The following is a 118,068-nucleotide window of genomic DNA, read 5'->3' on the forward strand; positions in this document are numbered from 1 at the left end:
AATTTACTAGACGCACTCTCCCGAGATACGCTAGCTGGCTTTTAATACAGCTCACTTCAGATCGCACCCAAGGCTTCATTATCCCTAATCCCGCCTTTAAACCCTCGGTTATTGATCCCTCATATACTCTGGGAGTGGTGTTGTTCAACAATTACCTAAATATGCACTCTCTCCCGAGTTATGCATACTAAATAGGCACAGCTAATTGAGAGCTCTTCAATCAACCAGAATATAAACGTAGTTGAACAAATAGAGAAAAGCTATGGCTCAATTATATAAAAACATAACAAGAATTTATCCTACAAAAGGTTCTATCAAAACTCTAGATAACAAATTAGCTATTCATAATAGTATGTAAAACTACAATACTAAAAGTCACAACCAACAATGAAAAATAGGAAGATGAAGGAAAAACTTGTAGAAGAATTCTCCGCCTTGCTCCCAATGTGTTCTTGTCTCCTTAGGTCGAATCTATGTCTCAAAATATGTCCCCTCTCCTTGTTCTTGGCCGGCCTCCTTTGTTTAATATAGGGTTTAGGACTTAAAATCCCGTGTTTTGCACATAAGTCCCTGAAATTTCCGCCTCCTACCGCGGTTTTGCCGCGGTCGCGGTGGAACCGCGGCCAAACATGCCCTCTGATTCTTCAGTTGTCCGCGACCATCTTCTACCGCAGTTCTGCCGCGGTTGCGATAAAATTGCGGTTTTTTACCCTGTTCCGTTTGGAATTTGGAAAAAGTAAAACATGAAAGTTGTAGACCTTTGAGTTAGATTTCCAACCATATATTGTGGAGCCCAAATGGAGTTCTGAGCAAAAAGTTATGTCTATTTTACTAGACAGTGCGCAATATGCCTCCTCAAGTCTTCATTCGTACTTAATTATCAAATTTGACCTCCGAACACGATCCCGGCTTAATTCCTTGAGCTTTTACTCAGACTTCAAAGCTTCAAATCACTTAAATTCATTCCATAACATCTATATAGCTCGGAATCACACCTACAAGGCATAAAACACACAATTAGTGCAAAACACTAGCGATTAAAGCGCAAACTCAATTAAAGTGCAGTAAATTCGAGTGTAATAAGCGACTAAAATATGCAATTATAGCCTATCATCAACACCCCACACTTAAACTATTGCTCGTCCTCGAGCAATCAAACTCCACTTTTTTTATAGACACGACCTTTTTAAACAATTCTCCTAACTCATCACACCAAGAGTATTTAAAATAGACTAAGCACAAAAGCGTAACATCTTCACCTCAAGATTTGACTCACAAGTACCACACGTTATTCACAACTCACCCACTTACTCTAATATAGAGGTGACTGACATTACCTTTCCTTCATGAATCAAGTGCCCTCACACAACAAAAGAGAGTAGTTCCACACAATAAAATTTAAGAACACTAAGGAACTCAAGATAGAAAGAATTCACTCACTCTCAGAAATAACATTCATATGCCACAAAAGATGTACCATAAGCTTGCCCGTAGTGTACTACTCCACTAATCGAGCTCATTCAATCTTGGATCAATTAGGACTTTATTTGGTTGTAATGTAGGCTACGGGACGGGTAGGATTCATTTAGATATAAGAGTGACTACACCTCCCTAAGCACTTTAATACATATACTTTAACATTCAAACCCCATACTTATGTCAAACCAAAACTCCACCTTCACATCAATGTATATTACCCCATTCTTCTTTAAGCACACTTACATCAAGAGCCACCACTTATCAAGGAATTTTTTTTCACAAGAATCCAACTATTTTTTTTTCCAATTCAAGTAGCTCTTACTTTTTCAAAACAGTGCACATTTCTCCTTATTTCATTAGTTCCACTCAAAAGCCAAACCAACCACCCCACACTTTAACTTTTACATAGTTCATAACAATTCAAGTGCTCATGAGAGGTGAAAAGGTTCAAATAGATGGTTAATTCAAACAAATGGGTAAGGCTTGTAATGTGGTTGCCAAAGAAACAGGATTATAGGCTCAAAGAGGTTAACTACAATACATAACAATTAGGTGGTAAAATATACATATCTGGCTCAACAAGAAAACGCCTATATCACTTCCTAGACTGAATAAAACTACTATTTCGCTTTGCAAACACACGGGGCAAGTTCTAGGCATCAAATGCAATGCACAGAATATCACAAAACCTTACACACACATGGCACATAACTCACTCAGGATTGGATTCATCAAGACACCCTAATCAGAGCAGTTAAACAAATTTAAGATCATACAATTTAAGGTACTTATACAAGAGTCAAAAACTGAGCCTAAGCGTCACAGCCAAAGTACTCACTATTCTCAAGACATAACAAAGTCAAGAGATATTGCTTCATTTCAAAACAAAACACAATGGCTCCTATTCCCCAAAAAAAAAATCTAACTACACCCGGTTCAAATAAAACCCTTGAAAAAGAACCGTGGTTTAAAGAAAAACTAAGGGGTAATTGCTACACTACCTAACAAAATAAAAAATCTTTTTGGTATTTTTTTTAGACTTACTTCCCTCAAGAAAACTGTCTAGAAGATCCGTCATTAGGAAAAGTCCAATCTTTAAAAAAAAAAACACAGCTAAAGTAGCATGAAAAGCCACCTAGACAATCTCCTCACCCCACACTTAAAATTGTGAATTGTCGCCAATGCACATCCATACATACAAAAGGGTAAAAGAAACTCCCTGGTAGGCCAAAGGCCGAAGCACTAGCAGCTCATGGGGTACTCAGACTTCTCCCAGCTTGGTCCTTCGTGCGGGTACCTCACACTTAGTTCCAACCATTTCATTTGTTGGTGCATCCTTCCAATACCTTTGCTTTCCATGCTCCTAGCAAATAAAAAATTGACACAACAAAAATAATATAATAAAAAAAATAAAAGAAAGCAATAAAGCTGGGTTGCCTCCCAACAAGCGCTTGAATTAACGTCGCGGCACGACGCGAATCACTTTTTGCCTCCACCTCGAGCTTATGAATTGAACCCCCAATTTGGCTTCAAGTATTCGGTTATGCTCCAGGGGTGGTGGAACAAATATAATTAGCCCAAGCAACCAGTACTATTTTACACTTCTTGGATTTTAGATGAGGTATGTAGTCCTGTCTTTCTGGCAAGAAAAATTCCAGAATATATGCACCTTGTTCCTCATTCCTTGACTCTTCAATTGGTTTGGATGACTCTATTTCCATATCATCATCCAAACCTAATGTGGAAAAATGCTTGGAGTGTGGACCAATGCGCTCAAACACATGAACTTTAGGACTTTCAACATCCTCAACATCAGTGATACTAGAGTCAACAAAATTTGTATCCTCAACGTCCTTGGTTGACTATAGTCTCACTTCTTCAACATTGACATCTTCAAATTCGAGTTGTCTAGGTTGTTGATGTTCTACTCTGTCCTCCCCAATTAACACCTCAAATTCATGCCCTTCTTGGCTACTATCCTCAATATTGGCTTGTTGAGCATTAAAAGCTCCAACCACTTGACTCAATTGAGCCTCCAACTTGTGAATAGTTGCCTCTTGCCTTTCTATATGCAATTGTTTCTCATTGTTTTGTTCCAGAAGGCACTTTATCATATCCTTGATCTCCTTCAAGTCTGCATTCCCAGGTTCTTTATTCCTATTAACTTCACAAGAAAAGGTAGAACCATCATAGTAAGGGATTGGAGGGAAATAAGAAATATAAGCACAACCATGAAGGTGACCATTTTGACAACCACACACATCACACACATTCCACAAAAAAGATTGAGTTGGTGCACATAACTCGCTATTAGGAACGTTTTGAAAATTTTGCCACGGGTGGTTTTCTTCACAATATGTATGGAGATCAATAGTAGAATTATCTACACCTAAATTTCTATAATTCCAAGATGCCATGTTTCTCAAATCAACAGATATAAAAAAAAATAAAAAAAAATAAAAGCTCAAACTTGAACCCTAGAAATATATACAGCTACAACTACACCGTTAGTTCCCCGGCAACGGCGCCAAAATTTGATCACGCCCAACTATGCCTTATAAAAAGGACAATGCGGTCGTTGCAAATATAATCCGGTTTACAAGTCCGGAGTCGAATCCCACAGAGAACTAACGTTTAGCTACAGTTGTTCACTATCACCAAGAAGACAAGCTTGAACAATTCCTAACTTATAGATATTAAGATTCTTGTGTTTAACTAATTAACTAACAAATTAAAATAGTAAATTAACAACTAACGATACTGAGGGTTAGAGAAAAGATTAAGGAGGTCTAGAGTTATGATTTCCCCAATTGTCGGAATCCTTCCTACTATGTCTTCTATAATTTCGCCTAAGTATTCTCTACCGATCATGAGCACTCTTATTACCGTAAATCTCTCCCGAGTAATTACGACAATTTACTAGACGCACTCTCCCGAGATACGCTAGCTGGCTTTTAATACAGCTCACTTCAGATCGCACCCAAGGCTTCGTTATCCCTAATCCCGCCTTTAAACCCTCGGTTATTGATCCCTCATATACTCTGGGAGTGGTGCTGTTCAACAATTACCTAAATATGCACTCTCTCCCGAGTTATGCATACTAAATAGGCACAGCTAATTGAGAGCTCTTTAATCAACCAGAATATAAACGTAGTTGAATAAATAGAGAAAAACTATGGCTCAATTATATAAAAACATAACAAGAATTTATCCTACAAAAGGTTCTATCAAAACTCTAGATAACAAATTAGCTATTCATAATAATATGTAAAACTACAATACTAAAAGTCACAACCAACAATGAAAAATAGGAAGAGGAAGGAAAAACTTGTAGAAGAATTCTCCGCCTTGCTCCCAATGTGTTCTTGTCTCCTTAGGTCGAATCTATGTGTCAAAATATGTCCCCCTCTTGTTCTTGGCCGGCCTCCTTTGTTTAATATAGGGTTTAGGACTTAAAATCCCATGTTTTGCACTTTAGTCCCTGAAATTTTCGCTTCCTGCCGCGGTTTTGCCGCGGTCGCGGTGGAACCGCGGCCAAACATGCCCTCTGATTCTTCAGTTGTCCGCGACCATCTTCTACGTAAAACATGAAAGTTGTAGCCCTTTGAGTTAGCTTTCCAACCATATATGTGGAGCCCAAATGGAGTTCTGAGCAAAAAGTTATGTCTATTTTACTAGACATTGCGCAATATGCCTTCTCAAGTCTTCGTTCGTACTTAATTATCAAATTTGACCTCCGAACACGATCCCGGCTTAATTCCTTGAGCTTTTACTCAGACTTCAAAGCTTCAAATCACTTAAATTCATTCCATAACATCTATATAGCTCGGAATCACACCTACAAGGCATAAAACCGATTAAAGAGCAAACTTAATTAAAGTGCAGTAATTTCGAGTGTAATAAGCGACTAAAATATGCAATTATAGCCTATCATCACCTTTCTTTCTCTTTTACCTCTTTTTAGTCTCCTCACCTCCTTGATTTTGAAACCAACATGACAAGAGAACAGTCAAAAAGAAGTTGCTCAATATTTACAATTTTGCAATTAATTTTAGAACTTCAAGTTTGATATAAGAAAGGCATAATTCTCTCACTCTCTCTTTGTGGGGGATAAAGGGTTGGGGGCAGTTAGAGTTGGTAGGGGTGTTCTGTTTTTGTTTTTACACCTATATTTGTTCGACAGAGTGCATGTTGCTCAACAGCCGATCTTTACTTGGTTGTAACAACAATGCGCCTAGCTCCCTTGAGTTTAGTGTCCTCAGCAGCTCTGCCTTCTCAGTCACAATGGAGCAAGCTGCTTTGGCCACTGCAGAGAATTTGCACCTAAGTAATAATTCTAAATCTCGATATATTGATTTCCCTTATTTGACCGGCTTAAAGGGATGGAGTAAGGGAGGGAGGGATATACCATACATAGATTGGAACGGGTAAATTTGTAGTCAAATCAAAATAGGTTCAATTTATCATGACAAAACCTCCATGGTTCCTTGTATGATAAGATTTCATTAGCCTGCTACTTCTTTGCGTTGATAATTGTTGGTAATGTGTCAAAAGACTTTCTACATGTGGCATTGGTTTAGAAGATTGTGTGACGAATGGTTCTACTAAGCCAAGTGGCTATGAATACCTACCATGTGGCATTTTGCATGAAGATATGTAGCCAAATGGCTAAGCCATAAACAAGTGGCAATCATCTTTCATGGAATCAAACATTTGGCAATTTAAGAAGACCCCAAGTACCTCTATAAATAGCCTTCTTGTCATCCGTATGACATGTAGTCCTGAAGTTAAGTTCAAAAGTTAAGGACATGTAGTCCTGAAGTTAAGTTCAAAAGTTAAGGACATGAGCAAAAAGGTATTTTCGTCCGGGCAGTTAAAGTTTATTAAGACAGTGGCTAAAGACTAAAGACATTTTAAACAGTGGCTTAAAAGTAAATACATGTGTTATTAGTGGCTAACCGTGCACTTCCCCCTAAATTTTCCTTGGATTTCTCTAATTAAGGGTCTGAATCCGAATGGTCCAGATCTCAGCCCATTGAGTCCATATTTTTTTCGGACGTTAAAATACATGCTTGTCGTAAAACATTATTTCTACTTTCGGCAAAACGACTTCACTCGTATCAACATCAACCAGCCGCAGCCAAATGTTTTTCTTCGGTAAAATTTCAAAATCTTTACTTAGAATTCTCCATCTTGATTCCATTTTTCCAATGGAATTTTTTTGTTTTGAGATTAGAGTTTGAAAAGACCCTTTTTGAAATAATAAAAAAGAGAAGACCTTCTAAAGTAGAAGTATGCATTGATTAAAATTGTGGGTTCAGATGGAAAGGATAAATTCTAGTATAAAGAATATAGTTATTGACAGTTTGACAGAAGTATTAGGTCTGAGTAAACTTGGATGGCTCGTCATACAGTTCTTTGCATAACCTTCTCTGAACTTCTAAAATTACATTTCTTCTCGTGAGTTCTAACTCCCTGAAAAACTTTAGGGCACTCTCAGTCCGTGTATGAGAGATCTCAGATGCATAGAGTAATATCAAATTTAAAGGGTCTTATGTCATTGTTTGGAACAGTGAAATATAATAAATTGGGTTGGTGATGGTAAAAACATCATCTTGAATCATGGGAAATTATAGCCCTTAACAAAGCTCCTTTTGTGTTTTGAAGCTTCATCATTGGATTACTTGAGTACCAAAAAATGTTTACCTGACTATTATACCAACATTTCATGTGTATGTGCCCTCTTTCTTGGTTATGAGATTATTCTTGTTGGTTCCACTAATAGAAAGAAGAGGAGGTACTAGAGAGTTTTGTATTTTAGTTATTTAAGATATATTTCAGTATTTGAATATTAAAACGTGATCTGATTATCAGTTAGTTATTTAAATACTTTAATATTTGTGCATCTAAATTAGAACTAGTTTTGAGTTTATTGTTTAAATTTGTTGGATAAGTTTGATTAGAAGATAAATTTATGTTGAATAAATTTTTTATGATTATATTTTGTTACAAAAATTGTTGTTATTGATATATAATTTATTTATAGTTCAGATAGTTTAATAATTGAATCAAACACAAATACTCATTTACATATTTAAATACTTCAATTTATCTCAAATAATGATTATTTTTGTTCAAGTTAGTATATCCCTCGTATTTTATTGATATAATAGTTAAATATTTTTTTATTTGAATTGTATATTTGCTATATGTAAATATCGATAAATTATACACATTTATATATTGAACAAATAGTCTTAAATCTATATCTATATTATATTAAAAGCACGAAGGCCATTAGCGAAATGTCGTTCGCTTTTTTTATCCTTTAAAAATAGAGTTCACACTGGATAAAATAGTAATTTAAATATTTTCCTAATATGTAGGATTGGTCATTTAATTGTTTTCCTAATACTTGGGACACTGAAATTAACTATAATTTTGATTATTAAATTTTCATATTTAAATAATGTTGAGAATCCTAATATTCAGGATTTCAAAATGTATACGACAGAATCAGAGGGTCCGATTTCCCGTCATTAAGGCGTTTCAGAAGATTACCTCGAAGCCTCGAGGCTGCAAAGATGCGCTCGAGTCTCCTTCCTCGGAGCTCGTCGACACCCGGCCTGAAGAGAATATCGGTCGAGGCTAGAGTAAAAATGGGGAGTTCCCAAGACACATGGCTAAGTCTGACGAAGTCCAGCCGGCCTACTCTGAACCCAGATTAGGGTGTCACATCTAGCTGTCCCATCTCCATATCTTTACAATTAATGTATGTCGTACCGTATAATATTTCCCCCTCTATATAAATGGGATCTTTACTATTTTGTAGAGAACTGATGTTGCTCCAACTATTCTACACGAAATATATGATAACTCTCTCTCTCTTTTCTCTCTAACACTCTCTCTCGAAGTGTTGCTCTTATTTACTATTTTCATACTTGATCTTCATTTATTGCTTATCAGTGGCCATTAAGAGCCTCCTTTAGTTATATCACGATTGTTAGCCCTTCCCCGACTGCCCCTAATAGCTCGAGCCCGAGCTTGGAAATCGACCTCGAGGCCCCAAATCGACTAGCTCGAGGCCCTGAACAACTAACTTATCAGTTTGATTATAACTCTATTTTAGTTCGCATCTCGTCCTTAAACTTCACACACATAGCATCAACTGCTTCAATACTAGCATAAAAATAGATCACGTATTTTTAGAGTCTCATCAACAAATTTAATTGTTATTACCATTTTCACGGTAAACAGTTTGGCGCCCACCGTGGGGCTAAAAATAATAGTGATTATTTTCTTGCTGGTTTCGTTACACAACGCAAGTTATCTTTCACACTTTTTCTTGTCCAAGATCTTCGATTTTAGGTCAATATGTCCGGCTCAGTGAACAGAGTAAAGAAAGACGACCTCGAAAATCACGGAGAAAACGGTGTGGCTGTTCCAATTGTTGGTACGCCACCACGGAATCCCGAGAACGCACCTGGGCCGATTCCAGCGGACGCGGGCTCGCGCGACACACAGCAGATCGACGAAACCTCACGTACCTACAGGAGCATACGACAAGGCGACCAACAGGAAGCCCAAAAAACCCCAGCTCGGAAAGAATAGGAAGTTAGCCTTCATGTTATTTTTGAAATGTTGCAGGCACAACAGCTGGCTATCCTCGGCTACAAAGCCACCCAAAAACTCCCAGCACCGTAGCACCGGGAACAACTCCCCCGGCCGAACAGGCAGCAGGGAGATTGAGCAATAATGGTTCGATAGCCGACCCTGCTATCGTAAAAATGCTCGAGGATCTTACCAGAAGGATCGAGTCGGGCGAGAAAATGATAGCAGCCAACGACAAGAAGGTCGAAACTTACAACTCCAGGGTCGACCAAATCCCGGGCGCGCCCCCGGTCCTAAAAGGCGTAGACTCGAGAAAGTTCGTGCAGCGGCCGTTCCCAGAGGAAGGGGCTCCGAAACCCATTCCAAAGAAGTTCAGAATGCCGGAACTCCCGAAATACAACGGGACCTCAGACCCCAACAAGCACGTTACCGCCTACACATGCGCAGTGAAGGGCAACGACATGAAAGACGACGAGATCGAGTCCGTCTTGCTGAAGAAGTTCGGGGAAACGCTCTCAAAGGGGGGCATGATATGGTACCATAACCTAGCTCCCAACTCCATAGACTCATTTGCCGTGCTGGCAGACTTCTTCATAAAGGCACACGCCGGTGCGATCAAAGTAGCAACGAGGAAGTCTGACGTATTCAAGATCAGGCAGAGGGAGAACGAAATGCTGCGAGAGTTCGTATCTCGCTTCCAAACAGAACGAATAGAACTACCCCCGGTCTTCGACGATTGGGCGGTACAGGCCTTCACTCAAGGCCTGAACGAGCAGAGTTCAGTGGCCTCAAGGCAACTGAATGAGAATCTGATCGAATATCCTATCGTAACCTGGTCGGACGTCCACAACCGATACCAGTCAAAGATCATGGTCGAGGATGATCAATTAGGAGCCCCTTCAGGCTCAGTATATCCAAGCAGGCTCCTGGCAAAGGAGTCAAAACCAAACAGAGAGAGGTATCAGCCGTACCCCGAAGATCGGAGGAATGCCCCTAGACGCAACCCGCCTCGCAATGATCGATTGGTGAATCGAGGACAGAACCCTCGGGGACTCAACAACAAAGCCGGATTCGACGAAACACAGGACCAACAGGGGCACCACGCCTATCAGAATACAACTTCAACGTTGATGTTTCAGACATCGTGTTCGCCATCGGCAGAATCAAGGATACCAGATAGCCCAGGCCTGTACAATCGGATCCTTCCCAAAGGAATCATAACTTGTTATGCGAATTTCACAACACGCATGGCCACAAAACCGAGGATTGTCACCAGCTCCGAGAGGAAGTAGCCAGGCTACTCAATAAAAGTCATCTCAGAAAATTCTTGAGCGACCGAGCCAAAAATCAGTTCCGAGAAAGAGAAGCGGCCAAGAAGAACGAAGAAAATGAGCCACGACATGTTATCCACATGATATTAGGGGGGGTCGACGCTCCCCAGGAACCCGTGATGAGAAGGACAAAAATATCCATCACCAGAGAGAAGCGAACCCGGGGATACGTACCCGAAGATGCCCTCACATTCAGCGAGGAGGACTCCAAGACCTTGTCCCAACCTCATAACGACGCACTAGTAATCTCTTTCCTCGTAAATACATTTCAAATAAAACGTGTACTCGTGGATCCAGGTAGCTCGGCCAACATTATCAGGTCGAAGGTAATAGAGCAGCTCGGACTGCTAGACCAAATCGTGCCCGCCACTCGAGTCCTCAACGGATTCAACATGGCAAGCGAAACAACTAAAGGAGAGATCACTCTCCCGGTTAGCGTGGCCGGTACGACCCAAAATGTCAAATTCCATGTCATCGAAGGAGACATGTGGTATAACGCCTTATTCGGACGATCGTGGATACACTGCATGAGAGCAGTACCGTCCACCCTCCACCAGATGATGAAATTCCCAACAAAATACGGGATTAAAATCGTCCATGGGGAACAACATGCGGCAAGGGAAATTTTGCGATGCACGATGTGGCACCGACACCAATATTTCCACTCTCGAAAGAGCCAAAGGATAATCGAACTACATCTTCGGCTAAGCCCGATTAGACATAGAGGAGAACCGTACCGTGCCCTCATTACAAACAACAGGGGCATACCAGACCTCGGAACGTCGCCAGCGCATCCCACGATAAGGTATAACCATCTCCCTTTTCATTATATACTTTATACTAAACCTTTATGCAGGCACCCGATCAAAGTTGTCAAAAGCGCTGACCCAGCCCGAAGACCTTAAGGTTTTAAAAGCATCCGTTGCACTCTTTTCCTTCGACCGAGCTTTTGTCCCGAAGAGGGTTTTGCCAACAAGGTTTTTAACGAGGCAACACCTATATGCTACCTAAGGGGAATCCAACAAGTCTTCAAGGCTTCTTTTTCTATCAATCCCGAGCGCCGAAGGACATCCTCTCGGAAGATCATCCGCTCAGGAGAGCCAAGAAATGCCAAATAAGGTCCCAATGGGAAAATGATGTACAGGACCAAACGGTCGAATGAACCGTGTCCGCACAGCCGAGCCCCCGATGGCGGAGACACATGCACTAATGCCAAATAATCAAGGAATACTTTTTGCCAACACGTCTCATGCTCCAAAGAAAACCCAGCGTTTTTGCCAGAACGATTCCTTCGTCAAGAAATGTCCCTAATACTCGGAGACTAGCGTCGATAATTCGGCACCCGCGTGACCTCAGGGTCGAAACTCCAAACTCGTAAGCCCTCAACGAGGCAGCACGAAAAGCACAAAATATCTCTAAAAAAGAAAGAAAGCGTCCCGAATATTCAGAGACTGGCATCAAAAAACTCAGAAAATGCGTGACCTCAGGGTCGGAATCTCCAAAGTCGTGAGCCCTCAATGAGGAAATTTCGAGCTCACGAGTAACGACCCTCGAGCCAAATGAACTCGATGACTCGGAGGCCCTAAGACCCCGAGCGGGAAGACTCGGTCTCGTAAGACCTACATAAGGCAACAATAAAGACTTGTAAGACCTCAAGAAAGGCATGAATCATACTTGTACCAAGTATCAACAAACTGTAAGACCTCAAAGGCATGAAAATTTTGTAAGACCTTACTACGGGCATAAAATCCCGAAGTTTAGGCTATATATCGCATTTGTAAGATTCCTGAAAAGGCATACCTTCGATATGGACACCTAAACTACTACACTCGGGAGCAAAAATGGCTCCGGCCAAACACAAATGACTACGATCGTACGGCTGTACCAGCCAAACTAACGCGACTCGGGGACGCCCGACCGTCGCTACAAAATCATAGGCCATTACTTCGAATCTACTTCGAAAAAACCGGGTTAAACAGGCTACCCTCGACAGCCAAAAGAGCTTCGACCATGTCAGCTCCAAATCACAAGGCTTCGAGCTACTCAGCCCACGAGCCAAACCTTCCGAGGTGCTCGAACATCACCGCAAACGACTTGAAATCGAGGTTCTTCCCGAACCGACGACGGGTCAGGAAAAATCATTTCAAAAGTCCTTAACGAGAGGAAAATAAAGCCTACATTAAAAGGTCGCTTCAACCCTAAGCATAAGAGCCATTGTCGCCAGCTTACATAAAAGGCCGCATCGGCCATGAGCGTAAGAGCTAGGGGTGTGCATTCGAATCGGTTTATCGATAAATCGAATCGATTATTTGTTATTGAAATCGAAATCGAAAAATCGAAACCTTATTGAAACGATAACGATAAGCATATGTACAAATCGATAATCGATAAGTAATTATCGATAAGGATCAAAATCGAATGCACACCCCTAGACTGTAGACACTTGTTAAATGAGTAATTACCTATTTGTGTAGATTAATATAACATACAGAGTGTATATATATTCCGCTACTATTTTGAAAGCGGCTATACAATATTATTTTCCCTAATCTATACCCTTTCCGTTACCCTAAGCCCCTTACCCTATTATTTTCTCTACCACAGTTAAGGAATGATCATATTTAAAGATCAAGGGAGTGAAGTTCAAATTAATGGAAAACAGAATTAGCCGTGATGATGTGTTTTGTTTTGTTTTGTTTTTTTTATACCGTTGGAGTGTTGGTGGCATATGATCTCGCCCAACTATGCCTTGTAAAAGAAAGACTCTGCGGACGTTGCAAATATAACCTGAGTATTACGCCCAGGGTCGAATCCACAGAGAGTTAACCTATCAACCGCTATCTTCAGACCCACTAAGTCTTCAGAACCAGCTTCTCAAATATTCAAATTCCCAGTTGAGTGTTCTTTAATAACTAGCTTGCAAATAACTAAATGGATGTAACTAAATAAAAAAAAAGGGTTGTAAACAATTATGAGAAAAAGCTAAGGCAATGATTTCCCCTATTGATGGAATCCCTTCTGTTTATGCTCATACAAATTTACCTACACATCTCTATCAATCATGAACGCTAATCTTACCGCAACTCTCTCCCGAGTAATTACAGTAATCTACTATTGCACTCTCCTAAGATACACTAGCTTGCTTTATTTAGCACAATTCAATTTAGATTGCACCCAAGGCTTCGTTATTCCTAATCCCGCCTTTAAACCCGCAATTATAGATTCCTCTAATAATTTAGGAGTGGTGTTGTTCAACAATACCCTAAATATGCACTCTTTTCCAAGTTATGCACACTAAATAGGCACAGCTAATTGAGGATCCTGTCAATTAACTACAACGAACATGAAGTTGAACAAATAAAGATTAAACTAGCAATTTATATTCACATAAACAAGAAGTTCATCACCCAATAGGTTCCATCAAAGCCTTAGACAAGGAATTTAGCTACTCATGGCTATGGGAAAATAAACTAAGCTTGAATTCATCATAAAATCAAAAGAAAAGAAGAAAGATGTTTAGAGTATTTTCTCACAATCTTTTTCCTTGCTAAGAAACCTAAAAAATCAATACCTGCCTCTCTTGGGCGAAGTCTAATGTTTTAAATAGAGTTTAGGTCTAAAAATCTCGTAATTGACACTTTGGTCCCTAAAGTTTCTGCGCCTACCGCGGTTCTGCCGCGGTCGCGGTAGAACCGCGGCCAAACACCCTCGCGGAATCACTGAGGTTGTGCAGCTGCTTCCCACCGCGGTTCTGCCGCGGTCGCGGTGGAACCGCGGTAGACCCAGTGCTCTGAATCTTCGGCCTGTTTTGCGTGGTTCACTTGGGAAATTTCACAGTTGGCCTCTTTTTCATCACTTTTAACTCCAAAACTGCTCCTTAGCGTTCCTTATACATATTTCACCTACAAATCATGAAAAGCACTAATAAGAGCATTTTGTTATCACTTTTAGCATTAAAACTACACAAGAAGGTGATTATTTAAGGTGTGATTATAGTCAAATTCACCTATTATCAACACCCCACACTTAAACCTTTGCTCGTCCTCGAGCAAACTAAACCACACTTCTAGGCCTAACTGCTCAATGCATTGCCCTAATTTATGTCACACCTGCTATTATCAAAGATCGACCTAAGCAGTGCACAATCATATCTCAAATGCAGACTCTCATGCCAAAACACACTTGTGCTCACTCTAATTACTCTAACAGAAGTGAAGACTCACTTTTTCTTCCTGAGTCACATGCCCTCACATAAACAAAATTTGAGAGAAGTTCCACACACACATAAAATTCAACAACAAGGAGCCATATATAGAAAGAATTCACTCACTCTCAGCAAAGAGCATTCACATGCCACACAGACACACCATGAGCTTGCCCCTAGTGTAATACTCTACTAATCGAGCCATTCAGTCAAAGATCAAGAGGTCTTTATAGGTTGTAATGTAGGCTAGGGGACGGGTAGGATATATTTGGATATAGTGACTAATCTCCCTAAACACTTTTAATGCACACTTCTTTTTATTTCACCTTCATGCTCAACCCAATCATTATTTCACATTTTGTTTCACTTGTGACCCCCACTTTTGTTAGGTACAACTGGCTTCTTCTTTTTTTTTTCTTTTCTTTTCTTTTTTTTTCCAGATTTATTGTACACTGCCAGTTCACCAACCAGAACCTTCATTTTTGATTCCCCTTTTCTCTTTTTTTTTTCTAGTTCTCTCCCACCCCACACTTTGACTTTTGTATATTCTTTAGTGATTAAGTGCTTCTAGGAGGTAAGGGTTCAAACAATGAGCTTATTCAAACACAACGATTTATATTATTATAGGGTTATCAAAGAACAGGCTTCAGGCTCAAAGGGGTTAACTATGGTAATATGCACAGGTGGATTCTCAAGTATAAAGGGTTGCACAGAGAAATGCCTCAATCATCTCTAAGATCAAACGACTTCTATTTCGCTTTGCAAACACACAGGGCAAATTCTAGGTATCATATGCAGGCATAGGATGCAAGTAACAACTCACACACACTTAGCATGTAACTCATTCCGAATCAGTTCATCAACACAATCATACGAGTGTTCAAGCCAGGCAAGATGTGCAAAATTAAGGCATATATTATGAGTCCACAAACAAGCTTAGACCTTACACCCTTAGTTCGTTTTCTTTGCAAGTGTGCACATTTGGGGTTACATTCTGACCTTCACCCATTTAATCCTAAAACTATAAAAGAAAAATCTACCTAACCCGGTTCAAGAAAAACCCTTGGAAAAGAACCGTGGTCAAAAGAAAAACCAAGGGGGAGGTACTACACTACCTAAAAGAAGAAAATAAAATAAAAAAAATTCTACATGGACTACTTCCCTCAAGAGTACTGTCCACATAGTCCGTCATCAGGAAGAGTCCTCTACAAGTTTTTTTTTTTTATAGCTGACTTTGACCCTCAAGAGACCCGTCAACAAGTGTCCGTCGTTGGGCCAAGTCAGCTACTCCTAATATAACTTACTCACATATGTACACCACATCTACTGCTACAATACAACAACAACTATATACATTTCAATACACAGTTAGAGCAAGTCTCCCACCCCACATTTAAAATCATGGCATGTCCCCATGTCATATCAATACAGTAAAGAACAGAAGAGTGAGAAGACTTCCCTGAGACTCAATCCGAGTCGGAGACGGTGCTGGGGTCTACATGGCAGGCCCTCCCCAATGCGCGTAGCCAAGCCATAAACCGGCTCTCAGATCTAGCCTGCCTCTGTGACATGGCGTCCATCCGTGTGTGTAGACCATCCACCGAGGTGCGGAGATCCGCGACCTCTTCCTCCAAGGAGCGCAGCATAGGCCGGGAGGACTGTGAGCGTGATAGGTCTGCTCCAGAATGGGGGCGCCGAGAGGGCCCGGCACTGTCAACAGACCTCCTGGACGGTGCAACAGGGACCGGATCATCCTCCTCATCATCAATCTCAATTGTAGTGCGGGTGCCCCTGCCCACTCTGATGCTAGAAGCTTTGAAAGCTGCTTTGGGAGGCAAATCGCCATCAGTAGGGTTGGTAGGGGTGTTTCTCATCAAGCACAATGTGGTCACCAAGGAAGGGAAATAGAATCCCTTTGTCAGCAGCGGTCCCCGTAAGACCATTTCATCTCCAATTACCCGTGCCGCATCAAAATCCTTCCCTGTCACAAAGCACCAAGTCAACAGTGCCCTATTGAAGTTCACGTCCGTGGTATTGCTAGAAGGCAGGAACCTGCTACAGATAACAGTCAACCAACACTTGGCCAGGTGAATGAAGGAGTTAGAGTTGAGGGTTATTTGGTCACGTATCCATATGGGCTGCCCCCTATGCAAAGTACATCCGTCATGACCTCCCATGTCACCCCGGGCCTGTCATGGTAATAGTCGACGTCACTGGTGAACGGAGGCAGCCGCAACACCCGGCGAATTGTTTGAATTTGAGCACTGACCACCATACCCCGAACAATCACCTCCCTACCCAAATTCAAAGGGCAGTTGGCATAAAATTCACGAACCAGCATCTTGTTAACTGGTGCAGGGTCAGCAAATAGGAACTCCATTTCTCGCCTCCGTATCTCTTCATACATCTCCACTTTTTCGGCTCGGAGAGCTGCCCGATCAATCGGGATTTCATGGATAAAAGTTTTGGTAGCCTTGGCGTTGAAGTCGTCCTCTGCCAGTTCCGATTGGAATCTGGACTCATCATATGCAGGTCGTTGGGATGTGCCTCCAGAGCGCCTTTGCCTTTTGGGAGCCATTGATCCTGCAAGCAGTCAAACAAACCATCAACAAATGCCTAGCTAGTGCCAATAAGGTGGTTACTCAGACTTCACCACCAAATGACACCAAATATAGCTCCTGACTTCACTCATAACAACCCCCACAATAGCTCCATAATTTTCTTACCACGTCCGGTATAATACACCCCACACTTATTCCATTCAATGGTACCCATGACATACAACACCACCATATAACAAACACCACTCTACAACAAATATCACCATACCAACAAAACCATGCTACAACAAATAGCAACAACAACAATCAACTACACAACAAGAACCATCAACTACAACATCCCAAACCTAGGTTGGCTTAAACACCCCAAAAATATACAACTTAGTGCCACAATTTTTTTTTTCGGCCAACACATGACCCAATCCATACTACACCACAAAAATCTAATTTTAGGCCTCCAAACCACCAAAACAACTTCACAATTAATTAACAATGGAGACCCAATTAATTTAGCANGTGTCCACTATGTGAACCTGTTGCTTCTGCCCTGATTCCTCCACCTTTTTTGGTGAGGATGCTCATTTGCGTCAAAAGAGTCGCCATGTTTTCAGCCATTGTATTAGAAGGATCAAGAGGCACTGAGTGCACCACTGGAGTGATAGGTGCATTTCTAGAAGTCCAACCCGAATTCTGCGCCATCTTGTCGAGCAAATTCTGACCTTCTCTCCAAGTCTTGCTCAAGAATGCCCCACCAGCCGAGGCATCAACTATATTCTTCAAGCTGTCTGACAGTCCCATGTAAAACCGTTGTCCCAACATCTGCTCTGGAACACCATGGTGGGGACACATAACCAACATTCCTTTAAACCTGCCCCATGTCTCGTGTAGTGTCTCCATTGGTTTCTGTTTGAAACTCACAATCTCATCAATTTGTTGAGCGGTCTTGTTGGGAGGATGGAACTTGTTGTGAAATTGCTTGACCAACTCATCCCAAGTTGCTATAGAGTTTATGGGAAGCGAGTTTAGCCAAATCTGAGCAGCTCCTGTCACCGAGAATGGAAACAATAATAATCTGATTGCTTCCAGAGTCACGTTCGGTTGCCTTTGAGTTTTGCAAATAGACAGGAAGTTCTTTAAGTGTTGCTGAGGGTCTTCTGTTTGTGTCCCAGAAAAAAGTCCCTTGTTCTGCAACAAGTGTAGCATGTTATTTGTGATCTGGAACGATTCAGCTTGTATTGCAGGCACAATAATGGCAGTGGCCAGATTGTCAGCTGTGGGTTGTGCCCAGTCATAAAGTGCACCCTCAGGCACAGGAGGTGCCAATTGCTCATTCCTGACGTTCCTGTTGGGGTCGTTTATGTCGCCCATGTCAATTTCGAGTTGGTGTATTTGTTGTGATTGTTGAAGTCTTTTGTTTGCACGATTCAATACCCGGAATGTCTTCTCGTGGTCCGAGAGTCCTTCAAGCAGTTCTCCAGTCCTCGTAGAATTTTTAGGCATGCACCTGTGCACCCAGATCAACAACCGTCAAATTTTCAATGAAAAAGTTGGTAGAGAGAAAACTGACTACAACAAGAATCTTTGTATTTCTGTCAATGGCAATTGATAATTCCGTTAACTCCCCGGCAACGACGCCAAAATTTGATCTCGCCCAACTATGCCTTGTAAAAAAAAGACTCTGCGGACGTTGCAAATATAACCTGAGTATTACGCCCAGGGTCGAATCCACAGAGAGTTAACCTATCAACCGCTATCTTCAGACCCACTAAGTCTTCAGAACCAGCTTCTCAAATATTCAAATTCTCAGTTGAGTGTTCTTTAATAACTAGCTTGCAAATAACTAAATGGCTGTAACTAAATAAAAAGAAAGGGTTGTAAACAATTATGAGAAAAAGCTAAGGCAATGATTTCCCCTATTGATGGAATACCTTCTATTTATGCTCATACAAATTTACCCACACATCTCTATCAATCATGAACGCTAATCTTACTGCAACTCTCTCCCGAGTAATTACAGTAATCTACTATTGCACTCTCCTGAGATACACTAGCTTGCTTTATTTAGCACAATTCAATTTATATTGCACCCAAGGCTTCTTTATTCCTAATCCCGCCTTTAAACCCGCAATTATAGATTCCTCTAATAATTTAGGAGTAGTGTTGTTCAACAATACCCTAAATATACACTCTTTTCCAAGTTATGCACACTAAATAGGCACAGCTAATTGAGGATCCTGTCAATTAACTACAACGAACACGAAGTTGAACAAATAAAGATTAAACTAGCAATTTGTATTCACATAAACAAGAAGTTCATCACCCAATAGGTTCCATCAAAGCCTTAGACAAGGAATTTAGCTACTCATGGCTATGGGAAAATAAACTAAGCTTGAATTCATCATAAAATCAAAATAAAAGAAGAAAGATGTTTAGAGTATTTTCTCACAATGTTTTTCCTTGCTAAGAAACCTAAAAAATCAATACCTGCCTCTCTTGGGCGAAGTCTAATGTTTCAAAAATAGGGTTTAGGTCTAAAAATCCCGTAATTGACACTTTGGTCCCTGAAGTTTCTGCGCCTACCGCGGTTCTGCCGCGGTCGCGGTAGAACCGCGGCCAAACACCCTCGCGGAATCACTGAGGTTCTGCAGCTGCTTCCCACCGCGGTTTTGCCGCGATCGCGGTGGAACCGCGGTAGACCCAGTGCTCTGAATCTTCGGCCTGTTTTGCGTGTTTCACATGGGAAATTTCACAGTTGGCCTCTTTTTCATCACTTTTAACTCCAAAACTGCTCCTTAGCCTTCCTTATACATATTTCACCTACAAATCATGAAAAGCACTAATAAGAGCATTTTGTTATCACTTTTAGCATTAAAACTACACAAGAAGGTGATTATTTAAGGTGTGATTATAGTCAAATTCACCTATTATCAGCATACATTTGATCCCTTACTTTAGTTTTGTTGCATGTGCTTGTTGACACAATTTTTATATTATAAATGGTGTTCGTCTTATTTTAGCTTCTTTTTGTCCATATTAGTTAGGCGCGTTTATAGCGATATACTTTCCGTGGAATCCCGCAAATTTTCTTATTGGTGTAATCGATAACCGAATCGATAAGCCCCCGAAATTGAAAAAATCAAAACCTTATTGAAACGATAACGATAAGCATATGTACAAATCGATAATCGATAAGTAATTATCGATAAGGGTCAAAATCGAATACACACCCCTAGTAAGAGCCATTGTCGCCAGCTTACATAAAAGGCCACATCAGCCAGAAGCGTAAAAGCCATTGTCGCCAGCTCATCTGAAAACTTGAGGGTCAAATGAGCTCGAGTCGTAACCCGATTCGGAGACAGGACCCAAAAAAGTTAACTGCATATGCCTCAGGGCAGAGCGTAAGAGCCATCGTCGCCAGCCTAATAAGCCTCAGGGCCATTCACATTAAAGATCGCTTCGATCAAAGGCTTAAGAGCCATTGTCGCCAGCCCATGCAAACATAATAAGCCCAGGGCCATTCACATAAAAGATCGCTTTGATCAAAGGCGTAAGAGCCACTGTCGCCAGCCCGTGCAAACACAAAAATCTTGAGGGCCATATGAGCTCGAGTCGAAACTTGACTCGGAGACTTTACTCGAAATAGTTGAGCAAAAGAATAAGTGCTCAGGCGCCTTCTTGAACTAGAGGTCGCATCGACTGAGCGCGTAAGAGCCCCAGGGCCATATGACGAATTTAAGGATTCTCACTGACTTTGAGACCAGTTCACCTGGCCAAATGAGGGACAAAAAAAGGGTACAGAAGAACTAATGCCGCAAAGGGGTTTTCTTTTATATACATACGCGGAAAAATACATTCTCCGTCTACAAACATACTCTAAAGATACTACATACGGAATGGTGAGGTCTACGCACCACCCCTGAGAGCTACGACCTACCGGCCTCATCTTCACTCCCCTCGGCGTCGGACAGGAGTAACCGAGCATCACGCTCGTCCGCCCTCGCTCGCGCCAACCCTTCCGAGAGAACAAAACCCCTGGCACTAATCTCCTCGAGAACCTTTCTTCGAGACTTGCAACGAGCATATTCTTCGATCCTCTCTCCACGATCGAGGAGCCTCTTCAACTCGACTTCGGCATCACTAACGTCCTTCAAATAAATCCCCATCTCCTGATCGGCCTTAGTACGGCTCAGTGCCGCTTCGGTCCGAGCATCAACGATCTCAGCCCTAACCTTTGAAAGTTCAGATTCAAGCTTCGTGATCATATACGCTTGAACTGAGGCGTTATCACGAGCTAAGCGGAGTTGGACCTCAAAGGCAGGAACTTTAGCCAAGGCATCTTTCTCCTCTGAAGCTTGAACCTGCGCCCGAGCTCTTAGCTCGCTACAGTCATTCCTGACTCGGTCGGCCTCACCCCTAAGACGTTCTAGGGCCTCCGTCTTTTTTTGCAGCTATGATAGGCGAAGAGTTAACCTCAGAAGTTAAAAAGACGGAACGCGTACTCGCCTGGGACAGAAATTTACCTGCTCCATCAAATAACTCTTATAATTCGAACTCCGGTATGCCTCATATCGCCAGTGTGCCAACTCAACTTCCCTCTCCTCGCAAAGGAGCCTAAGGGACCTACCCTCATCCACAGCTGATGATAGGCTATAATTACGTATTTTAGTCTCTTATTACACTCTAATTTACAGCACTTTAGTTGAGTTTGCGCTTTAATCGCTAGTGTTTTGCACTAATTGTGTGTTTTATGCCTTGTAGGTGTGATTCCAAGCTATATAGATGTTATGGAATGAATTTAAGTGATTTGAAGCTTTGAAGTCTGAGTAAAAGCTCAAGGAATTAAGCCGGGATTGTGTTCGAGGGTCAAATTTGATAGTTGAGAACAAACGAAGACTCGAGTAGGCATATTGCGCACTGTCTAGTAAAATAGACATAACTTTTTCTCAAAACTCCATTTGGGCTCCATAATATATGGTTGGAAAGCTAACTCAAAGGGATACAACTTTCATGTTTTACGTTTTTCCAAATTCCAAACGGAACAGGGTGAAAAACCGCGGTTACGGTAGGACCGCGGTAGAACACTGCTGCAGATTCTGAAGGCCATTCTGGCCGCGGTCCTGGCGTAACCGCGGTGGGACCGCGGCAGGACGCATAAATTTCAGGTACTAAAGTGCAAAACACGGGATTTTAAGCCCTAAACCCTATATTAAACGAGGGAGGCCGGCCAAGAGCGGAAGAGAAGGATTTTTGGAAGTGAAAAACATCAGAAGGAAGGGCAAGAGGCAACAAGGATCATTGGGCATCAATCTTTAATCTTCTTCTTTGTTCTTTTACCTTTGAATATGAATTCTTTTGTAATTTTTGGTTTTTGCATGAGTAGCTAACTTTTCTAATCTAATGTTTTGGTGAAACTCGTTGGGGATGAATTGGTTGTTATAAGTAATATAGATTTGAATTAGTTTAATTTCTATTTGTTCAACTATGTTTTGATTGTGGTTAATTGAAAGGATCCTCAATTAGCCGTTCCTATTTATTATGTATCTGCTTGAGAAGAGTGCATATTTAGGTAGTGGTTTGAACAACATCACTCCCGGAGTATAGGCGAGAGTCATAACCGAGGGTTTAGAGGTTGGATTAGAGATAGCGATACCTCGGGTGCAATCTAAGTGAACTATAATGCGAATCTAGCTAGCGTAGCTTGAGAGAGTGCGTCTAGTAAATTATCATAATTGCTTGAGAGAGATTTATGATAGCTGGATAGTTCATGATTGATAGAGGCAACTAAGTCAACGCTATAAGAAACATACAACCAAGGAAATCAACAACGGGGGAAACCATTACCTTGGACCTTTATTCTAATTGTTTACAATTCAAGCATAGTTAGTTTTCAGCTGTTTATTTATTTTCAATCTTGTCTTCTTGGTGATATTAAACAGATACAGCTAAGCCTTAGTTCTCTGTGGGATTCGACTCCGGACTGTTATACCGGATTATATTTGCAGCGACCGCTTATCCTTTTTAGGACTAGAGTTGGGCGTGATCAAATTTTGGCGCTGTTGCCGGGGAACTAACGGTGTCGTTGTAGCTGTATATATTGCTAGGGTTCAAGTTTGAACTTTTAGTTGTTTTTTTTTTTGTATTTTTTTTATAACTGTTGATTTGAGAAACATGGCATCTTGGAATTATGGGAATTTAGGTGTAGATGATTCTACTATTGATCTCCATACATATTGTGAAGGAAACCACCCGTGGCAAAATTTTCAAAACCTTCCTAAGAGCGAGTTATGTGCACCAACTCAATCTTATTTGTGGAATGTGTGTGGTGGTAAAAATGGTCACCTTCATGGTTGTGCTTATATTTCTTATTTTCCCCCAACCCCTTACTATGATGGTTCTACCTTTTCTTGTGAAGTTAATAGGAACAAAGAACCTGGGAATGCGGACCTGAAGGAGATCAAGGATATGCTAAGTGCCTTCTGGAACAAAACAATGAGAAACAATTGCACATAGAAAGGCAAGAGGCAACTATTCGCAAGTTGGAGGCTCAATTGAGTCAAGTGGTTGGAGCTTTTAATGCTCAACTAGCCAATATTAAGGATAATAGCCAAGAAGAGCATGAATTTGAGATGTTAATTGGGGAGGTCAGAGTAGAACATCAACAACCTAGCCAACTAGAAATTGAGGATGTCAATGTTGAAGAAGTAATACTAGATTCAACCAAGGACGTTGAAGATACAAATTTAGTTGACTCTAGTGTGATTGGTGTTAAGGAGGTTAAAAATCTTGAAGTTCATGTATTTGAGCGCGTTGGGCCTCNAGAATACCCTGCAAATCTCGCCCGCTTATGCTGGCCCCTATCCTGCTCCCTATCTGCCCTTTGCTGGCGCTTACAATCCTCTAGGGTCTGGGCATAAGCCTGAATACGGGAAATATCCATGCCCTCCACCAAGGAGGCTGTCGTGCACTCATTTATCAGATGTGGTCCCAACCCGTTTACGAACAGATGCACCCTATCACTCATCTCTGCTACCATATGGGGAGCATACCTTGCTAAAGAACCAAACTGCATACTATACTCTCGCACACTCATATTACCTTATCTAAGGTTCAAGAACTTATCAGTTCTAGCTCGTCGTATCTCAACTGGCAAGTAGTGACGAAGAAAGGCCTCAGAAAATTCCTTCCACACAGCTGGAGGAGCGTTCGGACCCCTGGATCTCTCCCAACTATCAAACCAGAGAACCGCTAAATCCCGTAGCTGATAAGAAGCCAACTCTACTGCCTCTGTATCACTAGTATGCATAACCCGCAGTGTACGATGAACCTGATCAATAAAAGTCAGCGGGTCCTCCTTCGGATCTGATCCGGTAAACACAGGAGGGTCTAAATTAATAAAATCACGAACTCTTGTACTAACTGGTTTATCAGCAGCACCTGTATTTTGCCTGTGAGCCTGAGCAGCTACCAAGCTAGTCAATAACTGCAAAGCACTCCGCATATCCTGGTCTGTAGTGCCAGACGGAGGAACTGGAGGTGCTGGGTTCCTCCTAATATCCTCTAGAGGAGACGGAGTAGATGAGGTATGAGACGGCATCTCACTCTGAGCCTCACTTTTGCCTGCTCAAGCTTAGGGCACCCGACTGGTACCCTCTCCCGCAGCTGTATCAAGCCGTCTACTAATTGTTTGCTTCCTAGTCGAAGGCATCGCTGAAAGAAAATAAGGTGAATATTACAGACGAACACTTACGACTCAACTCTACGCACGATCTAGATTCAGGAAGAAGGTAACAACCCTAGATGTCATGTAGCCTCCTGATTAAAAATGTGGCGCACTACACATCCATAATCAAGACTCTACTAGACACGGCTCATAGACAATCCCTAGGACAGACTTGCCCTGATACCAAGTTTGTCACGACCCAAACTGGATGGCCATGACTAGCACCCGGCCATGCTTACCGAGCACCAACATACATTTTATCTAACCTTCTTTATTATCTTTTAGGGCTGACGAGATCAATATAAATGGTAGACATGGGTCGTGGACAACCGACAATAAAATATGATGGCATGAACATACATAACATGGGATAACTAGAAAATCAAGAAACTATATATAAGGTACGAGTTACCACGCTACCATGAGAGACTATACAACAAAAACCAGCCGACAAGGACTACCAAACTATACATGAGTCGACACCTTTCTATGAGCCTCTAAGGAACATAAGTGTTGCAACATAGCCGGAACAGGGCCCCGACATACCCACAATGTCTATAACAAAAATGCATACCAAGACCACGGCAAGTCCGGAGAAGGGATCTCGCCAATCACCGCTGAACTGGACAGCCTACTATGGTGGGGGAGCTGCGCCTGCCTGTCTATCAGGACCTGCAGCACGACATGCAGCATCCACAAATAAAAGGACGTCGGTACGAATAAAGTACTGAGTATGTCAGGCAGGGAACCATAAGTACGAACAGTAATGTAAGCAAGGATAGAGAATAAACAACCTATAACATCTGGGTACCTCTGAGGGCTACTGACATGAAATGCGTGATACATATGTATATATACATAAACTTTTAAAACATACGCCTCTGTGGGCATCATCATCATCATATCGTACCCGGCCGTAATAGGCTCGGTAAAAATGTACCCGGCCAATATAAGGCTCGGTAAAATCGTACCCGGCCACGTGGAGCTCGGTAAAACCCAACTGATCAGTGGTTGCACAATAGGTGTCGTACCTGGCCGACTATAGCGCGGCTCGGTAGAGTAAAATAGATACATATATATAATGCATGCTCGACTCATGGACTCACGTTCTAAACCTTTCGGAGTGACGTAAGGTCGGTATCCTCTGTACACGTTATTAGGACTAACTCTTCACCATTAACCTTATAAGAATCAGGAAGTACCAATAACACTAATAACATAAGAATAAGAGAAGCAACATCAACATCAATCGATCCATAAGAGGGGAAACAATGTAAGTACTGCTAGCTTCTAAGAGTAGAGTATCTTTGGAAGCTCATTCATTACATTATGTACAATTGGAGTCGTGCAAAAGAAGGAAAGGGATAGCCTCACATACCTTGTATATACTGCCCCAATCTCAAGCTATGCAATTTTCACGACTCCTTAGTCTACAATAAGAGAAACGATACTATAGTTACCATCCAAGTATCATAACTATTATGTATCGACCACAACCTATTTTACGATGAAACGGACAGCACCTCCCCTATATATATGACTTTACACAATTCCAAACAATCACCAAACAGCCCAAACGACATCAATAATAATCATATTGAGCCTCCCAAAACAGTCCACGCACAACCAAATCACTTCATACATACGACGGCCACCGTAGTCGTGTCAAACAACCCGGAAATGTTACGAAGAACTACCAGCCCACAACCCTACATCTATATGGTGTTTCTCCACACCCTTCCTCCTCCAAAACTCCACAAAACAGTAGTAAAACACGCAGCCCAACAGCAACACAAAACAGTCCACAAAACAGTCCGCTACAAGTGAATAACTCGAACTCACGGCTTCCGATCACCGTCCCGTGAGTTCTTACAAGTATAGAACGAATTACCATGAATTCACAGCAGAATAAATGTATGAAAGATAGCAGTAAACTCACCTTACTTGTTGGATAACTCAGCCCTTATCTTGGTTCTTCAAACTCTAGGGTTTACCCCCAATTTGAACTTGAAAGAGAGGGAAAATCAATTAGGGTTTGTGGATAATTTTGGGAGGAAGTTTGCAAGGGTTTAGGTCTGGTTATTTGTGAAATTTAATGAGGGATATATTGCAGAAGATAAGCCTTTTAATGGGCTCTTTGTCTGACCCGAAATTGCCTCTTTTTGGGCTATCATTTAACCAAGTAGGTGACCCACCTACTTGTCACCTAGCAGCTTGTGCAGTCTCGCAAAAATGTCTATATCTCTCTACTCCAATATTGTATTGATAAAAGGTTTAATGCGTTGGAAACTAGACTCATATATCTTCAATTTGGTGGGTAGATCACCCCGTAATTCCAAGTATATTGGGAGAAAAGCTTAATAACATTTGACCTAAAGTTTAAGTAAAACTATGAACTTAAGTTGCAACAACTCTTGTCGACTTTTGTTTCATAACTCCTTTGACTTCAAGGCTATGATACGGATATTTTATGATTCATATACCTTAAAATACGACCTCTTGAGAGTATTAAGCACCCCTAGGTTTACCCAAAAATACGGCTGACAACATCCTTGATTCGTTTAACTTCTAATACTTGTTAACCACCCTTATACACCTTTGTATCATTTAAGACCTATAGGATTAATCTCTTATCATCTCAAATATAATCTCTTCATGGATTTACGTCGACGACCTTATGGAATGAACTAACGTATGTGAATATGGGTTGTAACACTAATTGTCAAGATTGGCACATTATTCATATTGAGGCACATCCTTCACGAATATGTATAGATAATTGCAAATCAATTAATGCGTAATAACAAGCAATATGCTAACCAATTCAACTCTTACCATGCTTTCATAAATGACAGTGGAGCTCAATTTCTAATAAAAAGGGGGTTTTAGCCATACATACCTTTCCTGAGCTTTCCCTTAATTACTACGATATTCCGGAAATTCTAGCAACTTCAATCTATTTTGGGACATAGCAAAATTGAACACAAATTAGGAAGATATTCATAATTCTAGCTCATTTGAGCATTTTATCAAATACTAGTTGAGTATCTTGCTTTCAAATCCCCTTTTCAAGATTTTCTTCATTCCCTAACCCAATCTTTACTTATTTATGTCAAACTATCTTCCCATAAACCTAAGTTGTACATGCATGTATACATAATAGCATTACACCCAATAATCATACCTCAATACCCCATCTTATACTCCAAACTCGAAAGTAAAAACCTAGGGTATAGATATGAAGAACTTGTGATTGGGTTCTTTGATTCTTGAAGATTGATGCAAGGTTTGGATGATTTAAATGTTGGGTTCCTCCTTCTCTCTCTAAAATGCTCTCACCTCTCTCTAAAATAAGTAGAAAATGACCCCAAAATGAACTCTAAAGCCTATATATTAAAATGGGGTCGGGTTATAAAAATTAGAAAATTAACCCTCGGATGTCAAGTCTGCTATAGCAGAATCCACCGCAAAATGGGTATGCGGGCCGCAGTTTCGTCGCAGAACTTGTTGCCTAAAACTGGGCTGTTCTGTCTCAATCTGCGACCGCAGAATGGTTATGCGGTCCGCAAAGTTGAATCTGCGATCGCAGATTTCACGCAGAATCGCATTTTTCCAGCTTTTGGTAATTTGATCATAACTTTGTGTAGGAAGGTCCAAATGACGAACGGTTTGAAGCGTTGGAAACTATACTCGAAGACCTTTCATTTGATAGGTTATCCATCACCTAGAACATTATAGATATTTAGATAGGCTCGTTCAAAGTAGGGACTAGTGCAAGATCGTTGGGAATTTTAGCCTATTATGGACTTTTCTTAGACTTAGGCCTTTCCTTGGATCCCAAATTACTTACCGTAAGACTTATACACATATTTACCAAATCCAATGGATGTACACCATGTTAATAGCACATAAAAATATTATAATAAGCCTATGTGACACCACGAAATCTTAAATTACTTAGCAAAAATTTTCGGGGCATTACAACTAACGGTGTAGTTGTAGTTGTATATATTGCTAGGGTTCAAGTTTGAACTTTTAGTTTGTTTTATTTTCTTTGTAACTGTTGATTTGAGAAACATGGCATCTTGGAATTATGGGAATTTAGGTGTACATATTCTACTATTGATCTATATACATATTGTGAAGGAAACCACCCGTGGCAAAATTTTCGAAACATTCCTAAGAGTGAGTTATGTGCACCAACTCAATCTTATTTGTGGAATGTGTGTGATGTGTGTGGTGGTAAAAATGTTCACCTTCATGGTTGTGCATATATTTCTTATTTTCCCCCAATCCCTTACTATGATGGTTCTACCTTTTCTTGTGAAGTTAATAGGAACAAAGAACCTGGGAATGCGGACCTGAAGGAGATCAAGGATATGCTAAAGTGCCTTCTGGAACAAAACAATGAGAAACAATTGCACATAGAAAGGCAAGAGGCAACTATTCGCAAGTTGGAGGCTCAATTGAGTCAAGTGGTTGGAGCTTTTAATGCTCAACAAGCCAATATTGAGGATAGTAGCCAAGAAGAGCATGAATTTGAGATGTTAATTGGGGAGGTCAGAGTAGAACATCAACAACCTAGCCAACTAGAATTTGAGGATGTCAATGTTGAAGATGTAATACTAGATCAACCAAGGACGTTGAAGATACAAATTTAGTTGACTCTAATGTGATTGGTGTTGAGGAGGTTAAAAATCTTGAAGTTCATGTATTTGAGCGCGTTGGGCCTCATTCCAAACACTTCTCTACATAATGTTCAGACGGTGAAATGGAAATTCACCCTTATGAGCATAAAAGGGAGTCCAAGGAAGAGGTAGATGAGCCTTATATTTTGGATTTCTCAAGGCCGTCTAGGCAAGGTGACACTCCTCGGTCGAGAGCCAACAAGTTCATAAGATTTTATCTAATTTTTGGCTCGCAAGAATTTGTACCGCCCCAAAAGCATAATCATAAGCTTGAAGCAAAACTTGGGGTTCAATTCATAAGCTTGAGGTGGAGGCAAAAAGTGATTCGCGTCGTGCCGCGACGTTAAATCAAGTGCTTGTTGGGAGGCAACCCAGCTTTATTGCTTTCTTTTATTTATTTTTTATTTATTTTCAATTGTATTATTTTTGTAGTGTCAATTTTTTTATTTTTTAGGAGCATGGAAAGCAAAGGTATTGGAAGGATGCAACAGCAAATCAAATGGTTGGAACTAAGTGTGAGGTATCCGCACGAAGGACCAAGCCTGGGAGAAGTCTGAGTACCCCATGAACTGCTAGTGCTTCGGCCTTTGGCCTACCAGGGAGTTTCTCTTACCCTCTTATGGTTATGTTGTGCATTGGGGACAATGCACAATTTTAAGTGTGGGGTGATGAGATTGTCTGGGTAACTTTGCATGCTACTTTAGCTGTATTAGTTAATTAAATAGTATTTTTTTAAAAGACTGGACTTTTCCCGACGATGGATCTATTAGACAATTTTCTTGAGGGATTTAAGTCTAAAGAAAAAAAAAAGATTTTTTTTGTTAGGTAGTGTAGCAATTCCCCCTTGGTTTTTCTTTAAACCACGGTTCTTTTCCAAGGGTTTTATTTGAACCGGGTGTAGTTAGTTTTTTTTTTGGGAGTAGGAGCCATTGCGTTGTGTTTTGAATTGAAGCAATATCTCTTGACTTGGTTATGCCTTGAGAATAGTGAGTACTTTGGCTGTGACGCTTAGGCTTAGTTTTTTACTCTTGCATAAGTACCTTAAATTGTATGATCTTAACTTTGCTTAACTGCTTTGACTAGAGTGTCTATGAATCCAATCCCGAGTGAGCTATGTGCCATGTGTGTGTAAGGTTTTGCGTTATTCAGTGCATTGCATTTGATGCCTAGAACTTGCCCTGTGTGTTTGCAAAGCGAAATAGTAGTGTTGTTCAGTCTTGGAAGTGATATAGGCATTTTCTTGTTGAGCCAGATATGTGTATTTTACCCACCTAATTGTTATGTATCGTAGTTAACCCCTTTGAGCCTATAATCCTTTTTCTTTGGCAACCACATTACAAGCCTTACCCATTTGTTTGAATTAACCATCTATTTGAACCTTTTTACCTCTCATGAGCACTTGAATTGTTATGAACTTTGTAAAAGTTAAAGTGTGGGGTGGTTGGTTTGGCTTTTGAGTGGAACTAATTGAATAAGGAGAAAGGTGCACTGTTTTGAAAAAGGAAGAGCCACTTGAATTGAAAAAAAATATAGTTGGATTGTTGTGGGAAAAAAAAATTCCTTGATAAGTGGTGGCTCTTGATGTAGGTGTGCTTAAAGAAGAATGGGGTAATTTACATTGATGTGAAGGTGGAATTTTGGTTTGACATAAGTATGGGGTTTGAATGTTAAAGTATATGTATTAAAGTTCTTAGGGAGGTGTAGTCACTCTTATATCTAAATATATCCTACCCGTCCCGTAGCCTACATTACAACCAAATAAAGTCCTAATTGATCCTAGATTGAATGAGCTCGATTAGTGGAGTAGTACACTACGGGCAAGCTTATGGTGCATCTTTTGTGGCATATGAATGTATTTCTGAGAGTGAGTGAATTCTTTCTATCTTGAGTTCCTAAGTGTTCTTAAATTTTATTGTGTGGAACTACTCTCTTTTGTTGTGTGAGGGCACTTGATTCATGAAGGAAAGGTAATGTCAGTGACCTCTATGTTAGAGTAAGTGGGTGAGTTATGAATAATGCGTGATACTTGTGAGTCAAATCTTGAGGTGAAGATGTTACGCTTTTGTGCTTAGTCTATTTTAAATACTCTTGGTGTGATGAGTTAGGAGAATTGTTTAAAAAGGTCGTGTTTATAAAAAAAAAAGGTGTAGTTTGATTGCCCGAGGACGAGCAATGGTTTAAGTGTGGGTGTTGATGATAGGCTATAATTGCATATTTTAGTCGCTTATTACACTCGAATTTACTGCACTTTAATTGAGTTTGCGCTTTAATCGCTAGTGTTTTGCACTAATTGTGTGTTTTATGCCTTGTAGGTGTGATTCCGAGCTATATAGATGTTATGGAATGAATTTAAGTGATTTGAAGCTTTGAATTTATGGAATGAATTTAAGTGATTTGAAGCTTTGAAGTCTGAGTAAAAGCTCAAGGAATTAAGCCGGGATCGTGTTCGAGGATCAAATTTGATAGTTGAGAACAAACGAAGACTCGAGTAGGCATATTGCGCACTGTCTAGTAAAATAGACATAACTTTTGCTCAGAACTCCATTTGGGCTCCATAATATATGGTTTGAAAGCTAACTCAAAGGGCTACAACTTTTATGTTTTACATTTTTCCAAACCAAACGGAACAGGGTGAAAAACTGCGGTTACGGTAGGACTACGGCAGAACACTGCTGCAGATTCTGAAGGCCATTCTGGCCGCGGTCCTGGCGTAACCGCGGTGGGACCGCGGCAGGACGCGTAAATTTTAGGGACTAAAGTGCAAAACACGGGATTTTAAGCCCTAAACCCTATATTAAACAAGGGAGGCCGGCCAAGAGCGGAAGAGAAGGATTTTTGGAAGTGAAAAACATCAGAAGGAAGGGCAAGAGGCAACGAGGATCATTGGGCATCAATCTTTAATCTTCTTCTTTGTTCTTTTACCTTCGAATATGAATTATTTTGTAATTTTTTGTATTTGCATGAGTAGCTAACTTTTCTAATCTGAGGTTTTGGTGAAACCCGTTGGGGATGAATTGGTTGTTATAAGTAATATAGATTTGAATTAGTTTAATCTTTATTTGTTCAACTATGTTTTGATTGTGGTTAATTGAAAGGATCCTCAATTAGCCGTTCCTATTTATTATGTATCTTCTTGAGAGAGAGTGCATATTTAGGTAGTGGTTTGAACAACATCACTCCCGGAGTATAGGCGAGAGTCATAACCGAGGGTTTAGAGGTTGGATTAGAGATAACGATACCTCGTGTGCAATCTAAGTGTATTGTAAGGCGAATCTAGCTAGCGTAGCTTGAGAGAGTGCGTCTAGTAAATTATTATAATTGCTTGAGATAGATTTATGATAGCTGGAGAGTTCATGATTGATAGAGGCAACTAAGTCAACGCTATAAGAAACATACAACCAAGGAAATCAACAACGGGGGAAACCATTACCTTAGACCTTTATTCTAATTGTTTACAATTCAAGCATAGTTAGTTTTCAGCTGTTTATTTATTTTCAATCTTGTCTTCTTGGTGATATTAAACAAATACAGCTAAGCCTTAGTTCTCAGTGGGATTCGACTCCGGACTTTTAGACCGGATTATATTTGCAGCGACCGCTTATCCTTTTTAGGACTAGAGTTGGGCGTGATCAACAACTTTTCGAATTCTAGCTCCATGCCGGAGTAGCTCGGACCTAAGTCTGTCAAAAGCCTGCAAAAGAAAAACTCGATTAGGAAGGGAAGACGCGGATTCCGGAGGCCTATGTCGAAGCTCACTGCAAAGTGAAGTCGGTGGACTTCCTCGAAGGCCGAGCACATATCTGTTGACCTAGTTTCCTCAGCCCTGAAAGAATCGACCCCGGTCGAAGCACGATCGCTCGGAGACGCCACCTTTCCAGAACCAGAAACTTTGGGCGCAGCAAGCTCAGACTATGTTTCCATCTCGAAGACGCGGCTCCATTCGCCTTGCTCTGAGCACCATCGCCCTGCAAGGGCATGTCCCGCTTATTGTTATCATCCTTTATCCCGGGAACTGGCAACCCCTCCCCCTCTCCGGAGGAGCACGACTTTGCCTCTAAAGGCTCTCTGATACCTATGACAGCAAGATTAATACGCGAAAAGGGAAAAATGCCTCTCCAGATGAACAAGGGATAAGGAAAAAGTAGTACACGCACATACCGTGATGTTTTACTTCCCATCTGCCCCGGGACACAGCTCGCCAACTGCGCTCGTCACAAGTCGAGTGGATCGCCAGCTCCCGGACCCAACCAGGCAGACCAGGAATGTTGCCCGGCGCCCATGAAATTGATGCAGAAAAGGAGGAAACACGGTTACAAAACTAGCTTTCACCATGAGCAAATTCGAGAAAGCACGGGACACTCCACTAATGCATATAGTTCCATTCTTCGGGGAATGACATAAGTTCCACGGGGATAATGTCAGCCGTCCGGACCCGGACGAATCGACTAATCCACTCCCGATCTCGATCTTCCTCATCATCAACAACAAAGGGCGTGGACGAACGGCACCGCAAGGTTAGCAGACCTCGGTGGTGAAAGGGCTGGTACAGCCTGACGAGATGGCTGAGCGTGAATTCAAGCCCCGCCTTCTGCGCAAAAAACCTCATCATCAACACTATTCGCCAAAACGACGGGTGTATCTGCGCCAAGGTAACCCGATACTTCACACAGAAGTCGAGCACGACCCTGTCGAGAGGTCCCAGTGTGAAAGGATACGTATACACATTCAGGAATCCATCAGCAGGGTCCGTGATACCCTCGCTCGAGGGAAGCGCCTGTAACGCTGCCTCCTCCCCCCATCCGCAGTCTCTCCTCACCAACTCAAGGTGCTCCTCTCTTATCAAAGACATAGTATTCAAGGTAAACTCCCGCGGGTCCTGAGCACTGGGAGCGGAACTCTCCCCTCCCTGCCAGGCAAACTCCGAAGTAGCAGTCATGGCTATGGCAAGACTAGAAGAGCAAAGCGGGAACCTACACAAACACTCTGGTGCTAAGGTAACGAAGGATTCGACGCCGAAATGGAAGGATAACTATCTAAAATAGTGGGGTCTCCCAAGAAGCGGAAGCAACCCCATATATATGTGGGGAAACATCAACGATCCGCCTAATCAAGATAGGCCCCGGGAGGCCAATGACTTTGATGCGAGTCCCGAGGTAGTACCCGACCTCGAGGACCTCCATCAACAAGAAGTTAGGCTTAAAGAAGTCAACGGCATCATCTCCAGTCTCGAAGTGGTACCCGACCTCGAGGACCTCCATCAACAAGAAGTTAGGCTCAAAAAAGCCAACAGCATCATCTCAGTCCCGAGGTGGTACCCGACCTCGAGGACCTCCATCAACAAGAAGTTAGGCTTAAAGAAGCCAATAGCTTCATCTCCAGTCGCGAGGTGGTACCCGACCTCGAGGACCTCCATCAGCAGGAAGTTAGGCTCCAGGAAGCCTTCAACACCATTACAGAGTCCAAGATGGTATCCGATCTCGAAGGTTTCCCTCAAGAAGAAGAACGAGCACTTCGAGCTCCGCCCATAAAGGCTGGACCTCAGGACACCCCCCAAATCTGGGTAACCCCTCATCTGGGACCTATCTGCAACGCTTTAAAAGGTTATCTACGCCAAGCTCAAAACAAGTTTTCAGATGCATAAAGATAACCCTCACTCAGAGACCGCTCTCCAAAAATTCTAAGGCTCGAGGCACTATTTTTATATGATTCGACAGTCCCGATGGCCAGAGTCAATCGGACCAATTCGGGCTTGTTCCGAGGAACGACGGTGGGCTCAGAGAGGAACCATTTCTATCGATCAAAGACCGGGAAGAATACTCGCACCCGAGTTAGATATTGGCAATCATCACCAGAGGCATACATTCAGTATCCCCACAAGTGTTAAAGAAAATGGCAAACATCAAAGACGAAAGTCGAGAAAAAATTCTTATATTCATAAACGTCTGGTTACAACAGCCCGCGAGGGGTCCTTACATATGATTACAAAAGCCTGCAAAGGGCCCCTACACAGAAACAAAGAGGCAAAAGGGAATACATGAAGTAGAAGCCTAAAACCTAGTTTACCCTCAAGGGTCCATCTCCGGTAGCAGCATCCCCGAAGCGCCGCCTCCTCGAACTTGCGTCCTCGAAGGTGATACCTTCGACCGCCACCTCCTCTAGGTTCCCAGCTCGATCCCTTGGAATAATATCTCCGAGGGAGAAGATGAAGAAGAGGAAAGAGGGAGGACGCAAAAGAGGCAGAAAAAAGAGACATAGCCCGCCGAAGCCAAAGGTTGAAGATTCTGCGGGCCCCAATCTCGACGGCCGATTGTGCCATTTTATCCCTTGGGAAAAAACCCAAGGAATTAAGTGCCACACCAGGCCAGGGTAGGAGAGTGAGCAGCGGTGTATAGTCCGAACACTCTCCCGAGCAGCGGTATAGAGTCCGAACGCCTTTCTAGATCGGAAGAAACTAGCCACGACTGTCTCATCACCTCGAGCCAATAACGACATTAGTAGCAGTCGTAACAACAACAACAACAACGACAAAAAGGTGTGATCCCTCTCGACAAAGGGAAGCTCAGGCGGGAGGCCACCACACAGCTGACAAGAATACTGCTATACAACCTTAAGGCCGTGAACCCCAAACATGGTGGTTAACAATAAAGGAAGATGATGAGAAGAAAGTGATGAACGAACGGAGAAGGGCACTTAGATGAAGAGATAGTGCCAGAATGCCCCCATTTATAGGGGGAGATCACACGGCCATCGATGCCTTTGAAAGGCGGATCGGCAGGCGCAATCAATGCGTTCTTGAAAACTGAATCGACGGCGGTACCGTCACTTTGAAGAACGGGAATTGACAGTGCATTGAATGGCACCGAAAAGACAAGTACATGGATGTCCCGGTTATCGTGAAGGCTCACGTCATAGGTTGCGTCACCAGTATGACATCGTCACGGGGAACCCGAAGAGTTGGGCGTCAAAATCGTTTCCTATCGCTTCGTTCTAGGAAACGCGGAGACTATCTGTAGATGACAGAATCGGAGGGTCCGATTTCCCGTCATTAAGGCGTTTCGGAAGATTACCTTGAAGCCTCGAGGCTGCAAAGATGCGCTCGAGTCTCCTTCCTCGGAGCTCGTCGACACCCGGCCTGAAGAGAATATCGTCGAGGCTAGAGTAAAAATGGGGAGTTCTCAAGACACACGGCTAAGTCTGACAAAGTCCAGCCGGCCTACTCTGAACCCAAATCAGGGTGTCACATCTAGCTGTCCCACTTTCATATCTTTACAATTAATGTATGTCGTACCGTATAAGATTTCCCCCCTCTATATAAAGGGGGTCTTTACTATTTTGTAGAGAACTGATGTTGCTCCAATTATTCTACATGAAATATATGATAACTCTCTCTCTCTCTCTCTTTTCTCTCTAACACTCTCTCTCGATATTGCTGCTCTTATTTACTATCTTCATATTTGTTCTTCATTTATTGCTTATCATTGGCCATAAAGAGCCTCCTTTAATTATATCACGACTGTTAGCCCTTCCCCGACTGCCCCTAATAGCTCGAGCCCGAGCCCGGAAAGCGACCTCGAGGCCCCAAATCGACTAGCTCGAGGCCCTGAACAGCTAACTTATCGATTCGATTAGAACTCTATTTTAGTTCGCATCTCGTCCTTAAACTTCACACACATAACATCAATTGCTTCACAACTAGCATAAAAATAGATCACGTATTTTTAGAGTCTATTGTTATTACCATTTTCACGGTAAATACAAAAGCAATTAAAGCTCATAATAAACTACAAATATGAGTACAATACAGTACAAACGCATATTTGTACTATCTTTTTCCGTCAGATTAGCACTACTTTAAAGCTACTAAATATAGGCACACATAAGCTATATATAATACAAAAGCAAAATACTCATTATATTTGACAAAACTAAAAAGAACACCGAATTATTAGTAAAAATTAAAGAACATAATTGTAATTTTCTTTTTTCATTAATTGAATTTTTTCTTGAGATTTTAAATGATATTAACCAAATTATTTTTTGACAAGTTTGTCTAAGTATTTTTTTTACATGCTGTATGACACGCAGGACTCTTTTTTTAAATTGAGTTGAAATATTTGCTTTAGTTTCTTATAATTAACTTTTTGGGGCTATTTTCCTTCTAATGTCTTTTATAATATAACATAATTAAGGTATTTAGATTCCTAATATACATTGGCACAGTAAAATCAGGGGTCTATTTTCATCATACATAACAGTCTTATAATATTAACAAATAAATTGAAAGTGATAATCGAATAGAATTTTTTTTAATATATCTCATTTCTAAAGAATAATAGATAGTTTAGGTAAATAGATATGCAACATGAATGGCATAGGTTAAAATTCGAGCGTGAGATAAAAGAGTTGTAATTCCCATTTTTATCATTTTAGAAGTGCAAAAACTTGCATCTTGTACTCATATAAATAATTTGTTACTAAATTTAGTATTTAATATATAATGCCATTGAAGGACAATTTGGAACATTATATAGATATTATTATCTTTTATCATGTGATTTTTGTTTTCGCTACAAAAAAAATTAAATAAGAGAGGTGAGCGTAATTCTCAAACCGCAATAGAAGTTTGTGTTATAAAGAGAATCTCGGAGGAAAGTTTCCCACAATATCCAAATTGTAATTATAGCTAAATACTAAAACTTGGGATGAGTTAATATTAAGCTTTAAATTAATAAAAAAATATTTTATTTAATGTTTAAATAAATAGTTAAATAATTAAATTAACTAAGAAGCAAAAGAATGCAATTTAGTTTTATTTGCAAAATAAGTAAAAGTATTTTTCAAATGGAAAAAACTCCTAGGATACACATATTTGTTCCATAAGAAGTGCACTAACAGTGAAAAAAATAAGAAATAGAGTAAAATCAGTTATTGCGTAATATTAATAGTCAAATTAGTAAAAATGTAAATTTCAAACAAAAAAGATGAAGTAGTAGAAGACAAATTATATACTGTATGAGTTGTCACTCATTTTATTTTTTAAATATTCCTACAAATTGAACTTCCTATATCTTTTTAATGCATTTAGTTCTTTGCTTTAAAATATTAATTTAATATTAATCATTCTTATAGCCTGTTTGGCCAAGCTTTTTTTGGGTCAAAAATGCTTTTTTCTTTTGCCAAACGCATTTTTGGCCAAAAATTGAGGTGTTTGGCCAAGCTTTTAGAAGGAAAAAAAGTATTTTTGAGGAGAAGCAGAAGCAGTTTTGGAGAAGCAGAAAAAAGTAGCTTCTCTCCAAAAGCACTTTTGAGAAAAATATACTTAGAAGCAGTTTTCAAAAGCTTGGCCAAACACTAATTACTGCTCAAAAGTACTTTTTTAATTAATTAATCAAATACAAACTACTTCTCACCAAAAGCACTTTTTTTAAAAGTACTTTTAAAAAAAACACTTCTCAAAATAAGTTGATTTTAGAAGCTTGGCCAAATGGGCTAGTAGACTTTAGTCACATGTACCATGTTTCTAAGAGCCATAAAGCAAATCTATCATCCCCAAAACTCAAAAGACCAAGAGATTATATTTTTAAATTTGTTTTATTTGCCAAAGTTTTGATAATGGAAAGTATTTTTGTGTTACTTTATTGTTTCGATATTAGATACATAAATAATAATAATTTTTATAAGATATTCCACATAATTCTAAGGACTTATATGATACATAATTTCTTCTTTTATAAAATTAGCTAAAGCGGAATAAACATTTTATCAATTTTAGGAACTTCTTTTTTTTTTGTATCTCAAACACTTTGTTTAATGCTACATATTTTAATCTTTTAAGACTTTATATTCATTGATATTAAAAACACGCGCAAAGCGCATACCCTAAGACTAGTATTTAGTGTTTAGATCTACATATACATCTTAATATTCATACGTGCATTTAAATTTAGACGTCTTAATCTTAATAAAAATATATGAGGCCTTATTGTCATTGTAAAACTCAATACCTAATAGCAGTACTAATTCTAATAAAACTAACCTCCGTTACTATGATTATAGAACAAAAGAGTACAAAAAAGAAGGTACATAACTACTACAAATTATGATCTAACGAAGATTAGGGACCTCTTGTCGCATTTGGCCAAATCGAGGTCAAATATTGAGAAACTATTTTCCATATAGTGTACACCAAAATCTGGTAAATTAACTTTGAAATCTAAAATTAGACTATTAAAATAAAAAATTATGAATAAATAAAACTTTTATGGCTTAATTAATCTAACTTCTAGGAGCAAATATGAAGCAACTAATAAAGTTTACCAATGAGTTACTAGTATAATTTATCTTATGTTTTCTTTCTTATGTTATTCTAGTTCTAGTACTAGTATATCTGAAATGCTCTTTTGACAAATGTCCCGCATAGAAGTATTTTTGACCCGCTAAAAGAAAAACCCCCAAAAACAATTGCTTCCGGGCTTAACCCCACAGTATCAGTACTCATTTGATTTGAATTTTAAAGTATTTGACGAAATGCCTGAATGATTTTTGCTCTAAACCCAGTAGATTCTTTCCCATTTTCTTCACCATTGAGTTACAAGAGTAGGCATAGTTGATTGAGGCTATTCAGCCATGACAAGCTCTTGGCAGAGGAAGGAGCTTCCCTTTCTCATTCTCTATGCCGTTGGGTTTTACTTTATCATCATTCGTCGTTCTCTCCAAATTTCTCACGGTATTCTCTCATTTTCCCCCTTGTCTCTGTGTATTGAATGGACAAATAAATTATTCCTAATCCATCTTTTATTTGGTTAACTGAATCTGCAGATCATTACACCAAACTTTATGGGCTTCGACCTGGCTGGATCGCTGATCGACTCAATGTATGCTAATTTTGTTTTTTTTAAACCATTTTCGAATTCTCCTTATTTAGGTTGCTATTGCTACTGGTTTTTTGTTATAGTAATCCCTCTATCCTAATTTTTGTGGCATAAGTACTTTAGGAGTCAACTAGCTTCTTCTTTGACCACTAGTCTTTCATACATATTTTATACCAGAGAAAATTGTGATTTTTAGTAGTAATTTTTTTTGACGTAGTTTCGAAATAATGTATTTGATTGGTGGAAAATATTTTCTCAGAAGGAAAAACATTTTCCACAAAAAGGGAAGAATTACTTCCTTCACTTATGAAGTAATTTCCTATACAAATATCCTTATTCTTACTGTAACTTACTTGAACTAATACTTAGAATTTGTTCTCACCCTTTAATAGTCAACTATCACCGACCCAACTTGTTTGAGACTGAGGCATAGTTTTTGTTGTAGAATTGTCAAATCATTTTTCCCGTAGTTGATCCAAATAATGATTTTCCAAGGTTGAACATTTTCTGTAGAAAATATTTTTCACGGATAACATTTTCTCCATACCATACGCATGTATGAAAATTTTATTCCAAGAATTAAGGTGTGATTTTTGAAGTAGCATATTAAATTAGATGCATCGACTCTGGTACGCACCCCGCTATTATTTTTCAGACAGAGGGAGTAGTCATTGTTGTATCAATTGTGCATCTAGTAATATTTTAAATATTTTCATCCTCTTTGTTAAGTTTTGCTCTATTGTTAGGATGTATCAGATGCTCAGTGGAGAAATTTTCGGGGCAACTTGCTGATTCTTACCTTGGTTTTTGGAATCTTCGCTCTAGTGGCTACTGCATCTAGATCATATGGCCTAAAAGCAAAGGGAATGTCAATCGTTTGGCTTTTACTGTCTATGGCTTATTTGTCATATCTCCATGGAGCTTGGTGTGTTTTCTATTTTAAAATTTAAAAAGTAATATTTTTCCATTGTGGGTCTCGGGATTCCTTTGTGACGTTCTGGTTTTGCTGCAGCATTGTGTACATCTTGTCAATTGCTTCAGCTAATTATCTTCTAGTTAAGGTTTGTATTGTGGAATTTTAGTTTCATATTCTATTGTTGATATAGAGAATATATGATATTCAAATCTGCTAGCTTTCCTTTGGAGATTTAATTTTTAGCTGTGTTGCAGATATTTTGCATCTTTCTGCAAGAGCTACAACTAGACAATTTTCATTCCATAGTGCTGGATGTGGAGTATTTTCATAACTAAAATTATCTTTATTGTTAAAGTTGCGGAAAATAGTCCCACATGACAAAAGAAGTTATTCTGTTTTTATTTACTATACCTTTGTATCTGCCAGTGTTGTCAAAGGCGCGCTTAAGCCCTGAAGTGAGGCTCAAAACATGTTGAGCACTTCACCTCGCTTTGTCGGCACTTTAGTATCTCATCAAGGCTCTTAGGCATACTTTTACTTGCCAATGAGTGGAATCCTGAAAAGGCAACATTAAACTATTAATATTTCACTTTATCGTAAAAATTTTCCAATTTCTTTGTCCATATATTTGTTATTCATGGTTATAATTATTAGTCTTAGACTACATATACATATTTTACTTTTTCTCCAGTTGCGCCTTTTTTTTATTAAAGCCCATGCTTTATTTGCGCTCAGAGCTTTTTTGCGCTTTTCGCCTTTGATAACACTGGTATCTGCAGGTATGCGGAAGGACCAAATATGTCTTCCTGTTGTGGATATTTAATCTTGCATTTTTAATATGTAACCGTGTTTATGGAGGATATCCATTTTTCCTCTTTGGGTAAGTTGTCTTTGGTCATTCACAAGCTGCATTTGACTATGATGTGATTTATCTGAGTCCAGAAATTATGTTATTTTAATACTTCCGATGATCTTATGTCTATGTTGTAGGCCAAAGTGGGCCTACTTGGACAATTATCGAGGCACATTTAGGTGGCATATATGCTTTAACTTTGGTATATACTCTCTATCTGTCTAATTTTAAGTTGCATGCATGTTTTATTTCCGTCATTTATCACCTCATCCGTTCTCTCAAATAACTACCCCTTCTTGGTTGATCTAAAAATGAGTCTTCTTTCTGGGGACAAAAGTCTTGCTGTGGTACTTTTGGGATATCAAATAAAGATTCTATGCTGTTTGACATTTTTTCAGTATGATGCCGTAAAGATAAGATTGAACCATATTTTATTCCAAAAATAATCTTTATTTTAGTCCCCTGAAGAGAACAAGTTCATTAAAGGGGTAAAATCTCTCTATATTAGGACCCACTTCCATTTAAATATGATAAAGCTCAACTGTTCCCCTATGCTCATGTCCAATCTATTTAGTTGATTTATTACAGGTGACACATAAGAAGACATATTGAGGATCTTGAAACATAAAGAAGTAAAAACATAGTTCATGGTGGTCGGTGGATAAGGCAATCCTCGGCAATTGTTGTAATAGTATCACACTTGATGACCTTTATAGTGTCCTTGCTTACAAGGTTTCCTGAGTGCAACTTTATGTTACATATGCATAATAGCTGACAAAGTGAAAAGTTTGTTGCTTTATGAGAAGTTAGGATTCATGCCTATTATTTCTTAAGGAAAACTCCAAGTTGTGCTCTTTAATTTAAAAATAAAAGGTACTTTACCTGCTCGCAATATGTTTGTATCAAGATCCCATTTTACGGGGTAAAAAAGATTTGGTTTTATTTATCTTTCTGCCTAGCGCAAAGGTGCTATGTAACGTGCCTGTTTAGAACTGCAAATGTACCAAGAAAGAAAGTGAAGGTCCTGTAGCGTTTAAATAATAATTCCCTGTTATACTTTGCTGACAAAATGGATAGAAGCATCTTCATTGGTTATCTGAAGTTTTAAGTGTATCTATTTTGCAGTTGTCCTGCGAATGATTAGCTTTGGGTACGACTACCATTGGGCAGGTCATGATAATCGCTTTGACCTAGAGGTATGTTGATGGTAAGGTGTCCATTCGAAAGTGCTGTCAATTATGTACATCCTTGTTGCCATCGTAGATTCTTCCTTTAGTACTGCATCATGAATACTTTACTTAAGAGATCTCCTTTATCTCACAGCATAATATCTTTGCATGAACATGCGTGTTAAGAGAAAGTTGCCATGTGCTGCTGATAGATGGTCTCCATTTACTTAGTTCTCTCAATAGGGTAGATACCACTTCAAGCATCAATTTCCTGTATGAGCTCATTGATTGGATATTGGAATCTTATCTTCATTGTTTTATCCTATATATAGTGGTTAACAGTTGATGAATGCAATCACATAAAATGAAGCCTTTATCTGTTCTGATATTAGTAGTTACGGTGATTACAGAAGCATGTTCAGCGTTGCAATAATTGCTCATCAGGAAAAACATGCTACCGGCTATTACAGGTTAGCCGGTAATTCAATTGCTAGATTCTAAATGTATCTAGCTCTCTACGTGTCTGAACCATCTCCCCCCTTTGCAGGGAAGGAGTCTCAAAAGCGACACATTCTCCTTTACTATATACTTGTGTTACCTGATTTATGCACCTCTTTATATTGCTGGACCAATTATTAGCTTCAATGCATTTGCTTCACAGGTAAAGATGAATTTGCTTTTGCACACTTTTTCTTCTTTTATGTCCTTATATTTGTGCAGAAGATACTGTCATAGCGTAGAGAATATGAACATATATGCTGTTGAATAACTGTACTCGTGTCAGTCCCCTCCATTTAAAAATCAGTAATTTTCTATCTGGAGGGCCATGTGCCAGAAGGAATGACAGGTTGTTAAGAACCATTCCTTCGGCGAGATCACTATTATTTTTGTGTGGTACATCTTGAATCTGTTCTTATTTTTGGTGTGTACTTCTCTTCGGTATAGCTGATTGTCCCAGTAGGAATTTGAGCAATGAATTTGACCACTTTTCTTTTCCTTTACTCTAACCAAGAATCTTGTGAACTGCATGACCTTCATCAATCTCATTGTTTATTGATGTTACTGTCATTGCAGTTGGATACTCCTCAGAAAACATACTCAGTACAAGATGTAGTGTGGTATGGACTACGCTGGATTTTTAGCTTGATGCTAATGGAGACAATGACACATTTCTTTTATTACAATGCTTTCGCCATCAGGTGAGTATCTTATGGTGTTCAAACAACCCCAATTTCTTTGAACTCCTATCTGGCCTTGTGATTGAATCTTGTTAAATTTGCAGTGGAACATGGAAATACTTATCTCCATTGGACATCTTCGTCATTGGGTATGGAGTAAGTGCTGGAACTTATAATGCTAGAGCCACTTAACTCATAGAGTTCCCTAGTAAACATAATTGTATGTGTGTCTCAAAAATGAATAATTGAAAACAGCAGCTTGCAGTTATTGGTCATAAATCCTTTGAACAGCTTGATCTAGGTCGGAGTAAATGCTGGTGTTTAAATTTAGAGCTACTTAGGTCATAGGTGTTAGTGCTGTTCTGTGTGTTTTTATAAGCAAAATACATGAATTTTTTTCTTGAAAGGTAAAAATTGTGAAGGAACAGATGAATCTCAAAGCAAGCAAGATCTGTGCTTTTTCACTCCCCTAGTTCCATATTTAAATGTTTTGGCTTTATTGAGTTTTGCTGCGCATGTCTTTGATTTATCCAGTTTTGCCACATGGAATATTTTTCCTTAATGATGCACAACTCCAAGAGTCTAACTGGAATGTGGACCGTTGTTCTTTAACCATTTAAAGACTTAAAAAGTATCACTTATTCTAAAACCTTCAGATACTTTGAGGCTCTGTCTTTAGATCCCTGCAGATGCACACTGACCACCATTCTTCAAGTGTGATATTCTATTTCTCTAATTCAATGCTGAGGTGGTGAAATGTTTGTACATATTTGTATGCTACCTCTTTTCTTTCTACAGAGCTGCTCAACTAGAAAATTCAGACCTATTTTATTTATACAGATATATATAAATGCAACACCTCTGAGGTGCTCTATGTAGTGAGGTTCAATCCTTTCATTTGCCTTTAAACTCCCCAAGCGTGGAAGGGAAAGGCCCTTGCAAATAGTACCTTATGGTTCAACATCTAAAGGAGAATTTTATAAGCAAGTCAAACGAAAGAACACCAACTATCATCAACAAGGAATTGCTGTTAAATCTGATTCTTTTCCCTCCACGGTTTCTTGTATTTCCCTCATTCTTATATTTACTTAAAATGTTTATTCTCTCAAGCATCTTTTTTGGTATTTGTTATTGAAGTGCCAATGGTCTTTCAGACTATCTCTTGAGTTGCTGATTTTCCATTTAATAAGGTGTAACATTACTAATCTCTACGATAAAAAGAGCAGGTATTGAATTTCATGTGGCTCAAGTTTTTTCTGCTTTGGCGCTACTTCAGATTCTGGTCACTGGTAAATTTTGCAGTCATGCTTCTTTTGCCTTTCTACTCGTTCCTAAGCTGTAGCTCCTTATGCTTATTGGAGACGTATGGTCTCCGCAGCATGTTAATCATATATCTGAGGAGAAGCCTCTTTTCTACCATAATATTTGTCCAGGTCAATGGCATTGAGGCTCCTGAGAATATGCCAAGGTGTTTAAATAATTGCTACAACTTGGAAAGTTTTTGGAAAAACTGGCATGCCTCCTTTAACAAATGGCTTGTTAGGTACTGTTCTCAATCTTTAGACTTGCTTTATCTGAGCATCTGTCTCGCACTGACACTAAGATTTGGTATAATGTGTCTACCTTTAGATATATGTATATTCCTCTTGGAGGTACACAGAGAAAACTGCTAAATGTGTGGGTCATCTTCACGTTTGTTGCTATATGGCATGATTTGGAGTGGTACTGTTTCTGCAATGAACTCCACTTTGTATTACTGTACTAGGCTTAGACTTCACCTGACAACTTGTTTGCAATTGGCTTCAGGAAGCTTCTTTCTTGGGCATGGTTGACATGCATATTCTTTGTACCAGAAATGATGGTAAAATCGGCAGCGAACGCTCTCAAGGTTATGCCATTCAATGCTTAATTCGTAGTTCTTTTTGTTCTATGCATGCCGGTTTTTATTTTATTTTATGACTGATTATCTTTTCTTCTTGGTGCCATGTTTCTTGAACCTATTGTACGCACCAGGTGGAGAGCTCTTTTGGCAAGTTCCTTTGCCGTGAACTTAGTGCTGTTGCTGGGGCTATCACCATCACTTGTCTCATGGTTTGTCTGCTGAATTATTAGTCAGTCAAAATAGCATGCTTTTATATTATTTTATTGAGTTAATACCTAAAAAACCCTTAAACTATTCCACGTATCGCAACTTTAATACTTAAATTGTTGGATGTTGCTGGTACCCCCAAAACTATATCATTTCCTGTCTAAAATCCCCCTGCTGTGCCAAGTGGCATGGAGAGTGCACTCTCTTTGTAGTGTGTGGAGCTAGAGATTAGGCCAAAAAGAGTATACATGTGGTATTTTTCATTCATTGTTTAAATTAATTATTTTTATCTCTTATTCGGTATTTTTTCTTTTTCTTATTCAGTTTTTTCTTCTTCAAATCTTTTGCTAATGACATTAAACTTGTTGATTCCCATAACCTTAAAATAATAGTAACATCAAAAAATAATTAATCTATTTTGAAATCACGACTGCATTTTATCATATAAATAAACTCAATTAAAAAAGATAACTTCTAATTTTTTTTGATAACCGTGGTATCCGGGCTAGGTTGCATGCACCTCGACTAATTCCGCAAGATACCTGCCACCTCCTATCAGCAACAGTACAAGGTAACTCTGTCCACCAAGGTTTGGACTGATGGGAAGAAATCACCTAGTGTTTTTGTGTTCGCTGGGATTTGAACCTGAGACCTCGTACCCACTTCATTAACTACTAGGCCATACCCTTGGGTGCAGTAATATAGCAGTAATACCAAAAAATTAACAAAAAAGAAACAAAAAATTGAACGTTTAAGCATAGATTTTTTTCTTTCTTATTTTTTCTTTCTTGTTGCCTTATCTAAATTTAGTGATTTTTTTTCCTTTTGCAGAACCGATACTTTTTGTTTATAAAAATAAATCTAGTTGAATATCCATATTCGTAAAATAACGGTAAAACAAAATAATAATAATAATCAATAACAATAAACCTAATTGCAAATTAGAATCGAATTTAATCAATAATATTAAACCCAATTGAAAAGATTGAACATTAAAATGTACTTAAAATAAATATTGTTCACGTAAGGTTATGTCTTTTTAACAGAGTCTTATCATTATTGATGTAATTCATTTGTGATTGGCAACTAGGTTTATCATTTTCTTTGATTAAATTATTTTTAGTATTACTATTATTTTAAGGTTATGGATTTCAACTAGTTTACTGTTATTAGCAAAAGATGTAGAGTTTTGAGGAAAAAAAAGGTAAAAGAGAAAAGAAGAAAGAAAAATAACTAATAAAATTAATTAATTTTGAAAAATAAATATAAAATGCGACATGGATGCTCTTTTTGGTCTATTTTCTAGCTTTTACATATTACAAAAAGAGTGAAGTCACTCTCCATGCCACTTGCACTGTTGGAGTTTTTTAGATAAGAAATGTTATAGTTAAGTGTAACAACAACATTCCATAGTTTAAGTATTGAAGTTGCATAACGTGGATAGTTTTTTTTTGGTTGTGTGTGTGCATGTGTGTGTGTGGGGGGGGGGGGGGGTTGTTTAGGTATTAACTCTATTTTATTTTATGCATTTAAACCGGATTGTGGTATTATTTATTCGACTAAGTGTACCGCAAAAGTTAAGCAAGTAGTTCTGAAGCATAAAACCTTCCAACTTGAATTATTGTTTCTGCTAAAAAAACTGAAAACAAAAACTAATGTTGCTCTTTCAGAATGATAAAGTTGTTCAAATTACAGTACATAAGACTAGAAATATGAAGAATTTGGATATTTCTGCATATCAAGATTCAACCATATGACTTATTGCAGAGTGTCACTAATTATTTTCTGCACTTTATGATCGTAACATATTGTGCATGATGAGCACTCATCAGCACATGCAAATGCATTGCAACAATGCCACAGCTCGTAGCCACAAGGTGGGATGAGAGAAATTGAACTTCTGATTGACCTTTCCCTAGTGTGTGTTTAGAGGGGTTAAGCAGACAACTTTTATGTTTCAAAGGTCTTCGTGTTGCATCTTAGCGGACGTTTTGCTAGCTAAAGCTGAAATGGTTAGATTTTGTCTTAACCACACTGCTTTGTCATCAGGTGGCCAATCTTGTTGGCTTTGTCATCGGACCGTCCGGAATCAACTGGTTTCTTTCTAGATTTCTTCAGAAAGAAGGTACCGTGTCTCATTTTACTTGATGCTTGTCTATTAGATTGATGTAGGTGCAGAGATGACAAAATATTCCATGTTTTAGGACTCCCGACACTTGGTGGCATGTTTATTACGTTTTACGTTGGCACTAAGGTAGGACTCTCCAAATGCATCTAATTCACTTTGAACTTCCTCGATGCTTTTTATCATGCTATGAATCTTATAATGCAGCTGATGTTCCATATATCTGAAGCTAAGAAAAATGCCCATGGTAGATGATACAAAGATTTGTTCCTGTCCGACTGAGCAGAAAAACATAGTGATGCAAGTGAGGAAGCTTTCAAGCAATAATTGTATTGTATCACGAGGCGTATTGCTTGGTATGTTTCAGGATTTTTTTTGGGTCTTCGGACAGCGAGGTGGCCTTTTAGCTGGGTATTTCAGTATTCGTCTATTTTAAGTTTTATGTTCACCAGATTGGTCAATGTGAGCTCGCCAGGTTGCAGTTTTGTGTGGATAACTCGGGTCTTACCACGGCAAGAATGGGGCTAAGTGGGGTACAAAATTTTTGGAGTTCGCTGCAAGCCTACATTGGGTGAGCGTGTGCGCAGTTTGTGGTCTTTCAATGATCTATTGTGATATATTTGACAACTCGAGCCAAAGGGTAAAAGACAGAAAATAGCAAGTTATTTTCTTTACAGGCGTTTGTATTGTGGTTCTTGGCTTCTTATCAAACGGGCCATCTCTCGTACGGGTATTCTAAAATTGCTTCAATTCATTTCAAGCTACAATACAATTGTCTCTCTTAAACTGCTTGTGATCTGAAAGTCCAAACCTTGCTAAAAGGGTTTTAATCATGATTAACAGCAGAACAAATACACTGCAGTGAAATATTTCAGCAAATTGACAAAGACACGTAAAATTATAATGCCTGCATCCAAATTGGATACTCGTGTTTAAACGCAACAAAAAAGATAAAGCTGAATGCAAAGATGTTTCAGTGATTTTATCAATCCCATTTTATGGTTTAAAGCAGAACAAGCTCAAAAAAGTAGAATTTTAGTATACTATGTGAGGAGTATCTCTACCTGGTTGGTCTCAGTTATCAAGACTTATCTGATCTTTTGTTCCTTTTGGTGACAAAGAAGTCAAGTGGCCTTTTCATCACATGCAATATACTTGAGCAAAGTGGAGAAATCCTTACTTTGGATATTTCTCTCTTTTAGGTCTCAAAAGTAAGATCACCTCTAATGGAAATTGTGATGGTTTCCTTTTGATCTAAGCATATGCTTTAGTGGAATGAAATGATTGTGTAGTTCCAATGCTTTTCATGAGTGTTACCCTTACATTTCAAAGACAGATGTTTTTGCATCCTATTTTGTGTGTACAGAAAGTTAACAGCAGATAAATAGAATAAGGAAAAGAAAGAGGCCTTATAGTATCAGCACAACTATAAGATTTTATATTTCAGCCTGTCTGATTTTTTTTTAAAAAAAAAAAAATACTATTTTGAATAAAGTGTCTCTCATTCAACTGAGTCCTCTACAAAGGCTTGCGGATTCTCCAGATTATTCAGCCAAATAACAGGGAAACATAAGTCTAAATTAACAATTAGCCTACATCTCTTGGAATAACTTGGAGTTCAGTGATTTATCTTTTTCCAAAAATGTATTGAGATATATTTTTAGTGCTATGATTTTCTGATGGATGTAAACCTGTGCTATTTAATGTCTTAGGCCTTTTCTGCTGTCTGAATTATTGATCGTTGGGCTCCACGATTCATTAATTCTCACATCAAATACGACTAAGAATTCCAAGATTCATAAACTGACAAGCATGATGTTATTGTATTTGAGATCGTGTATTCGTGTGCATTTGATTTGCTTGGCGTTTACCTTCTGTTTTATGCTGAGTTGAAAACGATAGTCGTTGATGATTAGGTTCTCAATGACCAGTAAAAGGAAACTTATTGGCCATGAATTGTATTCATTGTGTTTGTTTCATTGACAAAACACATGAGGGAGAAAACCGACTCTAGCACTCAATTGTGTCAACGAGTGAAAATCACAGGGATACTATGGTTCAAATTTGAGTAAAGACAAAAAGGCTAGGTGATTAATTTTTATCTGCTTAAGCTTTGGTGGCAGTGGCAGAATTACACCGATACTTGTGATACTAGTTGGTGACAGATGCTCATTGAAATAATCAAGCTAGGGTCGGACACCATCACTATAAATAAAACATAAAAGTACTATAAATGTTTTCTGGGCCTTATTCTATTAGAAATAGACCAATTATTCTGAAACCATGGACTCCTGAATTTGATTTCAGTCAAGAGTTTATGACAGAGATACCATTGTGGGTGAAATTTCCCAAATTGCCTATGAATTGTTGGGGTTGTGGATCTCTGGGCAGAATAGCTAGCGCACTGGGGAAACCATTGTTTGCAGATGAATGTACGACTAAACAAACAAGGATTTCCTATGCCAGAATGTTAATTGAAGTCAATGTATCAAAACCACTCCCTGACACAATTGTGGTTATGGAGCCAAATGGGAAGAAATTTCAGCAGGAGGTGGTGTTTAAATGGAAGCCTCAGTTCTGCCCTCAGTGTTTAACTATAGGGCACGTTTGTATGAAGCAGCCTGAGCAACAAGGAAGACAAATGCAAAATAGAAGAAGAGATGAGCAGAAAAAAGTGATCCAGGAATGGAAACCTAAAGATGTTCCCTCAAAGAGCCAATTGACAGATACACAGCAATCAACTCTGGTTGCAATCAATCAACACAAAGATGGTACGAACAAACTGCAGCAAATGGATAAAGGAACACACAGCACAGATACAACACCTGTGGAAGGGTCAAAGAATGCATCTAAAGGCAAGGAGCTACCTAGTCCAGAGCTGAACTTGATTAATTTCCCACAATTGAGTGCTGTCATGTTGAGTAATGCAAAAAATGGGAAGACTGGAGCAACACAAAGGGAGGTACAGAGAATGAGACAAGTAGAACCACCTGAACCAGGTGGACCTATCACTGCTCAATGACCTGGTTGATATGGAACATTAGGGGTGTGAATAAAGTGTATAAACAAAAAGAGTTGAGAAAATATATAAGGAAAAAAAATATTAAACTCCTGGGGCTGCTGGAAACCAGGGTTAAACATCAGAGGTGGTCAAAAATAACTTCAAATATTGCACCAAACTGGGGGATAGTGAACAATTACTCTGCTGCAGCAAATAGGAGAATTTGGGTGATGTGGGATCAAGGAGAATATAGTATAAATACCCTAAAGGCGGAGGCTCAGTTGATACACTGTGAAGTTAGAGATACTGCTTATAAAATTCAATGTGTTCTAACCATTGTATATGGCTTTAACACTGTAGAAGAAAGAAGAAGTCTATGGTCAAGTTTGCAAGATATATCAAGCAACACTAACTGTCCTTGGTTAGTTTGTGGAGACTTTAATGCAATCTTAACTACTGTAGATAGAAGAAGCTGCCATCCAGTGACTTTTAATGAGGTTAGAGAGTTTGCAGATTGTATAAATTACTCTTTACTAAATGAACTACAATGGAAAGGGGACTATTATACCTGGACAAATAAACAACAGGCAGGGGAAAGAGTCAGTAGCAAAATAGACAGGGCTTTTGGTAATCATGACTGGATGATGAAATGGGGTCATATAGTGTTAGAATATGATTTGCCTAACATATCTGATCATGCACCTATGCTGTTGACATTGCACACTATGAACCAAAAGATCAGAGTTCCCTTCAGGTTGTTCAATATATGGGGAGAGCATGCACAATTTCTGGAAATAGTGGAGGCACATTGGAAGAAACAGTTGAATAATGATCCTATGAAGAATGTTTGGAACAAGCTAAAGGCAATGAGATCAGCTTTTAGGCAATTGAATCAAAAGGAGTTTCAGGCAACTACAGAGAAAATTGACAGGACAAGAGAAGAACTTCAAAAAGTTCAAGCAGCAATGGGAGCAAACTATGATGATACTCTAGTGACAAAGGAGAAAGAAGCCCTAATGCAGTTAGAGAAATGGAATCTGGTTGAAGAAAGTATTCTAAAGAAGAAGTCTAGAGCTCAATGGATACAATTAGGGGATTCAAACTCTAAATATTTTGCTGCAGTCATGAAAGAAAGAAGTCATAGAAAGCAAATCAGAGACCTCAAGTCTTTACAAGATGGTCATCTGGTATCTGAACCTAATGAGTTGAAAGAAGAAATTGTGACCTTTTATAAAGGATTGATGGGAACCTCAAATTGCTATCTCAAAGCTGTCAATAAGATTACAATAAGGCACCTAAGCTTAATCATGATCAACAGGTGTTGCTGTGTGCTCCAGTTACTGACCAGGAGATAGCTGATGGACTAGAAGAAATTGGAAATGATAAATCCCCTAGGTTAGATGGATATAATGCCTACTTCTACAAAAGGCATGGAAAATTGTTGGTCCTGAGATCACAACAGCAGTAAAGAGATTCTTTGAAAGCAACAAGATGAATAGAGCTATTAATTGTACTTTTATCACTTTGATACCCAAGAATGATCATCCTGAGACTGTGAAAGAGTACATGCCAATTGCTTGTTGCACTGTGTTATACAAAATCATCTCCAAAGTCTTGCATCAGGACTCCAAAAAGTCATTGCTTCAATTGTGTGTGAGGTGCAGACAAGATTCATCCTAGGAAGGAAAATTTTTGATAACATATTTCTTGCTCAAGAATTGGTGAAAGCCTATACAAGGAAAACTGTATCTCCTAGATGCATGATAAAAATAGACCTCCAAAAGCCCTATGATTCTGTGGAATGGGTGTACCTGGAGAAAGTCCTAGATGAGCTAAACTTCCCTAGAATGTTTACTGGATGGATCATGGAGTGTGTGAAAACTGTCAATTATTCAATTATGGTGAATGGAGAACCTACAACTCCTTTCAATGCAGCCAAAGGACTCAGGCAGGGAGATCCAATCTCCCCATTCCTCTTTGCAATTTCCATGGAATACCTCAGCAGGAATCTAAATGATGTGAAAGAAAGCCAAGAATTCAAGTACCACCCAAAGTGCTCTAAACTATATTTGACTCACTTGTCTTTTGCAAATGATTTGTTATTATTCTCTAAAGGTGATGTTAAATCAGTGACTACCCTTCATAGATGCTTTCAAGATTTCTCAGATGTTTCAGGCCTCCAAGCCAACAAAGAGAAAAGCTCTATTTATTTTGGAGGGGTGACCCCAGAGGTGCAGGAACAAATCCTAAGTTTTCTAGGATTCCCTAAAGGAGAACTCCCCTTCAGATATCTGGGAATTCCTTTAGCAACAAAAAAGATCTCCTTAATCTAGTGGCAACCATTGATTACCAGGATGGTGGCTAAAATCACCTCTTGGACTGCTAAGAAGCTGTCATATGCAGGTAGAGCCCAACTAATCCAGACTGTCCTCTTTGGTATTCAAGCTTACTGGGCACAACTGTTTGTTATACCCTCGAAAGTGATAAATACAATTGAAGCCTACTGTCGAAGCTACTTGTGGTCGGGCACAAATACAATCACTAGGAAGGCTTTAATTGCTTGGGAGAAGGTCTGTACTCCAAAATCAATGGGTGGTCTAGGCTTGATGAACATGAGAGTATGGAATAAAGCTGCAATAAGTAAAGCTAGTTGGGATATAGAACACAAAAGTGATAGGCTATGGATTAGATGGCTACATGCATACTATATCAAGAACCAACAATTTGCTCAAATGGCTATCCCTCAACAAGCTGGATGGATGGTAAAGAAGTTGTTTGAGGCAAGAAACTCATTGCCACTGATACAAGTCAACAATGCAGGGAGTGTAATCAAGCAGATCTATTATCAGTTACTGGGAAACAATGCAAAAATATCATGGAAAACACTGAGGTTTGGCAATAATGCTCGACCAAAAGCACAATTCACAGTATGGTTGCAAATGCAGGGCAGGCTTCTAACTGTAGATAGAATTGCTTCTTGGGGTGTAAGTGTGGATCATGAATGCAAGCTGTGCAACAACCAAAATGAAACAAGAGACCATCTCTTCATGGAGTGTCCTTATTCTATCAAAGTCTGGGAGGGGTACTAAAATGGATGCAGGCCCCAAGCTTCAGAACAACACAATGGGAACTAATGGAAAAGTGGATCATCCAAAGAACAAAAGGTAAATCGCAGCAAGCCCAGATATTCAAGATGGCCTATACAGAATGGGTGCATGCAATATGGATTGAAAGAAATCAACGGAGATTCGAAATGAGATCAAGGAACGCAGAACAAGTAGTGAAGGAAATAGCATACGTGTGTAATGTCCGAGCTCCTACTAGAATTAAAGAAAAGGTTAAACAATTTTGTATTTGTTAGCCTAGTAGAAAATAGTTTCTTTTCAGTCCTATAGTTAGATAGCAGACTGAGTTGTAGTCGTGCTATGGCTCTTTACTTGTAAATATTCTGGTAATTAAAAAAAAAATTTAATTACCAAAAAAAAAGAGAAAAACGACATTTAGCTTCAAAATTTGGTCAAAATAAAACTTTAGTGGATCCCACGTGAGAAGAAATGGCTTAAGTCGTAGCTGATAGACTGGAATTCACTAAGCTATAAAATATGAAAAAGCAATACTACTATTTTCTTGTGTAGGGATGCATCCATGTTAGGCATCTTGGCGCATAACATTCTTTTCAACAATTCCCTTTTCATATATATGATGTACTGATCAGCCATAAATGTTTAATGGTTTATCCATTGATTGATGGGTCCAAAAAACTGAACATAATCCTCAAAGATTTCATTTGTAGTGTGTAGTTGTTTTCCACCCTTTAACTTTTTCGAGACTCATCTTTCATTGAACCAGAAAAAAGATATCAAACTTTGAAGTTGACAACTGATTGTACCTTTATTTAATTTCCTCTCCTGCTTCATTTTTTTCTCATGGCTTATGGGTTAAATCTGAAATTGTGATTATCCCAGAATAGAGAATTTGTGTTACTGCCTCTTGTTCTCTTTATGTTGTATTGAGACCAGGTCTCGTGTTTCATGACCAAAAAAAGCTATGCACAATAGTCTTGATCCAAAGGTAAAAAGAAAGAACAAAGCAAAAAAATATTTGGAAAAATAATCTAAAAATATAGGTCTAGGTACCTTTTAAACAGTTTTCTGCAGGTTTATATTACCTCAGTTTTATCCGTATGGATATAGATTTGGTGGAAACTTGAAAAAAGAGTTTTTGAAGTTGTGTTGAAAAATAAATTTTGGAAGTTAGACGTTATGTTTGGACATATATTTTATTTGAAAAAAGTTGAAGTTTTGTACTCCCTCCGTTCACTTTTACTTGGCACGTTTTGACTTTTCACGTCCCTTAAGAAATAACAAAATGAAGTGCATAATTTATCATGATACCCATATTAATATGTATATTTTATTGGATTTGAGAAAATGATTTGAAATGAGTAATAAATACTGTGGGTATAACAAAAAAAAAATTATATTCTCTTGATATGCGTAAAGTGACAAGTAAAAATAAAAATTTATTTTTGGTATACCTGCCAAGTAAAAGTGAACGGAGGAAGCAAGTGAAAGAAAAAGTTTCACCAAAAAACTGTTCTAAATCAGTTTTTGGGAACTCTAATTTTTTTCTTCCAAAACTGATCATATTACAAGAACAAACCATTTTTGTCTGACATTTGTGACAGAGTCATATAAACTTGTCGCCTCTATATGATCATTGATGTCAGGAAAACATTCTCATGTGCACATAATACATCTCTGAAACTAACTGACTCTTTAGTGAAAATATGGATTTGCCGGATTTTCTAATAAAATGTAGACAGACATGACTTTTCCCACTTTATTTGACTGAAACTGTAGCATCACGTATAAAGGGAGCCTTGGCATAATTGGTAAAGTTGTTGCCATGTGATCAGGAGGTCACGGATTCAAGTCGTGGAAACAGCCTCTTGCAGAAATCCAGGGTAAGACTGCGTACGATAGACCTTTTGGTCCGGCACTTTCCCGAACCCCACGCATAGCGAAAACTTAGTGAACCGGGCTGCCCTTTAAACTGTAGCATTAAGTAGAAGTTATTATGTACTATCAATTAGTTCCAGATCAAATTAATGAGTTGAAGACAAAGCTATCAGTTTAAGGTTCCATCACAACAAGGGATTCAATAACAAAATCAAATGCAAGATCCAAAGCTTTTGATAAACAATTATCACAAAAAATCATCGTTTCACCAGACGAGAACGAGATTAGACAACTGAAGTATCTAAAAAGTGACCCAATTATTGCCTATTAATTATCAAAAAGGACTTACTTCGTGTAATTAATCATAAATGAAGAAGTTGTTATCTTGTCATTTTAAGTCCAAATTAATGTTGACACTGACTTAGTAGTTAGTACTACTTGCTATGCTCTGACAAGAGAAAACTTACAAAAATTTTGGGAACTTTATTGCAATTTAGAGAATATATCTCAGAATATGATCCGAAAAAGAAGTGTGAGAAAGACAGTTTATCAAACTCCAATGGATAGTTGAATAAATGTCTTTCCAAGTGGCCGAATAATTAAGGGGATTCAAGAAAATTCATACTTAGGATTTTTAATTTGTGACCAAAACCAATTTTTGAACCATTTGTCATTACCTCAAGTGGATTGAAAGGTTTTTATATAATAAAAAAAAACTCTTTTCTACTTAAACATTAGGAGTATAATTTTACGATGAAGGGGATTCACTAAATCCTTTATTGGTACAAATTGAAGTATCCACTAGTACTTTGTTGAAATAAATGGGAGCTTAATATAAAATGACAGCTCATTGCATTAAGCTCCCCTCGTGCACAGGATCCATTGTTAATGTGACCGCGTGCGGGGACTCGGTAGTGAATGCGACTGCACATACTGGCCATTGTCCTCTCGTACAGTATCTGTCGATGGGTCGCTAATTAACCATGGGCTAGCCATGGATCTTTATTGAATGACTTGACAGTTGACACCCGTAAGTCTAACGTGGTCTTATTATTGAATTGTTTTACACACCAAAAAGAAAAAAATTAAAAATAAAAAAGGAAAAGCGAAAGCTTAAATGGATACATCACGTTGGTCTTCACATTTCTGGTCAGGAGATATATCCGTTTTTCTTTCCTTTAATCAACTTGGAAGATCCTTCTTCTGAGTTGTATTTGTTATACTTAAAAAGAAGTGATCCGACAAAACAATCATCTTTGGTGGAGGTTCATGCATTCCTTTCTTTTTCTTTTTCTTAATGGAAATGGAGTCCTATTCTTATTGTTTTATACTCCTACTACTATTTAAAGTTATATGGGATCAGTGGCGGATCCAGAATTTTTAAATCGTGGGTGCTCAATTATTCTTGATTTGACAATTGCTACGCAGACTAGGTGCTAAGTTAATATATTTGTATAATTTACTACTTTTTCTATATAAGTAGTAGTGTTGTTTTCAAAAGCAATGGGTGCTTAAGCACCCATGGTAACTAACGCGGATTCGCCGTTGTATGTCATAGTTTGACTGTGCATGAAATTTAAGAAAATAATATTTTTAAAATTTGAGGTCTTAAATATGTCATACATTGTGTGACGTTTATATGAATTTTGACATGACATATGTTAAAGTTTATCATTAAATGCAAAAATGAAAAGTTTAAGTTTATTTTTAAATTTGTAAAAATGATGCTCTTTTTGAAATAAACTAATAAGGAAATAGTATTATATAAAATAGAACTTAGGGAACATGGAAGAAAATTTTAGTTGGATTTAACCCTGACCCCAGCCAAGAATTTGCTTTCAACTCCTTTGGACCCATGAAGTTCTACTTTACCTAGATTTGGCTTTGTTAGACAAGCCATGTAGGAGTGGGCAAAAGATGTTATATCTACTTTAGCATCAATGTGCCCACAACAACACCAACTTCAAAGACTAGATAATGCAATCAATAATTAGTAGGAATGAGCAGCAGCTTGACTGCCCTGGACATCTCACCAAGTACGATTTTGTATTTGCTAATTTTCAAAAGAGGAAAAGTTATCACAACTCAACAAAGAAAATAACAGCAAACTACTCAATTTCATTTGAAAAACTTCATTGTTCTTGAATTGGAAGGTCTAAACTAAAAGGAGTTTAATATGCATAGATTTTCTGGTGAATAATAAGTAGCTAGGTACTAGTACCAACCCCTATATGGCTAAGCCCTGTATATCTTTTTGACTTTGGGAAAGGGATGCTCCTAACTTTGATTCTTTTTTTCACTATAGCTTTAGTAGGCAGTCCAATTGGCTAACATCTGAAAGCTAACATAGTAACTACAAATTTAACCAGTGATATGACTCGGTTTACGTTTTCTACACTTAGGGTGTGTTTGGTAGGAAGGAAAATATTTTCTATGGAAAATGAAAAATGTTTTCATGGAAAAGAGTGGTTTTTCACTTATTTTCCCTTGTTTGGTTAGAGAGTAGAAAATATTTTTTTATGTTACTCTTCTCACCCCCTTCCCATAAGTCCCCATGTTTCCTTGCTGTCCCCCAAAATACCCAACGTTTTCAGGATTCTATTTTCGTCAACAATTTAAGTAACTATTTTTTAAAATTGAAATGAAAAGAAAGTACCTTTTTTGTTAAATTGAAAAAAAAATACCCTTTTGATGAAATGAAAAAAAAATCTATCTATAACATGAATAAGAGTTATGGAAAATATTTTTCCTTCTATTGATAGGGAAAATATTTTCCTCGAATTGGAGGAAAATGAGTTCACGAGAAAAATATTTTCCAAAATATTTAAGCCAACCAAACATGGAAAAATTGAAAAACATTTTCCTTTATACCAAACACACCCTTAGTTTAGTCAAGAAATGCAAATACTCAACCATTAGTTTAATTACTCAAGGCTGAAAGTGTTTAAGGAAACAAAAAGAGAAAGTACAAGTTAGTAATGTTATATATAGATTTTTCACATTCTCCCTACAAGACTAGACAATCACCATCAACATTTCGTTTAGGTCCGAAATAATTCTAATGTCTTATACCTCAATGCTACACAAGATGGGATGATTTGTGTTGTGTCCAATTTTCGCATGCACAGATTATAGAAGACCTGGTTCTTCTATGTGTTCTTTATACTACTATTGCGAAAATAACGAATGCGGAAGGTAAAGAACACAAGTATTTTTACATGAAAAACACCCGGCTCAAAATGTAAAAAAACTACGATCTACTACTCAGTAGGATTTTTTCCAACACTTCACTAAATCACTAAGCCAAAACAACATTTACAAAAACTCTTTGTAAACCTAAGGGATTACCTCTAATCCCTTTGTGGTGCTCTGAGTATTCAAGTTAACTTTAACTTGAATACTCATAGTACCTAATACAATTGCTTCTAGATAAAGCTGAAAGGTACAATTTGAAAACCACCTACTACAATGAAACTAGATTAAAAGACACACACTTGGAACTGGTTCTTCCATCTGGTTCATGTAGCTTCAGGTTCGCACACTTGAATCACACAAGAATTGCTTGCAAAGTGCCTTGCTATTTTGCTCTCAATTCACGTTTAAATTCAGCTTTTGTGCGTGCTTGTAGAGTGAGAACATCCTGTAATTTATAGAGTTAGTAGAATAGAAAATAACTAGAGTTCCAATGCGATACTCTTCCTTGGTGGAAGAGTTCTAGTTAACTTCAACTTCTAATTTCTTCCTTATCTTGGATAGTGTTCTCTTTGAGTAAGAAGTCCTTTTCCTGATCATTTATGCAACCTTTTCGATCAAGAGATATCTGATATAACAAGTTAAGCTTATCTCCCTCACGTGCATCCCTTATGCTTGAATCTGCCCATGTCTGTGTACACTGTGGATGGACCTAGTTCATGCTTGAGTTCCTTTGTCAATCTTCAAAACAAACTTCACTTGGACCAACAAATTCCACCTTTTTGATGATGACAAACTCTGTGCTTTTCATAAGCGTAGGCCTTGTTTCAACTCAGCTCAACATCAACACAAAATTAGAGCACTTTACCTTTTTAAAATCACTAATCATCAAGGACCAGGTTCATTAGGTTATACACATCACATTCCAAAGTAAAAGCACAACCTAATTCTTATTTTTGGCATCATCAAAAAGTTGCATAATCATGTTAGATAACCATATTTTAATAGAAATTACTCATGGCCACTGGGGCTACCTCAAATGCAATCATGGATTCAATTTTCTCTTATTAATCTAGGGATATTAGCCATCTAAGAAATATCAACAAATAATTAGAGCAAAACCAGTGAATTTTATTGATTGATAAGATCCTACCACAAAGCATAAAAAGAAATAAAAATACTAGATCATGAGCAAAAGAAACAAAAAAACCCCATCTGGGTCACCGGTTAGTCTAACTAGGCTAGGAGTCTTAAGGCTTGGAAGGACCAGGTTCTTGGTTATGGGCTTGAAGCAGTTTCAGTATATCCTGAAGAATGACATTATTTTTCTCCTTCTCCTTTGCCAGCTCAGCTCTAAGAGCATCTCTCTCAGTCTCCACTTCTGCCAACCTCTTCTTCAGCCTTTCAATTTATGCATCCTTAGTCCCACTTTCTTGCACCAAAGCTCGCACTTTGCTGTTCACAGGTACCTTTTTCGATGAACCAGGTTCTTTGGGAGTGGATTGGACTTTATAGTCACAAGCAGCTAGAGTCTTTGCCCCAAAATGATCCTTGCTTGTACCAACTTCCTATTTCTTGATGGGTACCTTGAAGTGTGCAAGTACAACCGTGAGAATAAAACCACAGGGAATGGCATGAGTTTTGATGCCATTTAGAGCCCTGTCAAGAAGCTGGATGATAAATCCAGGCTAATTAATTTGCCTCCCACTGTCCAAACATTCCATAAGGACCACGTCCATGAATGTGGCAATCACAACTTTGTTCACACATTCGAACAACACTTTATGGGGTGGTTTCATCTCACTTTTGTAAATAGCCTTGGGCTCAAGCTCCTCTTCATTGTCACCGAACGTCCTAGTGATGGCAAAGGCAGTAGGGAGATTCTCTAGACTTGGCCATTTGAGCTTCTTATAATCATTGTGCCCTTCAGCAGGTACACCTAAGATCTCTCCCAGTTCTTTATCATCCCTTAATGTTACTCCCTTGACCACTCTGGTGACCCTACCATCTTTGATCTCACAATTTGCCATGAACTCCACAATCTCAGTTCTGGCCAGCTTTCCATCCATCTGAAGGACCATGTCCTTCAACCTTGCAATTGTAACTTCTCCAGCAGCATTAACATCCCTTCCTCCTCCAAGTCCCTGAGGAGTCTACCTTTCAAGATGGTTCTCTTCCCAAACTTAACCATCTTGTCCTTCTCAGTATCAGATTCTTCTTCTTCTTCTCTGCTTCATTCTTCTTCCTCTACTATTTTCACCTTTCTTGATTTCAATGTAGACCTGGTTCTTTTAGCCAAAGTAGATGGCTCAACAAACTTTGTTTTTGAAACAGACTTCTTTGCGGAAGCCTTGACTTTCTTTGCCTTTGGAGTCACAACCTCCATTTCTTCTGTCTCCTCTTCATCCCGAAGGACCAGGTCCATCTCATCAATTTTAACTGCCTTAACAGGCTCAACCACCTTCTTCTTTCCCTCAGCAGCAACTTTCTTCATACTTTCTTCTAAGGCCTTTTCCAATTCAGCCTGACTTTGCTTCTTCTAACTCCTTGTAGCTCTTCCTCTTGTAGGAGGAGTCTCTACGGGGATAGACAAAGTAACCTTTCTTTTCTTGTTTGCCCTAGCAGTACCAGGGACTTTGACTCCTAAACTCCTTTTCCTTTTAGGATTGTAACTGTCAGATACCTTTATCAATAGGTCTACGAGGGTTTCCTGCTCCGATAGAACAGGTTCTTGAGCATCCTTCCCTAATCGAACCAACCCCTCAGCATCTTCTCCAGGCCCACTTCCCCCTGTTTCTCCCACACTCTCTTCTTCTCCAGCAGATTCTTCACTCCAAACTACCATAGCACCTGATTCTTTGGCTAAATCAACAGGAGTGGGTAAAGATTCGACCACTCCTTTTCCCATTCCCCTCACAGCACTTCGAGCATCCTCACTCTCCTTTTCTTTTCTCTTTTTGTTTTTACCACCAATTTTCCCAGACTCGGTTGTTTCAACACTAGCCACAGTTCCTACTAGAACAAACCTAGTTTCCAGATTTGTTGCAACCTCAGAGATGATTTCAGGAGTAACTTTAGGGCCAGATGTTACCTGCTGTCTCAGAAGAAAAAATTTCTTCCCCCTCAGTAGCAGACTTGAACGACTCATCAGATTTTTGGGGTTCTTCTTCCCTATTCGCTTTTAATTTTTCATTTATTTTCTTGATTTGCTCTCCACCAACGACAACCTTGCGAGCCATCATGTAACGACCCGACCGGTCGTTTTGCATTTTTGAACCCCGTTCCCTTAAATAAGACTTTCCGCACTTGCTTTAGCTAATTTATGACTTGTGGGGACGGGTGGTTCGGAATTTAGAAGAGTTTTGAGCAAGAATAAGTCTAGTTGCTTCTTTAAGTTTCTTTAAAAAGGCCAAGTTTGACTTCGGTCAACATTTTGGGGAAACGGACCCGGAATCGTGATTTGACAATTTCTGAGGGTCCGTGGGAAAATATGGGACCTGGGCGTATGCCCGGAATCGAATTCCGAGGTCCCTAGCCCAAGTAATGAATTTTTATGTGAAATTGTTAAGTTAAAGTTTCAAAGGTTTAAATAAACTAAGAAATCATTGTTTTCCTAGGTATCAGGTTCGGATTTCGATTCCGAAACTTAGTACAAGTCCGAAATATCAGTTAAGACTTACCCGTAAAATTTGGTGTCAATCCGAGTAGTTTAAGGGCATTTTGACCCGTTGGAGGAGAATTAAGAACTTCAAGTTCAATGATTTGATTCATTTGGTTTTGGGGTTGATTCCTCGATTTAGCGTTGTTTTGAGTGTTTCGAGGGTTCGAGTAGGTCCGCCTCGTGATTTCAGACTTGTCAGTATGTTCGGGCGGGGCACGGGAGCCCCGAGCGTCAAACGAGCGAGGCTCGAGTGAAGTTAGAATTTGGAAATTGACTGAAGCTTGCTGCTTCTGTCATAACCTCATCTGCGGTTCTTGGACCGCAGAAGCGGGACCGCAGATGCTGCATTAGATCGTAGAAGCGGAGAAGGGGCAGGCCAGGGGAAACCGCAAAAACGGCCCAGGGACGGCAGAAGCGGTTACGCCTATGCGGCCCCCAGACCGCAGAAGCGGTTGAGCCCCAAATCCCAATAGCCGCAGAAGCGGCCAAATTCCGCAGAAGCGGAAACTCTTCCGCAGATGCGAAAATAACTGGGGGCAGAAGGGTTCATTTAATACGAACTCAAACTCATTTCTCTCATTTTTCACTCTACACTTAGGCGATTTGGGTTCTTCCAAGAGAGGGTTCCCACATAACTTGGCAAGGTAAGTAATTTCCTTTCATCCTTAGCTTAAATACATGTATATTAGGTAGATTAAACACCAAAAATTTAGTAAAAATCAAGAATTTGAGCTAGACCTAGGGTTTTAATAAAACTAAGAATTTATCATAAAAATTTGCCATGTAATGAACTAGAAATCATATATTTGTGATCCTTAGGTGATAGAGAACAACTTCCTTCGAAAAATCTCGGAATCCGGGCACGTGGGCCCGGGGTCGGAATTTAGGAAACTTGTGTTAATGGTTAGAAAATTTGCCTAAATAGTTAGAGTTCGACCTTGTAAGCCTTTATTTACTAGTTCTTACTTCGTTTGATTAGTTTGGGATTGTTCGGCTTCGAATTAAGGACTTGGGCTCGTTCTTGGACATTGGAAGTGCACTTTGGAGCGAGGTGAGTCTCCTTTCTAACCTTGTAAGAGGGAATTTTCCCCATAGGATTATAAATGAGTAGTTGTTGTTAAATGCGGGGGCTACGTACGTACTAGGTGACGAGAGTCCGTGCGTAGCTACTATAATGATAATTGTTCGGGTAGTTTAGGACCCACGTCATGTCTAATTGGGGAATATTTCTTGTTTTAAATTGCCAATATGATCATTTATGATTTGCTAGAGACTTGAGGAAATGAAAAGTGAACTTATGAGTTTGTTGAGTCTTGGTAGGAATTCCCTTGTATGTAATTGAGCCTTATGTGCTTTCCTGATATTTTCTTGATGATTATGGACCGGGCCGATCGCCTCGGTGAGAATAGATGCATCTATGGTTCGTGTCGCTCGACCCTCGGTAGTGCACAATTTATTTTTTGTTGGAGCGGGTCGTCGACCTCGGCATGATTGTGCATGATTTATATGCTTTCATTTAGATATGACATGATCACTTGTTTAATATGAAAAAGGGAAAAGTGGTAGTTTAATTATGTCAAGAACATGAATATGACTCTTCTCTTAAACTTGTGTTATTGGAAATTCTTCATGCTATATATCTCACTTTATTATTATATTTTCTTGACCTTAGTAAGTATCAAGTCGACCTCCCGTCTCTATTTCTTCGAGATTAGACAGAATACTTACTGAGTACATGTGGTTTATGTACTCATACTACGCTTCTGTACTTAAATGTACAGGATTTGAGGCTGGTGGATCTGGACATCACCCTGGTGCGCATCAGTGAGCACGCTTGGGGACTTCTACGGTGAGCTGCTTCTCTTTCATGCCGATCCGCAGCCGAAGAAGTCCTTTCTTGTACTTTTTTGTTTTTGTCTATTCTGATTCAGACAGTAGGATAGTGTATTATTCTTTTGTGTATATTCTACGAGTCGCCCGTAGCTTGTGACACCAGGTTCTGGCACACACTGTAGTAGATATTTTTCTTTGGGGTTGTATCGCTATTTTAGCACTTTATGATCTTTACTGGTCTTATCTTTAAATTCGAAAATCTAGTATAACCGTCTTTGGCTAAAGTAAAATGAGAACTTAATCACATTCCGCATCAGCTGGCCTGACAACGGTGTCAGGCGCCATCATGACCTATTATGGAAAATGGGTCGTGACAACATGGTATCAGAGCACTAGGTTCACGTAGGTCTCACAAGTTATGGACAAACCTAGTAGAGTCTTGTAGATCGGTATAGAGACGTCTGTATTTATCTTCAAGAGGCTATAGGGTGTTAGGAAAGACTACTCTTTATTCATTTTCCATCGTGTAGTGGTCAGTGTACTAAATTTCCTCTTCTATTCTCTCACAGATGGTGAGGACTCGTACCGCCGACGTTCCGGACCCGGGAGGAGCTGCTCCCCCTCGTTGCTAGAGGCCGAGGTAGAGGCCGGGGGAAGGCACCGGCCCGTGGTAGGGGACGAGGGCGTCCCAAAGCTATTCCAGTTGCACCACCAGCAGACCCTGCGATGGATCCCATTATTGAGGAGCAGGGCGAGGCGCCCGCAGCTGTGCCTACTCCGGTGGATTTCATGACTGCGCCGGGATTCCAGGAGGTCATGGGCCGTATGCTTCGGTTCAGGGACACTATAACTCAGGCTGGTTTATTCCCAGCAGATCCAGCTACCTCACAGGTAGGAGGGGGAGCACAGACCCCTACCACACAGGCTCCAGGTCATACAGCCGCAGTTTATCATACTCCGGGTGCACTACTCGCGGAGGGGGTTCAGCCAGTTGCTGCAGCGGCACCCCAGCCCAAGCCAGTTGTGGACGGCGATCCGCAGAAGTTGTTAGACAGATGGACCAGGTTGCACCCTCCAGTCTTCGGGGGCGAGCGTCATGAGGATGCCCAGGATTTCATTGACAGGTGCAGGGATAGACTGCACAACATGAGGATATTGGAGTCGCATGGAGTCGACTTCACTACTTTTCACCTGGAGGGCAGGGTCCGTAGATGGTGGCAGTCTTATTTACTTAGCAGGCCAGCAGGCGCTCCTCCCCTCACTTGGGGTCAGTTCACTCAGTTGTTCCTTGATCGGTACATTCCACCCTCTGAGAGGGAAGAGCTGCGTCATCAGTTTGAGTATCTGGGTCAGGGTCATATGTCAGTGACCGACTATGAGGCGAGGATCTCTGAGTTGTCTCGCCATGCACTCATGATACTCCCCACAGAGGCAGAGATAGTACGGAGGTTTGTTGCGGGGTTACATCCCACTATCCGGTCGGGTATGGCTCGTGAGGTAGAGATGGGCACTGGATATCAGCTAGTACTTGAGATTGCCCGCAGGATTGAGGGTTACCATTTGAGGGGTAGAGAGCAGATGCAGCAGGATAAGAGGGCCAGATTCTCAGGAGAGTTCAGAGGCGCCCCAGCCAGGGGCAGAGGTCACTTTGGGAGGGGTCAGCCCAGTAGGCCCCCAGTTCCAGCACCACCACCGGCTCGGGGTGCTCCAGCGCGCTCCTATTTCAGCGCTATGCCAGAGAGTTCTTATCGCTCGCCAGCTATTCAGGGTTCATCCAGTGGGTATTGAGGTCCTCCGGAGTCTTCCGATTCTTATTTCAGTGCTATGCCGGAGAGTTCTTACCGCCCGCCGGCTATTCAGGCTTCTTCTAGTGGGCCTTCAGGTATNTACGCTCGTTCCAGCCAGGCCAGATGCATGGGCCTCAGATGCCGTCATCACAGGTATTATTTCCATCAGCGGTAGATATGCATCGGTGTTATTTGATCCAGGGTCTACTTATTCATATGTATCATCTCTGTTTGCTCGTTTCCTGGCTATTTCTCCGGAGCCTTTGGGTGTTCCTATTCATGTGTCCACTCCTGTGGGTGATTCTGTGGTTGTGAACCGGATTTACCGGTCTTGTGTGGTTACTTTCTGTGGTCTTGAGACTAGAGCAGATCTTCTGTTGCTCGATATGATCGATTTTGAGGTTATCCTGGGCATGGATTGGTTATCTCCACATCACGCCGTTCTAGATTGCCATGCCAAGACTGTTTCTCTAGCGATGCCAGGGTGCTGAGATTGGAGTGGAAGGGTTCCATAGTTGATACGCCTAGCAGGGTCATTTCCTTCCTGAAGGCTCAGCGCATGGTTGAGAAGGGGTGTTTGGCCTACTTAGCTTATGTTCGAGACACCATCGCAGATTCCCCGACGATTGATTCAGTGCTAGTAGTCCGAGAGTTCGCCGATGTTTTTCCTTCTGATCTTCCAGGCATGCCACCAGATCGTGATATTGATTTCTGTATTGATTTGGCTCCAAGAACTCAGCCTATATCTATCCCGTCGTACCGTATGGCTCCTAAGGAGCTGAAGGAGCAGTTGGAGGAGTTGTTAGCTAAAGGGTTTGTTAGGCCCAGTGTATCGCCTTGGGGTGCACCAGTGCTATTTGTGAAGAAGAAGGATGGGACTATGCAGATGTGCATTGATTACCGCCAGTTGAACAAAGTCACCATCAAAAACAAGTATCTATTACCCCGTATTGATGATTTGTTTGACCAGCTCCAGGGTGCTAGGGTGTTCTCTAAGATCGACCTGAGGTCAGGGTATCATCAGTTGAAGATTCGGGATTCAGACGTTCCGAAGACCGCATTCAGGACTAGATATGGTCACTATGAGTTTCTGGTGATGTCCTTCGGCTTGACTAATGCTCCAGCGGCATTTATGGATCTGATGAACAGGGTGTTCAGGCCTTATATTGATTCTTTTGTCATCGTCTTCATTGACGACATCCTGATATACTCACGTAGCCTGGGGGAGCACGAGCAACATTTGAGAGTAGTGCTTCAGACCTTGCGAGAGCAGCAACTTTATGCTAAGTTCTCTAAGTGTGAGTTTTGGCTGGAGTCAGTAGCATTCTTGGGGCATGTAGTGTCAGGGGAGGGTATTAAGGTGGATCCCAAGAAGATTGAGGCAGTTCAGAGTTGGCCACGTCCTACTTCAGTGACCGGGATCAGGAGTTTCTTGGGGTTAGCAGGTTATTACCGGCGATTTGTGCAGGGCTTTTCATCTATTGCATCACCTCTGACCAGATTGACCCAAAAGGGTGCCCCGTTCTGTTGGTCCGATGATTGTGAGGAGAGCTTCCAGAAGCTCAAGACGGCTTTGACTACGGCACCAGTTCTTGTATTGCCTTCCGGTTCAGGGATGTATACAGTGTATTGCGACGCTTCTCGCGTTGGCTTGGGATGTGTATTGATGCAGGAGGGGCGAGTTATTGCATATGCTTCACGTCAGCTGAAGGTTCATGAGAAGAATTACCCTATGCACGATCTAGAGTTGGCGGCGATTGTCCATGCTCTCAAGATATGGAGGCATTATTTGTATGGTGTGTCATGTGAGGTTTACACCGACCATCGTAGCTTGCAGCATTTGTTCAAGCAGAATGATCTTAATTTGAGGCAGCGCAGGTGGCTTGAGCAACTAAAGGATTATGACATTACCATTCTTTATCATCCAGGTAAGGCGAATGTGGTCGCGGATGCCTTGAGCAGAAAGGCGGAGAGTATGGGCAGCTTGGCGTTCATTCCTGCCGAGATGAGACCATTAGCTTTGGACATCCGGTCTTTAGCTAACAGACTTGTGAGGTTGGACATTTCGGAGCCCAGCCGAGTTCTAGCATGTGTGGTTGCTCAGTCTTCGTTATTGGGGCAGATTAAGGCCCGACAGTTCGATGATCCACATTTGGCGGTCCTCAGAGATACGGTACTTCAGGGAGGTGCCAAGGAGATCTCTATTGGCGAGGATGGTGTGTTACGGCTACAGGGCCGTGTATGTGTTCCTAATGTTGATGGCTTGAGAGAGAGGATTCTAGAGGAGGCCCACAGTTCGAGGTATTCCATTCATCCGGGTGGCACGAAGATGTATTGTGACTTTAGACAACACTACTGGTGGCGGAGGATGAAGAAGGACATAGTGGAGTATGTTGCTAGATGTTTGAATTGCCAGCAGGTCAAATATGAGCACCAGAGGCCAGGTAGCCTTCTTCAGCAGATGCCCATTCCGGAATGGAAGTGGGAGCGCATTACTATGGATTTCGTGGTTGGGTTGCCGCGGACTCAGCGGAAGGTTGATTCAGTGTGGGTTATTGTGGATAGGTTGACCAAGTCGGCCCACTTCATTCCGGTAGCGACTACCTATACGGCGGAGAGATATGCTCAGATTTACATTCGGGAGATAGTCATGTTGCACGGTGTGCCGGTTTCCATCATATCGGACAGAGGCCCTCAGTTCACTTCCCATTTCTGGAGAGCTGTTCAGAGTGAGTTGGGGACTCGCGTAGAGCTCAGCACGGCATTCCATCCTCAGACCGACGGGCAGTCGGAGCGGACTGTTCAGATTTTGGAGGATATGCTTAGAGCATGTGTGATCGACTTTGGAGGGCAGTGGGATCAGTTCTTGCCCTTGGCGGAGTTTGCATACAATAATAGCTATTAGTCCAGCATAGAGATGGCCCCGTATGAGGCATTGTATGGTCGGCGTTGTCGTTCTCCTATTGGGTGGTTTGAGCCCGGTGAGGCTAAGTTACTTGGCACAGATTTGGTACAGGATGCCTTGGATAAGGTAAAGTTGATTCAGGAGAGGCTCCGCACAGCTCAGTCCAGGCAGAAGAGTTACGCAGATCAGAAGGCACGTGAGGTATCATTCACGATTGGCGAGAAGGTTCTCTTGAAAGTCTCGCCAATGAAGGGCATTATGAGGTTTGGGAAGAAGGGCAAGCTAAGCCCAAGGTTTATTGGCCCCTTTGAGGTGTTGAGGCGATTTGGAGAGGTTGCCTATGAGCTTGCTTTACCTCCCAGTTTATCGGGAGTTCATCCAGTCTTCCATGTATCGATGCTTCGGAAGTATCATGCCGACCATTCACACGTGTTGGATTTCAGTACCATTCAGTTAGATGAGAGCTTAGGCTACAAGGAGGAGCCAGTTGCCATTGTTGATAGACAGGACCGCCAGTTGAGGTCCAAGAGGATTTCTGCGGTAAGAGTCTAGTGGAGGGGCCAACCGGTCGAGGAGGCGACCTAGGAGTCCGAGGAGGACATGCGGAGCAGATATCCCCACTTATTCAGCAGTCCAGGTACTTTTCTATGTCCGTTCGAGGACGAACGTTTGTTTAAGAGGTGGAGAATGTAACGACCCGACCGGTCGTTTTGCATTTTTGAACCCCGTTCCCTTAAATAAGACTTCCTGCACTTGCTTTAGCTAATTTATGACTTGCGGGGACGGGTGGTTCGGAATTTAGAAGAGTTTTGAGCAAGAATAAGTCTAGTTGCTTCTTTAAGTTTTTTTAAAAAGGCCAAGTTTGACTTCGGTCAACATTTTGGGGAAACGGACCCGGAATCATGATTTGACAATTTCTGAGGGTCCGTGGGAAAATATGGGACCTGGGCGTATGCCCGAAATCGAATTCCGAGGTCCCTAGCCCGAGTAATGAATTTTTATGTGAAATTGTTAAGTTAAAGTTTCAAAGGTTTAAATAAATTAAGAAATCATTGTTTTCCTAGGTATCGGGTTCGGATTTCGATTCCGAAACTTGGTACAAGTCCGAAATATCAGTTAAGACTTACCCGTAAAATTTGGTGTCAATCCGAGTAGTTTAAGGGCGTTTTGACCCGTTGGAGGAGAATTAAGAACTTAAAGTTCAATGATTTGATTCATTTGGTTTTGGGGTTGATTCCTCGATTTAGCGTTGTTTTGAGTGTTTCGACGGTTCGAGTAGGTCCGCCTCGTGATTTCAGACTTGTAGGTATGTTCGGGCGCGGCACGAGAGCCCCGAGCGTCAAACGAGCAAGGCTCGAGTGAAGTTAGAATTTGGAAAATGACTGAAGCTTGCTGCTTCTGTCATAACCGCATCTGCGGTTCGTGGACTGCAGAAGCGGGACCGCAGATGCGGTCATTAGATCGCAGAAGCGGAGAAGGGGCAGGCCAGGGGAAACCGCAAAAATGGCCCAGGGACCGCAGAAGCAGTTACGCCTATGCGGCCCCCAGACTGCAGAAGCGGTCGAGCCCCAAATCCCAATAGCCGCAAAAGCGGCCAAATTCCGCAGAAGCGGAAACTCTTCCGCAGATGCGAAAATAACTGGGGGCAGAAGGGTTCATTTAATACGAACTCAAACTCATTTCTCTCATTTTTCACTCTACACTTAGGCGATTTGGGTTCTTCCAAGAGAGGGTTCCCACATAACTTGGCAAGGTAAGTAATTTCCTTTCATCCTTAGCTTAAATACATGTATATTAGGTAGATTAAACACCAAAAATTTAGTAAAAATCAAGAATTTGAGCTAGACCTAGGGTTTTAATAAAACTAAGAATTTATCATAAAAATTTGCCATGTAATGAACTAGAAATCATATATTTGTGATCCTTAGGTGATAGAGAACAACTTCCTTCGAAAAATCTCGGAATCCGGGCACGTGGGCCCGGGGTCGGAATTTAGGAAACTTGTGTTAATGGTTAGAAAATTTGCCTAAATAGTTAGAGTTCGACCTTGTAAGCCTTTATTTACTAGTTCTTACTTCGTTTGATTAGTTTGGGATTGTTCGGCTTCGAATTAAGGACTTGGGCTCGTTCTTGGACATTGGAAGTGCACTTTGGAGCGAGGTGAGTCTCCTTTCTAACCTTGTAAGAGGGAATTTTCCCCATAGGATTATAAATGAGTAGTTGTTGTTAAATGCGGGGGCTACGTACGTACTAGGTGACGAGAGTCCGTGCGTAGCTACTATAATGATAATTGTTCGGGTAGTTTAGGACCCACGTCATGTCTAATTGGGGAATATTTCTTGTTTTAAATTGCCAATATGATCATTTATGATTTGCTAGAGACTTGAGGAAATGAAAAGTGAACTTATGAGTTTGTTGAGTCTTGGTAGGAATTCCCTTGTATGTAATTGAGCCTTATGTGCTTTCCTGATATTTTCTTGATGATTATGGACCGGGCCGATCGCCTAGGTGAGAATAGATGCATCTATGGTTTGTGCCGCTCGACCCTCGGGAGTGCACAATTTATTTTCTATTGGAGCGGGCCGTCGACCTCGGCATGATTGTGCATGATTTATATGCTTATATTTAGATATGACATGATCACTTGTTTAATATGAAAAAGGGAAAACTGGTAGTTTAATTATGTCGAGAACATGAATATGACTCTTCTCTTAAACTTGTGTTATTGGAAATTTTTCATGCTGTATATCTCACTTTATTATTATATTATCTTGACCTTAGTAAGTATCAAGTCGACCTCTCATCTCTACTTCTTCGAGATTAGACGGGATACTTACTGAGTACATGTGGTTTATGTACTCATACTACGCTTCTGTACTTAAATGTACAGGATTTGAGGCTGGTGGATCTGGACATCACCCTGGTGCGCATCAGTGAGCACGCTTGGGGACTTCTACGGTGAGCTGCTTCTCTTTCATGCCGATCCGCAGCCGAAGAAGTCCTTTCTTGTACTTTTTTTTCCTGTCTATTCTGATTCAGACAGTAGGATAGTGTATTATTCTTTTGTGTATATTCTACTAGTCGCCCGTAGCTTGTGACACCAGGTTCTGGCACACACTGTAGTAGATATTTTTCTTTGGGGTTGTATCGCTATTTTAGCACTTTATGATCTTTACTGGTCTTATCTTTAAATTTGAAAATCTAGTATAACCGTCTTTGGCTAAAGTAAAATGAGAACTTAATCACATTCCGCATCGGCTGGCCTGACAACGGTGTCAGGCGGCATCATGACCTATTATGGAAAATGGGTCGTGACACATCATCCTTACCTTTCCTTTCTTAGAGATGGGTGTGGTTGAAGGTGTAATAGATAGTGTGGGTGTGATTTTCTTGGGTGGTGATGAGGGATTCTCAGAGGGGTTAGACATTTTTGTGCTTAGGTATGAGAAAAGATGAGTTTGAGTGTGTTTCGAAGATGAGAGAAGATGGAGAGAATTTTGACGGCTTGGGAATTAGAAGTGAAGAAATGCTAAGGCATCAATTTAAGAAGGGGTTTTAATTGGGTAACGGCAGCCTTTTAAGTCTTATCAAACTGAAATTCAGTTTGAAAAGACGTTGAAGAGTGTCCCTAGAATCTAGGTACTTAATGCGGTTTTGGACTCTTTTTGAACGAAACTGGTTCAATTCATAACGGATAAGATCAAAAGGGTTTGGGAATAAATGAGACTCTCATCTTAATCATAATCCAAATATAATTATAATATGCAGAGTGGAGGATACGTACCAAGTAATCTTGATGAACCAGGTTCTTCACTGAGAAATCTCTTGTGTAAGTCTGAATTTTCCGAGAAAATAGAGATAATAATATTAGAGATTAATGAGTAATTTTAGCACATGGAACAAGAGTATACTGATGAAAGTATGAGATTGAGCAAAATCTAATCTAATTATGTACAAAAATTCATAATTTTCTAACCAATTTTTGTTAGAACTGGTTCCTTTTAGGTGATCTTAATCATCCCTAATTCTAACCTGTTCCTTTTAATGTGATCTCTACTTAGAGCTTTTGTGAAGATGCCAGCTATTTGCTTGTCAGTAGCACAAAATTCCACAGTGATCAAACCCTTCTCATAGATGTATCTCAAAAAATGATGCCTAACATCTATGTGCTTAGTTCTTTTATGATGAACCGGATTCTTGGTCATACTAATTGCACTAATGTTATCACAGAATATGGGGATACAACCTACATCAATTCCAAAATCCATTAATTGCTGTTTGATCCACAATAATTGAGTACAACATGAGGCAACAACAACATACTCAGCTTCACCAGTAGATAGGGCCACACAATTTTGCTTTTTGGCAGCCCAAGACAAGACATGAGCCAAGAAAGTGTGCCATAACTGAGGTGCTCTTTCTATCCACAAGAAAACCTGTATAATCAGTATCAGCATATCCCACTAAGTTGAGATTACTGCATTTTGGATACCATAGACAAAAGTTAGTGGTGCCTTTTAGGTATCTCAAGTTTCTCTTAACAACAGTCAAGTGAGACTCCTTTGGACTTGCCTGAAATCGAGCACAAGGGCCTATACTAAAACAATGTCAGGTCTGCTGGCAATGAGATATAACAAAGAACCAACCATTCCCCTATACAACTTCTGATCAACAGATGAACCAGGTTCATCTATATCCAATTTTGTGGCTGTTGCTATAAGAGTGTCAAGGTCTTTGGAATCTTCCATTTTAAACCTTTTAAGCAACTCTTTTACATATTTCTGCCGATGGATCATACTTCCATTTGAGTTTTGTTTAATTTGTAAGACTAAAAAGAAATTAAGCTCACCTATCATACTCATTTCAAATTCACTCCCCATTAGTTTAGCAAATTCTTTACTTAACTTGTCAGTAGTTGCTCCAAAGATTATATCATCAACATATATCTGAACTAACAAGAGATATTTACCTTTTTCTTTCAAGAATAAAGTATTGTCAATTTTACCTCTCTTGTAGTCATGCTCAAGCAAAAATTTTGATAGTCTTTCATACCATGCTCTTGGAGCCTGCTTGGGCATATAAAGTGCCTTGTTAAGCTTGTACACATGGTCAAGATATTCCTTGCTTTCAAAGCCCGGAGGTTACTTGACCAACACTTCTTCCTTTAGATAGCCATTGAGGAAGGCACTCTTGACATCCATCTAATGGAGAGTGAATTCCATGTAAGCAGCAAGTACTATGAGGAGTCTAATTGCTTCCAATCTTGCAACTGGAGCAAAGGTCTCATCATAGTCTATGCCCTCCTCTTGACTATATCCTTGAACCACCAATCTTGCGTTATTCCTCGTAACTGTTCCATCTTCATTAAGTTTGTTTTTGAAGACCCATTTTTTTCCAATTACTGATCTGTCCCTGGGTCTTGGTACCAGATGCCAAACTTGAATTCTCTCAAATTGGTTGAGTTCGTCTTGCATAACATTCACCTAGTCTGCATCCTACAAAGCCTCAATAACATTTTAAAGTTCAATAAGAGATAGAAAGGCATCAAAAGCACAAAGATTATTCAAAGAAGATCTCGTTTTGATTCCAAAGGTTGGATCAGTAATTATGTTCTCAATGGGATGAGAACTTTGGTACTTGTAAGGTTTCACAACCAGATGGTTTCCCCTAGATGTTCCTTCAGTGCTTTGTTGCTGAGGAACAGGTTCATGGACAGGTTCCCTCAAGGTTTGAGGATCAGTTCTTCTTTGCTCAGTTCCCTCTATCAGGTTGCCCCGGGTAGAAGAACCCGTTCCATCACCTATTCCTTCCTCTAGTGCAGCTTCAGTTTGGGCTGTGGTTTCATTTGAGTTTCTTACCAGCCCAATTGCTTCATCTTCTTGTTCCTGCCTCTCAGAAAGAATGTTAGTTTCATCAAAAACTACATGTACACTTTCTTCTACACACATAGTTCTTTTGTTATAGATCTTTTAAACTTTACTATGTGAAGAATATCCCAAGAATACCCCCTCATCACTTTTGGGATCAAACTTACCTAGGGAGTCTTTACATTATTGTGCACAAAGCACTTGCATCCAAATGCCCTAAGATGTGATATATTTGTCTTTCTCTCTTTAAGTAACTCATAGGGAGTCTTCTCAACAAAAGGTCTAGTCATGCACCTATTTATGATATAACATGCAGTGTTCACAACTTCTGCTAAAAAACTATGGGACAGTTTACTAGAAAGAAGCATAGTCCTAGCCATTTCTTCCAATGTCCTCTTCTTTCTTTCAACTACTCCATTTTGTTGTGGAGTTCTAGGAGCAGAAAAATTATGATCTATGCCATGCTCATCAAAAAATTCAGTAAATTTAGCATTTTTAAATTCAGTACCATGATCTGACCTAATTGTTGCAAGTTGATTACCTAGTTGTTTTTGAGTTTTTCTAACAAAAGAAGCGAACATGTCAAATGATTCATCTTTAGATGTTAGAAACAGTGTCTAAGTAAACCTAGAGTAATCATCAACAAGCACCATAACATATCTCTTACCACCCCTGCTCAATGTTCTCATTGGTCCACAAAGATCCATATGAACCAGTTCCATCGTTTTGGTGGTGCTTACCATTTTCTTGCTTTTGAAAAAGGATCTTACCTGCTTCCCCCTTGCACAAGTCTCACAAACTTTATCTCCTTGAACTTAATGTTAGGCAGTCCTATCACCAAGTCCTTGGAGAGTAGTTTGTTGAGTTGACTTAGACTGGCATGTCCAAGTCTTTTGTGCCAAAGGAGGGGATCACTATCCAACACACTTAAACAAGTGAGTTCATTATGTGAGAGTGTGGACAGATCCACAATATATATGTTGTTCACTCTTTTTCCCTGCAAAACTATCTTGTCGGTGATAAGATTAATGACAAAACATTTTTTAGAGGTGAATGCAACCATGTTACTTCTATCACACAATTGTGAAATACTTATTAGACCGTACTTCAGTCCATCAGTCAGGTAGACATTCTCAATAGAGTGAGAGTCAGTCTTACCTACCTTGCCAACCCCAATGATCTCACCTTTCTTTCCATTTTCGAAAGAGACATTACCTCCTTTAAGGTCCTCAAGTGAAAGGAACTGGTTCTTGCTTCCTGTCATATGCTTTGAGCAACCGCTATCCATGTACCATATTTGGCTGCTCCCCTATGATGATAGGCTATAATTACGTATTTTAGTCGATTATTACACTCTAATTTACTGCACTTTAGTTGAGTTTGCACTTTAATCGCTAGTATTTTGTACTAATTGTGTGTTTTATGCCTTGTAGGAGTGATTTCGATCTATATAGATGTTATGGAATGAATTAAAGTGATTTGGAGCTTTGAAGTCTGAGTAAAAGACCAAGGAATTAAGCCGGGATTGTATTCGGGGATCAACGGATGATAGAGCAACAAAACGAAGAATCGAGTAGGCATATTGCGCACTATCCAGTAAAATGCGCATAACTTTTCACAGAACTCCACTTGGACTTCACAATATATGGTTGGAAAGCTAACTGAAAGAGCTACAACTTTCATGTTTTAGGTTTTTCGAAATTCCAAATGGAGCAGGGTGAAAAGTGCGGTCGAAACCGAGACCGCGGACCTGACGCGGACTGAGGCAGTACACTGGGAAAGTACCGCGCCCGGACCGCAGCCGCGGACGTCCAGGCCTAGAAACTTGTCCTTTTTCGCGTAGGAGAAGGTATAATTGTTTGGTCCCGACCCTACTTGGTATATATACATGGAAAAATGGTATTTTGAGGGGAAGAGACCAATTTTTGACACAGATTCGACCTAAGGAGGCAGAGACACAATAGGAGCAAGGCGGGGAATTCTTCTACGAGTTTTTCCTTCCTCTTCCTATTTTTCATTGTTGGTTATGACTTTTAATATTGTAGCTTTACATACTATTATGAATAGCTAATTTGTTATCTAGGATTTTGATGGAACCTTTTGTAGGATAAATTCTTGTTATGTTTTTATATAATTGAGCCGTAGTATTTTCTCTATTTGTTCAACTATATTATTCTTGTGGTTGATTGAAGGGCCCTCAATTAGCTGTGCCTATTTAGTATGTATTACTCGGGAGAGAGTGCATATTTAGGTAGTTGTTGAACAACATCACTCCCGACGTATGTGAGGAATCAATAACCAAGGGTTTAAAGGTGGGATTAGGGATAATGAAATATTGGGTGTGATCTAAGTGAGCTATAATCAAAGCCATCTAGCGTAACTCGGGAGAGTATGTCTAGTAAATTGTTGTAATTACTCGAGAGAGAATTACAACACGCAGAGCGCTCATGATCGGTAGAGAATACTTAGGCGAAATTATAGAAGATATAGCGGGAAGGTTTCCGACAATTGGGAAAATCATAACTCTAGACCTCCTTAATCTTTTCTCCAAACTGTAGTATCTTTAGTGTTAATTTATTATTTTAATTTGTTAGTTAGTTAGTTAAACACAAGAATCTTAATATCTATAAGTTAGGAATTGTTCAAGCTTGTATTCTTGGTGATAGTGAACAACTGTAGCTAAGCCTTAGTTCTCTATGGGATTCGACTCCGGACTTGTAAACCGGATTATATGTGCACCAACTCAATCTTATATGTGGAATGTGTGTGATATGTGTGGTGGTCAAGATGGTCACTTTCATGGTTGTGCTTATAGTTCTTATCTTCCCCCAACCCCTTACTTTGATGGTTCTTCTTTTTCTTGTGAAGTTAATAGGAACAAAGAACCCAGGGATGATGACCGGAAAGAGATCAAAGATATGTTAAAGTGTTGCATGGAACTATATCATAAGAGAACACGACAGATACAAAGGCAAGAGGCAACTATTCACAACTTGGAGACGCAAGCGAATAAATTAATTGAACCTTGTAAAGCGCAACAAGTTGATATTGTGGATAGTAGCCAATATGAGCATGAATTGGCTGCAGAAATTGCCATTATACTAGATGATTTAAAAAAATACGAGGATGAGCTAGAGGAGAAGGCCAAAGTAGAACACCAACAATCAATCGAACTAGATTTTGAGGATGTCGATGTTGTAGAAGAGATACTAGAGTCAACCAAGGATATTGAGGATACATATTTAGTTGACTCTATTGTCATTAGTGTTAAGAATGTAGACAGTCCCAATGTTCATGTAGTTGAGCGCATTGGTCCACACTCCAGGCATTTTTCCACATTGTGTTTGGATGATGATATGGAAATATAGTCGTACGAGCCACATGACGAGTCAAGGAATGAGGAACAAGGTGCCTACATTCTGGAATGCTTCTTGCCAGAAAGTCGGGAATACACATATCATCCAAAGGCCAAGAAGTGCAGAATACTACATTGTTTTATTGGGCCAATCAGATTCGTTCCACCACCCCAAGAGCATGATCATAGAGCAGAATCAAAACTTGGGGTCCAATTTATAAGTTCGAAGTGGAGGCAAAAAGTGATTCGCGTCGTGCCGCGACGTTAAATCAAGCGCTTGTTGGGAGGCAACCCAGCTTTACTGCTTTGTTTTATTTTTTTTATTGTATTATTTTTGTAGTGCCGATTTTTGATTTTCTAGGAGCATGGAAAGCAAAGCTATTGGAAGGATACAACAGCGAAGCAGATGGTTGGAACTAAGTGTGAGGTACCCGAATGAAGGATCAAGCCCGGGAGAAGTCTGAGTACCCCATGAGCTGCTAGTGCTTCGGCCTTTGGCCTACCAGGGAGTTTCTTTTACCCTCTTATTAGTATGGTGTGCATTGGGGACAATGCATAATTTTAAGTGTGGGGTGAGGAGATTGTTTGGGTGACTTTCTATGCTATTTTAGTTATGTTAGTTTAATTGAATATTTTTTTAATAGAAAAGATTGGACTTTTCCCGAGGATGGATCTATTAGACAATTTTCTTGAGGGATTTAAGTCTAAAGAAAAAAAAAAGACTTTCTTTTGTTAGGTAGTGTAGCAATTACCCCTTGGTTTTTCTTTGTTCCGCGGTTCTTTTCCAAGGGTTTGTTTGAACCGGGTGTAGTTAATTTTTTTTAGGAGTAGGAGCCATTGTGTTGTGTTTTGAATTAAAGCAATATCTCTTGAATTTGTTATTCCTTGAGAATAGTGAGTACTTTGGTTGTGACGCTTAGGCTCAGTTTTTGACTCTTGTATAAGTACCTTAAATTGTATGATCTTAAATTTGCTTAACTGCTTTGACTAGAGTGTCTTGATGAGTGCAATCCTGAGTGAGTTATGTGCCATGTGTGTGTAAGGATTTGTTATATTCTGTGCATTGCATTTGATGCCTAGAACTTGCCCTGTGTGTTTGCAAAGTGAAATAGTAGTTTTGTTCAGTCTTGGAAGTGATATAGGTATTTCTTTGTTGAGCCAGATATGTATATTTTATCCGCCTAATTATTATGTATCGTAGTTAACCCCTTTGAGCCTGTAATCCTGTTTCTTTGGCAACCACATTACAAGCCTTACCCATTTGTTCGAATTAACCATCTATTTGAACCATTGTAGCCTCTCATGAACACTTGAATTATTTATGAACTATGTAAAAGTTAAAGTGTGGGGTGGTTGGTTTGGCTTTTGAGTGGAACTAATGAAATAAGGAGAAAGGTGCACTGTTTTGAAAAAGTAAGAGCTACTTAAATTGGAAAAAAAAATAGTTGGATTCTTGTGAAAAAAAAATTCCTTGATAAGTGGTGGCTCTTGATGTAAGTGTTCTTAAAGAAGAATGGGGTAATATACATTGATGTGAAGGTGGAGTTTTGGTTTGACATAAGTATGGGGTTTGAATGTTAAAGTATATGTATTAAAGTGCTTAGGGAGGTGTAGTCACTCTTATATCTAAATGAATCCTACCCGTCCCGTAGCCTACATTACAACCAAATAAAGTCCTAATTGATCCAAGATTGAATGAGCTCGATTAGTGGAGTAGTACACTACGGGCAAGCTTATCGTGCATCTTTTGTGGCATATGAATGTTATTTCTGAGAGTGAGTGAATTCTTTCTATCTTGAGTTCCTAAGTGTTCTTAAATTTTATTGTGTGGAACTACTCTCTTTTGTTGTGTGAGGGCACTTGATTCATGAAGGAAAGGTAATGTCAGTCACCTCTATATTAGAGTAAGTGGGTGAGTTGTGAATAATGCGTGGTACTTGTGAGTCAAATCTTGAGGTGAAGATGTTACGCTTTTGTGCTTAGTCTATTTTAAATACTCTTGGTATGATGAGTTAGGAGAATTGTTTAAAAAGGTCGTGTCTTATAAAAAAAAAGTGTAGTTTGATTGCTCGAGGACGAGCAATGGTTTAAGTGTGGGGTGTTGATGATAGGCTATAATTGCATATTTTAGTCGCTTATTACACTCGAATTTACTGCACTTTAATTGAGTTTGCGCTTTAATCGCTAGTGTTTTGCACTAATTGTGTGTTTTATGCCTTGTAGGTGTGATTTCGAGCTATATAGATGTTATGGAATGAATTTAAGTGATTTGAAGCTTTGAAGTCTGAGTAAAAGCTCAAGGAATTAAGCCGGGATCGTGTTCGGAGGTCAAATTTGATAATTAAGTACGAACGAAGACTTGAGGAGGCATATTGCGCACTGTCTAGTAAAATAGATATAACTTTTTTCTCAGAACTCCATTTGGGCTCCACAATATATGGTTGGAAAGCTAACTCAAAGAGCTACAACTTTCATGTTTTATGTTGTTCCAAATTCCAAACGTAACAGGGTGAAACACCGCGGTTTTTCTGTGACCGCGGCAGAACCGCGGCAGAGTGTACTCGCGGACAACTGAAGAATCAGAGGGCATGTTTGGCCGCGGTTCCACCGCGACCGCGGCAAAACCGCGGCAGGAAGCGAAAATTTCAGGGACTAAGTGCAAAACATGGGATTTTAAGTCCTAAACCCTATATTAAACAAAGGAGGCCGGCCAAGAACAAAGAGGGGACATATTTTGAGACATAGATTCGACCTAAGGAGGCAAGAACACATTGGGAGCAAGGCGGAGAATTCTTCTACGAGTTTTTCCTTCCTCTTCCTATTTATTTCATTGTTGGTTATGACTTTTAGTATTGTAGTTTTACATACTATTATGAATAGCTACTTTGTTATCTAGAGTTTTGATAGAACCTTTTGTAGGATAAATTCTTGTTATGTTTTTATATAATTGAGCCATAGCTTTTCTCTATTTGTTCAACTACGTTTATATTGTGGTTGGTTGAAGAGCTCTCAATTAGCTGTGCCTATTTAGTATGCATAACTCGGGAGAGAGTGCATATTTAGGTAATTGTTGAACAACACCACTCCCAGAGTATATGAGGGATCAATAACCGAGGGTTTAAAGGTGGGATTAGGGATAACGAAGCCTTGGGTGCGATCTGAAGTGAGCTGTATTAAAAGCCAGCTAGCGTAGCTCGGGAGAGTGCGTCTAGTAAATTATCGTAATTACTCGGGAGAGATTTACGGTAATAAGAGTGCTCATGATCGGTAGAGAATACTTGGGCGAAATTATAGAAGACATAGCGGGAAGGATTCCGACAATAGGGGAAATCATAACTCTAGACCTCCTTAATCTTTTCTATAACCCTCAGTATCGTTAGTTGTTAATTTACTATTTCAATTTGTTAGTTAATTAGTTAAACAGAAGAATCTTAATATCTATAAGTTAGGAATTGTTCAAGCTTGTCTTCTTGGTGATAGTGAACAGCTGTAGCTAAACCTTAGTTCTCTCTGGGATTCGACTCCGGACTTTTAAACCGGATTATATTTGCAACGACCGCATTGTCCTTTTTATAAGGCATAGTTGGGCGTGATCAATCGGCAGAGAATACTTAGGAGAAATTATAGAAGACATAGCGGGAAGGATTCCGACAATTGGGGAAATCATAACTCTAGAACTCCTTAATATTTTCTCCAAACTGTAGTATCTTTAGTGTTAATTTATTATTTTAATTTGTTAGTTAGTTAGTTAAACACAAGAATCTTAATATCTATAAGTTAGAAATTGTTCAAGCTTGTATTCTTGGTGATAGTGAACAACTGTAGCTAAGCCTTAGTTCTCTATGGGATTCGACTCCGGACTTGTAAACCGGATTATATTTGCAACGACCGCTTAGTCCTTTTTATAATGCGTAGTTGGGCGTGATCACCCTTCACTTGGACCTGCAAAAGGAAATCAGGGGTTAGTCTTAGGAATCCAAACTAGTTTGGGTCCCTTTCTATAGGAAAAAGGATGAATCAAATTCTTTTTAGCCCAACTTGGCAGCCTATTTTTCCCTTGAACAAATTCTTTGTTCTTTTGACTTGCCCTTTCTTTTGCAGTGCATTTACTTTATAGTGACCAGTTTTACCACAGTGTGTGCAAATTTTGTTCTCAGGAAGTGTGAGGTACTTGCTTTTGGGATCCCACTTAGGTGCAGGGTTCCCAAAGCCAAGTCCTCTTTTATTGCTACTATGGTATTCTTGTAGCCATGAAAGTGCATCGGAGGACCTATTCCATTTACAGGTTCTGTCTAGCTCATGCTTGACCTTGCTTAGACCCTCCTTTAGGATTCTTATCTCCTCATCTCTTTTGTACAACTCATCTTTCATTTTTCCTACATTTTCTTCTAAAGTGAGTTGTGTTTGATCAACTATCTTTTTACCTGTTCCTAATTTCAATTTTAGATTTTCAGATCTAAGTTCTAGGACAGATGTGTCAAGTTCATGAACTTGGTTCTTTAACACAGCATTTTCACTTTCAGTTTCACTAGCTGTATGTTCCAGATTTTTGCACTTAGCTTTTAAAACTACACACTCTTTTGACAGTTGTTCCTTTTCATTGGTTACATCCTCAAATTCATCAATTAGCTCTAGGAGCAACTCAGATAACCTTTCCTTAGAAAAAAAATTAATCTTGTCTTTCAGATGAGAAACACTTACCTCAACTTTTTCATCAGATTCTCCAATAGTGATAAGTGCTCGTTCATCATCATCATCATCATCTGAGCTTTTATCTGAGCTATCTCCCCAAGCAGCGACCATAACCTTTGTTGATCCTTTGCTGTTGTTTTTCTTGGGTTGAACCTGTTCCTTCTTCTTGTTACTTCGTTCAGCTCTTTCCTTCTTCTACTCAGTTTCCCATATGTGGTGATCAGTCTTTCCACACTTGTAGCAGCCATCATTGGTTTTTTTCTCAAGAGCTTTTGATTTGCTGTAGCTACCACTTCTTGAAGAACCCTTTCCTCTCCTTAGGTACTTCTTGAAGTCTTTGGTGATCATGGCCGTTTCATCATCTTCCAGATCATAACCTTCAGTGATTCTGAGAGCCAAACTCCTTTCCTTCTTGGGTACATCCATCTTCATGGTCTGTCTCCTAAGTTCATAGGCAATAAGATTTCCAATCAATTCATCCAGTGGGAGAGTGGCAATATTCTTTGATTCCTGGATGGCAGTGTGATTTTGCTCTCCCAAGTAATAGGCAAAACTCTAGTCAATATCTTTTCGACCCTTTCTTCTTCAAGAATAACCCTTCCAAGAGATTTCAGCTCATTTGTTAGTATAGTGAACCTAGTGTACATTTCTTGAATAGTTTCTCCTTCCTTCATAGCAAAACTCTCATATTGAGAGTACAGTAGAGTTCCTCTGGATCTCTTTACCTGAGGTGTTCCTTCATGAGCCACTTGCAGTGTGTCCCATATTTGCTCAGCAGTGGTACAACCTTGGATTCTGCTGTACTCATGTGGACCAAGTCCACAAACAAGCCATTTCCTGGCTTTAGCATTCTTCTCCCACTTCCTCAAGTCCTCAGCAGTGCAATCAGATCTTGTCTTGGGCACATCTCCTTCAACATTTTTCTTCAAGGTAGCCAATGGTCCATCAGTGACAATGTCTCATAGCTCATAGTCCTTTCCTATAATGTGATCTCTCATCCTATTTTTCCACCAAGAGTACTACTGGCCATTAAAGAGTGGTGGCCTAGCAGTGGATTGCCCTTCCTAGTTTCTAAGTGGTGCACTCATGTTGATCTTTTCCTAAGGTGTTAGCCTCTTCAAGGATAACCTGCTCTGATACCAATTAATGTTTTATACTTCAATGCCACACAAGGGGAAGAGGGAGGGTGATTTGTGTGGTGTCCAATTTTCACATGCAAAGATTATAGAAGGACCTGGTTCTTCTATGTGTTTCTTATACTAATATTGCGAAAACAATAAATGCGAAAAGTAAAGAACACAAGTATTTTTACATGGAAAATACCCGGCTCAAAAGGTAAAAAAATCACGACGTACTACTCAGCAGGATTTTCCCCAACACTTCACTAAATCACTGAGCCAAAACAGCATTTACAAAAACTCTTTGTAAACTTAAGGATTACCTCTAATCCCGTTGTGGCAACTAGCCTCTAACTGTTGCGACAACTTCAAGTTAGCTCTAACTTCCTCAGAGTACCTAATACAATTACTTCTAGATAAAGCTGAAAGGTACAATTTGAAAACCACCTACTACAATGAAACTAGAATAAAATACAGACACTTGGAACTGGTTCTTCTATCTGGTTCATGTAGCTTCAGGTTCGCACACATGAATCACACAAGAATTGCTTGCAAAATGCCTTGCTATTTTGCTCTCAATTCACATTTAACTTCAGCTTTTGTGTGTGCCTGCCTATAGAGTGAGAACATCCTGTAATTTATAGAGTTAGTAGAATAGGAAATAACTAGAGTTCCTATGCTATACTCTTCCTTGGTGGAAGAGTTCTAGTTAACCTCAACTTCTAACTCCTTCCTTATCTTGGATAGTGTTCTCTTTGAGTAATAAGGAGTCCTTCTCTTTATCAATTATGCAACCTTTTCGATCAGGAGATATCAAATATAACAAGTTAAGCTTATCTCCTTCACGTGCATCCTTTATGCTTGAATCTTCCCGTGTCTATGTACACTGTGGATGGACCTGGTTAATGCTTGAGTTCCTTTATCAATCTTCAAAACAAACTTCACTTGGACCAACAAATTCTTTGTTCAATAACCCCTTGCCCTATATACAATTATTTAATTAAGAACTATCAAATGTACGAGCACTACACTTTCTGTTTATTCATCTAATCATCGGAGAAGCTACAATTGCAAGAGCAAATACATTAATGACGAGGAAATATTTTTGTTATGTTTTCTACACGTACAGAGAATAAGGGAAAGAAGACACCGTAAATACTGAATATAACTAAAAATAACGAGTAGTGTTCAAGATGCGTACCAACGACTAATGAGGTTCTCATTTAAAAGGCAGGACATATAGTACTCCAATCATATTTTAGCTTCTGTTTTAATGAAGAAATCAACTTTTTAATGCAATTTATGTCTGTGTATGTATTGTGCATATGTCCATCAGTCCGTGTGCGTGACACTTTGTCGATCAGTATCCCAAAGAAATGCATATAGATACAGAAAAATAGTTGGACTTGAAATAATTGGCATAACCTCAAATTTTCCATGAAAAAATCATAACGTTGATTTGATGTTTTACCTCTGTAACCATAAAACTTGTGAAGGTCCTATATTCTTATATAATTCACAGTTAAACATGAAAAGGACATTAATAATTTTAGATAATTAAGTTGAACATGTTACCTTAGAATTGATGCAAATCCCCCAAAGATTGGTCTATTGCTTAGTACATTTATCATTGGTCCGACCAACATAGCATATTAATTCTGGCTATACAGTATTATTTTTTCATTTTAAAATCGACCCTCCTCTATACCCCTAACCCAAAAGAGAGAAAAATAGTGCAAGTTAACCAGATAATTGGAGCACTCAACGGTAGATTTAAGAGGGGTTCTAGTGATTCAATTGAACTTATTATTTTCGATCGACTTGAATGTTGTATGAATATGAAAAAAAATTAAAATATATACATTACACATATTCTAAGTACTTAAATCCTCCTGGATTCGCTTTTTGAATTGGTGAAATAAAAAGTTATAAGTAATAAAAATACGTTCTTTAATTTAGTGGATCGGAGTGCCCACAACCCATATTGTGTGCTATTACGGAAAGGTAAGCCCAACTTAGATGGCAGCCATATCTTAATCATGACAGAGAGAGGAAGAAAGCGACGAATTTCAAGCTGTGAACGTTATATAGAACGTTGTCATTCAACTTCTTTAGTACTCAAAACAAGTCAGTGATACACAACACACGAATTGGCAGTTATTTCACTATCTAACTGACAATCCTCTCAACTTTCTGCAACAATGGTCAGTGCTTAATTGCTATCCTCTACCCTCCCCCCTTCTCCCTACCCCTTAATTAACACCCCCCAACAAAAAAAATTTAACTTTCTTGGTTCTTTTTATGTGTTGTCAGGAGGAAGGTACAAAGTTAGAGTACAATTCTGTCAGCTCATACAAAATTAAAGGAAAAGGTGGATTCAGAGCTTCTTCCTTCATCTATGGTAAGAGAGTTATTTCCTGTTCTACGTTGGGAAATTTTGAAGTTAGCAGATCGTTAATTAATGTTTGAGATTTCGTCGTAATTATTTACTATGTAGGTTTTGTGGGATTAGATAACATTGGATTTGTAGCAAACATGGTGAGTATGGTATTATACTTCTCATTCAAGATGCATTTGGACCTCAGCGGCTCAGCCAACACTGTCACTAACTTATTGGGCTCAACGTACTTGCTCTCCATTATTGGTGGCTTTATTTCTGATACTTACCTCAGCAGATTCCATACCATTCTCATATTCGGAACAGCTGAAATACTTGTAAGTAACTAGTTTTCTCAATAATAATTAATTTATAGTATGCATATATACTATGCGTTGACTCCCTTTAATTTTTTCGTATGTTTACTTTTATATATTTTGATACCTCTTAATAAAAATTCTGGCTCCGACGTTGCATTTACGACCATCCTTGATGTATGAAACGGTCGGTGCGCAATGGGTTGAAATTTTTTGATCTGTATAATAATAAGCTGACGGTCAGTATATTAAATATATTTTTTTTTTCATTTTTAACAAACGAGCCGTCAAAATATTAGTTTCTTCATATGTAGGCATGGACGTTGATGACAATTCAAGCTCGTTACTCAAGTTTGCAACCACAAGTATGTGGCAAGTCAAATTGTTTAGAAGGTGGGATAGGACTATTATTCTATGGTTCACTTTGCTTGTTAGCATTGGGGACTGGTGGGGTAAGGGGAGCACTTCCAGCATTGGGTGCTGACCAGTTTGATCACAAGGATCCAAATGAGGCCAAGGCTCTTGGAAGATACTTCAATTGGCTGTTACTTAGCTCAGTTTCAGGTTCAGCAATTGGAGTCACTGTCGTTGTTTGGGTTAGCACTAATAAAGGTTGGTGGATTGGTTTCCTAATTAGTTTGGTTGGTACTTTCCTTGGTTTCCTTATCTTTGTCTTTGGAAAGCCTTTCTACCGACTTCAAGTTCCTGGTGAAAGCCCTCTCACAAGAATATTACAGGTTTAATTTCCCACTCTCTTCTTCCTTTTTTTCTTTATTTATTTATTTGGTATATGTAAAGAGTCCTTACTTCTTTTTTTTTTTTTTTTCGTTTGGGGCTTATATTTATTTTGGAGTCCGACTAACCTACATTTGCATCACATAACACTCATTAAAGGAGAAAATACGAGGTTACCTATTAATGCTTAAAACCTTACATGTAAGCTGCAGCGCGAGTACCCTTTTTTTTTTTTTTTTTTTTGCTGCAATAGAAGAGATTTCCATTGGATTAGTTAAAAGACTTAGATAATACACCGAATTTACATAAGAAAAAATTCACGTAGAAATTAGTTTAAGGATTTAAGTTGTATATGTCGACTGTGCAATATTTTTTTTATATAGTCAGTTCATAATTACTTGTCATAGTAGGTCACTAAACATTTTCACTAGGTTACCAATTACTAGGAGTGATATAAATCATAAAATTTTATATGTAATACCTTATAAGTAACCTGATGGGTAAATATATTTTACATCGTCAGTAAACTCTTACATTAAAAGTAAAAGTAAACTGATAGTGTAAATATTATTAAATAAAAATTTAAGTAAAACAAATACTGCAAACATAGAAATATTAAGGGCAATAGTCAAATTATATATGCATAATGCATTTATGTTACTTCGCCTCTATCCTAATGTAAATCCCCTACATAGGTCAATTTACATTTTCTGAAATTAATCATACTTCCAAGAATTTCACATATTCTTTTTTCTTTATTATTATTTTTTTGGTTCGACTAAAACAAACTTTTAAAGCCTGCAATAATTTTATGTTATCATTTAATGTAATTTAGTCTTATTATTCAAATATTCATGGCGCAGAACTTTACATGTCAAATAGGAAATCCTTAAAATAAATTAAATCATGACACTATTCAGGACTAATTGCATGACAGTTATATAATATAACTAAAGCTATATAATATAACTAAGCATCGTGTACTTTTTTCAATTACATACGATATATGGTGTAAAATCTCTAAAACAAATTTATGGTATAATATATAGGTTATCAAGGTGGCAATTAGAAACCGAAAGTTGCAATTACCAGAAAATCCTGAAGAGTTGTATGAGATCAATGTGAAAGAATCAGACTCATCAGAGCCAAAAATTGCACATACTGATCAATTCAGGTAATGCATATTATATATCTCACTAATTTCTTTTGACGGCTATGATTTCATGCTTTTATTTTGTTATTTCTTGTTTTTAATTTAAAGACCCCAACTGGGGAAAAAGAGAAGAAGAAAAAGGGAACCCAGTGCATAAATTTTTGTGGGTCCATTTTTGAAAAGTTGGACATAAGAATTTTTTTATTTTTTTGGAAAATTTTTCACTTTTTTTGAATCAGTGTTTGGCTATAAAATTTTCAATTTCACTTGAAGATGAATTTTGAAATTTTTCGAAAATTTGAAAAACTCCAAAAAACTATTTTCACTCAGATCACTCACAAAAATTCAAAAACAACCCAAAATTAAATTATATCCATGTCCAAACACAACTCTAATTTTCAAAATTATTTTCACTTAAAAAAAATTCATTTTTTTTTTTGAAATTTTACAATTCTTATGTCCAAACGCCCACTAGACACTTTCAAAAGAGAAGTTGCCATTTCCCAAAAGTATCACAAGTACATTGGATCCTACAATACTTAATTTAAACAAATTCGTTAATGTTGCACTGGACAATGTGACAATTAAAGTAATAGGTTACTCCCTCCGGTCCAAAATAAGTGATATTTTTTGGATGTTTTCACACAGATTAAGAAATCCATCTTTTAGCATTAATTAGCAATGGAATTGACCATATTAACCTTTACTATCTCTCATAAACACTCCTAACACATATTCCAACACTATTTACTCCAAGGACAATGTAGGAAAAAAATAATTAATTCATTCTTGAAATCTGAAAAAATCACTTATTTTGGACCACAAGAAAAAGGCCAAAAAATCACTTATTTTGGACCGGAGGGAGTACCAAATACTCATTCGATTGAGGTTATGACGTCATTATTTTTGAAAATTGATGCTCATTAGTAGCTGTGGTTATTGCTAAATAATTATACTAAAATTGACTACATAATTCTAGAGCTTAGCCGGATGATATTTGTGTACATATTCTAATCATGTAGTATGATTTAAGTTATATACATTGATATAATGCAAATTTTTTATATGATTAATGTAGTTTAACTTGTTATAGTATATTAATGTAGGTACTTAGACAAAGCTGCAATTCTTCCAAAAACTGTTGAACCAACACAATGGACAGTTTGCACAGTGACCAAAGTAGAAGAAGTGAAAATATTAACAAGAATGTTGCCTATAATTGCTAGCACAATTTTAATGAACACGTGTTTGGCCCAACTCCAAACATTTTCAGTACAACAAGGCTATCGAATGAATCGTCACTTTGGCTCTTTTGAAGTTCCAGCACCTTCAGTTCCAGTAATTCCATTACTTTTCATGTGTATTCTCATACCAATTTATGATTTTGTATTTGTTCCTTTTGCTCGAAAAATCACCAATCATCCCTCTGGCATCACACAACTCCAACGTGTCGGCGTCGGATTAGTCCTTTCTATTATTTCCATGGGTATAGCTGCACTTGTTGAGATAAAAAGAAAACACCAATCTTTGAAAAATCCATTGGAGCCTATCCATGTATTTTGGCTATCTTTTCAATATGGGATTTTTGGAATTGCTGATATGTTTACCTTAGTGGGAATGCTTGAGTTTTTCTACAAGGAAGCACCAGCAGGAATGAGGTCACTGTCTACTTCTTTTACATGGATTTCACTCTCTTTTGGGTACTACTTGAGCAGTGTTTTTGTGGATATTATCAATTCAGTGACCAAAAGATTTTCACAAAGCAAGAAAGGATGGTTGGCTGGTCAAGATTTGGATCAAAATAATTTGCAACTTTTCTATTGGTTCTTGGCCATTTTAAGCTGCCTAAACTTTGTAAATTATCTCTATTGGGCATCTTGGTACAAGTACAAATCAGAAGACAAGTTGGACACTAAGCCCAAATCAGGGGATAATGTTACTTTGCCTAAATCAGCCTCAGTAAGTAGGGTGTCATTCCTTAAGGCAAATGAGAATGATGCAGCAGTTGTCACACCAGATGTTTCCTCCATTGGACGGACATAAGTGAACAAACTTATAAGGAGAAAAATTAAATAGTTGAAAAGATGAAATTATTGTATTTAAATTAGCAACAAAAACAAGAATTGCTCCTCGCTACTTGTTTTTGTCTAGTTAATGTTTTTATGGGCTGTTATTTAACGTTTTTCTTTTTTCCTTGGCTGTGTGTTTTCATGCAAGCGCATGATTTTTGGGTTAAGTCTTCGGAGTGGTGCTTAGTTTTAATTAATTTCATATGTAAACTATGGGAAATCATGAGGGGTCAAATTTCCCACATAGATGGGTTGATATTTAATCAGTTTGTAAAATCTTTTAAAGTGTAAAATGAATGATGTGTTCAGCATAGTTACTCATGATCTTTCATTCTCTGTTGTCTTCTGCGCCCAAATTATGCAGTATGGGCTATTGTGCTGGCCCAAATACATGCAATAAGGGAACCTGTATTTTCCCTCGGAAAATTGAGGGGGAAGTGCACGGTTGGCTACTAAAAACATATGTATTTACTTTTAAGCCACCGTTTAAAATGTCTTTAGTCTTTAGCCACTGCTTTAATAAACATTAACTGTCCGGACGAAAATACCCTTCTGCTCATGTCCTTAAATTCAGGACTTCAGGACTACATGTCCTTAACTTTTGAACTTGGAACTCTAAGTTCAGGACTACATGTCCTTAACTTTTGAACCTGTAACTCTAAGTTCAGGACTTCAGGGCTACATGTCCTTAACTTTTGAACTTGGAACTCACACTTCAAGACCAAGCGTCCTTAACTTTTGAACTTGTAAGTCAAAGTTAAGGACCTATTGTCCTTAACTTTTGAACTTGTAACTGTAAGTTAAGGACTGCTTGTCCTTAACTTTTGAACGTGTAACTGTAAGTTAAGGACTGTCTGTCCTTAACTTTTGAACTTGGAAATTGAACTTATAACTGTAAGTTAGGGACTGCCTGTCCTTAACTTTTGAACTTGTAACTATAAGTTTAGGACTGCCTGTCCTTAACTTTAGAACTTGTAACTGTAAGTTAAGAACTGACTGTCCTTAACTTTTGAACTTGTGTCCTTAACTATTGAACTTAACTTTAGGACTTCAAGTTAGAAACTCATAAGTTCACCAGCAGAAAAATCAAAAGATAAACTATTATTGTTTTTGTTGTGTGGAGTTTTCAACGTTTTTAATTTTCGTGTTAACAGGTAATTTTTGGTGTGCAGCAATAACAGACAGGGAAGTTCAAGATTGTGGCAAGAGATGAAGTTGACAGATAAGATAATACATGTACGATGATTAAGCAGAATTGCAGAAACATACATTGAGAATCCTAGTTTTTAGTAGTGGATTAGTGGTAGAGTAGTTGATAGAGAGTAGTATTCTATGATTGTTTAAATTCGTAATCATTTTCTTCTATACTTATCATTAATTGAAGTCTTTATGTTTTGAATGCATCGGTGTATTTCCGTTTGGGGAGGAAAGGGTAACACAATCTTTTCGTATTAATTTTAATAGACTAGTGGCTACTATTGCTAAGCATTAAAAATACTGGATAAAAAGTAAATACCAGCTTAAACAATGGCTACCCCACGCCATTTCTACGAAAATTGATGGGTTAAATACTCATGATTTAAGATTGGCCCATTTAAGCATGTTTGGATGTAAAAGAAGGGATAATTATGACCCAATACACAGTCGGCGTTCTAGTCTACCGGATTTGGCCCAATTTCTCTTTATCAGGGAGTTTTATAGCTTTACCAACAAAAACTAAACTAATTACCCTTACCTATCCATTAATTTTTCTACCCACCAAACTAATTACCCTGCCTACCCATTGCATCTTTTCTGGGAAATATTATTAGTGAAAGGAGATAGGGGAATCGTGATTGTGGCTATGCTTTCATAAAGTTAAATGGAAATTCATAAAAGGCTATTGTTAAACCGTGAGATTAAATTGTGCCCATAATTTATTCTTGACACATTACATAAGGATGAGGGAAGCGAGAACCTGAAAAAGCCAACAAGTGGTAAAATCGTAGGCTACCCATAAAATTTAAGTATCGAGAAGAAAGAAATAATTATTATTTTCATCATCTACCTCCAATACAATAAATAATATCTTCATGGAATTCCATCTAACACCTCTTTTAAGAAAAATAATTGCAAAAAGCATGAGAACTTTGTTAAAATATTTAAAAAGAATCCAGTTAAAAAATTTTAAAAATTAAAAAGTGACCCAATTATAACATCATATTGTATATTATAACAATATATTATTGTAGTAAACTATATACTATTGAATTGTATATTATATATCAAAATAGCATACAACAACAACAACCCCGTGTGGTCCCACAAGTGGGGTCTGGGGAGGGTAGGATGTACGCAGCCTTACCACTACCCTGGAAGGGCAGAGAGACTATTTCCGATAGACCCTCGGCTAAAGAAGGTGGGAGAAGCCCTGGTAGCAAGTAATAGCAAAATAATAATTAGAAAACTAAATTGGAGATAGCCAATAGATAATATGAAAGGGGTACTGATAACAAGTAGTAGCAAGATAACATATTTAGAAAACTAATTCCACAGCAGCAGACGAGAATATGAATGAAGTACTGCTAGCAAACTACAGAATTACAATGGCAAGTAACAACGAATCGAGAAATGCGAAAATAGCAAACTAAGGAAAAAAAGGTACCGTACTAGCGCTAATACTATCGAGCTAGAGAAGACAAAGGGAGATGCACGACTACCTACTAACCTTCTACCCTAATCTTCAACATCCACACCCTTCTATCTAGAGTCATGTCCTCGGTTAGCTTAAGTAGCGCCATATCCCGCCTGATCACCTCTTCCCAAGACTTCTTTGGCCTACCTCTACCCCTCCTCTCACCTCCTAAGGCTGACCTCTCACAACTCCTCACAGGGGCATCCGCGCTTCTCCTCTTAACATGCCCGAACCATCTCAACCTTGCCTCACGCATCTTTGCCTCCACAGGGGCTACTCCCACCTTGTCTCGAATAACTTCAATCCTAATTCTATCCAACCTAGTATGCCCACATATCCATCTCAACATCCTCATTTCCACTACCTTCATTTGCTGGACATGAGAGTTTTTGACTGGCCAACACTCTGCCCCATAAAACATAGTCGGTCTAACCACTACCTTGTAGAACTTACCCTTAAGTCTCAACGGCACATTCTTACCCAATCTTTACACTGTAGCTCAAGTTTTTAAAAATGAACTTTTTCGTACATATACGAGAATTTAAACTTATTTACCAGTTTATCTAAGTTTTACTATTTACAGAAAGTAACTAAATTTTTTTACAAAATATATACAAATTTGGTTAAAATATACAATATATCTACGACTTGAATATAGTTTTTTGTGTCTAGAATCCGCTCAAAAACTACAATTTACATATAATTTATATACAACATGTATAAAATTATGTTAGTTGTATATACTTTATATGTCGCTTTTACACCCGAAATACAAAGTATATACAATTTGTTTATGCCTTCTTCTTCGAGTTTCAATATGAAATTCTAAATAAAACCACCTCGAATCTTCATCAAATTCTCCAAAAATTGAGATATAAACTCGAAAGAATATTTACTATCATTTGCAAAAATACCCAATCCAAACAAATAATAATTTTGCAAAATTTGATTTTCGAGTTCAAAGCTTCGAAGCTTTTTAATTGCTGTCAATGAAATTTTTAATGAATTAATATCGATATATGACTGCTTTACTCTACCGGACTAGAAGTTGGCTTCAAGAATCCTATGAACTCTAACGACAAAGATACTAAGGCCAAGACTTCTTTGGCCTACCTCTACCCCTCCTCTCACCTCCTAAGGCCAACCTCTCACAACTCCTGATAGGAGCATCTGCGTTTCTCCTCTTAACATGCCAGAACCATCTAAACCTTGCCTCACGCATCTTTGCCTCCACAGGGGCCACTCCCATATTGTCTCGAATAACTTCATTCCTAATTCTATCCAACCTAGTATGCCCACATATCCATCTCAACATCCTCATTTCCACTACCTTCATATGTTGGACATAAGAGTTTTTGACTGGCCAACACTCTGCCCCATACAACATAGTCGGTCTAACCACTACCTTGTAGAACTTACCCTTAAGTCTCAACGGCAAAATTCTTATCACACAAGACACCGGAAGTGAGCCTCCACTTCATCCACCCTGCTCCGATAAGGTGTGTGACATCCTCATCTATCTCCCCATCCTTCTGAATTATAGATCCCAGATACTTGAAACTCTCTCTCCTAGAAATGACATATATGAAAATAATATTTTATGTTCTTCATTCAACATTACACTATTACATTAAGATAGTATACTATTATGGCATATTGTATACTATTACAGCATATTGTTGTTGCAGTATATTGCACATTATCACAATATATTGTATAGTATGTTATATACTATAATAGTATACAGTTGAATTATAGCTATATACTCCTACAGTGTATTGTATACCGTAATGGTATATTGTTAGGTAACTGTATTTTTCTTCGATTATTACAGTATACCGTTGCAGTATATTGTGTACTATAATAGTATATCGTTGCAATATAGCTATATAATCCTACAACATATTGTATACCGTAGCTGTATACTATTAGGCAACTGTGTTCTTCTTCGATTTTCAGTTGAAAGGTTCGATCTCAATCACCTCAAATCAACTTCAAATGTGATCAAATTTAGTATGAACTTCCAGAAGATACTATAAGCAATATTTAATAACACCCACTTTGAATCAAACAAGAAATCTTATAATAAAAAAAAATTGAGCTTCAAGCAAACACTAGTGGTTATTCAAACACACATAAAAATTCTGATTTGGGAAGCTTACTCGAAGGTACTATAAGCAATATTTTATAGCACCTACATTGAATCACACAATAAATCTTCTAAATAAAATTTTAAGTTCATGCAACGACCCGGCTGGTCGTTTTTGGAAATTACGCCCCGATCCCCCATTAACTGTTTTTCCTAAGTTCATTTCTGCTATTTTGGTTTGCCGGGACGTTCGGTGTTGAGTTTTGGAGAGTTTTGGGACACTTAGTCCCTAAATGAGAGCTTAAGAGTTGAAAAATGGTCCGTAATCAGAACAGTGTAAAGACGACCTCGGAACGGAAATCCGATGGTTCCGTTAGCTCCGTTAGGTGATTTCGGGGTTGGGAGCGTGTTCGGAATGTATTTTGGAGGCTCGTAGCTCATTTAGGCTTGAAATGCCGAAGTTTGAATTTTTGAAGTTTCCGGTCCGATAGTGAGTTTTTGATCCGAAGGTCGAATTGGAATTCCGGAAGTTGCAGTAGTTCCGTCATGTCATTTGGGATGTGTGTGCAAAATATTAGGTCATTCGGACGAGGTTCGGGTAGGTTTTTGATCGAAAGCGTGTTTGGTTGGAGTTTGAAGTTCTTAGGCTTGAATCCTTGATTAATTCGTGTTTCCGGCGTTGTTTTAGGTGGTTTAAGGATTGGTACAAGTTTGAATGATGTTATGGGATATGTCCGTAGGTTTGGTTGAGGTCTCGGGGGCCTCGGGTGTGTTCCGGGTGCTCAACGGAGCACTTTGGAGTTGGAAAATATTGCAGAAAACTGAACTCAGCTGTTGCAGACTTTTCCTCTTCGCGATCGCAGCCTCCCTCTCGCGTTCGCATAGTGTAATCTTGGAGGGAGTCCAGTTTCTTCATTGCGTTCGCATAAACTTCACCGCGTTCGCGTACTTATGCCAGTCAGTTCTTCGCGTTCGCGAACCCTTGCACGCGTTCGCGTAGAACAACTTCTGGACCTCAGCATTTTTCCTTAATCGCGATCGCGTTACAGGCCACGCGTTCGTGTAGCTATAAAAATCCCAGGCCTCCGCGTTCGCATCCTACTCCTCGCAATCGCGAAGAGCATATTTGACATCTTCCATCTTTCTTCTCCGCAAACGCGATCTAATCTCCGCGTTCGCGATGCATTAAGTGTCTGGACAGTATTTAACATTTCAAAAACGAGGGTTAGCCATTTTTAACAAAACTCAAGCTAGAGAGCTCGGATTTGGGAGAAATTTCGAGGGGTTTTCAAGAGAAACGATTGGGTAACGATTCTCTACTCTCTTATGCTTAATAACCACTAATCTAATCACGAATTCATCATTAATTTCGGATTTTTGAATGAAAAATGGGTAAAACTTCATAGACTAAACTATTGAGTTTTGAGTGGGTGTTTGACCTCTGATTTGGGAGATTTTTATATGGTTAGACTCGTGAGAGTACGAGGGTTCTGAAAATGTGAAAATTATTCGATTCCGAGACGTTGGCCTGAAGGGCATTTTGGTCATTTCACCTAATTTCACGCCGTAGCCTTGAATTAAATAGCAAAACCAGTTGTTTGCGATGTTATTTATGATATGTAAATGTATTGAATAGATTTGGGCCATTTGGAGTCGGATACTCGTGGCAAAGGCGTGGTTTCTAGTTGATTTTGAGCCGGTTCGAGGTAAGTGGCTTGTCTAACCTTGTGTGGGGGATCTTTTCCCTTAGGATATGATCTTTAATATTTGAATGCCCCGTACGTGAGGTGACGAGCGCGTACTTGAGCTAATTGTTGTAAATCCGTTTCTACTTGAAGTATTTAAATTGAGCTTTCTTGTTTACTTGTTCCTTTTAACTGTAAGTTTGTACCTGTGCTAGCTTAGAGACTCATGTTTAGCTGACTTACCTGCTTATTTGCTTTAACTGTGCTATTTGTACTCTGTGAAGCATGTTAGGCTATAATTTACTACTTCGTGTCCTGATTTTTAGCATTGTTCCGAGATTTAGGAATCGTTGTTGTTGTGTGTTTAATTTGGGACTACGGGACGACTTCCCGGGAGATCCCCTGTACTTGAGATATTCTGGACTGAGGGTGCGGGATACCAAGAGATCCCTGGCACATGTGTTTCTATATATATATTGGGATACCAAGAGATCCCCGACTTACTTATTGAGGATACTAAGAGATCCTCGGGATACCGAGAGATCCCTAATGTTGATGATGAGGATATCAAGAGATCCTCGGGATACCAAGAGATCCCCTGGCTACTATTCCTTGTGAGGGCAGTTTTCCGTGTATTGTTACCTTTGCTTTCTATTACTGTTCTTCCTTATTTACCTGGTTTAGATTCTCGCTGTAGACTTTATTTAAACTATTTCTGTTATCTCATTATTTATTATGTTATCTCAGTAAGGCCCTGACCTTCCTCGTCACTACCCAACCGAGGTTAGGCTTGGCACTTACTGAGTACCGCTGTGGTGTACTCATGCCCTTCCTGCGCATGTTTTTCATGTGCAGATCCAGGTACTTCCTCCCAGACGTATCATCCTCGTGGTGGAGAGTCCTAGCTGAGACTTGAGGTATATTTGCTACGTTGGCAGACCACGAGTCTCTACTCTATTCCGGCTTTAGCAGATAGTTCCTTTTCTTTCCTTTCATGTTGTTTAGACATTCTGGTGTAGAGCAGTTTACTACATTCTATTAGCCTGTGTTCCCCATGAGTTTCCGGGTTTTGGGATTTAGTTGCAGACTTCCGCATATTTCGAGTTGTATAGGCTGAGTGGCCTTGCATACAGTTGTTATTTCCGTATGTTCAGTTTTAATTTATTATTCCGCAAATGTTAATTTGTTATTCCGCACTGTTAGGCTTACCTAGTTGTAGGAACTAGGTGCCATCACGACATGTTTCATGGAGGGTGAACTGGGGTCGTGACAATTCAGTAGCTTCAAACTCAACAATGGTGGGTCTCTTTATAGACACACAAAAATTATAAAGAAAGAAGGTAGAGCAATAGATTTGGTTGACCCTCTTAATGAAGATCGATCTTGCAGAGAAGAAGTAGATCCATTCAAGTCCACTACCAAGTGAGCTTGCAAAAATGAAGCCGAATGTTTTTAACATTCTGTACTTTAAATGAGAAGGCAAATAGCTAATGGGTGGGTCGGGTAAATAGTTTGGGTTGTATAGGTAGGAAAAGTAAATAATTTAGGCTTGGGTATTAAAGGATAAATAGTTTGGGCTTATTGGGTATAAAGTGAGATTTCCCCCTTTTATTTATTACCTGCACAGCCCAGTCTTTACACTGTAGCTCAAGTTTTTAAAAATGAACTGTTTCGTATATATACGAAAATTTAAACTTATTTACCAGTTTATCTAAGTTTTACTATTTACAGAAAGTAACTAAATTTTTTTACAAAATATATACAAATTTGGTTAAAATATACAATATATCTAAAACTTGAATATAGTTTTTTGTATCTAGAATCCGCTCAAAAACTACAATTTACATATAATTTATATACAACATGTATAAAATTATGTTAGTTGTATATACTTTGTATGTCGCTTTTACACCCGAAATACAAAGTATATACAATTTGTTTATGCCTTCTTCTTCGAGTTTCAATATGAAATTCTAAATAAAACCACCTCGAATCTTCATCAAATTCTCCCAAAATTGAGATATAAACTCGAAAAAATATTTACTATCATTTGCAAAAATACCTAATCCAAACAAATAATAATTTTGCAAAATTTGATTTTCGAGTTCAAAGCTTCGAAACTTTTTAATTGCTGTCAATGGAATTTTTAATGAATTAATATCGATATATGACCGCTTTACTCTACCGGACTAGAAGTTGGCTTCAAGAATCCTTTGAACTCTAACGACAAAGATACTAAGGCCAAGTCTTCTTTGGCCTACCTCTACCCCTCCTCTCACCTCCTAAGGCCAACCTCTCACAACTCCTGACAGGGGCATCTGCGCTTCTCCTCTTAANTTTTCGACTGGCCAACACTCTGCCCCCATACAACATTAGCGGTCTAACCACTACCTTGTAGAACTTACCCTTAAGTCTCATCGGCACATTCTTATCACACAAGACACCGGAAGTGAGCCTCCACTTCATCCACCCTGCTCCGATACGGTGTGCGACATCCTCATCTATCTCCCCATCCTTCTGAATTATAGATCCCAGATACTTGAAACTCTCTCTCCTAGAAATGACATATATGAAAATAATATTTTATGTTCTTCATTCAACATTACACTATTACATTAAGATAGTATACTATTATGGCATATTGTATACTATTACAGTATACTGTTGTTGCAGTATATTGCACATTATTACAATATACTGTATAGTATGTTATATACTATAATAGTATACAGTTGCATTATAGCTATATACTCCTACAGTGTATTGTATACCGTAATGGTATATTGTTAGGTAACTGTGTTCTTCTTCGATTATTACAGTATACCGTTGCAGTATATTGTGTACTATAATAGTATATCGTTGCAATATAGCTATATAATCCTACAACATATTGTATACCGTAGCTGTATACTATTAGGTAACTGTGTTCTTTTTCGATTTTCAGTTGAATGATTCGATCTCAATCACCTCAAATCAACTTCAAATGTGATCAAATTTAGTATGAACTTCCAGAAGATACTATAAGCAATTTAATAACACCCACTTTGAATCAAACAAGAAATCTTATAAAAAAAAATGAGCTTCAAGCCAACACTAGTGGATATTCAAACACACATAAAAATTCTGATTTGGGAAGCTTACTCGAAGGTACTATAAGCCATATTTTATAGCACCCACATTGAATCACACAATAAATCTTTAAAATAAAATTTTAAGTTCAGTAGCTTCAAAATCAACAATGGTGGGTCTTCATACACACACAAAAATCATAAAGAAAGGAGGTAGAGCAATAGCTTTGGTTGACCCTCTTAATCAAGATCGATCTTGCAGAGAAGAAGTAGATCCATTCAAGTCCACTACCAAGTGAGCTTGCAAAAATGAAGTCGAATGTTTTTAACATTCTGTACTTTAAATGAGAAGGCAAATAGCTAATGGGTGGGTCGGGTAAATAGTTTGGGTTGTATAGGTAGGAAAAGTAAATAATTTAGGCTTGGGTATTAAAGGATAAATAGTTTGGGCTTATTGGGTATAAAGTGAGATTTCTCCCTTTTATTTATTACCCGCACAACCCAGTCTTTACACTGTAGCTCAAGTTTTTAAAAATGAACTTTTTCGTATATATACGAAAATTTAAACTTATTTACCAGTTTATCTAAGTTTTACTATTTACAGAAAGTAACTAAATTTTTTTACAAAATATATACAAATTTGGTTAAAATATTCAATATATCTAAAACTTGAATATAGTTTTTTGTGTCTAGAATCTGCTCAAAAACTACAATTTACATATAATTTATATACAACATGTATAAAATTATGTTAGTTGTACATACTTTATATGTCACTTCTACACCCGAAATACAAAGTATATACAATTTGTTTATGCCTTCTTCTTCGAGTTTCAATATGAAATTCTAAATAAAACCACCTCGAATCTTCATCAAATTCTCCCAAAATTGAGATATAAACTCGAAAGAATATTTACTATCATTTGCAAAAATACCCAATCCAAACAAATAATAATTTTGCAAAATTTGATTTTCGAATTCAAAGCTTCGAAGCTTTTTAATTGCTGTCAATGGAATTTTTAATGACTTATATGACTGCTTTACTCTACCGGACTAGAAGTTGGCTTCAAGAATCCTATGAACTCTGACGACGAAGATACTACCTTTGTCAAGTCCATGGGATCACCTTTGAAGTTCAATAATTCTCCAAGCGGGTATAATTCTCCGGGCAGGACTTTTTCGTAGAAGGAATTTAGGGGAGGAAGAAGAGGGAAAGATAATAGGGAAGATTAGATTCTAATATATTATTTTGTATATAATTGGTAAATTGTATATTAATTTAAAAATAAATTTTAAACTTTAATACTGAGGATAAATAAGTTTCAAAAGTTGTATAGAGAAGTAAAAATCTCTTTTAAAAAAGAGCAAACTCAATTTAGTCTTTTAGAGCAAAAATACTACCAATATTAGTTAATTCATAAAATACTGCTAATATTATCCGTTACTTATATATCAAACTTGGCCTTGAATCTTATTTTATTACAAAGTGGCTAAATACCATCCCTGCTCCTTCTGAGCCTTGTTCTCTGCTTCTCTATGCTTCTTGATGCCTTTTAATACGATCTAATTGCCAGAATTTATAAGTATATCAATAGAGCTTATTTGTTCTTTTGATTGAATAAATTAAAGGGGAAATTACCGGCTATGTCCATTTATAAGTATCTTATTATAAAACTTGGTCTATTCATAAAATATTACTAATATTAGCCAATTAGCTATTCGTAGCCAAAAAAAGTCAAATTTTTGCTTTCTTTTAAGTGGGTGTTATTAGAATAGGTTGTATACATCTTAAGGAGCTTGAATCTCAGTTTTGGGATGATTTGATGGAGTTTGAGGTGGTTTTAATTAAAAATTCGAAGTAGAAGATGGACATGAAAAAGTAATATGTGTATCACACTGTATATCATTTGTGTATCACATATGTATCATATTTGTATCAAATGTGTATCACACACACACACACACACACACACACATATATATATATATATATATACATACACACACACACACCTGCAAGTATCAATTTGTTACGGATCTCGGACGTCTCTGAGCCGTTCTAAGATGGCCGTAGCCTTTTGAGTTAGGGTATTGCCTAGTAAGCTTATTACCTCGGGCTTTAATACCCGAGCCATCCGGGCTTGCCTTGGACGACAGTCCCCGAGTGGGGGCAACCGTAGCCTTTAAGTTTGGGAACTGCCTAATAGGTTTTTGTGCCCCCGGGCTTTGATAGCCCGAGCCATCCGAACTTTCCTTGGACGACAGTCCCTGAATGGGGGTGATCTCTTGGATTCGGATAGAAGTGGCCCTTGGGCCCGATATCCGTAAGGAACAAAATATAGTAGTTTTCTAAGAGACAAAACATGTATCTGCAAGGTAGAAACTCTCTTTCATTTCTGTGTGCAACATACAAGATTGTAAATGTGTACAAGCTTCATATTCTGGTTTAAGTGGTCTATGCGGGCACGGTGCACTTGATCGTTTGGCCCTTACAATAAATCCTATCCACCAAACCCAGACTTGTTTGAGCACAAAGTTTTCTTCCTTGCTAAAATCATTATCCGAGGATGATGACCGCCAGTATTCGCGGCCAGTCATAGGGTGGGCTCGGATACTACTGATGTAATCCTCGACTCCGGTTTATGGCCGGTCTTCAATCCTAAGTTAGCACGATCCACTATTGCCTCGTTAAAAACCTTACCGGAAAATCTATTAGGGACAAAACCGGTTCAAGGGAAAAAGAGTGCAACGCGTGCTTTCAGGCCTAAAATTTGCATCATTCCTTGACCATTACTTGCAAGTGTTAGTCCAATCCGTAATACATGTAAAGGAAAGAAATAAATGGGGCCGTATATTAGCAGTAGTATCGTTTCAAGTAGGCCACATTCTAGTTGCTCGGTAATCGCTCACCGTTTAGTGCTTCGAGTTTGTACGATCCTTTGCCGGTGATCTCGATAATTCGGTACGGACCTTCCTAATTCGGTCCCAACTTTCATTCGTTTAAGTTTCGGGTATTTAGTGCCAAATTCCTCAACACCAAGTCCCCGACATTGAAATGTCGAAGCTTGGCTCTTCGATTGTAATACCTCTCGATCCGTTGCTTTTGGGCGGCCAGCCGAACGAGGGCAGCCTCTTGCCTTTCATATAAAAGTTCCAGACTCGTACTCATGGCCTCGCCGTTTGACTCTTCATTCGCATATCGGAAATTGAGGCTTAGTTCTCCTACTTCAACCGATATTAGAGCTTCGGCACCGTAGACCAACGAGAATGTGGTGGCCACGGTACTGGATTTTGAGGTCGTTCGATATGCCTATAGGACTTCGAGCAAAACTTCTTTCCATTTTCCTTTGGCGTCGGTCAACCTCTTTTTGAGGTTTTGGAGTATGGTTTTGTTCATGGACTCCGCTTTCCTATTCCCACTAGGGTGATAGGGCATTGATAGGATCCATTTGATCTTATGTTCCTCGAAAAATTTGCTCACTTTGCTGCCGATGACCTGCTTCCCACTATCGCACATGATCTCGGCCGGTATTCCAAACCGGCATATTATGTGGTCCCAAATAAAATAAATAACTTCCTTTTCCTAAACTTTCTCAAATGCCTAGGCTTCTACCCATTTATAAAAATACTCAGTCATAAATAATATAAATTGAGCCTTACCGAGTGCCCATGGTAGGGGACCAACGATGTCCATTCCCTATTTCACGTATGGCCAAGGTGATAAGACCGAGTGTAGCAGCTCCCCGGGCCGATGAATCATCAGAGCATGCCTCTGACATTGGTCGCATTTTCGCATGAAATCGTTTGCGTCCTTTTCCATGTCGATCCAGTAGTAGCCGACTCTGATTACCTTCCGGACCAGCGATTCGGCGCCCAAATGATTTTCGCAGGTGCCTTCGTGGACTTCCCTCAAAACATACTCGGTATCTCCCGGTCCTAGACATATGGCGAGTGGGCCATCGAATGTTCTCCTGAATAGGGTACCGTCTTCGGACAAGCTAAACTGGGCCGCCTTTGTACGCATAGCTCTCGATTCTTTATGATCCGAGGGTAATTTTCTGGTCTTCAGGTAGTCAATATATTTGTTTCTCCAGTCCCAGGTTAAGCTTGTCGAGTTTATCTCGGCATGGCCTTCTTCCACTACCGATTTCATGAGTTGTATGACCGTCCCCGAGCTGAATTCATTGTCATCAACCGACGATCCCAAATTAGCAAGAACGTCGGCTTCGATGTTCTGATCTCGAGGTACATGCTGCAGATTCCACTCCTTGAACCGATGTAGGTTACCTGCAGTTTATCCAGGTATCTATGCATTCGCTCTTCCCGGACTTCGAACGTCCCATTGACTTGGTTCACCACAAGGAGGGAGTCGCATTTAGCTTTGATCACATCTGCCCCTGGGCTTTTAGCCAGTTCGAGACCTACAATCATGGCCTCATACTCGGCCTCGTTGTTAGTCAATTTTACAGTCCTAATAGATTGTCTAACTACATTACATGCCGACGGCTTCAACATGATGCCAAGTATGTACCCTTTTCCGTTCGAGGCACCGTCCGTAATGAGGGTCCGAATTCCCAAGGAAGTCCCCGAGTTCAACAACTCATTATCGACCTCGGGTATCAGGGCCGGTGTGAAGTCGATCACAAAGTCTGCAAAATTTGATATTTGATCACAGTTCGGGGTCGATATTCGATATCGTGCCTACTAATTTCCACGTCCCATTTGGCCAATTGTCCTGAGAGCTCGGGTTTATGCATTACGTTTCTTAAAGGGTAAGTAGTCACGACACATATGGGATGGCATTGAAATACAGTTGCAGTTTCCTAGAGGCGCTTAGCAAAGCGAGCCCCAATTTTTCTAAGTAAGGATACCTAGTTTCGGCCTCACCTAGAGTTCTACTAACATAATAGATAGGAAATTGCGTACCTTCTTCTTCCTAGACCAGGACTCCACTTACCGCTACCTCGGATACCGCTAAGCATAGGTATGCAAAGGTGGGCTCAAGAGGCATCGCTTGAGTTCCTCCAAGGCTTGTTGGCAGTTCGGGGTCCATGAGAAGTTATTCTTCTTCTTCAACAGTGAGAAGAACCGATGGCTCTTGTCGGAGGACCTCGAGATGAATCGACCCAAAGCATCCGGTTAACCTTTGTATGGCCTTGAAGTTTTCCACTGCGGTAATTTCCTCTATGGCCTTGGTTTTATAAGAATTGATCTCGATCCCCCAGTTCGACACCATGAATCCGAGAAATTTTTCGGATCTGACTCCGAATGCATATTTTTCTGCGTTTAGCTTCATATTGTATTTGTCCAATATGTTGAAGGTTTCCTGTAAATGCTTCAAATAGTCCTCTGCTCGTAGGGACTTAACCAACATATCGTCAATATAAACGTCCATTAATTTTCCTATATGTTCTTCGAACATCCGATTTACTAGGCGTTGGTAAGTGGCACCGTCGTTTTTTATTCCAAATGGCATTACATTATAGCCGTAGGTACCGTACTTAGTGATGAAGGACATTTTTTCTTGATCGCCCGGGTCCATTCGAATTTGGTTATACCCGAAATAGGCATCGAGAAAACTAAGGATCTCGTGGCCGGTCGTCGCGTCGATCATGCGATCGATGTTGGGCAAAGGGAGAGTCCTTGGGACATGCCTTATTCAAATCTTTATAGTCTACACACATTCTTAATTTATTCCCCTTTTTAGGGACTACCACTACGTTTGCTAACCAATCCAAGTACTTAACCTCCTGAATGGACCCTATTTTAAGGAGTTTAGATACCTTGTCTTTGATGAATGCATGCTTGACTTTGGATTGAGGTCTCCTTTTTTGTTTGACTGGATGGAACTTCGGTCCAAGCTCAGATTGTGAGTGGTTATTTCTTGGGGAATCCCTGTCACATCAAGGTGAGACCAAGCGAAACAATCTACATTAGCTATAAGGAATTTAATGAGTTTTTTCCTGAGCTCGGGACTTAACCTCGTGCCCAGGTACACCTTACGGTCGGGCAAATACACGATCAATATGACTTGCTCTAGTTCTTTGACCGTTGATTTGGTGGCGTCGGAGTCATTGGAGGCTATAAAAGACCATATGAGCCTCGCTTCACGCTTCTTGTCATCAATGGAAGTCACGTGCACCTTCACCCGGATATCATCATTCCTAATCTTGTCCATCCTAGTGTGCCCGCACATCCACCTCAACATCCTCATTTCTGCTACTTTCATCTTCTGGATATGTGAGTTCTTAATAAGCCAACACTCAGCCCCATGCATCATGGCCGGTCTAATCACCGCTTTATAGAACTTACCTTTGAGTATCGGTGGCACTGTCTTATCACACAGGACTCCAGATGCTAAACTCCACTTCATCCATCCTACCCCAATACGGTGCGTGACATCCTCGTCGATCTCCCCTCCCCCATGGATCACCGACCCAAGGTACTTGAATCTGCCTCTACTTTGGATGACATGTGATTCAAGCCTCACATCCATGTCCACTTCTCCCGGCTCAGCGGGAGCAAATCAAGAAAAATAAATGAAAAATTGAAAGCTGGTCGGGAAGAAGAACACCAGAAATATGATGAATCATTTAAGTCTGCTACTGAGGGGGAAGAAACTATTTCTTCTAGATAGAGCAGGTAACATCTGGCCCTAAGGATATTCCTGAAAATATATCTGAGGTTGCTACAAATCCGGAAACTACGTTTGTTCTGGTAGGAATTGTGGCTGGTGTTGAAACAATTGAGTCTGGGAAAATTGGTGGTAAAAATGAAAAGAGAAAAGAAAAGGAGAGTGAGGGTGCCCGAAGTACTGTGAGGAGAATGGGAAAAGGAGTGGCTAAATCTTCGCCCACTCCTGTTCGCTTAACTAAAGAATCACGTGCTATGGTAGTTTGGAGTGAGGAATCTACTAGAGAAGGAGAGAGTGTGAGAGAAACAAGGGGAAGTGGGTCTAGAGAAGCTGCTGAGGGGTTGGTTCGATTAGGGAAAGATGCTTAAGAACCCGTTCCATCTGAGCAGGAAACCCTTGCAGACCTACTGAGAAAGGTATCTGACAGTTACAATCCTAAAAGAAAAAGGAGTTTAGGATTCAAAGTCCCTGGTACTGCTAGGGCAAAAAAAAGGCTGCTTTGTCTATCCCTGTAGAGACTCCTCTTACAAGAGGAAGAGCTACAAGAAGTCAGAAGAAGCAAAGTGAGGCTGAACTGGAAAAGGCCTTAGAAGAAAGTAAGAATAAAGTTGCTGCTAAGGGAAAGAAGAAGGTGGTTAAGCCTGTTGGGGCACTCGAAATTGATGAGATGGACCTGGTCCTTCGGGATAAAGAGGAGACAGAAGAAATGGAGGTTGTGACTCCAAAGGCCAAGAAAGTCAAGACTTCCACAAAGAAGTCTATTTCAAAAACAAAGTCTTCTAAGCCATCTACTTTGGCTAAAAGAACCAGGTCTGCATTAAAATCAAGAAAAGTGAAAATTATGGAGGAAGAAGAATGGAGTGGAAAAGAAGAAGAATCTGATGCTGAGAAGGACAAGATGGTTAAGTTTGGGAAGAGAACCATCTTGAAAGGTAGACTCCTTACGGACTTGGAGGAGGAAGGGATGTTAATGCTCTTTGCACGAAAACTCTTCGTTGCCCCTCTTTGCTTGGAAACACGAAGAGTTTTCGTGCAAAGATAAGTGAGCGGGTATGAGCGATTTTTGCCCGTTTGAATACTCCGTGTGAAGCATTTTTGAAAGATTTGACCGCACCCTGCTTCTGAGGTTGCCTACATATCCTTGGCTAAAAAGGAATCAGGTCAGTGTAGTTCGGGGATGTCTGGTAGCTGGGACTACCATGAAGCTGTGATTTCACTGTTGCTGCTGCTGCTACTACTGCTTACTGAACCTCCTTATTACACCATGTCAAAATAAAGAGAAGTTAGACTAAGCTATGATCTATGAATTACAAAAATCCTATCTAGATCTTCAACTTGCTCTTGTGTTGCCTTGAACTTGTATTCTTCCGATGGAATTCTTGCGTTGTTGCCTTGAATTGTGATCGGAGATGTTTTACCATTCCTTCGAGTAATGCTTCACTGCTGAAATTTGAAATATATGCCTCCATTCTCCAGGCAGGCTCCTGATTGCTGACGCTTGAAAAGTATTCCCTTATCCTCCAGGTGGGCTCCTGATTGCTGAAACTCGAAAGTATTCCCTTGTTCTCCAGGTGGGCTCCTGACTGCAACAAAATAAACAAACAAAGAAAATTTTCTGCTCCAGTTTGGTAACTGGGTACGGCATGTTATCAAATATTAAAATTAAAAGCTAAAATTTGAATTGCACTTCCCTTGTTCTCCAGGTGGGCGCCTGACTTCAACAAAATACACATAAAACAAAGAAAATTTTCTGCCCCAGTTTGCACTAGAAAGATTTGTGAGTTGTTAGCAAAATATAGATCACCTAAGCTATTGATGCAATGATAAGAGTAAAACTAAAGACTTGATTGGAATGTACGTCTCCTGTGAGTAAAACCAAGGACATTTGACTAGCAAATTCATCAGACTAGGTCTTCTATCTTAGAAGAAAGATTCATCAGACCAAGATTTTAGATCCTAGGAGAAAGTTTATCAGACTAGGTTACTATTTTTGTTATCTTAGGAGAAAGATTCATCAGACTAAGACATTTATCCTAGGAGAAGATTCATCAAACTAGGTTGTCTATCTTAGGAGGACAATTCATCAGACTAAGATTTAGATCCTAGGAGAAAGTTCATCAGACTAGGTCTTCTATCTTGGGAGACAGATTCATCAGACTAAGATTTAGATCCCAGGAGAAGGTTCGTCAGACTAGGTCTCTTATCTTAGGAGAGCAATGCATCAGACCAAGATTTTGATCCTAGGATAAAATTCATCAGACTAGGTTATCTATCTTAGGAGAAAGATTCATCAGACTAAGATTTTGATCCCAGGAGAAGGTTCGTCATACTAGGTCTCTTATCTTAGGAGAGTAATGCATCAGACCAAGATTTTGATCCTAGGAGAAAATTCATCAGACTAGGTTATCTATCTTAGGAGAAAGATTCATCAGACTAAGATTTTGATCCTAGGAGAAAATTCATCAGACTAGGTTATCTATCTTAGGAGAAAGATTCATCAGACTAAGATTTTGATCCTAGGAGAAAGATCATCCGACTAGGTTTTCTATCTTAGGAGAACAATTCATCAGACTAAGATTTTGATCCTAGGAGAAAGTTCATCAGACTAAGATTTCTATTTGGAGAAAAATCCATCAGACTAGGACTTTTTGTCCTAGGAAGAAAAAATGTGAAAAGCAATGGCAGCATTTTATGCACGCTAGCAAGACAGGCAAGGGCGAAGATTTGAGAAACTTCTCTTTTGTCGGCTCTCCTCTTCTTATTATTGTTAAACCAACTTTCTTGTACTGCTTTGTTCCTATTTCAAACAAAGAAAACTTGTGAGTTTAAAATGTGGTGGTTAGTTTGTGGCCTTGAACTTTGAGGCCGACTGCTTCTGCATTTGCCAAGATGACTGATTTCCACTCGAAGACCTTGCTTGTTCCCGATATCCTCTACTTGTTGCATTGCATGAACTGGCATCCCCCAACCCTTATGTCTCATATGAATCCTAAAGCACGTCTATTGCTCCTACTTCGTGTACATGATGTTCTTTCTTGATTTAACCACTGGCCTCGGCCTTGAAGTTTATTGTTCCTTCACCCGCCTTGATAACTGATTCTCACTTAGAGACCTTGCTAACCACCTCCTTTGCTACCCTTAACGCAGAAAATACCTCTGATCTGTTCACCAAGCACCCTCCATCTGATATGTACCAAACCTTTCGTTTTTTATCGAAAATACCTTTGATCCGTTCACCCCGAATCCTTCATTTGTTGCGTTGTTCATGAATTGATAAATACCAAGCCCTTGCATTTCACAAGGATCCCAAGGCATGTAGATTGTTGCCAACTCAGTGTGCCTGCTATTTTTCCTGACTTATGACGATTTGATATGCTGGCCAGATCCTGTTTTGTTCAATTGGAAAGCTGGTGGCAGATTTTGAAGTCATTTCTCACTTGTTATGACCGAATTGACTCAGGACAAGGAAGTAAACAAGACGAAAGGAACAGAGTAGAGGACAATGGAAAGAGATGATTCCTAACAAGAAAACTACAACGTAGAAACCTATCGGATGTGGGCACCGACTCTGATGACCTTGACATGCATCTGCAGCCTATTTTGTTAAGCAAATATGATGTTCAGCTCTTGTTGTACCTTTTCGCCGTGAAACTAGGCTTCAATGCTCCGCTTATCTAATTTGAATCACAATCCATTTTCGACTTGTAGTGCCCGAAGGGTTTTCACCATCAAGCCTCTCTAATTTTGGTCTTTCTCTCATCTCACTATCGCCTTATGGTGCCTGTGAAGGTTTTCACCAATAAGACTCTCTCATTTTGTTTTCTCTCAGCTTTCATCGCCTTGTGGTACCCGTGGGGCATTTATCATCAAGACTCTCTCATTCTTCATTTCCCTTGTTTGGACCGGAGTGTTTCCCCTGATATGATTCACCTCTGCTCACTTGACTTGGCATCTCTCGAAGATTGATCAGAAGGTCTTTCTTTGGACCGTAATGTGGGCTTTTGGATAGGGTTAGAAAGATAGGGTATTAAAGGCTCAAAACAATTTCATCATGGGTTCAAAATTACAACTTTTAGAATCAGATTTCCCACAACAACCACAACTTCTGCCCCAGTTTCCTTTTTGGGGACTTTTGGGACTTTTATTTCGGTGTGACTGAACCTCAGAGAGAGGCTGCCTACGTACCCTTTCGGTATCAAGTCAAACGTAGTTCAGGTTATAGAATTACTTCGTTGTTGCGGTCTTTCCTTTTCTCCCACTTTTCTTTTCTTTCTTTTCATTTCTTTCTTTTTCTTTTCTTTTCTTTTCTTTCTTTTCTTTTCTCTTCTCTTCTTTTTTTCTTTTCTTTTTTTTTTCTTCTTTTTTTCTTTTCTATTTCTTTTCTTTTCTTTTCTTTTTCTTTTCTTTTCCCCTTTTCACTGTTTTTCTCTTGTTTCTCCACTTTCTTTCTCCGCTCGGGCTTACGAGTTTTATTATTGATTCCGAAAGAGGGGTATGCAAGAAAATAACTGAGGCTCAAAGGGGTAACAAAGGATAAAGTGTTTGGATAGCAGAACAAAATGCCTTCGTCATTCCAACCTCCAAAACATGCCAAGTACAAACTACACAATTAAACAGGCTGAGAAAAACATACGTAACATCTTTTGCTTGCACCAGAATTACTAACCGTATCCACACATTTGCCTTCTACATTTGTCAATTACCCAGCACCATTGGACAACAATCTCGGTACCACGAACGGTCCCTGTAGACTTGGGGCAAAATTGCCTTTGGCTTCAAATCGATGTGGCATGATGCATTTCAACAGTATTTCTTCATGTTCCGTCTGCCCCAGTTTTACACAATTTGGGCTCGAAGTGGTCTCAAAATGCCCTTACGTATTGCCCTCGAATGTCCTTACATCTTCAACATTGTTTCATTGCTTCATTACTAAACTGACTTTTAAAACCAGGCTGAGAATTATTCGTGCATGTCATGTCACCGGAACCATTATGAAAAGAATTGTAAAAGGAGAAGAAAACTAAACAAAATGACTAGAAATGGCAGGAAACAGGAGATTGCATTAGACTGACGGTGAAAGGGTTTAAACAACAGAACAAACAGACAAACCTAGACAGCACTAAACAAGCTATTACGATAAAGTGAAAAGATAGAAGGGTTTGAGTCACAAGACAATATCCGGATTACAACCCTGAAATAACCCGGACAACAGAAATGACGACAAAATAAACCACCAAAACTCCAAGAGATGGAGCATCTTCCCAATTACCAAGCACGGCGTCTTAGCCACTGAATTTCACACCAAGATTGCTGGAATTTTCACAAGTCTTCATCACGTTGTTCTGAGCAAAATGCTTCTGGGTTTCTTCTGCCGGCTTATTCTCACGATCAATCATACCCACCATATGCGTCTCATTGTGCACAGGAGATGGATCTTCGCCAGTTTTTGTTGCATCTGGATTTTGCACGATGATGTCGCCTGCATCAATAAGCTTTTAAATTGCATTCTTCAGATTCCAACATTTCTCTATGTCGTGCCCCAGGGCACCTGAGCAGTATGCGCACTGTTGAGAAGGATCGAACTTCTTTGGAGGAGGTTTCGGCACTTTTATCTGAATCGGCTTCAACATGTCCAGTGTCCTTAATCGCTGAAACAGACTGGCGTATGATTCTCCCAACGGAGTGAAGGCTTTCTTCTTTCGTAACCTCTCATTCTTAAATGCTGGATTGGCCGAAAACCTGATCCGGGGTGTTTTTGGGATGCTCGCGGGGGTAGATGGGCATTATTTTGAGCTGGGTACTGTAATGTGCGACTTTGGGATTTTTGTGGAGAGAAATAGCATCGGGGTGGGTCCTCTAGTGCATCAGGACGATGTCGAGGCTGGAAGTGTCGATCAGGAAAACCTATCGGATCGTCTTTTCTGTTCCTTTTTCTTCCAACCAAGCTGAATGGAATGTTTTGAATGGCTTCCGAACAGCTCACGATTTTGCCTGACTTGATCCCTTCCTCTACTAGTTCCCCCATTTTTAACACATCATTGAAAGGTTTTCCCAAGGCCGGGATCAAATGACTGTAGTAGGTGGGTCCCTGGGACTGTAGAAAAAGCTTAACCATTTCTTCTTCGCTGATCGGGGGACGGACTCGAGCAGCTTGCTCCCTCCATCTGAGCCCAAACTCATTAAAGCTTTCCTCCGGCCTCTTTTCCATCTTAGATAGCGAGGAGCGGTCTGAGGTAACCCTTGATTTGCATTGAAAGTATCGGACAAAGTCTTGAGCCATGTCACCCAATGTAAGCCACTCATCGACATTTTGACGACCATGCCAGTCCAAAGCTGCCCCAGTTAGGCTTTTACTGAAATATGCCATCATCACGTCATCTTTCTCTCCAACAATCCTCATTTTGTTGCAATAGACCCTCAGGTGGGCTACCGGGTCTCCACGCCCATCATACAAGTTAAAGTTTGGTACTTTGAATCCTGCGAGCAGGCGTGCGTCATGTGGCACCATCAGTTCTTTGCAAGTCATGCTACCCTGGCCTCCCACTCTTCGCTTGTCCCTTAAGGACTGTTCTGTGCTTTTCAACTTCCTGGGTACCTCATCTCGCCCTTCTCTTTCCGTAACCCTTGCATTTCTAGCATGAAACTACTCATCCCGGGAGCTTTTCTTGTACGAATCGAGGACCTTGCGGACAACCTCTGGGGATGATATTGGGCATTACGAGCTTTGAATGGGTGTTCATTATTTGGGGTAATGGATATGACAGGAGGGCAATTTTGGGGAGAAGCGACTGAAGGATGAGCGATGGAGCTACTAGGGTAGTTGGGACGAGTGTGATAAGCGGGTGTATCTGGAGAATATGGAGGATCATTTGGTATTGTGTTGGGAGTTCGGGTAAGGGTAGCGTCCGGGAAAATTGGTAGTGGCGGGGGTGGCGCCTTTCCAGTCATCCAGGCTTGATACATGTTTGTCATGTGTTTTCTCGGCATCCGCACCTCTCCAACCAACCCATTATCCCGTTCAACCAACTGTTGTCGAGCACCAGTATCAACCAACTCAGTTCTCTTGTTGTTTTCCATTGCCTTTTGTCCTTGTGTTGTAAAGAAAAGTTACCACTTTCAAACCACAAACCAACCACCTTTTCTGGAATGACATGACAAAATGAAACCATCACGTTAGCGTTAGGGCATTTAACATATTGGTACCCGCACATTTGGGAAGTGGATGCACCTAGGCAGTTAACAGTTCCTATTATGCTTTTGATCAGTCGCATGCGTCATCCCGGCCTTTGCATTTTCCTTTATTTGCCATGCCTTTCCTCTCATTCTTTTGCTTTTCTCTCTTATTTTTCCCTCTTTCCTTCTTTTCCTTTTGCCTTGGTTTTTCCTTGTTCCTATTCGCTCCTGTCCTCAAAATTGTTTTTCCGCTATTTTCTTTCCTTTGCTCCCTTTTTATTTTCTCTTGTTTGCTTTTGTTTGGTTTCCTATTTTCTTTTTGTTTTTTTCCTTTTTCCCTCTTTTGTTTCCTTTCCTTTCTTGTTTTTCACCTCTTTCCTTTCATTCTTTTCTCGTTTTTTCCTTTTTATTTTTTATTTTGTTACGGTCGAATCCTATGGAGATTGCCTACGTATCCCGATCCCGCGTGAATCAGACCAAGCGTAGTTCTTGCAGAGTAAATGTAAAGTAGAAGCAAAATATTTATGGAATTTTCAATTTTATTGATAGCAAATTCGTCTATTACAAAGACTCAAAACTGACAGATTAAACAACTAACAGACTCTAATGCAGAAAAGAACTACGAACTCCACCATCCCTATTCTAGTTCAAACAAAAATACAGACTCAATCAACTGACTGACTTTTAACGAAAAGGAAATACATACTTCAGTAGAAAAGGAAATATAGACTCAAATGCCAAACTCTAGTAGAAAAGGAAATACAGACTCAAAGGACAATCATGAATACATTAAAGCTCCTGGTACCCGCGGGACATCGTTCGGTCTCGCCGCGTGCCTATATGCAAGTTCCCCTTGAAGTCTGTCCAGGTCACTCATTATCTACTTCACAAATATCATCACCGATGCAAAGAAGGTGGTACGAGTCATGTTCTCGCACATTTGGCATTTCCTAGTAATGGAGTGAGCAACGGTTAAGATTCTCTCTCTGATTCTGCCTTTTTCTTGAAGCAACCCGCCTATCTGTTGGGCCCTAGCCTCCAAAGTTTGCTCGGCTACCTGGTTTTGTTCCTGGAGTTGTTGCAAGTCCCTTTCTAATTGTGCTAATGCCGTGTAGCAATGCTCTCTTTCAACTTTGAATTCTTTTGCCTGTTTGATCATTCTGTTCTCCGTGGCAATGACCTTTTTCTTTAATCCCGTGACCTCATCATCGTATTCTTCGTTCAACTGCTTAACCATGCGGGACCGTTCTTCCGCATTTTTAGCCAATTGTTTTCGAACCCCAGCTAATTCCCTTTCTGCTTTGTTGAGATCAAAACTGTAGTCATTCACTTTTTGCCTTAGATTTTCTAAAAGCTTTGCATCTTTGCCACTCCTGACGAGATTTTCGGCCGCTATCTTCATCTTTTGGATCTGGGCCCGTAAGGCTTCATTCTCTTTGGCCAATTTCTTCCTCTCACCCTCATCAGCCGCGGCATGCACGCTGCTTTCAAACTGGAGGTCTTGGACCTGTTTTTCCAATGCTCCTATGCGGGCCCTGTATTCATTTTCTTTAGCTAACCAAGCCCACTCTTTCTATGATGATTCAGCAAAATCTTGGAGGTGAGGTCTTTTAGTCGGCCTCCCAAATGCAACTTCCCTTCTATACCAAGCATGGTACTCAGGTGACACTTCTCCTTTAGATCAATCCCGTACACAAATATTCGCTACCAAGTATTGACATTCGCTCCAAACCTGGCGAACCCTTGCTTCAGGAAACTGTCCATCAGGACCAATCTCAACCACTTGGATGCTAAGATCGTCGTCTTTCGGCACTATCTGGCATCTCCCGAGTTGCCTTAAAACCCGATACAGAGCATAAGGCTGAATGCTCTTAAGACCCATCAAAAGGAAGTGCGGCCCCGTTGCTGGCATATATATGATTTCATCAACAAGCAACCATCCAAACGTCCACTCTATTTGACTAGCAGTGAGGGACCAAAAGTATGATGTCCAGCCCGTGAATCCCTCGGGCAAGCTGACCCCCTTAATCCTTGTGTAAAACTCCTCTATACATGTTTTCTTTGTGGACCCATAACTCAGGAACTGAGGACGATGGAACAGGTGTTCGGTCATCCACATTTGCAACAATAGATTGCACCCCTCGAAGAAGTCTCCCCCGGCTTTGTAGGCTGTAAGAGCGCGGAAGATTTCGGCTAATATCATGGGCGCAAGAGTGCTTTTGGCTTGAGTGAGTAGAGTGCTGACGACCCCGACTATTTTTATGTCAATGTTTCCGTCTTTCCTTGGAAATACCACAAGCCCCAGAAAAACTACCATAAAAGCAAAACGTCTGTGTTCTTCCCATTTTTGGCGGTTTCCTTTGCTACATATCTTGTTTTCCGGGTTGTTGAACCCTCCTATGTGGCCATATTTGTGATATATGAAGTGTGGAGTACAAAAGCTGTTCGCCAAATCTGCGTTGTGGACCGTCCTACTTATTTTTAGTGAGTCTAAGAATCTGTGCACAGCTACAGTTCTTGGGGCCACTAAGTACTTGTGCCTTAAAGGAACCTCATCTTTCCCGATGTAGCCGGCTATTTCTTCTAAGGTCGGGGTAAGTTCAAAGTCCGAAAAATGGAACACGTTGTGTGCCGGGTCCCAGCATGTGACCAAGGCTCTTATAATGTCTCCCCGAGGCACAATCTCCAACAAACCGGTAAGCCCTTTCAAATATTTTTGACTTCATCTTTCCCTTCTCCTCCTAGGTCGTTCCACCACAGACGCAACTCCAAAGGGATTTTATGCATGATTGAAAAAGGTTCATTTTGAGTCGTGCTCATCCTGCACATTTATTAAGGTGATTTAATCACTTATTTGACCTAAAAGGAAAAAATGACACTATTTTTGTTCAAATTTCCAATTTAAAACAAAACGGCCGGTTTTGCAG

The 118,068-nt window shown here is 39.5% G+C and overlaps 2 protein-coding genes across 5 annotated transcripts; both read left to right on the forward strand.

Moving 5' to 3' along the window:
* The first annotated feature begins 39,967 nt into the window (after positions 1-39,967).
* Positions 39,968-49,628, forward strand: LOC109212151 (putative membrane-bound O-acyltransferase C24H6.01c). 3 transcript variants are annotated; one of them, XM_019375768.1, is made up of 19 exons: positions 39,969-40,320; positions 40,413-40,468; positions 41,212-41,390; positions 41,478-41,526; positions 42,161-42,261; positions 42,372-42,436; positions 43,360-43,430; positions 43,814-43,873; positions 43,951-44,064; positions 44,478-44,602; positions 44,686-44,737; positions 45,808-45,870; positions 46,015-46,124; positions 46,211-46,303; positions 46,388-46,469; positions 46,595-46,672; positions 48,720-48,795; positions 48,875-48,924; positions 49,003-49,628. In XM_019375768.1, the coding sequence occupies exons 1-19, from the start codon at positions 40,221-40,223 to the stop codon at positions 49,048-49,050; spliced, it is 1,572 nt and encodes a 523-aa protein (XP_019231313.1). In that variant the 5' UTR covers positions 39,969-40,220; the 3' UTR covers positions 49,051-49,628. The 3 variants fall into 3 exon arrangements, with proteins under 3 accessions (XP_019231314.1, XP_019231313.1, XP_019231315.1); XM_019375770.1 differs by having other exon boundaries at positions 40,303-40,320; positions 41,222-41,390; XM_019375769.1 differs by lacking the exons at positions 43,814-43,873; positions 43,951-44,064 and having other exon boundaries at positions 39,968-40,320.
* A 37,595-nt stretch (positions 49,629-87,223) lies between these two features.
* Positions 87,224-92,135, forward strand: LOC109212154 (protein NRT1/ PTR FAMILY 4.5-like). 2 transcript variants are annotated; one of them, XM_019375772.1, is made up of 6 exons: positions 87,224-87,371; positions 87,481-87,568; positions 87,665-87,882; positions 88,176-88,598; positions 89,646-89,770; positions 90,856-92,131. In XM_019375772.1, exons 1-6 carry the CDS (start codon positions 87,369-87,371, stop codon positions 91,790-91,792), a joined length of 1,794 nt encoding a protein of 597 aa, XP_019231317.1. In that variant the 5' UTR covers positions 87,224-87,368; the 3' UTR covers positions 91,793-92,131. The 2 variants fall into 2 exon arrangements, with proteins under 2 accessions (XP_019231317.1, XP_019231318.1); XM_019375773.1 differs by lacking the exon at positions 87,224-87,371 and having other exon boundaries at positions 87,454-87,568; positions 90,856-92,135.
* The last annotated feature ends 25,933 nt before the right edge of the window (positions 92,136-118,068 follow it).

The sequence above is a fragment of the Nicotiana attenuata genome, unplaced genomic scaffold, assembly GCF_001879085.1.
Source record: "Nicotiana attenuata strain UT unplaced genomic scaffold, NIATTr2, whole genome shotgun sequence".
Classification (NCBI taxonomy): domain Eukaryota; kingdom Viridiplantae; phylum Streptophyta; class Magnoliopsida; order Solanales; family Solanaceae; genus Nicotiana; species Nicotiana attenuata.

Bases quoted from the DNA above. Each gene is read 5' to 3' on its own strand.
- LOC109212154 (XM_019375773.1), top strand. From the start codon at position 87,469: ATGTGTTGTCAGGAGGAAGGTACAAAGTTAGAGTACAATTCTGTCAGC. The intron at 87,569-87,664 runs GTAAGAGAGTTA...TTTACTATGTAG, and splicing joins AGCTTCTTCCTTCATCTATG to GTTTTGTGGGATTAGATAAC. The intron at 88,599-89,645 runs GTTTAATTTCCC...TATAATATATAG, and splicing joins CTCTCACAAGAATATTACAG to GTTATCAAGGTGGCAATTAG.
- LOC109212151 (XM_019375768.1), top strand. From the start codon at position 40,221: ATGACAAGCTCTTGGCAGAGGAAGGAGCTTCCCTTTCTCATTCTCTAT. The intron at 41,391-41,477 runs GTGTGTTTTCTA...GTTTTGCTGCAG, and splicing joins TCATATCTCCATGGAGCTTG to CATTGTGTACATCTTGTCAA. The intron at 46,125-46,210 runs GTACTGTTCTCA...GTCTACCTTTAG, and splicing joins TTTAACAAATGGCTTGTTAG to ATATATGTATATTCCTCTTG.